The following is a 141,597-nucleotide window of genomic DNA, read 5'->3' as shown; positions in this document are numbered from 1 at the left end:
GGGGGGGTACAGGGTGACATCGGATGGACATCTTTCGAGGGCAGGGAAGCTAGCAGCAAAATAGAATTTGAGGAGCGATTGAGAGAAATGACAGAAAAGTGGTGGGCAAGGAGAGTTTTCAGTTATTTGTACATGAGGAATGTTGACACAAAATGGAGGAAGCGGACTAGAAAATTGTCAGTCAAATATTTGGACTGCAGGAGGGGTGCAAACCAGGAAACAGCGGTTAAGAAAAAGGTTAAAGAAACAGAGAGGGGTCTATGGAAAACAGGGATGCAGACGAAATCAGCACTGGAAACATACAGCACTTTCAAGCACGAAATTGCCAAAGAAAATATCTATGATAATTCTAGGGGAAGCTATTTGTTGTTTGAAGCCAGCACGGGAGTATTGCGGACTAAGATGTACCGAGTCAAATACCAAGGTATTGACCCTTTTCGCGGAGCAGTTTGCTCTAGAGGAACGAGGTGGCGCTTTCGGCGGCGCGACATACGTTGCCTCAGCGAATGCGCACGAATACAAAACCGTTACTGCTTCTGTCCTGCTACTGAGCGATCAGCTGTCGGAAATGCAAACCGGGTGTTCGCTAATGCACTGTGCCCAATTCATGCTACAAAATGTGTAACGATAAAGGGAAGACGTGTGCGGTAGTTCGCTGTAAAAATAGTGATTCACACATTAAGGAATGGAATCAACCTGTGACGCCCCTGCTTCATATATGGACTGCCTGCGTTGCCGGCCCTTCGCGATGCACGGCTTTCCTCGAGGATCAAAAAAGATAGTTCATCAGCCAGCGCTGTATAGCTAACCTCCAAAGAAAGCACTTCAATTCCGGAGCGTCGGCACTTAAGAGGGAGTACCGCTCGTTGGAAAAGGAAGTAGCGCCAATTACTGGCATAGTAAGCTTCTCGCACGTTATCTACACTCATCCACGCCTACTCGCATGCAAACGTACGCCCACCCTATCGCCAACGTATCAATAATAAGTGAATGACCGCACACTTGAACCAATGTGCCGAAGCATGAGTGACGGTGACTATACACCGACAAGACACGAATGTTCGAAGCTGAACGTTTCGTGACGTTCCACAGAGTAAGCGAGGGACTACCGTTAAAACGTCGTTGCTACAAGCTACCGTAAAGTACAGAACATTTACATTCCAAGCTTTATGTTCTTTTTTCTGGGGTTTTACTAGCCAAAACCAGTTCTGTTATGAGGCACGCCGTAGTGGAGGGCTCCGGATTAATTTTGACCACCTGGGGTTCTTTAACGTGCACTACAACGCAAGCACACGGGCGTTTTTGCAAAATGCGGCCGCCGCGGCCGGGATTCGATCCCGCGACCTCGTGCTCAGCAGCGCAACGCCTGACTGAGCCACCCCGGCGGGTCTTCCAAGCTTTATGCGCAGCAAGAACAAATCTATCGCAGCAGAGCACACCCGCGAGCGATTAAGCTGAAAATAAACAATCAGATAGTGGCAGCACCGAGGAACTTTACTGAGTCAGAAACATGACAAGCCACTGCTTCAAAATGTTTGCCAAATAAAGAACGCGAAGATCACACCGATCCCGATTTAATTCATAAGCGGAATGTTTCGACAGCTTAATTGGAATACATTTCTAGCCCCGCTTTTAGTACAAGCACCGTATACTCTGCTCGCGCCGTTTGGACAAGGCGTAATAAGCTCTGAAAGCACTTACATGTCCTCTAAAGATGTGGCCAAAGCTTCGTGTCATGCACAAAGCCACCGTCTACGATATGCGTCGAAACGTAGGTTTAATGCGCCGCACCGGCGTCGCGCGCTTGCATTGTAAACGCGGAGGCAACGGAGGCAGCTGAGGCAAGCAATGGATGCGTCACCACGTGATCAAACATGGCCGCGCCCACGGGAGCGCCGCGAAAAGGGTCAATAGACACGTTGTGCGGTGCATGTGGAGAGGAAGAGGAAACGGCTGAACACCTCATACTTTTCTGTAAAGGGCTTGCAGTGCAAAACAACGGGGCTGATTTTTTCAAAGCATTGGGGTTTAGGGACAGTGGAGACAAAATAGATTTTAAGCGGGTAGAAATAACCAAACGGAGGTTACCTGATTGGTGGCTAAAATCACGGCAGGGGTGAAATTTCACCCACCACAAAGTACAAAATATGTTATAGTCATACGGTGGCGTATGCCACCACCCAATTTAAAGGGTTCAGCCCCATCCATCCATCCATCCATCCATCCATCCATCCATCCATCCATCCATCCATCCATCCATCCATCCATCCATCCATCCATCCATCCATCCATCCATCCATCCATCCATCCATCCATCCATCCATCCATCCATCCATCCATCCGTCCATCCATCCGTCCGTCCGTCCGTCCGTCCGTCCGTCCGTCCGTCCGTCCGTCCGTCCGTCCGTCCATCCAGTCCATCCATCCATCGCTTGCGAGACGTGAAACCTCACAAATCAATCAAATTGGCGCTGCAGGTTTGATAGCTCTGTTTCCACCATTAATGGCGGCGTGAAGTGTCTTGCAGGCTGCGACCAAGCCAATACACTGGCTCTATTCTCCACGCTCTGTCTACTCTCTTCATTTGTCCATTGTTCGGCTTTTAACCCCATTTCCTCTGTCCTCCTTCCCAAGTTAGTCAAACGAAATCGCCCTCTAGTTAACCTACCTCCTTATACACCTTCTTGATCTCGCTATTTCGCATGCTGACTGCTCACACTTGAGGGTGTGACGTAGTAAGTCACTTTTTTATCTACTTTTAATGCCCTCGAGAAGCAAATCAAATGAGCATTGAAGCTTCGCTCTTGGTGGGCTGCCAGAGTTCGCGGGTCGCTCCTCTCTGAAGAAGATGGGGATGAGACATATACGGTACCCACGTAGACACACACACACACATATAAAATAAAGTTGAGGGGGTTGAATGGAATGACCGTGGGCGGTTTTTTATACGCCCTTGATGGCGCGCGGGGTCGACCTGCCGTGCAGGAAGTGTATGCGCTCGTGCGGGGGGTGGCAGGAACCAACCTCACGGCGACGTCTATACGACTTCGTTCGCGAGGGGGGGGTTGAAATTTCGCCGCCATGTTCCCGCCCCGTATACGCCGACGGAATTTCTAATGGGTGAATGCTACCCCAGAACATATACGACGACGATGCGCAGATCCTACGGAGCATGTGCACTGGAGGGAGACCGGCAGTGCTCCGAAGTAATTTATAGAGAGCGCCTATAGTGAGTATACTATATACGTCTATAGCATGTGTATCGTTCGCTTGATCTCGCGGCTCCGTCTGCTGCTGCTGAGCAGTCGAAATAGTCGCGGCGTCCAGGCGCTTCTTCGCAGGTTCGCAGTCGTCGTTCTTGTAGACAAACGCGTTTTGTCATCTTGCGGCGTGGTGATAATGAGGGAGGAGCTGGCGTACGTGCTTGTACGTGCAGCGTGCATATGCGAGTCTTCGCGACGGGCGGAGGAGGACGCGGTGTTGTATGTATGAGAACGGCGCCGCCGCGGCTTCGAAGTTCTTTTTTCTCATCATATTCTTCTGCTGCTGCTGCTCTTGTTTCTGCGTGGGGGTTGCGGACGACAGCCCCGGAAGTGTGTGTGCTGCGTGGCAGGTGGGCAAGAGAGATGCGTCAGACCCGAGGAAAATAAAAAAAATAAAAATAAAAATGGCCCGCTCTCCAAGGAGGTCGTCGCGTGGCGCGCGCTAATGATTATAAACACGAGTCAGGCCCCGTTTGTGGTGTGGCTCTGGCGAGTATATGCTGTATACCTGGCCGTCCGCCTGCCTGCATCTGTTTCGTTGCGCGGTACTTGCGCGACGCGAGATGAGAGGCCGCGCGGTGAAGGTTCCCAAATCAAAATGTGACGTCAATTCGCTATTCGCGTTCTTTCAACTCTGCTTTATTTTTTGTGGTGAGTGAGCAGCTACGAGGTACCTTTCGAGATTTCGTTACAATGTGCACGACCAGAGGAACAGCGCTTGCATGTAAGGGTGACATGGTTGTCCATATCTGTTAGAGAAGGAAGAAAACATAAACGCGGGGAAAACAAGGACAATAGAATGTTTACATTGAGAATCGTGGCCGTTCCCAGCCTCGTGGGTACGTTCGATAAGTTGAAGGAAGAAGAAAAAGGAGGATTTACCAATCCCCGATAGTGGGTATGAGAAGAAGGACTTACGAATCCTCCATATATACTGGGTATGAGCCGTGCACTCTCGGAAGCAAGCAAGCAAGCAAGCAAGCAAGCAAGCAAGCAAGCAAGCAAGCAAGCAAGCAAGCAAGCAAGCAAGCAAGCAAGCAAGCAAGCAAGCAAGCAAGCAAGCAAGCAAGCAAGCACAGCAAGCAAGCAAGCAAGCAAGCAAGCAAGCAAGCAAGCAAGCAAGCAAGCAAGCAAGCAAGCAAGCAAGCAAGCAAGCAAGCAAGCAAGCAAGCAAGCAAGCAAGGAAGCAAGCAAGCAAGCAAGCAAGCAAGCAAGCAAGCAAGCAAGCAAGCAAGCAAGCAAGCAAGCAAGCAAGCAAGCAAGCAAGCAAGCAAGCAAGCAAGCAAGCAAGCAAGCAAGCAAGCAAGCAAGCAAGCAAGCAAGCAAGCAAGCAAGCAAGCAAGCAAGCAAGCAAGCAAGCAAGCAAGCAAGCAAGCAAGCAAGCAAGCAAGCAAGCAAGCAAGCAAGCAAGCAAGCAAGCAAGCAAGCAAGCAAGCAAGCAAGCAAGCAAGCAAGCAAGCAAGCAAGCAAGCAAGCAAGCAAGCAAGCAAGCAAGCAAGCAAGCAAGCAAGCAAGCAAGCAAGCAAGCAAGCAAGCAAGCAAGCAAGCAAGCAAGCAAGCAAGCAAGCAAGCAAGCAAGCAAGCAAGCAAGCAAGCAAGCAAGCAAGCAAGCAAGCAAGCAAGCAAGCAAGCAAGCAAGCAAGCAAGCAAGCAAGCAAGCAAGCAAGCAAGCAAGCAAGCAAGCAAGCAAGCAAGCAAGCAAGCAAGCAAGCAAGCAAGCAAGCAAGCAAGCAAGCAAGCAAGCAGCAAGCAAGCAAGCAAGCAAGCAAGCAAGCAAGCAAGCAAGCAAGCAAGCAAGCAAGCAAGCAAGCAAGCAAGCAAGCAAGCAAGCAGCAAGCAAGCAAGCAAGCAAGCAAGAAGCAAGCAAGCAAGCAAGCAAGCAAGCAAGCAAGCAAAGCAAGCAAGCAAGCAAGCAAGCAAGAAGCAAGCAAGCAAGCAAGCAAGCAAGCAAGCAAGCAAGCAAGCAAGCAAGCAAGCAAGCAAGAAGCAAGCAAGCAAGCAAGCAAGCAAGCAAGCAAGCAAGCAAGCAAGCAAGCAAGCAAGCAAGCAAGCAAGCAAGCAAGCAAGCAAGCAAGCAAGCAAGCAAGCAAGCAAGAAGCAAGCAAGCAAGCCAAGCAGCAAGCAAGCAAGCAAGCAAGCAAGCAAGCAAGCAAGCAAGCAAGCAAGCAAGCAAGCAAGCAAGCAAGCAAGCAAGCAAGCAGCAAGCAAGCAAGCAAGCAAGCAAGCAAGCAAGCAAGCAAGCAAGCAAGGCAAGCAAGCAAGGCAAGCAAGCAAGCAAGCAAGCAAGCAAGCAAGCAAGCAAGCAAGCAAGCAAGCAAGCAAGCAAGCAAGCAAGCAAGCAAGCAAGCAAGCAAGCAAGCAAGCAAGCAAGCAAGCAAGCAAGCAAGCAAGCAAGCAAGCAAGCAAGCAAGCAAGCAAGCAAGCAAGCAAGCAAGCAAGCAAGCAAGCAAGCAAGCAAGCAAGCAAGCAAGCAAGCAAGCAAGCAAGCAAGCAAGCAAGCAAGCAAGCAAGCAAGCAAGCAAGCAAGCAAGCAAGCAAGCAAGCAAGCAAGCAAGCAAGCAAGCAAGCAAGCAAGCAAGCAAGCAAGCAAGCAAGCAAGCAAGCAAGCAAGCAAGCAAGCAAGCAAGCAAGCAAGCAAGCAAGCAAGCAAGCAAGCAAGCAAGCAAGCAAGCAAGCAAGCAAGCAAGCAAGCAAGCAAGCAAGCAAGCAAGCAAGCAAGCAAGCAAGCAAGCAAGCAAGCAAGCAAGCAAGCAAGCAAGCAAGCAAGCAAGCAAGCAAGCAAGCAAGCAAGCAAGCAAGCAAGCAAGCAAGCAAGCAAGCAAGCAAGCAAGCAAGCAAGCAAGCAAGCAAGCAAGCAAGCAAGCAAGCAAGCAAGCAAGCAAGCAAGCAAGCAAGCAAGCAAGCAAGCAAGCAAGCAAGCAAGCAAGCAAGCAAGCAAGCAAGCAAGCAAGCAAGCAAGCAAGCAAGCAAGCAAGCAAGCAAGCAAGCAAGCAAGCAAGCAAGCAAGCAAGCAAGCAAGCAAGCAAGCAAGCAAGCAAGCAAGCAAGCAAGCAAGCAAGCAAGCAAGCAAGCAAGCAAGCAAGCAAGCAAGCAAGCAAGCAAGCAAGCAAGCAAGCAAGCAAGCAAGCAAGCAAGCAAGCAAGCAAGCAAGCAAGCAAGCAAGCAAGCAAGCAAGCAAGCAAGCAAGCAAGCAAGCAAGCAAGCAAGCAAGCAAGCAAGCAAGCAAGCAAGCAAGCAAGCAAGCAAGCAAGCAAGCAAGCAAGCAAGCAAGCAAGCAAGCAAGCAAGCAAGCAAGCAAGCAAGCAAGCAAGCAAGCAAGCAAGCAAGCAAGCAAGCAAGCAAGCAAGCAAGCAAGCAAGCAAGCAAGCAAGCAAGCAAGCAAGCAAGCAAGCAAGCAAGCAAGCAAGCAAGCAAGCAAGCAAGCAAGCAAGCAAGCAAGCAAGCAAGCAAGCAAGCAAGCAAGCAAGCAAGCAAGCAAGCAAGCAAGCAAGCAAGCAAGCAAGCAAGCAAGCAAGCAAGCAAGCAAGCAAGCAAGCAAGCAAGCAAGCAAGCAAGCAAGCAAGCAAGCAAGCAAGCAAGCAAGCAAGCAAGCAAGCAAGCAAGCAAGCAAGCAAGCAAGCAAGCAAGCAAGCAAGCAAGCAAGCAAGCAAGCAAGCAAGCAAGCAAGCAAGCAAGCAAGCAAGCAAGCAAGCAAGCAAGCAAGCAAGCAAGCAAGCAAGCAAGCAAGCAAGCAAGCAAGCAAGCAAGCAAGCAAGCAAGCAAGCAAGCAAGCAAGCAAGCAAGCAAGCAAGCAAGCAAGCAAGCAAGCAAGCAAGCAAGCAAGCAAGCAAGCAAGCAAGCAAGCAAGCAAGCAAGCAAGCAAGCAAGCAAGCAAGCAAGCAAGCAAGCAAGCAAGCAAGCAAGCAAGCAAGCAAGCAAGCAAGCAAGCAAGCAAGCAAGCAAGCAAGCAAGCAAGCAAGCAAGCAAGCAAGCAAGCAAGCAAGCAAGCAAGCAAGCAAGCAAGCAAGCAAGCAAGCAAGCAAGCAAGCAAGCAAGCAAGCAAGCAAGCAAGCAAGCAAGCAAGCAAGCAAGCAAGCAAGCAAGCAAGCAAGCAAGCAAGCAAGCAAGCAAGCAAGCAAGCAAGCAAGCAAGCAAGCAAGCAAGCAAGCAAGCAAGCAAGCAAGCAAGCAAGCAAGCAAGCAAGCAAGCAAGCAAGCAAGCAAGCAAGCAAGCAAGCAAGCAAGCAAGCAAGCAAGCAAGCAAGCAAGCAAGCAAGCAAGCAAGCAAGCAAGCACGGCCCTCCCCTAGCAAGCAAGCAAGCAAGCAAGCAAGCAAGCAAGCAAGCAAGCAAGCAAAGGCAAGCAAGCAAGCAAGCAAGGCAAGCAAGCAAGCAAGCAACAAGCCCAAGCAAGCAAGCAAGGCAAGCAAGCAAGGCAAGCAAGCAAGCAAGCAAGCAAGGCAAGGCAAGCAAAGCCAAGCAAGCAAGGCAAGCAAGCAAGCAAAGCAAGAAGCAGGCAAGCCAAGGAAGCAAGCAAGCAAGGCAAGCAAGCAAAGCAAGCAATGCAAGCAAGCAAGCAAAGCAAGCAAAGCAAGCAATGCAAGCAAGCAAGCAAGCAAGCAAGCAAGCAAGCAAGCAAGCAAGCAAGCAAGCAAGCAAAGCAAGCAAGCAAGCAAGCAAGCAAGGCAAGCACGCAAGCAGCAAGCAAGCAAGCAAGCAAGCAAGCCAAGCAAGCAAGCAAGCAAGCAAGCAAGCAAGCAAGCAAACAAGCAAGCAAGCAAGCATAGCAAGCAAGCAAGGCAAGCAAGCAAGCAAGCAAGCAAGCAAGCAAGCAAGCAAGCAAGCAAGCAAGCAAGCAAGCAAGCAAGCAAGCAAGCAAGCAGCAAGCAAGAAGCAAGCAAGCAAGCAAGCAAGCAAGCAAGCAAGCAAGCAAGCAAGCAAGCAAGCAAGCAAGCAAGCAAGCAAGCAAGCAAGCAAGCAAGCAAGCAAGCAAGCAAGCAAGAAAGCAAGCAAGACAAGCAAGCAAGCAAGCAAGCAAGCAAGCAAGCAAGCAAGCAAGCAAGCAAGCAAGCAAGCAAGCAAGCAAGCAAGCAAGCAAGCAAGCAAGCCAGCAAGCAAGCAAGCAAGCAAGCAAGCAAGCAAGGCAAGCAAGCAAGCAAGCAAGCAAGCAAGCAACGCAAGCAAGCAAGCAAGCAAGCAAGCAAGCAAGCAAGCAAGCAAGCAAGCAAGCAAGCAAGCAAGCAAGCAAGCAAGCAAGCAAGCAAGCAAGCAAGCAAGCAAGCAAGCAAGCAAGCAAGCAAGCAAGCAAGCAAGCAAGCAAGCAAGCAAGCAAGCAAGCAAGCTTGCTTGCGGTCAATTCTTCGTTCGCGAACGGCTAGGCAGAAGATCGCCACTGACCGGGCCGCCCACGTCATGGAACTCCATGAACTCACAAACGTGTAGTGCAGTGGGGTTGTGCGGGGACCCTGGGACTTAAGTGCCCGATTCCCTTGGTCAAATAAAGTTTCTTCTTTCTCTCTTTCTCGCGAGGAAGGCGTATGCGAGCCCTGACAACTGCTGATTTTATTATGCTACTGCTGGGGGATATTCAGGCGAAACTACAATCCCAGTTTATTCGGAGAGCTATATATAGGCGCTGCTCACCAAACGGGCAACAGATGTTATTGCCTTCTGGCCTCACTTCATGGATCTGATACCTTACCGGAAGCTTACGCATTTGCGCTGTTGTTGTCTGGCTCACCGTCGTTCTCTTATTCTCCGCGGCGTTACATTTCCGTCAAGGAAGCTCTGTCCCGTAGTACAGGCTAAGCAGGAGCACAGACAGCGGGGACTTAAAGGGTCAGTTAAGTGACGTTAACTACATCACGAGAATCGCACCTTTTCGGTTGAAGCGCCCTTGAGTTTACGGGTTGTTTGGTGTAATCTCGTGTGTGTGACCTCCATGTCCGACTCTATCGTCGTTATATTTTTTTCCCGTCAGCTTTTTTTTGACAATGTCTTTTGTTCTATCTTTTCTGTTGATCCTCGCAGGACGTGCGCGTGCTTGACAATGCCATTTGAGGCGTACATACTACTCAGAAATGCTGTCTTGCTTCAGCGAGATCCGAGCTCACTAAAGAGCAAGGTGAATAGGCAGGACGCAAGCAGAACGACCACGTACAATATCACGGTGTGTACGTGTGTGCCTGACACCGAGAAAAGGAAAGATCGAATTGTCTCTGACGTCAACCTACAAAGAAAACGTGCGGTCTTTACCAGAAGGCCACCTTGATTCTGCAACCGAAGTAACACGTTTTTACTGCAGTAAAGGAAACAGACCATTATCCCAAGGTCAAGACAAGAAAGAAATTAAACATTAATTTTTTTTCTCCATGTGATAAAAGAAGCAGGCAGTGTTTGCTTTCAAGAAGCGTATGACATCATAGACGAACAAGTCTTCAAAACTCAGGGACGACGTAAGCCAACGTTCTAGTACTAAGGTGCACAAAGAAGCACACACTATTAGGCCGGAAAGAGGGTGAGGTTATCGGACTTTGACATTATGAAACCGCCAGATCGGAAGTAGTACTTCGGCACTCTGAATAAGTCCTGTACGCACCGAAAAAGAAAACAACAAGCTTTGCCACAAGGGGACAATCCACCGTTGTAGGTACGTGCCATGTTTTAACGCGAAAGCATAATATGCCCCATGAAGCGAAAAATTCCGCGTCCGGCGTTAACATCCGATGGTACCAAATCCCACGTGACCAGGTGATGACGTCACGTTTCAATGTCAATGAAAACTGACCTGGCCCACAACCAAAAAATTTACTTTGCCCAATTCGAATATTGAGTTGACCCACGTTCAAAACCGACCTGTGCCTCTCCCAAAATTGATCTTTCCCAATTCGAAAATTGAGTTGACCCGCGTTCAAAACCGACCTTGCCCACTCGCACAGTTGACTTGGCGCAGCCCCAAAATTTGGGTGGCCCACCCTCAAAATTGAGTTTGCCCAGTTCGAGTACATGACCAAGCGATCACGTCATGTGACATAGTCACGTCACCAAGTGAGAAACTTAAGTTGCGAGGTCACATGACCAAGTGATGACGTCACGTGACAATGTCACGTGACATGGACGTTGAATTGTATGGACTTCCATATAGTCGACATGCCCAGAATGCTTTCGCATTCAATGCACGTAAGGCGACTTAAGTGCTTCTGCTACTTTTATCAAAAGAGGCACGCAGTACTGGGCTTCAAGAGACAAGCTAACACCGCGACCGAAATAAAAAGCATCTCTTACAGCGAACAAGTGTTGGCGAAAGTCATCCATACTTATTTTCGTTTAAATAAAAAGGAATGATATCATGGCGATCTAATCGAGTGACTGTAATAGCATCCATCTTCTCTGCCGCACCATGACGACCCTTCCCCGAAGATCTTCAGAATAAAACTTGTATTACATCCATTTTCTCCGCCGCACCACGCCGACCCTTATCCGAAGATCTTCAATATAAAACTTGCATTACTTCACGAACGAGACAGGCTGACAGCGACATTCTTCGACGCCAACGAATTTTTCCTGCAAGGTTGTTTGTTGGCCTGCTTTGTAGCGGCTTCCTCTTTTACGCGCAGCACACGAGACCACGCACGCGGGTGTGTAACAGATTACAGCCGGGACGCCGCTAGGTTAACGTGTCACTCGAAGCATCGCGCAGAGTGACGTGTTTCTTCGAGGGCCGTTCTCGCTCTGCCACCTCCCAGGGACGTGTGCGGCGGGAAGGCAAGGCCCGGGGAGCTCAAGGCGCCTGCCTGACCGGGCGGGGGTGGAGGCTGAGCACCGACGGGGCCACTGTTGACGGCGTCCGCCCGCCGCAACCACCACCGCGTGGGCCGCACGTGCCCGGCGTCGTCGTCATCGTCGTCGAACCCCCCCCCCCCTTCCCCCCTGCTGCGGTGAGAGGAGAGCGAACAGTCTGCTACGACGGCCTGCTGCGCATTCTCGCGTGTGTACGCAGGAGAGTCGCATTTGCATCTTTACGTCCTCGACTGGATCTCTCTCTCTCTCTCTCGTGTGGGACCCTGTCCCAAGAGAAGACGGCTTCCTCGACCGCTCTTATATGCGAGCGAGGGCTCTTGCTGCTCGCGTACGTGCCGGCGGCATTCTTTTTCTTGTCTAGTGTTCGTTTCTTTTGATGGTCGTCTCATGCAGGCAGCGATGACAAGGGCGACGAGAATCGAGCCGGCGAATATTTCGAGCCCGCCCTTAAGAGAAGACAGTGTCCGCGCTGAAGGCCGCGGGTCCTATCACTAGGCGCACTGCGCATGTCTTCTTTCTGTTTCTCTCTCATCCTCATTTTTTCTGACGTTCGCTTCAACAATCGAATACGCAGCAAACTTATATTAGCGGCGTTGCGTGTTCGACTCGATCCCCCCTCCCCTCTCCTCCCGGAGCGTTTAGAGCATTCATTTGCTTACTGCAACACTTAACTGAAAGACAAGATAAAATGCACCGCAATATATGCGTAAGTGCGGAAGGCTGGAATTTACAGTCAGAGCCTTTGCTTGGCTTCTCTAGCGGCAGTGTCTAGGTTATCTCGTCCATTTGTCAAGATAAATAGGACGCGGTTGTTTGCTGCAGGTATACCAACTGTTGAAAAGGCATGACGGCATTATTTATAGTGATACGCAATCAACATATGTTGACTGCGTATCACTATAGATATTGTGGCATATATAGTATATGCCACTTATATCACTGGAGCACGTTTGGCCCCAGACGCTGTTATAGAAGCCGACTCTCGGGCGGACCGAATAGCCTCCATTCGTTCACAGACATCACGTTTATAGAGATTCTAGTGCAACTATACTTACCTGGCGTCAAAAAAAGAACTATCTGCTGTTACCTCCTCGGGTCAACTATCAGCGGTAACCTCTTTTGCCGCTACCTGACTGCATGCTCGGCATTGCTGTTACCTAAACGGCATCTCGCAACGGCACTGAATGGGGCCTGTTGTCTTCCTTTGTGTGTACGCGTTTGTGCGCGTGTGACGCGTAAGGCTTTCAAGGTAAACTTAAGCGCACAGGAGCCTCTCGCCATCGCATGCGGAACTTGGTGCGCGAGATCAGGTGTATCGTAAATAAGCGATACGCGGACGCCGACGGCTTGTCTCTTGCGCGGTCAGGAAACTGGCCGGGACCCAAGATATGCCGGAGAGATTGTCAGGCGCGTCTTTTAAGCCCGTGGCGTGACTCTGCTTTCTGGAACGTTTATCCCTCGCGGAAATCGGAAGGTCAAAAGAGCGGCACAATGGCTTCACTGTTGGATTGCGGGCGCTTGTTGACCAACTTTCTTGTTTCTGGGGAGTTTACGTGCCAAAACCAGTTCTGATTATGAGGCACGACGTAGTGGAGGGCTCCGGATTAATTTTGGCCCCCTGGGGTTCTTTAACTTGCACTACAACGCAAGCACACGGGCGGGCGTTTTTGCATTTCGCCTCCATCGAAATGCGGCCGCCGCGGCCGGGATTCGATCCCGCGATCTCGTGCTCAGCAGCGCAACGTCTTAGCTGACTGAGCCACCGCGGCGGGTTCCTTACAACTTTACTATATACGGCAGGATGTATCATCGACCAGAGAATTAATCGGCCAGGACACGAACGTATTTCGACAACGCCGCGCAGGTATAGCACAAATTCGTCAATTCCGTACCATTTCGTATATGACCAATGAATGAATGAAGGAATGAATAGACCATTTATTGATTGGATGGCTGATTAGCCTAAGTGGGGAAGAGGATGGCAGGCGTATGAAGAAAGTAAATTATGAAAAATGAAAAAAAAAAAATCAGGACTACAAGGAAAGTGGTCTGTGGTTCGCATGAAACTCAAGTGACGTTTGTTCACCGAACAAGTTCATATTCCACCAGCTGTGTCCCATTTCTATAGACCATGCGCTGCAAGCATGCATCTTGTACAACTGAAACCAAACGGGGCCGCCATAGTCACACGTGCGCTTCCTTCTGTTACTGGCCTTGTGCGGAGCCGGTATGCGTGTGCACTGTTGCATGTCACCTGCAGTTAAGGGGCGCTCGCTGAGCAATTCTGGCAATTTGAAATAAAAGCGCCATTTTTGGTCGTGGATGCACTCGTGCGCTTCTCAGTCAACCAAGGCCACGGTTTTGCTGCGTGAGTAGAGGTCACGTGTAGTGCAAACGACCAAGCTCATCCAAGTTCACGAACGCTTTTCAGTGCGTAACGACAGGCCGTGGAGTCAACATTGTAATTACACATTGCCCAGTTACACATTCCCTACACATTATCGTATTTGCATAACGTCGACACATGCATCGTTCATTTATTGGCGCTTTCGAAAGAGATTGCTCTCTTCCGACCGCACTACATGTAGCAACCGACCTTTCTCCAACAAAATGTGAAGGCCCTATAGCACCGTTTTTTAATTATTTTAATAATTGTTTGCTATTGCCCCGACGTGCGCAGGTCTGGCTGAAATGCTGGGAAAGGGGTTTGTGTTTGAGTTTTCTCGTAGCAGAATTAGGTTTTCTCGTACATTCAAATTACAATCCGACGCCGATTGGTAAACAATCCGACGGCGAATCCGACGCCGAATGGTAAAGTCGTACTTTACCATTTTTATCACGGATTTCACTGTGAGAAATTCAATTTTTGTTCACCAAAACTTAGCACCACGTGGAGGTGCTGCGCAGTCGATATGGTTGGATGATTTTCTCCGCCACCCGCGATCACACGCCGGTTGCCGACGCCGGATTTTCTGCGACACGGGGCCCTAAACGCTATCGCGTTAAAATGCCACTCATAGGAGCGCGCACGCATGATCGAATAAGGCCGCGTCCGGCCAAGCCGCAGCACTGTAAAGCGTCTATATCGTCTCACTGCTTGATGAACCGAACGCTCCTTCGCCAGTTGTTGACGTCCTTCTCCTTGCCACCGCATTCATTAACCGCTGCCTTCATGGCGTTATATGTATAGCTCACACCTCTTCTGAATAGCGTCAACATCTCCGCATATAGGGAAGCACGTATCTGTCAATGACGTACATACCGGAATATTTACTCAGGAACTGCAGTGCTGGTGGCGATCGGCCTTACGTGGCAGAGTGATCAACCGCTACGCACTAAAAACAATGTTGGGTTGCGGCTACTCTTTTCTTCGAAATAGAAAACAGACAGAAGTCACCTTCGTGAAGGTTACATGTCACTGCTAGTTCGCTTGCGCCAGCATGTAAAAAAATACTACAATTAGAAATTGCAGTGTACACGTCCTGTGTACCAGGACGCGTACCAGCCCGTCTTGTTCTATGAGACGCGGATGCGGTCCATTCTGGGTGACGAGGCCGGCGCGAAATGCAGCATGTCGCATCTCGACGCCGGCTGCAGCCGTGGCCAACGCCTCCTATTTAGGAGGCGTTGCCGGGGCACGCCGACGAACGCTGGATACGTCGGCCGCGCCTCGCGCTCTGGCGAGGGTAACTTGGGAGAGGGTGGTCACCTCGCCGAACGATGACGTCTAGTGCGTCGCCTAGCAACGCCTCGCACGAGCTGTGCGAGGCGTTGCTAGGCAACGGGCGGTGACGTGACCGCCAGGCGCAGTTTTTTGTTCGCACTACGCGGCCTAACCAAGAGCTTAAACAGCTCGGCTGTTAAAAATTATTTCTGCAACACGCTCCTTAGACGGCGTTTTATGGCTTCCAGTGTATAACCAAAATTTGCCATGGGGTCTAGTGAGGGGCCTTTTGAGAGTACGAGACTTGCACAAGCGACATCCGCATTGACTATACTGTTAACTGTTATCCTGTTCTGCTAACGGCTGTGATCGCGTGTCTGTACTCTCTCTCTCTATTTACTCACTATTTTTCTCCCTCCCACACCCCCTAGTGTGGGGTAGTGAACCAGGTTCCTTGTTTTTGTAAACCTCCCTGCCCTACTCCTGTCTTTCATCTTTCTCTGCATCTTCCGAATAAAATAACAAAAGATAGCTTAGTCTCAAAAAACAAAACAAACAAAAAACACATATACATTTTCCATATCCCATCTGTATCATAATGTGCGGCATGCGTGCGTGACTTTGCAATCTAGTCAAATATAAACTTTGCTCAAACTACTGAAATTGGTATGCCTTACCATCATCGGTTCTGCAGTGCACCACGCCTGAAACCTTTAAGAAATGCATAGTCACGCCATTAGAAGCCTCAATATATATTGTTTGCACTCGTGCATATATTGCACATGTTTTGTACCTTTGTAAAACAAAAAAAAATGTCACAGTTTCGCCCTAAGGGCGAAGCAATGAATGCGATAGCAACACAGCAATGTCATACGAAGTAAGGTGAGCGGCTTTGGTAGCAATATGAATTGTAGTAAACATGAGCTGATTAAGTAAGCAGGTGTGCTGCGGCGTAAGTAGACCGACATGAAGAGAGACTCGATGACCACGAGAAGGCGCGTGTGAAACGGTGGTGTTGATGAGAAGCGCTTCCCGTGGGCAGCGCGTGCGAAGGGACACACCTGTAGCGCTGCACTGCCGATCCGGGCAGCATTGCATGTGTAGCGTGCGTTGGAAAATGTGGCCCGACTATTACTAATTGAATGAACAAGCGTGGTGTGAGCGCGCACAAACAAACATGAATAGATCACACTGAATGACTGCAGACAACGACCGTCAAAACTCTGGCAGCAAGCGGATACGCCACAGCGGCGAAGGTACGTGCGGTCTATCGCTTCAACAGAAACTGAGCGGCTAATGCACGGCGCATAAAGGTCAGAGCCCTGTGGAGATAAGAGACGGTGCGAGCGAGCGACGAGCGCGGTTGTTGGCAGAGTGTAACCCCCCGTCGGCGACGACGACGGCGACGCCGACGGCAGAAATCCGGTTGAAGTGTCCATATAATTGCTATCGCAATAAAACACCATTAATTTACTACTCAACTTTTTCAAAATTCAAAATTTCAACTACTCAATATTAAGTGGATTAAACACATAGATATGACCGTGACGAAGGCAGGTAGAATGCTATACTTTATACGCAGAAATTGTAGGCAAGCCTCACAGACCGTGAAACAAACCCTCTATCTGATGTATGTAAGATCTATTCTGGATTATGCTTGTGTAATCTGGGACCCCCATCAACAATACTTGATCGACAGACTGGAAAAAATTCAAAACCAAGCAGCCAGATTTGTTAGCAACAACCAGGCGCGGATCCAGGGGGGATGTCCGGATGTCCTGACCCCCCCCTCAGATTTCTACATCGCCCCCCCGCTGACAGGGGAATGGCCCTGTCGCAAAAAAATGGCCACCAGCATTCTTCAAAAGCATTTTTCGCGAGTACCAGTGGTATCAGCCTGGTAGAAGTAAAGCTAGCTCGCTCACAAGCTTAGTTGTATTCCGTAGGAGTGTGGTGTCGCGAAGTTGCCGTAGTTATTTTTTCTCATGAACACCTTGGACCTCCTGGCGCCTGCCGTGCCTTACTCGTCCCGTCGGTGGCGTCGAATGAACGAGGGGACGACCCTTTTGCCAAACACGCCGAGGTCCGCTCGAGCGCCTTCGCGCCTGATTAACTTAGTTCCCTTAGATTAACTTGGATTAACTTAGGTTTTTTCTGAGGGGGGGGGGGGGGGGGGCAGCTTCTGTCGATGGTGATGATGATAGTAGCCTTTCTTATTTACCGAAATTTACCGTTTTTCCTCACGATAAACCCGCGTTTTATACGGCTAAAGCAACACCTGTAGCCCTCCGTGGTGGGTCAGTCAGCTCAGGCGTTGAGCACGAGATCGCGGGATCAAATCCTGGCCGCGGCGGCCGTATTTCGATGGAGGCGAAATGCAAAAGCGCCCGTGTTCTTGCGTTGTAGTGCAGGTTAAAGAACCCCAGGTGGTCAAAATTAATCCGGAGCCTTCCACTACGGCGTGCCTCATAATCAGAACTGGTTTTGGCACGTAAAACCCCAGAAAGAGGAAGAAGACCTGTAGCGAAGCCAGGTATCGGTTTCTCCGAGCTTATAGGAAAAGGACGTTACCCAATACAGCCATGTGCTTGGCGGCTGCGCCTGATAATACAGGGTGTTCAAAACTAAGCTTTATGGTTTTCTTAAAGTTAGGCACTGGGAGGCACGCGAAGACCATTTGTGCAAATAAGTTATGTGGCTAGGGGGGCACAAAGTGAGATGATAATTATCGCTGTGAGCAGCCCAATTAACTAAAATTGAACAATAATTTTTTGTTGACTGCAGTAAGTGGGTATGTTTGTATTGAAAACTTAGAGACAGTCGAGTTTCTACACAGTATCAGTCGGAAGAATTATTCTAGCGTGTCCGTGCTCCGAGATATCAGACTCCAAATTTCAATTGTCGTACTGCGCAGAATAATCGAGAGTAAAGACGCGACAATTCTCATGAATTCCCGTGAATGATCATGAAGCTCAGTGACCACTTCTGTGGAGGGATGGCGGTGCCATCTTCTCTCTTGAGTCGTGGTGGTGTGTTGACTAGAGGAACGTTCTTGAATACGGGCGTAACGCTCCGCTCCAACGCAGCAAGCACTATGCTGGTTGTTTACGATATGCGAATCACCGCGTATGAAGACTCACGACGCCACCTACAAGAATAACGATGTGGCGTAGTAGGCGAGAGCGCGAGCCAGCGTCTTCATGTTTTGTTTCCCACGCGACGTCGTCCTTTTACACAAGGCGCGCATCTGCTCCCGTTTCTCTAACCACGCGACGCCATCCTAGGCCCGCGCGCTGGCGTTGGCCACTGACGTCACGCTCCACCACTTCGTAGCCGCAGCTCGAGGCTTCGCCCCACTCCGCGAGCACGCCCACTCAGATAAACGGATCCAGCGGCTTTGACTCTACTATGCTTAATGTACGGCAATAAAACTGCGAAGTTACAATGAAAAACTTGTAGCGTACGAACGGCACTGTGCTCGTACTGGATATTGCCAACGTGTAACTGTGATCACAATGAGTGCTACAGTTAAAAAAAAGTTGCCTATGCGTAGTTCTTAGTTTAGCTGTTAGTTGTTATTATTTATATATGAACACCTCAGCAAGAGATCTCTTTCATTAAGCAGGTTGGTCGCGGAACCGATGACAGCCAATGAGGCAACCGTTGACACCCCAAGGGGAAACTAAGTTAATCAGGCGCGAAGGCGCTCGAGCGGACCTCGGCGTGTTTGGCAAAAGGGTCGTCCCCTCGTTCATTCGACGCCACCGACGGGACGAGTAAGGCACGGCAGGCGCCAGGAGGTCCAAGGTGTTCATGAGAAAAAATAACTACGGCAACTTCGCGACACCACACTCCTACGGAATATAACTAAGCTTGTGAGCGAGCTAGCTTTACTTCTACCAGGCTGATACCACTGGTACTCGCGAAAAATGGTTTTGAAGAATGCTGGTGGCCATTTTTTTTGCGACAGGGCCATTCCCCTGTCAGCGGGGGTGGGGGGGGGGGGCGATGTATAAATCTGAGGGGGGGGGGGGGGGGTCAGGACATCCGGACATCCCCCCTGGATCCGCGCCTGCACATAACCAGTGGCACACACTCAGCGACCCAACTTGGTCCAACGGTTGCTCTCGAACACGGATCCCTAAGCCCAGCACCCTGATTCTCTACCCATTAGACCATTGACCCATGCAGTGACCAACGTTGGCGGGAATCTTGTACTATATAGGATTATGATTCACGGCGTCGAGGTTCTCTGACTTACGCCTTTTCCTTTTGGGTCCATATGTTTATCAGCAACGTATTGTCACCGTATCTCATTGATGAAGTGGACCTGCTAAAAATACGCACAACGGCGCCGGATACAAAGGGCGCCTGTGATTTCCGCAACACAGTGATGCGAGAGCTTATCGGCTTCTTAAGTTTCATTCTTGTCGCCAAATATGGAAAGGGCTTCGCTTTGTACGCCCAACTGAAGGAGAACGCTTACGACTCTCAGCACGTAGAGGAGTTGGCCTCACCAGATAATTTTCTCTCTCTCTCTCTCTCTTTTTTTTTTTTTGTGCAGACATCCAAGCACAAGTCGAGTTGGAGGTCGCTTTCGTTCTAAGCCTTTTGTGCTCGCCTGTACGCTCTGGGGATTTCAAATTTTACTAAAGGAGCTTTCGTAAGCGTCGGAATGATGTGACGAAGGCTTCTAAGTGCCGATTCAGCCGATATGAGCTGATGAATAAAAGATGTCCACAGCTATATAGTCGACTCGCGGTAGGTGCGCCTGGCTCGTAAAAAGCGACGCGGCAGAATCGCGACAGGCATACAGCCAGAATCTTGTTTATTCAAGAGGCGCGGGGCCCTGGCAGACAACTTTACGGCAAAATGCGACTCGAAGGGCGCACTACTATATAGTACGAAACAAAAGGGGGTCGTAACTTAAACGTCCTTCATTTTAAGAAGTTATCAGACGTAATATTGGCTTTCCGGGTGGGTAGTCCCTGCGAGCCTGTGTCACACAATGGGCACTTATCGCACGTTTCATCTTCTCGCTTTTCTTCACCCATCCCTTCTTTTAGCATGCTGTTAGCGACTTCCTATGGGATTGCGGGTTGGCGGATGTGATTCGCGTACGGTTGGAAGGAATTTGAAAAAACAAAGTAGTCTCTTTTGCACTGCACGTAACAGGGTTGTCGTTTTAATGTGGTCGTCTTTTCTTTCTTTATTGAGAATGAAATTAATAAAGGACTTTTTGTCGTCGTATGCTGGACGGACGGACGGACGGATAGATAGATAGATAGATAGCTATAGATAGATTCAAAACGTTTCAAGTTCGCAAAGAATGTTTCTCATTAGAAGTATACAAATTTCGTGTACTAGTCAATACTTCAATAAAATAGAAGAAATTGTGGCGAGGGTAGGGTGGGCGCCTTCCGAGAACAAGTTGGAGTTGAAACAGTGTCCGCCGATGTTGGTGCTGACACAGGAATGATACAACAATTCCGCACGGTGCCCCTGTGCAGTCAACATTAAATCAACTATGCCGTTGCTTCCAAAGAAGCGTTGACGTGCGCTCACTGCGTCGTGGTGCACTGTTTTTGATGGCAGTGTATGGAACTCCTTGGCCGATGTGGGTTAAGGAATCGTAGGCGTCAGTTGGGGTGAATGGAAAATAACCCATTCAGGCGCTGCATGCACTACAGAGTGCGCCAACGTAGTGCATAAATAGCACTAGTGAAAATAATGATATTTAAAGCTTGTTGCACACATGTTGAAGCGCCTCTGACGGGATCTGTGCTGGACGTTCGAATATAATAAATTTAAAGCATTTAACCCGCCGTGGTTGCTTAGTGGCTATGGTGTTGGGCTGCTGAGCACGAGGTCGCGGGATCGAATCCCGGCCACGGCGGCCGCATTTCGATGGGGGCGAAATGCGAAAACACCCGTGTACTTATACACCCGAAAACACCCGTGTAGGTGCACGTTAAAGAGCCCCGGGTGGTCCAAATTTCCGGAGTCCCCCACTACGGCGTGCCTCATAATCAGAACTGGTTTTGGCACGTGAAACCCCATAATTTAATTTTTTAACATTTAAAGTATTTTAGTAAAATGATTTTGAAGGTTCGGAGTTTGCTCTGTGTGTCAGTTTCTCATCATATATGAGTTCGCTTATTTCATTGTGCTGCGCATTGTTTCACACTCGCCATATTCTTTTGAAATGGCTGGATAGCTGGTTTTCAAGTATGCTAGACATAAAGCAGTTGATGTTCTCACATATGACGTTCCTGTCGAGAGTTCTCGCACGTAGTCTACATTCTGTAAACTTGACCAAGGTTACCGAAGAACTTAAATTTTAAGATAGGTTCGGGAGTAGCGCGCTTTCCTTGATTCTCAAGTGGAAATAAATGTGGTCGAACTGAAATTTCAATGGACAGATTGAGTTGGCGCCTCAAGAGGATAAAGAGGGAAGGGAGAATATTTGGATTCGGGTATGACGTGCTTCTGCATGTATATGCTATTTTATAAAATTTGTAGCATGGTAGGCGTTTCGTTTATGAACGTTTGTGGCAGTCTGGCTGACTCTAAGCTTCTCAAGTGCGGAATTCGAACATGGTGCTCAATTCTTTACATACTTCACGAGTACGGCTGAATGTGTCTTACTACACACGTGCAAGGTATATTCGGTAACTCGCCGCGATAACACAACGGCTACGTCAGCCTACTGCGGAGCACAAGGTCGCACGTGCGATTGCCGGGCCGCGGCGGCATATTCCGATGACGGTAAACTGCAAAAAAAATACTTTTGTGCAAAACTTACCGGCACGTCAATTAAGCTCGGTTGATCAAAATTAATCCGGCGTCCCTCATAAGCGGCTCTGCAGTTTCAGGTCTTTAGGCTGGAATTTAGCCTTATCAAGTGAGAGTAGCCGTTTCTTACAAAATTATAATTGTATTTACGTGGGTTATATTTGTTATATATTTGTGCTACTCATTCTCTTAGTCCATGTTTACAGTAACTTTCAGAGTGCACATCTGTTGTTAGGACACAAGGGTCGCTTATTTCACTGCCCCAAAAGACGGACGTGTCGTACTTTTCTGGCACCGTGCTTCCGAAGCGAAAGAAAGATTTTGCAGAATTCGCCTCTCGACGACTGCCACTATCAGTGCGAGTGTATTTGAATTAGGGCTTTTCTGAAGGCTCATCGTCGTCTTGGGCCTTCATAGCATCTCTGTCGTCATTATCACCATGGGAACCATCATGCGTCACCATCATCGTCGTCATCATGATCATCATTGGCATCAGGATCATCATGACCATAATCCCCATAACAGGTATCATTATGCAGTGTCATCATGAGGCGTCACTGCTCCGTCGCGCACAGTGCGCTTGCCTGACATGGCCTTGTGACATTATCAATGAGGTCCTAACATCGCTTGGTGGAGCAGAAACTCAGAATGGACAAAGTGGGTATAAAGTTGGCAAAGGAATTCGCATAAAAATGTTTGTTCTTAGAGCCTTCCGCGATGAACGCCCGACACAAAATGTAGATGTCCTTTGAAACGCCAGCACTGTATACGTGTACCCACGAGCTGTGTACAGCTCGAAAAACCGCTCATTAGCGCTAGTCGGTATTCAATTCAACTTTATTTTTCCTTGATGACAACGAGCGAACAGCCCCATAAAAGCTACGTACTGCACTGAGCAGCTTGACGTAGACGCCCACGCCCCCTTTTCTGGCAGCAATGAACAGCTTGACATCAAAATGAACGCTTTGGACAGGTATATAATAACTAATAATGCACGCATATATGATCTGATAAAAATATACACGCAGAAACTTGCGTTATAAATTAGTGAGAAAAAATAAAGCCATTGTACATGTATTTATAAAATCGTACAGCTTATACACATTAGATATACTTAGTGAACGTACAACCGGTTTAATGTTCAGTCATAGGAAGAAAGCAGGATGTATAAGAATAAATGCGAAACTGGACAAGTTACTAGCATACGCATGTTATCATCGTAGACGAGCCACGCTGGTTGTTGCGAAACGAGCGGCACTTTTCAAAAGAGCGAAATGCCTCGGAGGCGAAGTAGAAGCGTGAGGCGAGGATTAATTTATCAGCGAAGAGTGACAAATTAATCGAGGAAGGGCGAGGAGGAAGAATGGAGATGATAATCAGTGCAGGTCGGGGCAATAAAAGGGGAGGGTCGCGGCGTAAGGGCAGCAGCCCCAAGCGTCACCTTCGACATGTGAGCCAAGGAATCGTCCCATTTATCTCGAAGCCTTTTTTTTTTCAATTTTGTTTTTCCAGTACTGAATGCACAGGTGAACGAGTCGAATGATGAGGATATAGCCATTGAGGGGTAATTTACAACATAAAACGATTAAAACACTTAAATCAGTTTATTCTCTATCCCTCCTCCTCTTTCTCTCTCCTTAAATGTACGTTCCCACGACATCAAGGCACACGGGATGGGTCATTAGCCATGGCCACCTAATTTGATCCAGCCCTGATGTTGATGACTAAAGTAGAAGATAGCAGTCACGCGTTGCACATCAGAGAGAGAGAAAAAAAATGTGGTGACGGCGGCCAAAGTCATCCGTTGCGGTCGACGATAGGAGCATGATTAATGTACGTCGGGCCTTTCGAGCATTTCGTAAACATTTCGTGCTTGCACGTACACCCTTCGGATTGCGGGGTAGGTGGCCACTTTTTGCAGCAGTAGTTGAATTGTGGCTTCTTTCCGTTGTCGATGCCTACGACGCGCCATAAACGATCGTCATCACGCAGACAATGACGTGCAGACAACACCGAAATAACGTATTATTGAAAAAAGAAACGGTGAAGAAAATTATAGGAATGGTTAGGGACCCTTCTGTAAGATGGTTGTCGTTGTCTTTGGGTCAGCTAATGCTATCTAGGGGTGGTTTTTAACGATTTCCTTGAGTGACCCTTGGTTAATACTTTTTTTTTCTCCAGATCCACTGGCATCTAGCTGTGTCAAATGGCTATGTATTCTCGTTGCATTCTCATCTCAGTTATTGATTCGTCCCACCGGGTGTGGCTTGCAAATTTGAGCCAGAGTACACGATGAACAAGAGAGCAAGACCATTACCAGTCGCTTTGTGGTAATCTTGCTCTCTCGTTTAGTCTTTCGTGTTCATTGGCACCATTAGCAAACCATGGCAAACCAGCTATATCACCAATACGTGTTGAATGGTGGGAGTACTGCTTTGTATACGCCACATACAGAGGGCCTCTCCCTTACGAAAAGTTATTTAGTCAGAACAAGAAATGTATTTAATGTCCATATAGTGTCTGCGGACAATTTCCAAGGACCAATCATCTTGTGGTCCTTACGCCATATAAATCCACATGTGCATAGGTGTCCGTATAGAGAATATGCGCAGGTATGAACATATGGCCTCGCATCATAACTGTTGTAAACAGGGCGTCTATATACAGGGTGTTTTAGCGAACGCTTTAAAAAAAATTTAAAGGTTGTCTGTGGCAGGTAGCACGTATGTAGTTTATCAGCGGACATTACTTGCACAGAAAATTGAAATGCATAATCAACGGACTAACAAAAATTCACTAATTAAGTTTGTAACTAATTACCTTATGGCCCATATTGCAATTTACAAATTCTAGCCGTGGAGTTCGCAAGGCAGTTCGCAGGATGACACCAGCTTCGAGATTTAGATTCCCGAACTTTGCGGAGTTCGGGAATCGGGATCGGAATCGGGTTCGGGATTCCCTAACTGAAACATTGGCGTTCCAGTTAAATTGTTAACAAGACATCGTTTTCAGCATTGAAGCACAAAAAGAACTGGAACGCCAATGCATTTCTCCGCAGAGTTCGGGAATTAATATCTCGAAACTGGTGTCATCCTGAGAATTAGTTCCAAGTGGATCCGCCTTGCGAACTCCACGACTAGAATTTGTAAATTGCTATATTGGCCAAAATCTGACCGAATTAGTCAGATTTTGTTAATTAGTCGATTATGCATTTCAATTTTTTAGCGCAAGTAATGTCCGCCTCTTCGAGTAGACCAGCTCATGAACTAGAATTGTGCTATCTGCCACAGACAACCTTTAAAAAATTTTGAAAGTGTTCACTGAAACACTCGGTATGTTACGTACAAAATGCACACAATGGGAACTTATATCGATCCGCAGGCTCAAAGATGTATTTTGAAGGTGTGTAGGGGGTCTATAGACCGTCTAAATATTTGATCACACTAATATCAGTATTGTTAACACTGCGCAGTCTGCGCAGTGTCTGTAAACCCTGATAATAATAAGAATTTATCAAGAAAGAATAGACCTGATAAAATATAGCGCTACCTAAATGATCCTGCCAAAATGTAGACCAGATTTCAGTTATTGTTCATGTAAGAATTGACGGAACCGATCTGGCCAAACTAGTTTAATATCTACTTTCACTCCGACTTTTCACGAGATCATACTGTCACATTCAACTCTGGTCTTCCAACTCTTTCTGCAGATTTTATAAGTTACGATCGCGTGCTTAATATAATACTTAACCTGAAAACTAAGAGTTTCGTTGGTTCAGATGAAATTCCGAATACGTTTATGCACCGCTATGTCCAAACCAATAGCACATATCCTAACCCACCTGTTCATATTATTTTTTACTGTGGGCTTCGTTCCAAATGATTGACTTCTATCTCGTGCAGTTCCCGTGTTTAAAAAAGGTGATCGACTGAGTGCTTCTAACTATGGCTACCAATTTCATTAACATCATCTGTCTCCAAGCTTATGAAACACTTGGGTTTTAATTACATTGTATCATTTCCAGATAACCCGCCGTTGTTGCTCAGTCGCTATGGTGTTGGGCTGCTGAGCACGAGGTCGCGGGATCGAATCCCTGCTACGGCGACCGCATTTCGATGGGGGCGAAATGCGAAAACACCCGTGTACTTAGATTTAGGTGCACGTTAAAGAACCCCAGGGGTCCAAATTTCCGGAGTCCCCCCCCCCCCCTACGGCGTGCCTCATAATCAGATCGGGGTTTTGGCACGTAAAACCCCATAATTCAATAATTTTTTTTTTCATTTCTAGATAAAGACAAAGCTCTTTCTCACTTCTAACACGTCTTTTCGAAACGTTTGTCTACCGTTTCCCAACAAGTTACAGCAATTGATGAATTGGAACAAGAACTTGATAAAGGCGAACAAATTGATGTCGTATTTCCAGATTTCAGTGAGGCATTTGATCGCGTTTTACACAGTAAACATGTGCTAAAGCTGCAGAATATTGGTCTTCCTCTCACTCTTGTCAAGTGGATTCATTCTTACCTCTCAAACCTATTTTAGTTTGTTCAAGTGCAAGGCTGCCCACCTGGGGTCTTCAAGTTCCGCTTAACATCTGGAATTCCCAGGGGAGTGTTCTCGGGCTTGTACTCTTCCTCAGCTATATAGATGATATTATGAAAGCAATTGAGACATCAGTTGGCATCAGGTTGTTTGCAGATGACTCCATTCTCTTTAACACTGTCCCTTCACTGGGAGACCAGGAATGCTTACAGGCTAACCTTAACGTTGTTCTAGGGTGGCGCCAGGTTTGGTCGATGAAACTAAACGACACTAAATCTGTTTTTCTTCGAGTCTCTCGAAAGAAAAAGTACTCGGCCATTTGATTAGAAACTTAACGAGCATTTACTAAACCAAGTTCATCAGTATAACTATTTAGGGGTTACTATCCTTAATACTTTCACTCCGTCTTTTCCTGGTCCAGTCACGTTATTAAAATTAATGCGCCCGTCTCGAGAAAACTGGGGTTTCTTCGACAGAAACGAAAAGCTGCTCAACCTCATATAAAAATTATCGCCTGTAATACACTCGTGAGGCCCCAACTATAATACGCGAGCATATTTTGCGATCCATACTTGAAAAAAAAATAAGAAAACATATTTACAAACTTGAAATGATTCAAAGGAAAGCAGTTCGTTTCATCTTTAACTCCTATCGTCACAAGGATTCACTGACTCAGCTCATGACTAACAACATTTTCTCTTTTGATATGAGGAGAGTGCTCGCTAGAGTAAACTTCTTGTTTTTATTGCTCTTTAATCAATTTAATATCAGCCCCAACTCACGTTTACGCCCCCGTTTATCGCAACCAAGATTCATAATCTTCAGATAGCACCGCATTTATCTCGCGCTACACTTTTCATCGTTTGTTTTTCCCTCTCACTAGCCCACAATGGGACGCGTTGCCTGAAAGTCTGCTAATGATTGATGATGTAAAAGCGTTTGAAAGTGTGCTATTGAACGATTTTCCTTCATATTGATGTGGTATTTTAACGTCTTACCAAAGTTGCGTTTCCTCTAGGGTTATAACTTTTTTTCTTCACATGGCTTTGAATTTTGTTTTGCACTGTGTTTATATATTGTACGACCACCTGCTTGATCCTTGAACTACAGTATATGTTGAATACATATACATATACAAATAATAAAAGAGAATCCGGCTTCTGACGCTGCGCCGGGACGGGATTCACTGTGTTCGCTGGAGCCCTCTCTCTCGTCTTGTGCGGTCCTCGCAACAGCACACCTGCGAAATCTTAACCCGTGGCAACCGCCGCCGTCCACGTATTTAAGTTGGGGCGCATTTCGCGTTACGTAGTCTTAGCCATGATCTTAAGAAGAGTCAGCTATATAATCGATCACCGTAACGAACTATTCTAAACTTTTCTTCCTTTCCTTGCCCGGTTGCTTCGCTCGTTGTTAACTGTCTTCTTCTCTCTCTCTCTCTTTTCGACAGTCAACCATTCAAACCCCCTCCCCTCTTCCTCTTCCATTTTTTGCTCCTCACACTTGTATTATTTCTGCGCGACTCCGCGCTACCTCTTCGTCAGTACGGAAATCATCTTGTTCACCATAATTGAGTTCACGCGCGAGAACTGTCTTGTTAAAACTAGCATCATTAAATAAAATAGCGGAAGGGGGGGGGGGGGGGCGTTCGGGGCGGCTGCGCTCGCGCTACTTAAGAAAATAAAAAGATTCCAATAATCGCACAACTTTTCCGCAGCACGATGCGCGCATCAAACGGTTAGCAAATTGAGACCATGATCGACGCAACCTTAGGGCAGTTCACACGATGTTTGCGAGGCGGAAATCGCGGCGAAACGCGGCGTTCACATACTATCCTCTCTCGGTTCGGGCACTTCGCCCGCGGGCTGCTGCAGCCTTGTTAGAGCGCGCCGCAAGAGGCCCCCCCTTTTTTTTTCCACGACGCCTCGGTCGTGCTCAATAATTCGTCTATCGGCCCCACGAGAAGCAGAGTCAGCCCACCGATCGAGTTAAGGAATAAACGCACAAAGAAAACTTGCACGGCTGCCAGTCGTCTGTGCCTGCACCTAGTTTGATCCCTCGATTCTCTCTCTTGACATGCGTGGCGTGTCCCCTCCTCTCCCCGAGAGCTATGCATGCCGCATCGAAGATCGCGGCCGCATGCCTGCCTTATTGGCCGGATCACGAACGCCAGGGTCGGGAACAGCGACGCAGCCGCCAGATATCTCCCTTAGGCGTATTCCGAAGCAGAGCGTCTGCATGCAGCCTCGCCAAAGTGACCGGGCAACGGTAACCACAGACCCGACGTGCATCTCTTGGCATCTTCGGTCCGGTTGAGACCCTTCCGAGTCATTATTCAGCCACGATCAGTGTCATTTGACTCGGGTGCACTGGCGCCTCGGTGCGTACATTGCAGGAGAGATGTTGACAGTGCGGCCGGAGAATGTCGTGTCATTAATTGGCCCTCGCCTGGCAGTGGTATAGTGTTTGCCGGACGGCGCAAGGACAGCGAGGGAGATTCCTACCGTCAGCGGTGTAATAAGAAGGGAGAATCGAGATGCACTTCGATAAGGTCAATTCGCACCATGTTTATTCAACGTCGGGAAGATGTAGGAGGCGTGGATCAGATGTAGGATGCGTGCGATGATGGTGGATTAATGGAATTCTGCGCAATCGCGGGTGCATCGCGCGGGCTTGTGATAAGTTACAGGAGCGAAGGGACTCCTGTATTTAGCATGAGGTGGTGAAGCGATGGCGCTGATTTTTGTGAGAGTATACAAATATAGAGCACGCATCCGTAACCTTAGAGACAGAGAGAGAGAGAAAAAAAAACTTTATTGAATGTCCTTGCTGAGGTCAGTGGAGGCGGGCGAGGGGGGGGGGGGGGGGCGGGAGACTAGACCCACCGGAGCCCCCTTCCTCAGGTGGCGGCCAGGTCTTGAGTCTTGGCGGCGTCGTTGGCCAGCCGGACTGCCCAGAGTTGGTCCTCCGGTTATGCGCTGCATTTAAATTCACCACGCCGAGCAGTGGGAGGCTGTGCTGCTCAACTTTAGAGATAGGGGCAAAGAAAGACCGAGTGGTTTGCTTGAACATACCCTTCACAGGAAGTCTATGAAGATATGAAAAGAACAAATAAAAGATGATTCAAAGAATAGAAATAGGTTACCCGGTGTGTCAAAATTGTAAACGGTGAAATCGGCACGGGCCCGACAGCTAGCGCATGCATGCGTCTTATCCTGCTTTTCGCATCTATCGCACTGAATAGGCTTGCACGAGCTAGAAGTATAGCGGAACACTGTTAGAAGCTGTAACAAGGATGGTGCAGCTGGGAGATTTGGTTAAGATTCATGAATGCGAGTCTTAATCCCAGCTAGAACACCAGCTACACCTGTTTGCTCTCTAAGCCATTCCATCGTTTTCCTATCTCCTAACGTTATGTCTGTCATTTTTCGTTCCATAGCCCGCTGCGTGGTCCTTTGCTTTTCCTTATTCCTATTTCATGTCCTCCACGTTTCAGCCCCAGTCGACTGTGCACTTTTGTTTTCAGGGAATCTGTCCGTCATGACATATAGGGCCACGCGCCTGGAGTATGCTCACCAACCCAATTTTACTCGCTTGGAAATTTCATTGTCGCATCCGCGTCCTCCTGTTACTATATTTGGTCTATAGATACATATATTCTTGCACAGCTTCTCAAGGCTGACTATCTATTACAAATGCTTGATCTCTTGCCAGGCTATTGAGCATTACCTTAGCCTTCCGTATACGAATTCTCGAATATACTCTCAGACTTTGCCAGGTTCAAGTCCTCAACCATTTGTTTAGGTCATCTCCAGCGTCAACAGGACAATGCCATCTGAAAACCGCAGGTTGCGGAGATGTTCCCCGTTGATAATTCTTCAAAGAATGCAGTTAATAGCATTGAAGAGATTGTCTCACCTGGCCGAACACCTTCCTTAATCGTTATTTTGCCACTTCCGAAAACAATTGGGGTAGCTGTGGGATACCTGCACATTTTTCCAAAGATACACATCCACGCATTATCTACTTCTTTTCTACGCAATGCCTCTATTAGGGCTGGTGTCCCGTTTGAATCGAATCCTTTTTTGTAATTTATGAAGGCCACTCAGACTTTCCCGCAGGCTCTTCGATTACTACATTAATCACATAAATGCGATGCATTGTTGAATATCTTTTTGTGAAACCAACCTGTTGTCTGACGAGGCTTAGTAGCGAGCTAGTTGGTATATGTCATAATTATGTAAGCCTTAATAATTTGAAGCGCGAGAGCAAGCCAGTGGCAGGATGAGAGACACGGACATGCGCTATTGGCTGACTGAAGTCGAGGTATATTGCTCGGATTTTATTCGAAATTGTCTTAGTGAATGTCTTGTGCGATGTCTAAAGCAAGCTGATGCTCCTGTAACTTCTCACTTATTTAACGTGTCTTTTCATGTGGATTGATATACTTCTGCGTTCTTCCAAATCTCTGGTACATTTAGAACTTTCCGAGTGCACTATCTGTGCCACATTTGAGATCGACGGCTACTGCATCTTCTATTGCCGCTTTTCCCTATTACTTAACTTGCAAAAGCCCTTTTAATAGTTATGCATGGGACTTTCATCTTTCCTCTGTTACTACGTGTAATCGTGGTTACACGGTTTTTCTGGGTACTGCGTAGTTCGGCATAGAATACCTCTGATGCTCTTATTGCCTATTCAGGACTGCTAATATGATCATTTTGTTTGACTTTGACTGCGTTGATCTTTACCAATGCCAATCTCAATCTTTCTTATTTCGTGCTTCCCGTGTTTTTGGCTGCTTCCTCAATCTTTATTATTCTTATAAGTTCGAACATTACTTATCTTTTATGCTAGTTAATTAGTGTGGAGAGTTCGACCAATGTGATGTGATCTCTAAAGTTCAAGATTCATGACCCGTTTGCTTTATTAGGTACTCTGTTGCTCGGGCTAGCTTGCCCTTTTTCTGGCTGGGCTCTTTACGTTTAACTTCACTTGCCGAAGCTGAAATTATTGTGGCCAAAATTTCATCAATTACCTATATCCTATTCTGATGATCCTGTTCTAAGGTCTCATATTTGTTCGCGAGCAATAGCCTGGATTCTTATGCTTTTCATCATGCGCTATTATGTTTGAGCTATTGTCCTTTGAAGAGGACCCGTCTTTCATTCGAAAAGTTCAAATTTATGTGCATTAATATGTCACAATAACTATATGCAGAAACTGTTTGTGCACATAGCCTTGTTCATATAAGCGTCTGAAAGGATTGTACCACAGAGTTGCATTAAGTATACTTGGGAATGCACAACATCGCTCCATGGGGCAGCTTTTCGCAAAGCAGAGTTTTCTACAAATATTGCAAGAAATAATTTTGGTGCTAGTGGCTGTGAGGGACCAATATGGTAACTCAAAGCACACACGTGCAGTAAATAATGTATACAGGGGGTTTTAGAAAACGTTCTTCTTCCCATCAGTCCCGTAGAGGGCGGTAACAATCGATTAAGCCACTGTATCGTCTAAAATATCCCTGTGCCTCGGCATACACGCCAGTATTTTACTGATAACGCAAGATTTCGGTGTGCGCCATTTACCTTCAGTCGCCAAGCGACAGGTGAAATCAAAATAATCGAATCAAATGAGACCAAGTCATTTTATCGTGTTAGTATACAGAAAGTTAAACCTACTACAATAAACATAGAACAGGGTCCCAAGATTAAAAATTGCGCCGGCATCCTCGTCAGCATTTAGAACTAAAAATTCATGAGCTGTCTAACAAAAGAATTTAACGAACAAATGAAAAACATCTCAAACATCTCAAAAAATAGATTATTAAACATTGTTATGCAATATAAACGAATGAAATAAACATACGTAAAACAATGGAAAAGTCAAGAACAAAACAAAACGACTAGCAACATGGGACACATTAGGACAATTAGGACCGGAAATGTACGGACTATTAGTGATGATGTGAGTAGCCTGATTCTGAATGTGCTGTATTGGAGGCACCCGACATTTGTAAGCGATAATTTCATAACTGACATGACTGTGAACAAAGGCAGGTGGGCATACGGCGCACCACACAGCGGCATGTCGCAAGGGAACCCCTTTTTTCTACTTCGTGCAGGCTCTCCTGCTCAGGTTCGCCGGAATGCATAATCCAGAACCTTGCCTCCCCATTAACACGAGTCACCGTGCTAACACGTGTGCTGCCGTATCTCAGCTAGTTCACGGTTCACCCCACTGCCTCGTTGAAGTCACTGCAGCGCCACCTTCAGTGTTTACGTCATCGGACTTGCCTACATATGATCAACCACAGAGCTACACCTTCATTGGAGTACGGTGGACCAGACAGCAGGCATGTTGTCGCGAAACTCCTATTTCTACTTCATGCAGGTCAGTCCAAGCTGCAACACTTTTTGTTGGGATTGTCGAAGCAGTGGAGGCCTTCTGGCCCTGCCGTGTCCACAAGAGTGCATTGCAATTGCGTATGATGTTTTTTTTTCTGTGTGCGTGCTCGTTCTGTGTGATGTGGAGCCTAATCCAGGCCCGACAACAAAAGGAAATGTTGAAGGAATCGCTATCAGGGCAAAACAAATTAGTTGAAGAAATGACCGCGCTCAGGGATCAGTAAAAGATTAGGGGAAAATTCAGAGCCCTTCTCCTGTCGAGAAAATGAGGGTAAACCCTCACGCTAGAATCGGCACGCTAGAATCGGACGACAAGCTTCGCTTACCCCCATTTTCTCGACAGGGGAAGGGCTGGTGATTTGGTCTCTTTGGGTCCCACGTGTGACAGGGGTAGTTCAAGGGCGCGTTACAGGTCCCCGAGGCCACAGGGGTATGTGCCATTGAGCTTGGACCCTTTCTGCACAATCACCAGGATCGGCCCACGTGACAGGGGTATGTGCCATTGAGCTTGGAGCCTTTCTGCACAATCACCAGGATCGGCCCACGTTTTAGCGTAACACCGCCACCGCCGACACTTGTGAGGCAATGCAAGCTTCGCTTGAAAACAGATGCCTGTCGTATACCTTGCGCTTCGTTGAAATAGTAAAACGTACTGCTGAAGTCGAATCTTTCGAAAAAAAAAAACAATTAGAATTCTGAAAGCCAAGGTTATCGATCTGGAAGTTCATAGCAGATGGTCTAATCTTGCTATTTTTCTAATGCAGGAAGGTCCCTAATGAGAGTGACTCGGATTTAAAGCAAAAAGTTGTGAATGACCTTTTCACTACCAGGCTACAGGTACTGCGCCTCTCTGAGGAGAAAACACAACTTAGGCAGACCAGGCAAACCTAGGCTTATTATTGTTCATCTATAATGAGAAACAATTAAACAGTGTTTAAGAACGTTCATAAACTAAAAGCCACAAAAATAACCATTCGGCACGATTGCTCTCGGGATACACTGCATGAAAGGAAACTGTTATGGGCAAGTGCTGTAAGTGAAACACAACAAGTAAAAAAAAAGTTTTACTTATCAACGATAAATTGCGAATTAACGGTGAGCTCTTCGTGTGGAACGACAATGTACGTACAAACTAGAGTAAGGATGCCTTCGCGTCAAGCTAATTCCACGAATGACTGACCTGTACGTTCCTCTAGTAATCACCTTTGACTAGTTACATAAACGCGCGTAACGCCAACCAATGTGTCCAACTTGAAGCTGCTCTATTAGATTATGATCCCCATGTTGTTGTTATAACATATACCTGGCTTCATGACGACATTGATGACGCTGATTATTTCCCGCCCTCATATCAGGTTCTTCGCCGTGAACGATTTACTAGAGGCGGCGGTGTTGCTGTTTTGATAAAACATGACATCCGAGCGTCTTTGGTCAATCAGATATAGGTAACCATGACAGCATCACTTTGAAATTGTTCTTACCGGGACACGCGTTTTTGTTGTCTGTGGTTAATCGTGCTGCGAATGCAACCCCTCGATTTTTGCAGGATCTACTTGATCACTTGGCAACGTTTTCTTCTAAAAAAAAAAGCTTTCATTGTTCATGATTTCAATTTGCCTGCTGTTGACTGGAATCGTCCATTCTCAAATACAGATAGAAGTGCAGATGTCGGCATTTTGCTTGATATTATGTTCAACCACGATGTGCAGCAAGTTGTAACTGAGCCTAAGCGGGTTGGTGATGCATCCTCTTCAATCATAGATGTTGTTTCCGTAATTAGGACAAATTAAAAATTTAATGTATCTGTAAATCGCGGTATTTCTTATCATGCTATCGTGTCGTTCGCATGTATTCTTGAAACGCCTTGCATCGCACCTCCTGAAAGCATTTCTGCAAAAAGATTTCTCTTGTGCGGGGAATAATTGTGTTTTTGTTTACCTTCATCTTCAGCTGAGCAGCTTCCAATGTTCAGCTGTAAATAATCATTGGGATCAATTTAAACCATTATGCACTTACTGTCTTGATAGTTTTATACCGAATAAAACCAAGAGAACAAGAAAATCGAATCCCTGGATAACCAGAGAAATTTTACACCTCAAAAGAAAACTGAAGTGACCGAAAAGCAGGAAGTGCGTCCACTCGCAATTTTAAATCTGCTCAAGCGATGTTTAATGAAGCATTGGTGCATTCAAGAGCTCATTATTTTCAACATTGCCGAATGTTTTGCGAGACTCCCCCCAAAAGTTCTGGGCCTTCTTAAATCAGAAGACAAAAGACCATTGACGAAGTACAACTCAATGGTACGCAAATTGTCCGCAAATATGCCATCGCGGAACATTTTAATGTATATTTTCACAGTGCTTTTTCTGTCCATTCTGAAACAGCTTCTCACGCACCCACCATTTTGTTTGCATGATGTTGACATTATATCACTCCCAGGCCTTGTTTCGATGCTCGATCCTTTACTTGAAAACTAAAGCATCAACGGGCCGCCTTCTAAACGCGTTCCTTCATTGCTATGCTGAAATGCTTGCTCCGTTTCCTGCCGTCATTTTTCACGCATCCACATCATCGGCAGATATGCCGGCTGCCTGGCGGGCGGCACGTCTTGTGGCTATACACACACCCAAAAAAGAAGGGAGACAGTGTTGCTAGCAAATTATCGCTCGATGTTTCTTGCTTCTTCGTGATGTAAGCTACTTGAACGTATTATTGGTAAGTAAATAACAAAGTTTTTGACAGATAACGATATTCTTTCCCCTTTTAAGCATGATTTCATGAAGTGGCTTTTCCGCCGTCATACAGCTAACCACAGTAATTCAGTTTTGCAAGCGTTCTCGGTAAATCTGGACAAACTGACGTAATTTTCTTGGAATTTCAAAAAAGCGTTTGATCTTGTTTCACACTATAAATTAATACTTCAACTAAAGTACATTGACCTTATCTCTTTCGTAATAAACTGTATTGCTGACTATCTAGAAAACCGCGTCCAATCACTTTGCATTAATGGCCACTGCTCGCGTCATTTTACGGTTATTTCCAGGGTACCACAAGGTAGTGGGCTGGAACCGCGTCTGTTCATGCTTTACATTAATGATATCCGTTAATGCTATTGAAGGGTCAGTACAAATTTGTTTATTTGCAGATGACTGTATTTTGTATAACGAGATTGTTTGTAGAGATCATCAGGAACTTACTTTTGAACGTTAAACTTAACAACAATTGCTGAAGGCGTGAAATATGGGACATGAGTCTTAATAATGAAAAAAAAAGTTTCATGCAGATTACCAAGAAGATAAATAAGAGGATGCTGCTTTATAGTCTTCCTACTCATCATCGTGTTGAAGTTAATGAACATAAATATTTGGGTTTTACAATAACCAACTAACTTAAGTTGGAATTCTCATGTTTCCAACATACACGGTGTCCCACCTAACTTGTGCCAAAATTTCAAAATATGGGAGTCGAACAGAACTGAAAAGTGCCTCACGACTAGTCGCGCGGCCCCTTCTCGTGTTTTGCGGGCTTTCTTTAACGCTTGGAAAAAGCTTTGATGTAGTACGCGTTGAGCACCAGAAATATGGACTGGGAATTTTTCATAATGGCCTACAATTTTCTGATTAGCAATTTTGCTCTGAATATCACGTTTGAGAATTTAATTAATGAGTAGTAACTAATAACGCAATTAGGCGAAATACAAAAAAAAATAGTCTGACTTGCTCCAAGCCAGGGAACACAACATAAGCTTGGTCTGTGTTCAACTACGTGGCACTCGCACATTTTAAAATCTCTGCACAAGTTACCTGGGACACCCCGTATTTGCTGCCTCATTCCGAAAGCTTTGTATCGTTCGACATAAACTAAAACAAGTGCCTCCCGAAACTAAACTTCATGCATACTCATTTCTAATTAGGCATCGTCTGGGATCCTCACAATAAACACAAACAATAAACAATAAAAAATTTGAATGATGCAACGAACACCAATTAGTTTTATTCTTTTGCAAGATACCTTAAAAGCGAATCACCCACAACTCTCATGCAAACTTCGGCAGAAAGTCCTGACGCTTAAGTTTTTTTTTCTCCTCAAAAATAACAATATTCTCCATACGCCCTAACCCCATATATGCGTCCATTACCATCATAACTAACGAGACATCGTCACTCGGAATACTTAACTCCTTATCAGGCGAGAACTAACGTTTTCAAATTTTGATTTTCACCCCGCACTATAGGTGAATGTAACACTCTATCATTGTCATTGCTAAGCAGTACTGATCCACTAGAACAGATTAATTACTGATGTCACACTTTTAGAACATGATTGTGATTTGTTTGTTTTTTTAATATGTGTATAATCTTTTTCTCTTGTTTTGTACTCTTACCGCTCTTGTTCAGGCCCAGCTGGGTCTGCAGTATCATGTAAATAAATAAATAAATAAATAAATAAATAAATAAATAAATAAATAAATAAATAAATAAATAAATAAATAAATAAATAAATAAATAAATAAATAAATAAATAAATAAATAAATAAATAAAAACGATAAGAGCCTGTAACGAAAAAAGAATGACCGTGTTCCAATTAGGGCTCATACCGAACCCTGTATTTTAACGCAATTGCGTTTAGGGCCCCGTGTCGCAGAAAATCCGGCGTCGGCGACCGGCGTGTGATTGTTGGTGGCGGAGAAAATCATCCAACCACATCGACCGCGCAGGCCCTCCACGTGGTGCAAGGTTTTGGTGAACAAAAATTTTATTTCTCACAGTGAAATCCGCCAGAAAAATGGTAAAGTACGACTTTACCATTCGGCGTCGGATTCGCCGTCGGATTGTTTACCAATCGGCGTCGGATTGTAATTTGAATGTATAAGAAAACCTAGGGTGCGATCTTGTACGCGTTCCAAAATGGAACGGAGGCGGTCCGTTCCATCGAGCCGCACACGATTGGTCAATTTGATCGTCACGGTTCAAATTTACCAATCGTGTGCGGCTCACGGTTCAAATTGACCAATCGTGTGTGGCTCGATGGAACGGACATTTTGGAACGCATACAAGATCGCGCCCCTAATTCTGCTACGAAGAAACTCAAACATTTCTACCAGACCTGCGCGCGTTGGGGCAATAGCAAACAATAATTAAAATAATAAAAAAGGTGCTAGGGGCTTCACATTTTCATATAAGACCACTTATATAAGACCCCTGGAAAAACGTCTTTTCAGCAATGCATTTGAGTTTAAAAGTGAAGCCGACTTTAAGGGGATTGGTGTAAGCTTGGTCTTTGTAAGCTGGCTTTCCCACGTTCAGTGTTGCAGTGAATGAAGCCTACTTGCCGTATGCGAACGATGCGATGCGAACGGGTCCCGATAACGCTATCGCATTCTACTCTTCAAGGCAAAGCTTAAGCGTCCTCCAAGTTTTTTGCGTCAAGTGAACAATGTGCTTGCGGATTAGGAGATTCACCCCCTAAATCAATACCTGGAAAGGTTACAGAATCACAAGGAGTAATGTAACGCGAATTGAACGTTAATAAAGAAGAACACTTTAGATGATATTGCGGCGACGTAAACACCATAATCTTTGTGTTAGAGAAGTTTATGACAAGTCTATTATGGCGACACCTTTCGGACACTAAAAGACCGACACACAAGCGATGTGAAAAAAAAAAAAACTGCTCCATTGGTCGAGGCGAAAATCGAAACAACGACCTAAGCCAATCATACTCATCATATCACTGCGTGCAGCTGGGAATGAGTCCGCTTAGTTTCACCAACCTAATCGACAAGGTATAACATTAAGAAACTGGAAACAAAAGAATGCTACGTAATTCAAAGCTTAGACCTGAAGAATAGACAATTGAATTTAAAAGAGAAGCTTCATACTACGATTCAGACTACAAATAATTCGGAACTACTATGTCCGTGGTTATTTAACGACTGCAGTTCCAGACTGCCTTTCACTACCGTCCTTTTATTACGAAAATACGATTCACACAGTGGTATGGATGCATCCTCTTCAATGAAAATGCGCCCACGCTCAAGTATGCTTCGGGATGTACAACATCGCGTCCTATCTGGGGTAGCTGTTCGCAATGCAAAGTTTTCTACAAATTTATTGCGAGGAGGAAACATGGAGCTAGTGTCTGCTTGTCTGCTCATGGCTACGTGGGTCTTGGCGGTGGCATATGCCACATTCAAAGGACCCTCGACGTTTGTGTAAGTCAGCCGCGTGTTTTTATTTCAATTCCTCCAATCACTTTAATAATCGCCTATTCCTCACTGCGGGATGTGCCGTGTTTAAATATTATCGTCCTCGTCGAGGTCATCATCACCATCGTCATCATCATAATAATAATCAGCATCATCATTCTTCTTCTTCTGAGTGAATGCTGCTCGTTCGAGGATGGTGAGGACAACACAACAAGTACGCCAGATACCAAGGAGGAGAGAAACCCATTTCACCAGTAGGTGAAATGGGTCGATGCAGCCAACCCGGGTCAGACATGGGTCGGACGCTCCCAGAAAGCGCCGATTCCCCATGGGTGAAGCTGACCCAATTATTCGGGCGCAGCCACGACACCATGCAACCTTCCCAATCTCCTGACGCAGCAGCACCATAAGTGCCGCCACTTGCAGCCGGAACAAATACGGCCTTACACGGGGCGACATCAAACAAGGAACGCTGCAGCCTGCACCGTGAAGCAGACCTAGAAGTGCGAAGAGCCGGAACCTCGAACATGAAGAAAGGTGGAGCCTGAGTCAAGAAAGCCGAGCAACACCACCGCAAGGACGACAACTATGTATTGTACGACGGACGAGAGCTATACGAACGGGGCTATTACAACAAGGACCTTGGAGACGTCGACTAACTATACGTATGCGTCAGGGCATTTCATGCTTCATTCTGTTCCTGCTACTGGATAGCCTTTAATTTTTACCTGCAGATAGCTTACGCTTCAAAGGTCCTCGTGGCTTCTTAAAGCAACATTTGTCGACGTAATCCACCGGGCTCGAACAAAGGACGTTTCAGACAGGGGCCAACGTTTCAACAAGGGGACGTGTTTTCGTCAGGGCCCTGGATGAAAACAAGCCCTGCCACGCCCTGCCACAGGGCCCGGCGAATGATTTTCTTACTCGCAGATTGGCATCAGAAGCAGAACATCAGAAGTGTGTAAATTAAAAAAAAAGTATTGTGGCCAAGCGAATAAAAATTCACGCATTGTCCGCGATACCTGTGATTATTGAATAACTGCAGTTACGAGCTCTGATTCACTAACTTGTTTTTTTGTTTTCTTTACGAAACTACGGTTCACGCAGTAAGCCGGGCGCGTTATGCTCAATGAAACCATCATTATGTTCAAGTATAAAGGAATGAATGTTGACAACTCCACGCGAAGCGAGTGTTGCTTTGCCCCTGAAAGAAGTATCGCACCTTGCCTAACAGAGATAAGATTTCCTTCTCGTCTTTCTGTTTGCTCCTTTTTTATGAATGCGATTAGCATTTCTTGCCTACTTCAGCAGTTCTGAATCTATCTATCTATCTATCTATCTATCTATCTATCTATCTATCTATCTATCTATCTATCTATCTATCTATCTATCTATCTATCTATCTATCTATCTATCTATCTATCTATCTATCTATCTATCTATCTATCTATCTATCTATCTATCTATCTATCTATCTATCTATCTATCTATCTATCTATCCTATCTATCTATCTATCTATCTATCTATCTAATTTGTTTACGCCGACCCACTGAACCAAGTTGTCTACCAGCTTGGGCCACTGGGCTCGCAGGCGTGATGTCATCGTGGTCGTTCCATCAGCGTCACTTCAGCTTCATCATCCGACTGTCGTCGCACCGTCGTCGTCTTCACGCCATCGTCTTCATACACTCGTCGTCATCCCATTGTACTCATGTCGTCGTCGTCACGCTGTCGTCGGTGTACCATCGTCATCGGTAAGAAATCTTCACCTCATTGTCTCCATGTCGTCTTCATAACGCCTTTGTCGTTCCACTGATGTCACTCCTTCGTCATTCCGTCGTCGTCACTGCGTTGGCGTCGTACAGTCGTCGTCGTGCCGCCATGAATGAGTCATAGGAGACTTTGGCAAACGAGTGTCATAGCAAAGTGGGATAATACCGAAATATGTCGCATGTAGCCGAAGCAACGGAAGTCTCAGAACAACCACTACAGATGTTAAATATACCCGGCTTCAGAAATGCGGCGTGTCACTAATTCGCTCGATTGCTAATCGCACTACCGTCTTCTTCTTCCTAGGGTTTTACGTGCCAAAACCAGTTCTGATTGTGAGGCACGCCGTAGTGGAGGGCTCCGGATTAATTTTGACCACCTGGGGTTCTTTAACGTGCACTACAACGCAAGCACACGGGCTTGCACTACCGTCGACATCGTCGTGAAATGATTTCGGCCGTATCAGTTTTTTTTTTCTTGTTGTCAAAGCCTCTCATTGGCAAGCAAACGTTCGTATTGTATTTTTTATCGTTTCTACGTCGTATCGTGTGCTGTTTACGGCTAGAATAAAGGTTCCCCAACTGCCCCGGCTTTCCATCTTCCTGCTTCACACAGCGGCCCGGCGCGCAGGTTGCGCGTTCCAGAAAGAGAGGTGCAACTACCGTGCACGGCAGGGAAGTCCTGCGGAGAAGCCAGTCGTCCGCTGTTTTCTTCGTGCAAGCGGCGAGCCGGTAGCGCCGTCCGCCCCATCCCAAGGGCTCCGGTGCGTCGGGGGCGAGAGGGTGTCGACTACGGACCAATGGGACGTCCCGCACACTAGCGGCGTCGTTCACGACTGGTCCACGAACTGAGGAAAGGGAACTACGTGTATGGAAGGCGAAACAAGCTAAGAAGCGAAAGGAGGTGGCGGTGGAGGAGGAGGGGGGAAGCACACATTCAATCGAGGCAAGGGATAAAACGCGAGCACACACACACACACAGCACTATCGTATTCTATTTTCTTTCTTTCTTTTTTTCCCCTTCTTTCTACGTTCCTACCTCTTTGCTGCTTGTGCGAGGCCACCGGTGAGGGGATTATACCAGCCGGCCACCTGAGCGAGTCGCGCACAGCGTGGCGACAGCGCAATGCGTTCGCGCGCGCTGCTCGTCGCCAGTGCCAAACGGATGAGGATGTGCAGTGCTTAAAAACCGCGTGGGACGCAGACTCCGCTTTGCCGTTCTGCAACACGTGTGTTGTTTGTGCGGATTGTGCATCGTGTGCCGCTCGGAAGTGCTCGTGCGATGGAGCATCGTCTCAAAATTTTTCTGTTTGTTTCTTCTTTTTGAAAGCCGGAGTGCGCAAGAAGTGAATGCGTCGTCGTGGTGAGCTCGGCGTGGCAACCTCCTTGAGCTGATTCGTGTCCTTGTTTAACGTAAGAAAACGCCACATAGCTCAATGTCCGGTGCTGCTGCAGCCGCTGCTAACTAACCTCGTACTCACACTAAACGAGAGGACTCATCGAATGCAAAACAAGTTATTAGTTTCGTGCGAGAAGTGGTCCGACGGATATGTTGAAGCAACACTTCTCGCCAAAGCGTTTCGTTTGCTCGTGACTCGGCTCACAAAACTGTCGCGATAACCGCAGGGAGGTCGCTTGCTTCTTGTTCTCGCATCTCGAGTGTAACCAGTGGGTTCGAAAAGCGCCCGTTGTCCCGGAAAAGGGAAACCGGAAGTAGAGCTCCGTTACAGGCCTTGCGAAGCGTCTACAGTGTAGTCGCCTCCACCCACGAAGTAAGGAAAAAAGAAAAAAAAGAAAAGGAAGAGCGCCCGGAAGACGACTGCACTGCCCACGTCTCGGTGACTCAGCGAGTGCTGCAGTGTGGCGTCGTCGTAGCACTGCGATGAGACGCGGGCATTCGGCTCTTCCTCGTGCGCTGAAGTGACATGCCTGTCTCGGGTGTCGATGGACGGCTCTAGGTTCAGGCTGTTCGAGCCTGGGCCATGCCGCCGCCAACAACGTAGGTCAGGGACATGGTCCGAAGAATCGCTGGAGCCCACGGCACTCAGTGGACTCGTCACGCCAAGATCACGTTCATCCTCTTGGCGCTTCTCGATAACGCACGGTGAGAAACATCCGTTCTTTTCTTTTTCCGCAGCTCTCTTATGGCTACATATGCGATCACTTCCCTTACAGTGCCGTTGTATTATTAGTATGTCTTACCTCACGAAACTCGTGAAACGTCGCGGAAGCTAGGATCAGGAATCAGGTAACGGGAGTGCGAATCAGTTTTGTACTTGAAACAGCCCTACTTCATGGACATGTTTGTTGGACGTCTTGAAGCTAGTTGGTTCGACTTATCAATTAGCACCTCGGGAAATACGAGTACAACGTAGCATCGGCCGTATGAAGACATTTAGTCTTGCACTGCAAGGATTGTGGATGCCTGAAAACGTTCGAAATGACAACGAGGGTGCAGCAGGACAACACGCAAAAATTTAGAAGCTGGAGATTCGGATAATGAACTGCAATCCTCCGTTGGTATAAGTGACTTATCTGTGTGTTCTAACAGGCGAGAACAGCCAGAGATGCCGATAAATGATTTTATTGGGTGTGCTGCTACTTCAACTGAGCAATGAGCAGTTACTACGTAAAGCCAACAAAACCATCGATACAACATCCGAAAGGCCAACCGATTGCGAAGCGTTCTCTCGTTCGACGGCATTCGCGAAACTTTCTGCTACTTAGTTGCACTGGTACTGCGCATAAGTGTCTTGATGTGTTGACTGCAGTCAGCCAGTCAGGCTCGAACCTCCGGAATGCAGTGTGATCGTAGTCTGACGCACCATGTTGCTCTGTTTCGTGAGAGATCGGGCCAGAAGTTGCTGGTCGTTCAGGCAAATGTGCATGCAGACGTTGAATACTAATTCTGTAAGTTGCAAGAGGTGAGATACCGAGTCGTTGAAGAACGAAGGAAACCTCAAGTTGGCAATAAAAATTTTGATACGTATCTCCCTGCAAGCCCCGAAGAAGACATTCTAAAGCGATGAACACAAGGTCATCACTTATTCCATACCGTACATATATATATATATATATATATATATATATATATATATATATATATATATATATTGCAGGTGTCACTTCGAACGTATTCCTTACGATACACATCTTAAAATACCTTATAGTCTGGGCTCATTTTCTTTTCTGGAAAGGCAAAGAAAGAAAGCCAGCAAGAGAAAAGAACGTGTGAAAAGCCGGTTGCAACAAATGCGAAAGGCATCTATGACAAAAAAAAAATAGTACATGTTCAAACCTGTCTCACTTTTTTTGTTCATCCCTTATAATATCCAAGCCGAAAACGTGTGAAAGGAAAAGGCAGAGTCGATAGACACGCTTTCAGCGCGAGCCTCCAGCAACCCGGTCAGGCCATCGGGCTTTAGCGGGCTGTTATTTATGGTTATTGCCCTCGACCATGTCTTTAGGTCACGTCATCACCCGATACACAAATCCAATAAACGTCACGGACGTACACGCTCGCGTGGCCACGCGGAACAACCTGTTCTCTGCGATATCAAACAAACGGCGTTTCATTCTTTTTTTTTTTTTACCGCAGCCGCCTCTTATTACTGCCGACAGCCATTGTGCGCTCTTGACAGCAGCGATACGGGTGACCTCAACAAAACTTTGTGGTCTATATGTGGTCCACTGAAAGGAAAGAGGGCTTTTGTACATCTTCGTTACAACATTCCTATGACACTGAATAATGAAGGAAACGAATAGAGGGGAAAAAGTGAGAAAAACATGCCTATTGTGACGTCACCCGTGAAATGTACTTAAACGAAAGGCTATATCCAGCACTGGAACTTGTTACAGCAAAAGCGGCCCCGACGACTAGCATCAAACGTAGTCTTTTGTCAAACATTCATAAGCCTCTGTGCTTTGTTCGGATCGTGTACTGCGGCCACTGTGGAAGTTTCGTTGCCTACAAAGCTGCAGAGATTCTCAGGGACAAAGATTCTTGCTCTCTTGAACTTCGTAACGTTATGAGTATACGGTGGAGCATTGCAGGAGGGGCAGGTGACGCACAGGGGTGTAGTTGCAACAGGTGGGTTTAACCTGCATGGTGTGCTTGGCAGGCAACTCCTACACCTCAGCATCTCTTAGGCTGATAGTATGGATGTTTCACCAAATGGATGTTTCAGCAAACGGTCATCAACTGAGTGTCTCGGGGAAGGCAATCAAGAGGCTCAGAACTCTTCGTGGTCGCTCCGAGCTCTTTAGGGAACATTATCGATTGAAAGCTCACGTGGGGACAGCCCCTGTTCTGTAAGCTCTGAAGCAATGTCTTTCCTTCCACCTCGAACTGCAGCAACTACCAGACGAAGCGTTTCCACTTCACCCTCTCACCATATACGGCACAAGGCGGAGAAGCTGATCGCCCCGTCCTAATCAAGCAAGCCTTGTGACTCCAGTGATGATTTCAGTACTTTTGAAAAAAAAATATATTGCACTTACTAGAGGGACACCCACATTGCACTCCCTGCATAGCTGCAGCTCACTCACGTGACATGTTCTTGACAAAATCTGTTTGTGAGGTAAATTATTACTGGAGAACATATTCACGCTCCTTGACATATCAAGTGACCCAATATTTCATGACCATATCCATGGTCCCTCATATATAAAATTATTTAACAGTTCGTCACTGCCATACCCGTGTTATTTCCCGAAATGACTTACTTAGCGCAAGTAAAACGTACTGCAATGGTAAATGTAATGCTGTAATCTAAAACAACGGGAACGAAACAACGCAGGAAAGCTGCTGTTCTGCGTAGAAATTGCTGAATGCTGAACGCAGAAATTGCTGTTCTGCGTAGTAAAACAACCCATGCAACGCAGGAAAGTTGCATGGGTTGTTTTACTACGCAGAACAGCAATTTCTTACAGGGAAACCGAGCTTGAACGTAATCCCGTTCATGTACAGGTGTTGTGTAGCGCTTAATGAATGAGCATCACACTATAGAGTCAGCCAAATGTCGTCGTCGTGTTGTTCCCACCGACGTTTCATCATCGTCATCATGACATCGTAGTCATTGCCAGGCCATGGTCATGATGCCGCCATCTTCCTTCGTTCTCATCGTGCAGTCATGGTGCAGTCATTATGGCATTACTGTCGCGCCGCGCTTTTCGTCGTTGCTGTCTCCCAACTTTGTTGTGGTATAAGTGCACACTGCGCCAGTGCAGTGCGCGGACAAATTCCTTCGCTCGCGTTCGAATACAACGAACAGCAAGAATTGCGCATGTTTAACTACTACATGATGATGGAAACATGTTTACTGACAAGGAAGGCAAAAAGAGTAAGGGGCCCTATCTCCTTGCCCCCGGGCTCCTATATGACGTCTTCGGAATGACTTACAGAAACGCGTCTAAGCCTGTGCCTTCCATTCTTTAATTTTGTACTCTATATGCAAGGCTTAACTGCCTCTTAAAAGCTCCACTTCCGCACGTTAGGTCTATTCACTTTCCTAGTCACCCTAGTAATGATTAACGATAGCCCACCGCCATGAAGGCAGGACACGCAGTGCCTACTATATGGACGATCTTATCTGCCCTGTCCTGCGTAGCAAGTGCCGAACCGATGGTTTATCGCGATTAACGACTAAGAAGCGACTCGTCGTCCCGACATTATAACTGTCCCATTACATGACCATTGAATTTCGTAATAGCTTCTCCGAGGTCGTGGTCTAATTTAATCCCGTTTTCTTCGCGGGCGACTAATCGCCCTCTGCTTGATTATTTCCAGGATTTCAGCGATCGTCGTTTAGTCCCCGACAGAGAAGGACGCGCGTGCAGCGGTATTCATTACCGCGATCAAGCCTCGGCTATCGTGCTGTTTAACGTGCCTTCACGTTCATTTCTCACCTATGGGTGGTCACGTTTGTGCGAGCGACCTTCTTCCCACAGCTTCGATGGCGCCCCGTCGGTGGTACTCGTACTCAAGGATTTATGGTTGCTCCTTTTTCCTGTTGTTTTATCGAATGTACTTGTGTGAAGTGGCAGTGCAGGAGTCCGAGCTCATATATGCTGCAGCTACAATTTATACGAACCGGTTAGTGCCGTTTACGCTTCACTTGAAACTAGCCTTCCAGGCATGTCTTGTATATAGCTGCGATAGCTTAGGCGGCCGGCGGCGGCGAATGGTATTTTAGGTGATGAGTCAAGTACAAGTCAGGCGAGCAGCCATTTTTGTTCTCTTTATTAGGCTTAGCAATCGTATGGAGCCGATTGCTTATACTGCATGCCGCGAACTGTGCGCCGGCCTTGCATGCCTGATTTTGTCTTCAGTCGTTTAATGCTTTCTGAAAAAAAAAAAAAGATTTGGAGAATGCGATGACGCTGATGCATGTTTTGCTCTTAAATATCCACCTTAATATAATTTGCGTATTTTTTTCTTCTATCTTGAAGGAAAAATGTAGTAAAAGCTAGCACCCTTTTTTCATTAATCAGAGTTCAGGCCGGTCTCTTTGCGCCTAAAGGCAGTTGCTATTTTGAGCAACGTCTCGACAATCGCTACCGGAAGTTGATACTTTGAAATGGGGATTCTCGATGGAAATGTTCAAATCAAACATTTCCACTTGATTTTGATTTCTAGCCGTGCTCTTCAACAGTCATGCAGCCACTTCATTTCAGTTAGAGTGAACATTAATGATAAGAAAGGGACTTTGCCGAACACTTAGTTATAGTTAGTTGCAGTCAAACTGTACTGAAGAAATGATAGATAAATAAGGAAGTAAACAACGTGAGTTGCTGATCATGCATACCGCAAGTCGTAGCTCGGAACTCATGCACGAGAAACAGTTCATGCAAGGGGTAACGAATGATTTATGAACTTTCTCATTCAGTCGCGTTGCCGCCGGCTGTGCAAGGCGTCGCATCCATACATAGCATCCTTAACATACCGATCAGTTAGTTAGAAAAGCGCACCGATTGATTGTTATCATAATTAATTATCGTTATCATAATTACGATCACATGGCGTGTCCTCTTGCGTAGAAATGAGTTTTGTTGGTGCAGCAAAGATTGCAGTTAGGTAATTACAGAAATAGAACTAATTATTTATGTCAGTAACATTCTGTAGCACGAAATCTGGCATCCTTGTTGAAACTGACTGTTCTGTTGGTTTATACAGGGGTTGATGTGGAGATACTGATGTAAAGCGCACCTCGGCTACTCTATTTCTCTTTGTTATGCAGCAAAAAAAAAAAAAAAATAGTGTGACGAGTCATGATGCTAAAATAAATTACTTAATAAAGAGTAAAATGAAACAAATAAATATAATAACATCACAACGGAGAGTTCACCTACATCTGTCCTATGTCGCTACCCGAATAGTGCTTGTAGTGCTTTGTAGTGCTTACACATAGCTGCGATAGTCCTTAATGCACTGAATGAATGGTAGATGGAAACACTCACCTCCGTACTAGTTCCGTCCACAGCACAGAACACAAGCGGGTTACTTCAGATATAACTGAACAGCACTGTTCTTATAATAAACCATTTTCTTCTAACTCAGTCAACTAAACAAGCCTTTAAAAAAAATTCACTGACGATTACTATACTCGTAAATGCAAAATTTGAGGGCAGCTCTACGCGCGTTTTCATTTCGCGATATATTGGCTGGCGCGGGCAATCTGTCTCGTGCAACACGTTCAAAACGGAGCGAAGCGTAGCGCGCCTGCCTCGCTAATCGGGAGCTCGCGAGAGGCAGCGCACGTGGGTGAGGCGTGGGTGCGATTTGCAGCACCCGCCGCAGACAGACCTCCACTCATGCAGCGCTTTGTTTCCATACAGAGGACGCGCGCTACTCTGGCGCCACCATCGTAGCCATGGTCGCCGCACAGCCCGTCTTGCGCGGCACTACGCTTTTCGTATCACTCTTTCGTTCCACCAAAGACGAGAGCGGACCTTCGTCGCAGGCAAGTCGCTCCATCAGTGTCAGCGGCGACAACACCTAAGGGCGCGTCACATTGAGCCTTACTTGTAGCCGCTACAAGGTCGATCCACATAGGTCGCGAAGCTTCGGGCGAAAAGCGGTTCAGAACCAATTACCACCGACATCAGCAAGGGTAGTTATGGGAGCAGCGATTGAAGCGCGACTATGTTTGGAAGGAATAAACACTGGGAAAGAAAAAGGCGTTTTTTAATTAAAGCGAGACACAGTTAGATTCATTCAACTAAAATAAAATTCCTAATCAATTTTATATACGCATGGCGAGAAAAGAAGATACAACTCTACTTTACTTGATCATTATCAATAAATACCTCTTTTGAGCTCCCACCGTAAGAGCGCCCACCGATAGCGGCGGGCGTTGACGCCGCTATCACTTCCAATGCAATGCAGCTCTTGGAGTGCGTGGCAAGGCGCGCTCGATCGTAAAGTTCACCTGTTACGATGAACAGGTTGTTCATTGTAAACCTCACATGTTGTGCTGTTTTGCATGTCGACGTTTATCTGAATTAGGTGATGCGGGTAGCTTTATTGTTTCTTAACCTGTGCAGTCACACGTTTACTTTAGTTGTTTTCGTGCGACAGCGCTGGCCGATGGGCTTGGCGTCCGACGAAAGCATGAGCACTCTACGCAATCTACGCCCAAAGCGTTCGTCGGCCTCCAAAGAAACTGTGCTCTGTGCAGCGATGCGATTTCGACACCCGTACGGCTGACCTTTTCCTGCATCGCTTTCCGCGCTGAAAGCTCGGAACGCCCATCAAGTCGAATGGCGGGGCATTTGAATATACAACTCTAATAATGGCAGGCCTCCGAAAGCAAATTTCGTGCCTATGAGAACAAAATGACGTCACTTCTGTTTTAAACGGATATGACGTCAAATTATTTTTTCTTCCGTCGGAAGTGTTCCCTCCTCACACAGATGGCGCTAAGCCCCATGAACCGCTAGGGTGCCTCAATGCCCAGCGCCGCTCGGCTGGGCATCGAGGCACCCTATGAACCGTCGATAAGCCGCCATGTTTTTAACGTATGGGCTTCTACGAAAGCTTCGCTACCAGGTGTATTTACCTTCGCCGCTCGCCAACGCCCCTTGCAGAAGCGGTGATCCCCGTCACACACGCTGGTACCGTGGACGATCGTAGCCCTCCCCACCTCACGGCACCCTGGCCATTCGGAAGCGCATATGAGATCGCCCACGCGGCTGCGTATGCCGTGGCCGCCGGCAACTCAGCGCATGCGCAGGCCGTCTCCCCTCCGCTCCTCCTCCGCTTTCCGCCTCGTGGTTATCGCGGTTCGGCTGCATCCTCCTCTCTTCGTTATCGGCTTCCTTTCATCTCCCGCTGCGCTCCGCGTTCGCTTTCATTCTTCGCGGCGCTCGTTCGCTCGGTTACACCGACGTCGCCGACGTTCCCCGTAGGAACGGGCTATTAAGAGCTGCGCTCTGGTATGTTTGCCTTTCGCTGCAGATGACTTGATGACCACGGTCTAAGTAATTCTTGCATTCTAAAGGGGCGCTCGTCCGAACTTAGTTTTTTTGTTTCGTCACCTTGCTTCTTCCCTCATGCAGTGTATTTTGAACATTGTAAACGTTCTCAATTTCACGACCACGCCAGCACTCGGGAGAAGTAGAGCGGCGTATTTCGTACAGATCGTTTAGATCGTAAGCGGCGTATCCGCATACGCCGCTTACAATCTAAACCTATGAATTGATGTATCAATGTTTCGGGGAAGATTTGCTGCTATGCTGAATTCTCTTTTTGGGTCACTTTCATATAACATTTATTATGTCGCTTTAAGACCACTTCTCGGGGAGCGGCACTTGCCAACAGGTGAATTATGACCTGTCGCGAATGCTAATGATATTTGAAAGAACAAGTAACATATTTTTGATCGGCCAATCAGAACAACCGCACTTTTTCGTGGCCAATTACTTCTGTGACATTGTGCGTTCATGGTCTTATTCATTTACTGACCAGACTCATTCAGGTATGCTGCAATAGATCTGATTGCTAATCTGCGTAGAAAAGGTTACAATCGGTTCATGACATGGCTGTATTCAAGTGATCGAGGGCTTCAGCTTAGACGTCTCTGTTGACTAAACGGCGTGAAAATGATGAATGCCCCTCGTTGGTAAAGATAAGCACAGGAAAAATAAATAATTACGTACAATGCGTAAATAAAGACTAACCCGACCTGCTCTACCGAGTTGCGACACTTCCTAAAGAAAACCAGCATTCAGACCGATAGGGGATGACTTCAACACAAACTGACGCATGTTATCGGTAGGCATTGCTTATAGCTGCCTACATGGCCTCAGAAGAGTGGCCTAGCTATAGACCCGAGTTAAAGGTATATAACACCGCGAAATATATTCCAGATTGCTGCTGTCGTATACGGCGCAGTAGAAGATATATGAAGTACCCGCAAGCGGTGTATACTTTTTTGATGTATCACAGCTTCGGGTAGGCAGCCGTGATGCCCACCACTCTGCATTAAAGAGAAGCTTTCTTCATATTTCTACGTATAATATGAGAAATGACCCACTTCTGCACTTATCCCATAATTAGCGAACGTCTTTCACAACCGCACAGCGCAGTTTGCATGTCAAGAGGATCGCCGATACAGAGACATTAAAACCGCCCATAACTCGAAGTGACGCCCTTTTGGCGGCTTCTGTTCGCACTAACGAAAACGCGCATCGCTTAATCGCAGGCGTATACTGTACACTGTGACGCAATTTTGTTTCTTGTGTGTGTGTGAACGTGTATACCGCATGTTCTCACTCTGACACAGCAGCGGCCAGACGTCTGTTCCATTTCGCGAGGACTTTCCCACGGATGCGCTTATACACAGGGGCTGTGATTAGCGCTGATGACGTACCTATACGAAACGCTGTCCTGCGAGGGGGAGGGGGAGGAGAGGGAGGGGGGGGGGGGGGCGTCGCCAATTAGCTCCGGGATGATGCCACTCGCGGGAAATGTGGAAGTAAGCAGAATAGATGGCTCTGAAAAATAAAAAGAACAACACGGCAAGCTAAAAGAAAAATTGTACGGCGAATCACTTTTCCGCAGGTTTGGAAGCGGCGGCCATGGGACGCAGACCGCGGAGGAGAGCGTTCGCCTCGCGGCAGTAATTGTTAGCCGCTCCGTGCGGGGCAATCAATGAAGCTCCCTTTAATAGCCTGTCATTAGGCCTGCCTTCCAGCGGCACGCACCGCTGCGTGCGGAGGTCTCCTCGAACCACGAGAGGATTACGCGTCCAGGCGGTATAGTCGAGGCATAGCCGCGAGCCTCTAAGAGACGAAGGAATGGAGGGAACGACTTCATTTCGGAACGCGCGCAAACATTCGGATGGAAGGAAAATCGCCCACGTTTATACACGCGAAGTGCCACCACCATATTCTTCCCACTTTTCGTTCGTATAATAAAACGCAAGAGTGGAGTTTCGCAAATGTTGCGAAGTTGAAAAGGTTAACTATACGTGCCTAATTTGTGGCCACCTGTCTGATCTCTTAGGGAGCATTAGCGCAGCGTAATAACGCAGTGACGATGTCAAATTGAGCCACCGTAACGTGCCGGCAGGTGCCGGCATGGCCGTCCACTTGCGTCGCATTTGCCGTTTACAGTAAATCGTTGGATCGTGCACCACTTAGGAAAAACGCCACCCAAAACGTCAGCGCTATTTGTAGAATGTCTTAGAGTAGCTAATTACGTAATAACGCCGCAGCATGCGCCATTTCGTAAACGACATGTCGTAAAGCTGTGCTTAACCGTAGATCGTCGACATTGTTAGAGCGACGCGCGGTGCTTTGGTGAAAAGTAGGCAAAGTCTATCCTTAAAGTGACATCGGATAGAAGCACTAAATCCGTTTAGACTGACATTCAAAGCTTTCTTTTTGGTAATTTCGAAAGAAAAGGTTGATAACTATAAAATAAAAAAAAAAATATGCCAGAATTTCATTCCTTGCCTTTCGCGCCGATTCTATAGAGTCGGTACGTCAGTGTGACGTCACGAATTTCAAAGTATCTTCTCGTATACTTGTGTCGTGGCAGAGGAAATATTCTCGAAACTTGCCAAATTCACTCATTACCTCCTTTAGCATGCAAGGTAGTCCAGCTTTGCTTATAAAACTATTACCGGACACGAAGATACATCGTCGAAATCTAGGAGTGTGCGAATAGCAATGGCTGGAGACCGAATAGAATAGGAATCGATTGGGGCCGAGTCGAATCGAGTCGAATCGAATATCAAATACTTTTCAAATAGTTTTCGAATAATGAGCAGCCATTTTCGCAAATGAAGTAAAACGGTATTCACATCCTTCTATTACTCATAAGCTTATCAACTTTCTGTGATTACATTGCGCATTACCAAACGTTGTTTATCAAAATGCACGAATGGAGCATTAGGAACAATTAAGCAGTTCACATATACGGGACTTCTCGGAGAGTGCGAATGAAGGGAGTAACGTAGCCTGTTGCACTACGTAAGTTCTCAAGTTTCATGCATATGTTATGCCCGCGGAGATGACAATTATTTTACTTTTGCTCCAAATTTCAGGTTTGATTGCGCACAGTTGACGTTTTCAAATATTCGACAACTATGCAAAAGAAATATTCGTATTTACGAATAGTGACTGTTGGATTCGAAGACCAAATCGATTAGCGCACTGTTCGATTCGTTATTCGAAAGTCTAGAATATTCGCGCACTCCTATCGAAATCCATGGCGTCATGGCGAGCCGTTGCGGCAACTTCGAGGCGGCGTCGCCATCCGCTTTTTCGTTTTTACCTCTTTTCTGGCCTATGAGAAGTCCTCTTACCGTAGGAGTGTCCTTTTATTATAGTAGAAGGACAATTTACAAAAACAGCTTAATTTATCTTATTCTCTTTAGTGTATGTTGGTAAGTAGACGACAGAACCTTCAATCCAAGTGGTGTGTATAGACCACGGCGGTGCATGCACCTAAAATGCAATTTCAATATGTTGTTGTCAGACGAAACTCCATCATATATTACTGCCACATGCACTAGGCTGTAGCGGTTATGTTTCAGTGGGATGTGTACACAACCAAACTAATAAGTATGTGTACTAGGCCACACTATAACTGTAACTGCACTGCTTTTTCTTTTTTTCTTTTTTTATTTGTTAGGAAAGTGAGGATTTGACAGATGTTGCAACTAGAACATAAATTCCTGGGAAAGACAGTAAGCACGAAGCGCATACTCGAGGTGTTACCACTTACGTTATTTTGTACGTGGGATCATAACCTGGGCGACCTAACAATTTGACCTTGCACTAACCACTGTCTATGATTTGGTTCATTATGTCTTGCATATTCGTTTGACATGGTAAAGTGGTGAGACCGGTCCGCTGGCCTTTGAGTCTATCTGCGCTGTTTACTCCTGCTGAATTATGACACAAAGAAGCCCGCGAATACACGCAAAGTGCCTCGAGCGGCCAGTCGCGCGGCAATCTTGCGGGTATTCGCGGGCTCCTTTCACGCACGGAAAAACACGTTTATGTAGCACGTATTCAGCAACAGAAAGCTGTATCGGGAGATTTTTTATTATTGCTCTACAATTTTCTCCATTGACACTTTTCATCTAAATCCAATTTGAGTAGTCTATAATTAGTTAATTGTAATTATGTATTTAGGCGGAATGCAAGAAATGATCGGAGTATGCCCAAACGACGGCAAACAATATTACCTTAATTGGTTCTGTCCAGCTACGCGGCATTTGCATATGTTTAAATCTTGCTGCATGATAGTTGGGACACCCTATATATATTTGGAATATTGTACGTCTTCTTCCTTCTTTCTGGGGTTTTACGTGCCAAAACCAGTTCTGATTATGAGGCACGCCGTATTGGAGGGCTCCGGATTAATTTTGACCGCCTGGGGTTCTTTAACGTGCTCGACAACGCAAGCACACGGGCGTTTTGGCATTTCCCTTGGAATATCGTAGCGACGATGACTCTGCCGAGGCAGCAGTAGGGCGACGTGACACGGCTCGAAACTTTCAATGCAAGCCCGCGCCTTTACAATTTGAGCTGTCTTTGCAAACGACACTTTACGAACATATTCAAACTGACGTCCACCTCTCCATTGCAGGAGTGCACACTCAGGACGATCGTCACGGCATTTCTTCCGGCGACCATCTGTGTCAGATTTGTGCAACAGTTTCGCGTGAAGCAATAACCATCAGGGTGGCATTTGACGGAACCGGCGAATCGAAAAATGTAGTAACAATTGCCTCGGGCGATCGAGATGCGATACTCGCGTAGTGGGATAGCCGCCGCCAGCGTGCGACACCTTCGAGAACGCTCGCGGTGGTGGTCGTGGTGGTGCCGCCGATTTTCGTAATTGTTTTCGTTTTAGTAATTGTTAGAGAAACGTGCTCCCTCGCCAGCTTGCACAACACCGCTGCCAGAGCATATAGAAGCACGGCGGCAGAATGGATGCTGTGTGCGTGTGTGTGTGTGTGTGTGTGTCTCATGTGTGTTTGTAAGCCTGCCGGTCTTGAGGAGCCGAGAAAAAAATGGTTATTAAGGGTCTTGCCTTGTTATTAACTCGCCGCTAATTTTACGAGATCTGCTCGGCAGCAGACTGAAGTGGCCGGTCACGACGTTCGCGCCCACACATGCGCCCAAACACAGACACGCACGCTTTATGCGGCCGCTGTCAGCTCCCCCTGTATACCGCGCAAACACCTCACGACTCGCATTTGTCTATCGTCCCCGGCATTAAACATTCCGAGAGTCTCCGCGTGGCTCGTCAAATAGGCACTTCACTGCAACTGTCTTTCTCGCCTGTCGATGTGGAAACTTTGACCCGAGATAATTATTGCTCGAGGAATCGTTGGCGGACATTGGGCCGCGCAGGCCCGCGCTTAGGAACGTGAGCCACTGCGTTAGTCGCATGGAATGTTTCTTCTGCTGTCTCTGCTATAGACCTCATTATTGTGTGGCGAATGGAATGGTTCTTCCGAAGGAGCCGCGATGAAATCGTATGCATAAAATTTGATAAATGGGCCTCTGGCTGCGCCGCCTGCGTGTAGAGAGCACTAATTACGCTTTGCAAAGTTGCTGTGTAACTGTTGCTCTCAGCTATAAGGTGTCCCTCTGCACTACTCCTCCTTGCATTATTATCATAGCACGGGCTCTTTCAAAGCACGAAGCCGTCGAACCTAGTGCATACACGGAAGCGAAGACCTCCGGAGAGCAGGTCGTGTGAAATAATTAAAGCAGATTATACAACTCACTCTGGAATTTCGACAGTGGTGTCGTTTGGAAGAAGGCTAAGCTCACTTCTGGCCCCTGCTGGAACGCGAGATAGCGTGCTCTTATCATCAGCTCACGACGCGCATAAGTATATATATGGCCACCGTCAGGCTGAGATCGTTTTCGCGCAGTGCGGAGGACATCCGCTTTGCGGTGTTGCTTCGTAATTTCTTGAACGGTGCGCGTAGCGTTGAATTTAAAGAGCATGCGCAACTAGGCATACATCCGGGTACTTTGAAAACTGGCACGCTGAGGAAGTCCGCGTACATGTATGCAGCGCTGCTTCGTTATCGGTGTGCCTGCAGGGCATCCGCCGACTGTGCATCAGGCAGGGCTACCTTGCGCTTGTGTACAATCTTTGTCACACTCAACTCGAACATGGAGGAAATGCGTGGAGGTGTCTTGTGAAAGAGGTGCACGTTATAAGAAGCTTGAAGAAACATATTCCTTTCTTTCTTCCTTTCATCCTTTCATCATTTCTTTATCTTTCTTTCTTTCCTTCCTTCTGTTTTTGAAACAAAGCTGGAGGTAGGCTAGCACCGTTTCTTTAATTCGGCGGATTTGCTGCAAAGAATATATAGCAAAAAAAAAAATGAATTGCACTGCTACTGTCACTGAAAAACACTTGCTTCGACAGCAGGATCTCGGGGAACCTGGAGCTGGCCCGTATGGTTCATGGTAACGGTGGTAGTGGTGACTTGCTGATGACGACACTTGGCTTAGATGACCAACGTCGTGTGTTACAATTGCGCCGACCTGGACACGTTTCCGGTGGCCACGTGTGCACAGCATTAATAACGGCCATGCACGATCCCAATGCCGCGCGAAAGCTGTCTCGTGATAAGGTGCATTTTACTGGAGGTAGGTTTCTCAACTGTGTATCATCAAAGGAAGAAAAAAAAAGAAAGAAACGCGGCGGAGGCTTAGTTGTATCGGTGCTGTGGAAGTGGCGCAGAATTATTTTAACGCGACAGCGTTAAGGGTCTTGTGTCGCAGAAAATACGGTGTCGGTGTCGGCGATCTACGGCACCCGATAACGCTATCGCATTGCACTATTTAAAGGCGAAGCTTAAGCTTCCTCCAAGCTTTTCTTTTTTCAAATGAATACTATTCCTCAGGCATAACGCAATTAGGTTAAGAAACAACGCACGTGGATAGGAAGCACTTCGTGGTCTTGGATCGTGTGCGTGCATGGACTAGAAGGATATATATATATATATATATATATATATATATATATATATATATATATATATATATGTTCTGGGCAGTGTTGTGGGCAGGAAGCCATGCATGTTTGGGTTGGAAGCCCAAGAATGCGCAACTTCAGCAATATCGTGCGGTTGAGCGGGATTCATGTGTGTCCCCAAAGAACGGAAGACCTATCGCTGTTTCTCTGAGTGGTCGAAGGACAGACTGTCATGCCTCTTTTTCTTTCGTTAAAAGGGCACCATTTGCTTCCAGAAAAAAAAAACAGCTAAAATTATGCAGATCGGCCAAAGCTCGTGACGGACCTACTGAACATTTATCCGATGTGATTATAACTCAAAATGCATATTTGATCGACCAATCCCGCTTCAAGATGATTCGTAACACATGGATATAACATGGTTGCACAGCAGATTTTTTGTTAATATGCGCGTACTTTCACAACAAAGATGGAGTGCGAAGACAGCGAAATGAACTCCTTGCTTAAAATCGCATAAACTTTGTCGGCCAAAAAATTCTGATGGAGTAATTGGCTAGACTGGGCACAAGATTAGCGCTAACTTGTCGGAAGAAGAAAAAGAACTACAAACTATTTGCCGCACGTAACGATGAACTAAAACAACTCTGGCTGGCACCTATTTGTAAAAAGGGTTGTCGCATCTCATAGACTCAAAGGACCTCACTCTTTAAGCCTATGAGACGCGAGCTGCTGCTCAATCGCTTCGCCAGTGCTGTTACATATATAAGGCAAGCTCTCGATTAGCCTTGTTGAGCTGCGTCACGCATCATGTTCTCGAAGACCAAAAACAAAGTAAAATAAAGTTGTTGCAATCGGGGGGTGCTATGGTGACGAGAACCGAAAATTGGCTATTCTTGTGCGAGGCCTTCTCGTTCAAATGAACGCTTAAACGTGGAGTGGTTGTATCGATTTCTATGGTTGCCGGGAAAGGGTAGGAAACGGAGGGGTGATCTGGTGCCGGAATACTGTCCCAAGTTTTACTAACTCTGGAGCACAACCTTAAGCGGCTGACGAGCAAGCCGAATACGTCTTCAAAAAAAAAAAAAAAAAGTAGGCTGAAAATTCCCCCAGGAATGAGCTCCTGGCAACAGCATCGGTAACGATATTTTGTATACGGACAGTGCTTTGGTTAATGTGCATTGACAGTGCTTTGGTTATCGGCAGGCTGCAAGAGAGGTTCGCAATTTCGCTCATACAATCGCGCTGAGTTACGGCATACTCCGCAGAACTCTAGCCGTAGATTATACAGCCTCGACCCATCGCTGGAACTGAAGTTACCAAAAAACCTTTCACGTGACGTGACGCAACTCTGCTGTGTCGACAGTGGGTAGGAGTAGCCTTCACTAAGTCATACAACTATCGTATTGGAATGGCGGACTCACCCATTTGCGCCAAGTGCAAGTGTGAAGAGACCATCGATCATCTTCTGTGCCACTGTCCTCGCTTATATAATCAATGCCAGACTCTCCAGTGTGCCTTGAACATACTGGACGATAGGCCATTTACGGAAGCAAAGGTCTTGGGAGCCTGCCCTCGCAGCTCATCAGCCCAGAAAGTCATTCGAGCCCTTCTTCAGTACCTGAAGGCGACAGACTTGTGGTGCCAGACTGTAGACATGCTGCACCTATAGCTTAATTAGTGCATGTGAAAGTTTGATCAAGACTCGTGTCTTCTCTCTAACTTTCACTCTCCCATCCCCCTCCCCACGTGTAGGGTAGCAAACTGGACTAAGTCTGGTGAACTTCCCTGCATTTTATTTCTCCCTTCTCTCTCTCTACCCGGCAGGCTATAAAATTCCTCCCCAATTGAGGCGTTTTATGCACGCCTTAATCGATTTAAAAGCTACGTCTTGTTGCAAGTTCTCGTGCACATTAAAAACAGCACGGTGAATTCACGTTGCGCCTGCGTTGATGCAACACCTGACCATGCCAGGAGTCGCAAAAGGTACAACTGCATGTGGCTGCTCAAATGTTACAGATCAGCATCATGTCTTGCGCTGTTACTGTTAGTGTATTGGATTATTGTGCTGTACCTTAGCAGCTTTGCTAATTCAGTATCTCTGGCGCCAGCAGCAACGTCATTTTAATGGACCTTTATGTGAACTAATGGCAATTTTCAAAGAACACTTTTCCTTTAATGTCGTGACTGAAGTTAGGTGTCTGTAATTTGTTATTTTAGTTTCAATTTTATGCTACTACTTGTGCTCCTCCATAACACAGAAGAGGCGAATAATGTCGCCATGTTACGTGAACCACGGAGGTGTAGTTTTTTTTTTTTGCCAGCACCGCCAGCGTGAAAAAGGTCTGTCGAGCAGTTGTCACACATTTGGTTGACAATTTTTGCACGCACGCACGCACGCACGCACGCACGCACGCACGCACGCACGCACTCACGCACGCACGCACGCACGCACGCACGCACGCACGCACGCACGCACGCACAACAGCAGTAATCACATGCCCTATTTTTCGCTTCGTAGTTTGATACCCGGAGACATTCGTCAACATGTTGTCTCTTTCGCCCCTGCACACAGGTCGTTCATACGTTTGCCGCATTTTTCCAAGACTGATGCTGGGACTCATCGGAATGATGCGACGTTCTGTAAATAACCATGATTGAATTGCTTGACGTCTGGAATACAAAAATACAAAATACAAGCTTGGTGGTGTGTTTTATAATATAGCACAGCATAGCAAGGAGCGCTAGTAGATATTAGACGTACTGCAAGGCGGCGCGAAGATCTTAAATCTTCTTAACTACGAGAAGCTGTCACGCGCACTGCGCAGCCTACTCATCTTGTGATAAGCGAGGACTGATGGCCCGGGCATGGTTATTTAACGATTTGCACAACACGTTATAACGCGGTAATAGTTATCAGGAAACTGCCAGCCGTATACAGATGGCTCGACCCTGCCACATCTTTTTCATCCCCTTCTCGGCCTTCACACAGGCAGACAGAGAGACAGACAGACGCAGCGTTGATGGAGAGAGCGACCTGTTACGCTCAGGCAGAAAGCTCAGCGTAAAGGCTGCTTGCGCGCGCCAAAGAGCAGCAGCGAGCTGTGCCCATAAACGCTCTCACCGGGGCAATTACAGATGCGAAAGCTGTAATATGTGCGCAGCGACTCGCCAGGGCATACACTTCGGTGGTTCTATAGTCCCAGTCCTCCCAGTATATAAGTGCGCTAGAGTGATGACCCGGGTATGGTCAGATCGCAGGCGGCCTCTGGACTGAACAGAAGCAAGCAGTTATACTATATATATGAAGGAGAAAAAGAAACAGATCAGGGCCATAGAACGTTCATCTTCTTAGACGAAAACTGTGACCGCCACCTCTATTCACTTCGTCCTCCCTCGCCCAAACTCTCTTGTGCGGCTTCTTTGTTCTTCGACGGTCTTTGGCCGTGAGAAAACGCTGATTGAGATGGAAGGAACAGCCCGTCTGCTAAGCGTGGCAGAAGATGGCCCGTCCAGCACTGGGATTAAAAGCGCACGGCGGCTGCTTATAAGTTGGTTTAGGGTGCGTACCCGTCACAATAGAATGCAGTCCTGATTGCGCCGGTGGCTCATGAAGATAAATGGCTACCTAAATGGGCGGAGCGAAGGAGAGGGGTGCACAACAGATAAACAAAAACAAAGGAGAGAAGAACAAATATAAACGTAAATGGCGAACACTTTCATGCTTTCCGGCTCCGCCGACCTCCACGACTGTTGAAGTGAACGTCTTCAGCCGAGAAGCTCGTTCAGAAACGGGCCCCGTTCACTCGAAAAAGAAAAATTGCAAAGATGCTATAGGCTAACCAAAAAAAAAAAAAAAATGCTCTTTCTCGCTGCGTCCCCTTTCGCCTATGCTGCTACTAAGGAATCGACCGCTGTGCGCGCATATTAATTAAATCGAACCACGTTTCTTAGACCGATGCGTTGCCGATAAGCGAGAACAGGTTCGCTAGACGTGGCCGGCAGTAGCGTGTTCTTGCTTTGCCGATTGCGTTATCTTTGCCGAATGGACTACACCTAGTTCAAGACGTACTAACGCTAAGCGTAAGTTTTTCTCACTGATTCAAGTAGTTTCCCGGACAGCGAGAGAGGAAGGATGGTTTCTTTAATGAGAACTGGGCAAGTTCGCCTGACTGGCAGACGTGGAATGCCCCTTCACAAGTATAGGGTTAAGGCGAAACTGCGCACTCACGTACGCCAAGTGAACGCTGACACGTGTGTACGGAAGATTTAATCTACAAGTTTTCTTTGGTATCCGATGCCTAGAAGAAGACTAACCCCCGTATTCAGAAATGAATCTTAAATTGAAGCTCATGCTTGACCTTGATTTAGAGATAGATAGATTTTATTGATAGGAAAGATAGAGAGGTCGACCTGAGCTCGTGTGCTCTAGTCTGCTACTCTGTACAGGGGAAGAGGAGAGGGGAGTGAAAGTACAGTGTTGGATGATGATGATAAGAGGAGGGGTGAGTGCTTATGTACATTAGACGGTGGCCCTACTAAACTTTATTTAAATGACTCCTGCGGTGAACGCGCCGAAGGAAACGCATTGAGCGTCCTGCGAACGTTTCACACCAGGCGTCCCTTAGATCAAGTCAAGTGTGGGCTTCAACTTAAGATGCATTCCTGAATGCGGGGACTAATTAGTGCATTTTTGCTCCGAACGCCACGTTAGCGGCTCTTTTGCATTTGACGTTCACTTGCTCTACCAGACGCATTTCTGGTTAGCCTCCCTGCCTTGTCCCCTTTCTTTCCTCCTTTCCCCCCTCCTTGCCCTGCAAAAATGGCTAGAGGGCGCTAGTGTATAGGGCAGCTGCAAGCATGGCGGTTCAGTCAGTGTGCGGAATGGTGGGCAGGATCTGCCTAAATCTTGTCCATCTGGCTTCGAACGGCTTTGCCGTATAAACGCAACTATTCGCAGTAATTACTCGTGCGCGCACAGACTAGTTACCTTGCTATGTTTAGAAAACTATAGATGCTGGGAAATTTAGACAGGAAAATCATAATAAATAACGGCGCGAGAACGTTTGAAGCCGCAAGCACGAAGTTGCGACAAAGCTATGTACTAACCCCTTATTTTCATGGTGACTGAACGGTCGATCCCTTTAGTAAATTTTGTACGAAACTCTACGGAGTCTCCGGTTCGTTCCCGCGGCAACCCAAGCTGGGGAATTGAAGTGGTAGCAATAGCGTGGGTCCATAGATGCGAGAGAATTAAAGACTTTGACTACGTGTGGTTTCGCGTTCCATTGTGTTGAATAGGCAAGGCGGCTCCGGGGAACATGTTCGTTATAACGTGTGAAAAGCGAGAAAGGCGATCGAAGAACAGTGCAAAAATCAACAGGAACGTGTGTAAGAACCGTAGATTAGACACAAAACAGAGTACAATAAATGGCGCCTTCCTTTGGGTGGATGATGCTGACATCACCATAATTTTTTTTCTGTTAATTGTTTTGTATAGAAGCCCACACACCTCTGTAATGCCAATTGGACTTGAGGGTAAATAAATCAATAAATAATTTAAATCACTAATTTGGTAGCACGGTACTTCCTCGTACAAGATAAGTCGTTGTGCTGTACTTCAACGAGTTTACCGTTTGCCACCGCGTTGGATGCGGTGGTATAGTACAGTGCGTCTGCAGGTGTACATTTCTATTTGGAAATCGACGCTGGAGATTTCGTAGGAGTTGGCGGTTATAGTCACCTCACATCCGCATAAGGAGCATTACACGGCGATGTCTCTACTGTTCGGATGAAATGATCTGCAACAGATCTTGCCAGTCTTTGAAAGCTCTCATTAATGTAACATGTGTATCTCGTCGTTATGAGCGGATCGCAGTCTATAAGGATGTTTTATCTGCAGGCAGGTATATTTCACGCCCTATCTTCTTGTTGCAGTGTCTGTCCGGGGCATGCCAGATAAAGCTAGAAGTTGAATCTGCGGATAAGAAGGCATATCGCATGTTGCTTACAGACTCACGCAGTTTCATGTTCTGTATGTATGCTAATCTATGCTGTGTCATGCTTGATTTATACATATGTAAGCCGCTTCTGTACCCACCCCTGCAATATCTCGCAATGAGATGGCAGTATATGTAAATAAATTAAAGAACAAAACAAGAAAAAACCCATTATAGTCAACGCACGCAGTTATCACGAACGTCGAGATAACCCGTTTAGTTTTTACAACCGACTGGTAATTTCGCTTGCACTGTTTTAATTGCTCTTCGTGGACGAAAATGCAAATAAACATGAAGAAAAGCGAAATTCCAGAAGAGAACTGGAATTTCACTGTCGGCGGCACTTAACTATACGGGGCTATAGATACCATCGCCATATATCTTATTCGAGCAGCAGCTGATCTTGTCTGCATCCGACTATCATTACCATATATCTGTTTATATTCTAGCTCCTAGAAAGCGAAACCAAGGAAGGCAGAGGCTGGCATCGACGTTCAGTGCTTCTGCTCTCTAAGCCAGTACAAAACCGTGCTGTATACGATTAGATATTTAGCTGCTGTTCATGAACGTCGAGTTTCACGAGGACGTAAGCAACTCAGAGAAAGATTGAGATAGAGAGAGGGGAGAGACAGGGATTGTGGAGAGGAAGAGGCGCTATTTCTTGCAGCCCTTTAAGAAGCACAGCTGAGCGCCAGGACAAAGTTGGTAACAGATGCGGGCGTGACTGTAGAGAGAAGGAGAGAGAGAGAGGGGTGGGGGGGTTGTATTAGTTAGGGAGTGGAGAAGTTGCTGGATGGAATTCCAATAGGGTGGAAAGTAAGGCTTGGTGGTAATTCATAACTCATGGTACAGCGCGAGGACGACAAGGCGAACAGGACAGCGCCTTTGTGGCGTCTACTGCTGTCCGTCTTGTCGTACTCGCTCAGCAGCTATAGCCAGGTTGCTGAAGCCGGCTAATGCAATACATTTAAGCTACCAGAACAAAGTCACTATGATGTGGTAGAAGAAATATAGTTTGTGATCGCATTGTTAAAAATCAAATCCGATGGTTGAAGATGGTTGAACGCGAAGCTTTCGCCCATGCAATCTGAATCAAAGTCCAAAGCCAACGACCACGCAACGAACCCAAGAAGTGCTGAGCGGACCCGATGCGATGCATATGTGATTTGATTGCTTGTTTAGGATTGTATTTTTTGAACGTTGAAGTAGAATGAAGACACATTTCGTTAAGTTGCATAGCCTTTATTTTAGATCATGTAGCCGTCAATTACACGCACACACTCACACTTTCACGGTATGCATGCCGTTGCCTTTACACGGGATACTGCATGCCGTTGCCTGTTGCCTATATTACGGGCACGATGGTGCTCGCGCTTACGTTCCCGTACGGCAGCCACTTCTTCCGTGCGCTGCACCTGCGGCCTACCCATGGTGACGGCCGGGAATGCATTGCGTGACACGCGTAATGCAATGCAGATATATACAGTCCGTCCGCGGGTAGTATGGCGTTGCAGTTCCAATGGTTCTTCTTGGTACAACTGCGATTGTAAACTGTAGTGTTTTACGATTGTGTGCGCAGATTGTTCTATTGCGTGCGCAGATGCGCAGATATTTTCATTGTGCAAGTTGGATATCCTGCAGTGCGTTTTCGGCGCTCACGTACCAATCAGTGGCACATAGAAAGCTTGGCTTTAAAATTTACCGACGATTTCGATACTTCATAATGCGAAATTTGAGCGCTGCTCTTACGTGTTTTCATTTCGCCATATATTGGCTGGCGCGAATAACCTGTCTCGTGCGGCACGGTGCAAACGGAGCGACGTGTGGCGCGACTGTCTCGCTAATCGGGATATCGCGAGAGGCACCATGTGCGTGACGCGTGGGCGCGATTCAAAGCAGCCGCCGCAGACAGAGCTCCACTCGTACAGCGCTTTGTTTCCATACATGATATCGTTGGCGTCATCGGTGAACAGACAACGCGTCATCGCGTAGCCATCGTTGCCTCAGAGCCCGCCTTGCGCGGCACTACGCTCTTCTTTTCCCGCTTTCGCCATACCCTCCTCCCTCGCTTTCCGCCTCATGGCTCCGCTGCACCCTCCTCCGCCGCTTTCGTCATCGCGCTCTCTTCGCTATCGCAGTCTTTCATCCCCCTCTGCGCTCCGCGTTCGCTCGGTTACGAGGGACGCCGAGGGAAGCCGACGCTTGCCGCCGGGACGCGCGCCTGAGAGTTGCGCTCTAAAAGAACCCATTTGCCCCATAACTCATATATCCAATAATCCCATATGACATTCGGGAACATACGGGTTTCTTGTGGGATCCCATGTGCTTTGTATGGGGTGATTGGTAATGGATGTTATGGGGTACATATAGGGAAGATAGGGCGAGGTAAGTATATCACCACAACAAACAATGACAGCTACGCAGTCTATCTACGCTCATGTACAATCACGGCGTGCAATATGAGCTGCGACACGGTGCCCGTTGTCCAAGAGCCCCTAAGACTGAATGGAGGCAACCGCATGCGAAAAAAATGGAGAAGTAAACACCGAGTCAATTACTAGCATTTATCGAAGGGCATTTTTTGTGTGTCTGCGCTGCCATGCACTCATGTGGCCACTTTGACCAGGGGGGGGGGGGGGGGGGGTCTTGTTGCAGCTCATATTGTACGCAACTGTACAGTCGACCCGATTAAAATGATGTCGGATCGTGTATTTCGGACACCGAAAGCGAGTTTGCCACAGGTCCCTTAAATTTAAGTACCTAAATGTGTTGGTCATACGCTAAAGCACAGCCAGTGCAGCTTTTCATTTCGTACGCGGATGTACTGCTTATGATGAAATTGTTGTTTTTCTTGTTTCCCCGCGTCGCCTGTTTTGAACACTTTCGCGGCTCGACGTTATACCATGCTTGCGGAACGAAGCGCGTCAATTTATAGCCAAGAAAATGAATACGTGCATACTTTCGTTTTCCACGTCTCCAGGTAGTGTCACATCGGCGTAGTTATCGCTTTTGTGCTTATCAGAGTCCATGCCACTTTTAGAGACCAAGGGACGTATTCACGAAGCTCCTTGTTTGTAAGTGCTCTTTCACTTCGGGCTGCCGCTTCTTCTATGACATGTCCAGCAATAAGATTGGCTGAAATTTGCTCTCACTAACGTACGAGCTTTTTTTGAAGACTGGCTCAGATGAGAAGCGGCATGCGATCGCACTTTCAGCAAGTGTGCGTATTGAACGTTCTATTTAAAGTTGGCCTTTTACGTGTCGTTCTGTGGGTACTCTCACAATATCAGCAATTTTATACACACCCCGCTTTGGTAATGCGCAATAACCAGTATCCCTCTGTGCAAAACTGTGCTATGGACAGGCCGACGCGGTTCCAGAAACAGAATTTCGTATCTCTTTCTGTCTGGTAACGGGGGGGGGGTCGGCACGTGGCTTTTGGAGAGCATTCCTCGTGGGTTGGTTTTTGGACGACGCGTGCCGGGCGCCGGCAGCCCGTTTATATGGCCCGTAAAACAGGTCCTACACTCTCTTAATGGCAGCTGGTGGACTAGCGAGCCGTGCGCTATACCGACGCGCGAATGCGGGTTGCAAGCCTGCGTCGAGCACCCGGGCAGCTAGCGCAGCGACTGAGTCGGGGCAATATCTTTTACGACCCTCTCAAGCCCATCTTTAATCCTCATCGGAACATCTGTCGTTCGGATGTCCGGATTCACTGTCATGTGAGGGCGGTCTTTTCTGAGGCTGTTTTAAGCGCCCGTGTTGGAGATTAACCTAATGATAAAATGATAAAGAAAGAATGTCCAGTTAAGCGGACTGCTATACGCGCATATCGGCTGTTTACATTCTGAGGCGTTTGAGCGAAGCTTCGAATTCTTCAGATCGGTGCAGCAGATATCTAGGGGGATATTTTTTTTCTTCTTCTTTGCCAACTCCTTATTCCAGATGGTGGTGAGTTGGACATCATAAACTCGGCGGCAACGACTGGTTAACTTGTTGATTACATAATCTTCAGTACCCAAAATCGCAGTTGACCTTGCATACTACCCGGTATTGAATGAAACAGTGCAGTTAAAATTAATTTCGCGCGGTTTAGGAGTCACTGACTCACTGCATTAGATAGAAGCGAACGTTCCTTCTAAAGCAAAGCTTCTATGCTTTCACCACCTTTGCCATTAGATAAGAGTGCCAATTGTTTAGAAATAATGTAAGTAATAAACATATTTAAATAACAATTTATTCACCTGTCATTAAATTGCTTTTATCCAACGGCAAAAGTAGTAGTAAGTTGCCATTAAAAAAAAAGGAAAATGAAATGCTTAGTGGAGATTCAGCGGTTAATGCGAGAGAAATGGGCTAGCATTGCGTCGCACCCCTTCGAGGCCCCGGACCCACCACTTAAGCCGCGTTCACTATACATGGAAAAGTGCTATTCAGGAGCTTACTCGCCACACGCCCTGTCTCTTCGAGGAGCGAAGTGCAATTGACGGTAATCTGGAGCAGACTCACCGTCAGCACCTCCATAACTCTACCATGCGACCAGGCTTCTCACACTTTACGCACGTACACTTTTTTTTCCCACATATACACTCTTAATGCAAACGCATTAAAGAAAGAAAGGTAGTCAGCAGACTTAAGGGTTTCACCAGGCTCTGAAGTCATTATTGAGACAGCAGCGGTTTATCACCGCTGACGCCTCCGTGTTTCTCATGGAACAACTTATTGTTTGGGATGCGCAGAACGCCGTCATCGTCCGATACAGTAACGGCCACTGTAGCCGTTCAAATACAGACATACGCAAACGCTACCGCTCTCTGCTTGGCGCACAAAACGTTGCACAAGGGGCCAAGCACGTAATGCTGCACAATAGCTCGGTCGTTAGCGTGTGCGCATACGCGCGGCAAAAACTGTAGGATTGGAAAGGATTGGACACTCGACCGGGAAGCTTTACGTTGCATTAAAAAAAAAAGTGGGAGCCATAAAAATTGGTTGTCGGTCGCCTTAACTATTGACGCAGTATAATAAGTCTACTTCTATAGTGCCTTCTATGAGATTTAACGTGTTCGTTGAAACACCCGGTAAGCACACCTGGTTGCAACCTACTCGTTGGAGATGATATATGGGTGCTCATTGGCGGACGGAGATGTCAGCGCCTATAGGTGGCTCGTGCGTTCGATGACAGTCTGTAGTACGTAAATCGAAGCGAATTGAGATTTCAGTTCGTAATGTGATAACCTAGCAACAGTTGCGTCTGTACGCTCCGAGACGGGGATTGAGCAGCCTCCAGCCCTCTTACACCATATTTAATCTTAGGCACTTCACGCTCGCATCTCCGAAGCAATGGAAACAGAGAACGTCGCAACAAGCACGTAGGCATACGCCGGGCGACACACAGCAGACGGCAATGCCCATAGAAGCTTTGGATAAGCACGACCATGGATGCAAATGCAACCGCACTTTAGCGCATGACAGTCAAAACGACGGCCACTATAGCTTTGAACGCTGGTCAAACAAAATAAGAAGCGCAACAGGAACCCACAAACAGATATAACTAAAACCGGGAAGTGTCGTGGGAGCTAAGGCTGGGGCCGTCTAATCCTGGGCACACTTAACACGCCTGCTTGCATTTCGCTCTTTCCATATACTCTGCAACAACGCTGGAGATTACTTATGTGCACCAAGTGACTGTATAAGGGTAGTTTTGAGAATTCATACGCAGAAGGTTAGGTAACGTTAAATATCTTGGCAGTTTACGCTTGGCAGTCAGCCTCATGAAGTCGTATGCTTAAAGACTCTTGAAGCCATGTCACCTGGAACGTGAGAAGCAAATATCCCGAAGAATAGTACTAGCGTAAGAGGCAGATCACAGGCGCTCTCATGTCATTCTTACGTCGTGAACGCCAGCCTGTCGACATTCAACTGAACCGAAGAGTATACAACCATAGCATTCTGCCAGTACTCATCGATAGCCGCTGGGACTTCAAGCTTGAGAACAAGCTGATGACCACGCAAAAAAACGATGGAACGGAAAATGATATGGATGTAACGTTAATAGATGGGAGAACGGTAGTATACGGAATAAAGGCCAAACGCAGTGAACTGATATTCTAGTTTAGACTATAGGAAGAAGTGGAGTCAATGTAATGCGTAGAACAGATAACCGGTTATTATTAGAGTTTCAGGATAGGGTGCCAAGTAAAGGAAAACGCGGTCGAGGATGATAAAGGATTCAGTGGTGTGATGAAATTAGGAAATGTACAGACATAGTTGGCATTCGTAAGGCAGGGCAAGTGCAGATGGCAGGGTGCAGTATCTGCCCTGCAGTGTACGATAAGTAGGCTGCTGCCGCTGCTGATGGAACTCGGAGAAAAATGCTACGCAGCATCTGGCACAACAAAATGGTTGGTGATCGGCCAAATTCTGATCGTTTCAATAGGTGCAAGGTCCCAGACTGTTGTTTCTGACTAGAGATGCTGGCTCAAAATGCCGCGTGGTTATTGCGTTAAAAAAAAAATCATAGGCACGTGAAGGACATCAGCGTTTGGCAACGGCGTTTCAAAACCTGCGCAAAGGAGGCCAGTCCTATACACACGTCCGTGCGGAGGCAATCGCATCCCCCGTCGGCAATGCATCATTCAAGTCACCCCGAAAACTGCTTCGTCTAATCAACTAACTTCGAGGCCAAATCAAGCGCCGTCAACGCTGACGCTTCGATTTGCGTTGGAAAAGCCCTATATAACTCGCCGCAGTTTGCTTCCACTTCACGGCGCGCAGCAAACGGGGAAGGCATGATTTACTACGCTCCCGCGGCGGCAACCGTATTTATAGGCGTCGGCGCAAAAACCCTCGTCGCGTCTGCGTTCTGTGGGTAGGCGGGACGTCGTCGGTCCGGGTCGGCGAGGTGCTTATCGCCCTGGACGCATCTCCGCGGCAGAGGCCGCGTGAGTTATGCCGGCGCTGAGCGAGGCCGTACAGCGTGCGACACGCGAGCTCATCGCTCATGAAGCAAGTCAGCGCCCAATTCAGATGCGATACGGGGGCCCTGCCGCGTGCGCCGGGCCATGCAGAAAAGAAGAGACACGTACGACGAATCGAGGTTGGACTTGAGCGGCTGCGCGGGCGAAGCGCGAGCCAAGCTGCGGGCGGTCGGTCGGTCGCGCCACGCTGGCCTGGAAGGGACGACGTCATCTTCGCGGCGAATCTCCGTGCATCTCGTCCCGCCCACGACGGCGTGGCGGCGTTTGAAAGATCACGCGTCGTCGACGCCGTCGCCGCGGCCGCCGCTCTGCGGTGGCACCGACGGCGTAGCCTGTCCTTCATCCGCGAGAGGCAATATTTAATAAACGTGCAGCGGCATAAGGTGCCTATGGGCTTTCTGCATTCGGACGGACTCCTTTGCATACCTTAGCTGTAACTTTCGGTGACTCCTCGTATTCTAAACCCCTGCTTGGCGAGTGGAAATCGTGCAGTCACCAGCAGCGGTTCTATGAGATGATCTTATGTCGACTTAGAATAGGGCACACACATCTGACACGCAATTTCTTACTTCGAAAAGAAGATCCGCCAACCTGCGATAAGTGTCATGAACCTCTTACAGTAACACACATTGTTATGACATGTCCACATACAGAAACACACAGACGGAAACTTTTGCACAATCTGTGTAACTTACACGTACCTTTACACCCCGCCTCATTATTGGGAGATGACCCGCTAGTACCATTCACTGACTTGTTCAAGTTTTTAGATGAAGCCGGTTTTTTACATAGAATATAAGGTAACGCAGCTTTCGCTGCATTAACGTTTCATTTCTTAATACCTTGTGGCTGGCGCAGCATGGCCTTTGTCACTTTTGCGCCATTAAACCTGAATTAACTAACTCGTATTATAAAGAGGGTCTTGACTGAAAACTCTTCCTCGATTCCATGTAGGAAGGAAAGAGTGAGCGCGTGATTGCGTCACGGTAGGTTTTAGTTCCTTCCCCTGTACTCGGCGCAGGCTCTTCCGAAAAGACAACTAGTACGACAACAACGTGCAACTGCAACGCGTGAGTGTAGCAGCAACGTACATGTTGCAATAGACGGCCGAGGTCAGGAGACAAACGTGCGTAGACTGCTCGGCAAAAGCACCCGAACAGGTGTGTGAATTGATGAAAGCTTGAAGCACACTGGGCAGAGTGAGCACAGGGTCACGTGTGGGGCAGGCTTTTGGAGGCACGGAACAGAGATAGAGCGATAGGGTCAGCTTCATGAAAAGTTGGCTTGCGAAGGCTGACTGTGTGACGTCATGTTTCATGCTAGTTTAGTTTTCTTCCTCCATACTCGACTCCGCAGAGTGAGGAGCCTTTATGCAAGCTTGCATGAAGGCTCCTTATCATCGAGTAGAGTCACTGCCACAGAGCAGGGTGCCTCTACGCGCGTGGGAACTCGCGCATCGAGGCACCCTACCTGATGGACGGATGAATGGATGGATGCTATGAGCGTCCCCTTTGAAACGGTGTGGTGGGTTGTGCCACCAAGCTCTTGTTCTTATTGTGCCTAATGTCGTATACCTATATTTTTGAGAAAACACACAAACACAATGAATTCCCAGCATCAAACTTTTTGAACCGTTTCTGGGTACTGTGTTTTTGTATGCGTCCGTTGTTTGTGGTCTCCATACTTTTCTGCCACCAAACCTCCAATCGCCTCTTATTAATCTTCATTGCGAATAAAGCACGACGCCTCTCGATTGAAATATACACATAGCTTAAATGACGCTCGTATATCGTTCCTACGAAGAAAAGCCGCGATTAATACGTGGAAACACATTCATTCAGTACAATCCAGTAGACGCTGAAAGCCCCTGGTTAAAACATTTTTTTTTCATCAGGAATGTCTGTGGGATGTCACTAAAGGGCAATGACCATTTAAGTCAATAGGGTGGTGGGAAAGTTAAATGTGAGGCGCTACCCAGTTTCTTTGGAAGCGATAGAGTGTCGACTTCAGGAGCGTGTTAGAATACGGGGGTGAGCATGTGACTGTGAACAACTCTCCTACTTGTATATGTCCTGCTACTCGTTGTTAGCCCTTTCTATTATATTGAGATGCACCGATGCTACCTAACTACTAGTAAGCTTATCATACCTTTCGGTTTTTATTCATTTCAATAGAAAAATGTAAACATCTCCAACTTAACACACGAGATTTTATTCCTGACAACATTGTTTTGAACGCTGCTGGGTAAGCATCACATGTACGAATGATTATTCTGCAGTCCTTGCAATCTATCTCTCATACCGTCTCGTTGGCGGTCGGACATTGGGGTAAGCTTTGCTACCTTCTGTGGCCATTTATTATGCCACTTCTTCATCTGTACATTATCATCACCGCACGTGTGTGTTTTTTCTTCATCACCTGTGTCCCGATGAACCGGAACTGGAACTTGTCACACATCTAAAGGCATGAAGCGGACAGAACCACAGCGGGGTATAGCCAATGAGGTATATGTAATCTTCCTAACATGAATTTAGGGGCAGACAATAAAGAAAACAAACAAACAAACAAACAACCAAACAAACAAGAAAACAGAATTTTAACGTATGCCCTACATATAAAGGCCTTTGATTTTCAGCTTGATAGGAGTGAGTGATATCGAAAATACAACAATTGTCTTTCAACGAACTCTCCCAAACTGATGCACCAAATGACAGAATAGCACCGAAGAGATGCAGCTTCTTGTGATTGGCAGGACAGTTTTGTTCTGGCTCACAATGCTATTAATACAGTTATTTTTTGTTTTCTTACAGAATGTATTTCAGCATCCAAACTGAAATTACACTTGTTATTGGTTTTTATTTCTCAAGATTTATATGTTTATTCATGTTTTCCTTTTGTTTGCAGAACTTAGTCAAAAGTTCATAAAGTGCTTTCGCTTTTTTATTTTTTTGTATCAGCCCCACATGCCGTATACGTGACCAATGATCTCAGCAAAACGAAAGCCGTTGCGGTGTGTCCCATTTTTGCCAGGTCAGCCCCACCTCAGGCGTGGCGGTCAAAAGTAGGGCAAATCATATGTCCAAGTCAGCTTGCCGGTTTTAGTGACATGACACATTCGTTGATTTTTTCGGTTGTTCAAAAGCGGAAGGCCGCAGGGCAACAAGGCAAGAACGCAGTGGAGCCATAATGCAGCAATAATGAAACATAACGCACTTTGGGGCTACAATAAATATGAGGTGGTGTGTGGAATCTGTAAAGAAGTAATGGCGCCAGCGCTAACGTTCGCAAATGTCATTTCATTCTGTGCTTAAAATCGTAAGTCTTGGCGGGATTGGAAGTTAACCCAAGATCGGTAGGCCCGTTGACTTTAGGAGCCCATGGTAAAGCCACAAACGAGGCAGTGCAGGGTGACATGGATTGGGCCTCTTTTTATGCCTATTCCACATAACACGCCTTCGAGCCACCCTCTCAAAAATACATTTTATGCTCATTATGTCAGAGAAGCGCAGAGAAAAATTAGTTTTGAAGAAAGACTCGAACATGGATGAAAAGAAATGGGCGGCTAAATGGCACAAGTATCTGTACATGAAAAGCGTGGGCACAGAATGGAAGAAGAGGTCAAGAAAGTTGGCAATCAAGTACAGGGTAATTGAAAGTGTAAATAGACAAACATGAGTCATCAAAAAGAAAGTGAGAGAAGCAGAGACTGTGAATTGGGTACAAGAAATGTAAACAAAAAAGGACCATGAATACTTACATGAATGAGAAGAATGAAATTAGAAGGGAAAATTCGTACGCAAGTACAAAGAGCAGTGCCTTGCTATTTGATGCTCGAGCTGGTTGCCTAAGGAGAAAAACTACCGGAGCAAGTGCTCGCAACAAATTGAGGCATGTGTATACTGTAGCGAAAATCCGGAGACCATTCAGCATATCCTAATGGAATGCGAAGGGATTCACTCAGTGAGAGCCGTAGGTAACGTACGCCGGCCAGAAGCGCTTGGATTTAAAGTGGACTGAAGAATCAACCGGTCAACAGTCGAGATAAGCACGAGATGTTTATAGTATTGGTGGGGCAAAAGCAGGGAAGAGATTGATACTACCGGATCCGTCACAGGCATAGGTATACCTGTACAAGGTAGATAGAGAAGTTTTGAGGAAGAGAAAAAATATTAAGGACATGTATACAAAAATGCTGGAATGAGAAGCATGTACAGCATACAGTAACTATTTCTCACCGTCCCGTTTCAAAGGGGATGCCAATAAATATTCATGATCAGCAGAAGCATGGACGATAAGATTTTACTCCAGAACACTGGTCCTTTACACGGGATGTCATTTCGGCTTTTTCAAAACTCATCGATGTGGCCGATTTTGGGAACGGATGGTGTCGTTTTTCATGACTGCTTGAGAAAACTGGAGAGATGACTGAGTGGGCAGAATAGGTGTGCACTTGACGCAGTGCGCATAACTGATCTCAGAGATGCTCTGAGTGAAGCACGGAGTGCAAATCTGAAACCTCTGACCTGAGGAAGAGGTATGAGAAGCGAAGGAACTCAGGACGAGACCTGCTTGGCCAGCACAAGGTCGCCGCGATCCAAGCAGCGGCGGCTGCATTCCGATGGGGTTGGAATGCAAAAACTCTCGTGTACTTTGAATTTGGTGCGCGTTAGAAAACCCCGGGCGGTGAAAATAATCTGGAGCTCCTCACTACGGCGTGCCTCATAACGAGATCCTGATTTTGGCACGTGATACATCAGAATTCAATTAATACAAAGTGATTGACCGGTTGTGCCGTAGACTCGGAAAGCTGTGTCCGTGCAAGAGCGTCCACGCTTCTGATACTATGTGTCTTTGATCATGGCGATCAGTATACTAAGCCGCTGATGACTTTCTTCTTTTTTTTTTTGCATATGCAGTCTGCGCCAATACGCAAGGGCACGCTTCATCTATGTTCAAACAGTGATTCTTGGAAATGTGTTGGTCAGAAGTTCAACTCATTGCTATGTGTTACGTTGTTCGCCAGTTGATGAATTCCATAAATGGAACTCTCGAGCACTACAAGCACACAGAAAGAAAATTACCTTCTTTGGACACAAATACGGTGTTCCCTTTCGGAGAGTGTACACTTACAGCCTTGCTCAAAAGTTTCACGGCCGCTGCACGCGTGGACAGCTGGAGCTGAGGCTGGAAAGTTTTGGTACTCTCGGGGAGGATTTCCTGGGGTGAAAACTGTGTCCGGTGAGCATGATGGTTCATTTGAAACTCTAGAGCTTCGAGGTGTCGCTGGTCGAAAGATCGCTGGTTTGAGTCCCAACAGAGACGGCCGCAGTGCTATAGACGCGTCGTGCATCGCCAGTTTCCTTTTTTTCCCCTTTTTCGTTTTGACACACGTTAACGAAAGCCAGGACGTCAAAAATAATGCATAGCCACTCAATAAAACATTGACCGATCAAGTAATCATTCATGTGAACAACAGATTAATGAACTTACTGATCATTCTTAGCGTGCTCGCTATTTACAATGGAAAGCCCACTCCACTGCCAGAAATTGATTGCGAATGCGCGATCGATGGCCCGGGAACATTTAAAGAGGAGCGTGTTATTCATTTCCTAACGCCAGAGCGATATCAGGGTGAACGTCGCCTCTAGCTGTACTTAAATAGATAGTTTACGTTCCCATGTTCAAGCCAGCGATCATCATGCCCACACCTTAGGGTTCATCGCACAGTGGATTCGTCAGAATCGAGGCAGCCTTCCACATCTCAAGGAATAAGTACCATATTCTTTTCCTATTGTTAATGGGTTGGGAAATGTTTTGTATGCGGTCAGACGCGCACCTGCACGTTTGCCGACGCCGATGCGAACGTTTTCGTCAAACGCTCGTGCTTGGAAACGAGCGCTGGAAAAAAGCAGAAGGGAAACGGGACGAAACAACGCTCGCCAGACACGCGCACGCCTCCAGCAACAGAAGTGAGACGAACCAAGAAAGTAGGGGTCAGTGGCGAGGACATTGCGAGTCGATTATTAAATAAGGAAAGCACGCAATTAACGCCGTGCCGCTTGCATTCCTCTCCGCGAAGAACAACGTAAATAACAGATAAGCGAACTGGGAAAGAGGGAGATCAGATAAGTGGAGGAGAACCGGCTTTCATGCGCAGTCCGATTCGGAGCCTCGTGCGAGAGGAGGAAAGGGGGCGGCAACTGGGCGGCGAATCGAATGGGCAAGGCATGTCTGCGACGAGAAAGAAAGGGAAATGTGTACTTGGTACAAACATGTGGTACAGGTGAACGTTACGCACGCACGCACGACACACACACACACACACGCAGCTCCGCCTCACAAGCCCACAAACATACAAACTCACAAGCCCTCTCTCACACAGAGACACACAAACACAAACAGGCAAACAAGCAAGCGAACGCGCGAGCAAACACACACGCACGAAAACACACTGCGAGGCAGTCTTTGCGAAAGCAGCGCCCGTGGGGAAATGATTAATGAGGACACGGTCTCGCTTACGGAGGTTGCACGTAGCCTCCAGAGTATATATATCCTTTATCTCTCTCTCTCTCTCTCTCTTAGTTTCTTTTTCTTAGTACACGCGAGGTAGCGGCGACCATGTTCTCCTCCTCCTCTTCCCTCTCCACATCTCATTCTCTTGTTCACCCTGTGTTCACATAGCGAGATAAGGGCGCTGGCTCCCCGGCGGCCTGGTTATATGTGTATACATACACCGTCTTCAGCGAGATCGAACGCAGGAGGTTTCCCTTGCGGGGCCGATTCGTGCCTCGAATAAGGCGCTCGCACGCGCGCGCGCGTTTCGCAAATCCGCGAACGAGGATGTAGCACGTCGTCCATCTCCGCAACTTCTTCCGTCTTCCGCAGGGGCCCATTCGGCGAGCAGCCGCCGGCGGGCGAAGCCACGGGAGTGACCGTGCCCGGTCCAAAGGTGGTGGGACGAGGGTAGTGTCCTCGCTTCAGCCCCGTGGGACGAAGACATCAGAAGCGTGTTCGACACGGAGGCAGGGTCGATAGTGCGAACGTGTGACCCTCCGTTGGGGGATAAAAATGCGGCGCCCGTTCGTGAAAGTGAACTGGAATCTATACACGCTGAACTCGGTGGGCAGGATGTAATACAAAATGTTGCTTCCGCACCGTTGCCTACGTCGAGTGGCCGGTGGTGCAGCTTGTCACCTTGATGTGAATCGACGCTTCATCTTTTCAGGCGGCCTATCGGCCCGCAGTTTTTGCATTTGAATGTATATGCTGGTGTAAGCGATGATCGAGGGAGCACTATCTCAACGTGTGTATCTTGTTTGTGCAAACCGAATGCATGGAGAAGGCGTCGTAGGGGGGTCGGGGTGTGAAGTCATCGTTACGATTAAACTTTGGTGGTCCGTAGCCTCATGGCGACATTAGCACAGAGATGGTATTATGCACGGAGAGGAATGAAAGCGACGTAAACTGTTGTAAATGAATATACATACAGCTTCTCTGCGTCGATGACTAGAAACATCAGGATGGTTTGAGAAGATATCCAAACAACGCTATTTGTGCTGCGCCCTTGACTAATCGGCGCGCACACAATTGCTCCCATTCGAGCGCTGTAATGGCGCACACTTGAACCCTGCCACAAGTTTCTTATTTATTTATTTATTTATTTATTTATTTATTTATTTATTTATTTATTTATTTATTTATTTATTTATTTATTTATTTATTTATTTGAGCATATGACAGGAGATATCCAATTGCCTGTTTGCTGCAAGTCGAGCCAGAGCTGACGATGTTCTTCCAACACCGTGAGCGGCTTGCCCCACAAGTGCATGGGCACGAACAAGTTGTGCTCAAAAGAATGCATAAAAGCTTCTGGAGTTTATCTTCCTCAGTCACCATGATGGATATGCTGGCTACTTTAACTGCAATTCATTATAGCTTCAGGGACGCTAGTTAGCGAGCTGAAGGAAAACAAGGCGAGTTCGTGACCTTACTGCTCCGCTGATGATGTACTGCTGGACACGCTCCTTGAACTATATGGTTAGGCCTACTCCTCCAAGGATCTTGACGAAGATGAAGACGATGACGGGCGCTTCTGGTAGCCTAATGGTATCTCTTTTGTCTCGCGTGGCGACCAGATGCCGCTCGCCAAGCAAGCGGCTGAGAGCCGAAACCCGTGACAGGCCGGCCACCGAGGACGCAGACTCGGCCCGACGTAAGCACCGCCCGCTGCGATGAACACATGCCACGGCAGGGGGCGCTGTAGCGGCGGTAACTTCCGGTTGATTTATGGCGCATCCCCGGGGCCTCGACAAGGAATAAATAAAGCGAAAATCGCTCCGATAGTAGGCGCCGCAGACCACCCCGCCCAATTGGACAAGGGTATAGAAAGGCTGTGCGCATCAAACCCAATATTGCGCTGTAATGTACACACTACGAGTGCGCTTTGCGATACCGATTGTAGGTTTTGTTGTAAGAGTCACGCGGTTCCCGGCAGTCTCTCTCTCTCTCTCTCTCTCTGTTAACAGTAGGCGAGTCGCAGGCTCCGCCCATTCGCTTCGAAACCTATCATCAGGGTCCCGAGCAACGCGGCAATTCATCACGGAAGAAGAGGAAGCAGAACGTGTTTCAAGGGCTGCCGTCTTCTGCGTAGGCGGGAGGCAGGATCCCGATACGTATAAGGCAGACCAGCGTGAAGCGCCGCGCAGAACTCGGGAACAACCCCCTGGACAAAGGACGGCAAAGAAGGCTGCCAAGGAACGGCTCGCGCATCTACGTGCCTTACATGCTGCGCGCTTCGCACCGGATCTCGGTTTCCGTAAACCCCAATTAGCGGCTGCGCGCGTCCGACGAAGCGGACCGAGCCTAATTTGCTTAGACACACACACGCCGCACACGCCCCGACGCGGATGCCCGCCCACGCCTGCCATGAACAAGGGGCGAAAAGGCGAAGGCAGCGTCCTGCAGAGAATTCCTCACCCGAAGAAAACACTGGAAACCCTGGGAGCGGTGACCGAACTTCGTCGCAAACCTGTCTCAAGGCGTTGCTCGTAAGATCGATGCTTGTCGTCGCTCGCGGTAATGCTCATTTTTGAATGATATCGCACATTCGGAGCCAGAAGTCTGGAAATAACTGAAGCTTGACCTATATGATTCGCCGCACCGACTTTTGGGGTATTGCGCATCATCGACCCTTTTTAGTACCAATCTCCAATTCCGTTTCGTTAGGAGCACAAAAGCCTGCTCACCACCGGAGCCGCAGCGAAACTGCACCACGGCTCCGTCTCACAGCGTTTTTTTTTTTTTTTTCAAACGGACAATACTTGTCTCTTGTGGGGAAGACAATTCAGGTTGGACCTCATTTCCAAGCATTGGTACACGTGCGCAACGCCGTGAGACAGACAGGGCTGCGACGCAGATCGGTCACAGTTTTTTGTGGTGTTCATACTCTCGGTGGTGTACACTCACACCCAGAAACGAACAGGATGTATCGCGTCATGGAGAAAAATAAGTCACTTCCATGAAGGTCGTGAGAAATGCTTGACCGCTGCAGGGGGCGAGGTGGGCACGGAACTGGGAAGAGGGGAGAGGGGGAGGCGAGCAGCATTACTTGCATATGCTTAGCCGTCTGGCAGTGTATTTGCAGTAACCGTTGTTTTTGAAGTGTGAGAAAATACCACAACGTTCCCCTCCCCCTCCCTCCCCCGAAGGTCCCATGGCTGAAAAGGATTTGACATCAGCTCTGCGGGCGCCGTGGCCGCTTAAACCCATGGTAAAACAAGGAAGTCACTGAGAGAAGATTCTGCAAGGTCATATAGGCTGCTGTACCTTTCTCAGCAGAAGCGAGAACTGCTAAAGATCCAAACAAGCATGCAAACAAACTGATAAACTGTGCGGCCTTGAGATCTGAGCACTTCTGGCGAGCTTTTACCTGTTTTGAGATCGCTGCGTACCATTTCGCCTCATCTATTTTTCCCCTGAATTCCTGAGCGCACCGGTCAGCGGTACATTTTCTCCAGACAACCTTTATCTTTATTTCCCTCTATAGCATATTATGCTAGCTTCTGATCCTTTACCCCTTCCCATATATCCTTTACCCCCTCCACTCTCCCCTTATCCCAAACAACTTCCATTAGTTTAGTACAAATCCTAACAAGAAACTGTAAAAGTTTTTCTTTACCCCTTTCAATATATATATATTCCCGTCCTGTAATGACCCATTGCTGGGTGGACATCATCACGAAATAAGTAAAGAAATTAATACAAAATCGAGGAGAGAACGAGGAAGAAATAACCTAATCTAAAGGTTTTGCAGTAACCCCTTTGGGAGATCGCGTTTGGCTTACAGACCACGGAGAAAGACCTGGATGTTTACGACTCCGAAATCGCGCGTCGATTGCTATCGAAGTGCGCACGCGAGTGGGATGCGTCTCAGAGCTGATTGTCGGGCATTTAGTACAATCCAGAGCCACCTACACGGGTCGCGGCAACCCACGGGTCACGCTGCCCATGTCAGGACAGTCTGGGTGCTCCCAATGCGACGGTACAAGAAAAAAAAATATAAACAATAGCTGAACCAACCATTCGCTACCTCTAGCGCATCAACACGGCACGCACGCAAGCGCGCACGTACGCGCAAGTAGGTGCACAGACGCGCATTTTCTTGCTTTGCCTTTCACAGTCTGGCACTAATGTTCCAAACGCGGACCGGGCGGGCGATAACTGGCAAAAGCTCGGAATAGGCGCGCCGGCTGCTAAGCGCCTGTCATCAAGAATGCGGAGCCCGTCGCCTTAGCGAGTTGCCAGGTCCCCGATAAACGTCGAGCGAGCCTGGCAGCTCACTTTAGTGGGCGATATTGGAGGAGCAGGGGGTGGGGTCTCTACCTTCTCGGTCGCAGACGGATATACATATGCCAGCGTACGCTACCGAGCCAGCGACGAGGCGGTTTTGCCACGTCTTTTAGAATCGATACAAGGGTGGACGTGCAGGGCTTCGCCGATGACGACGGACGAACGGGCGGTGATGGTGTGGGGGTCTTTCTTGCCCTAAAGATCAGGAGTGCTTTAGGGGCTCGCAGTGTCGACAGGGCTCGTGCACGCCCTAATGCAGACGGTTAGCGAACGCGCGCGCGTGCATCGTTTCGCGGCCATATTACGAAGAAAGGGGAGAGACGACGGTCGACCGGCTTCTCCGCGTGGCAACTCGACCTCCGAGTTGCCAGAGATCGGAGTGTAAAGTGGTATAATTTGCTTGCGTGCGGCGTACGCAATGGGCGCTTTCTTTCGCTTTTGGTTTATAGACGTAATACGTGCATATCAATGCGATCGGTACCAGCTCAGGGTGGACTCAAAAGGCGGCGATAAGACGGACGGGTATCTAGCTGTGCACTACTTTGCGCGAAGCAGCCTTGCTTCTTTACGTTTGTAGGGCGTTCTTCTTTTCTCTTATTATTATTTTTTCTTTTTGCTCACTTTACTTTGCGGACATTTCGAGACGTGGTCTGCTTTAGTTGGAGTTCCAGTTTGTAGACAGCTGCTCAGTAGTATACTTAGTATTGGAGCCGTGCTGGTTGCAGGCGTATCTTATCCATCGCTAGCGTTATAGGACTCGGTTCGGTAGCAGTCGCTGGCCTTCAGAGGGGCGCGTGTTTTAGAGCGACCGCTGGGTGCAGGTGTTGAGACAGGGACATTACGACTTTGTGCTTGTGTATAAAGTGTCACACTTTGCTTCTATTTGCGTGTATAAGACGCACTAACGAAATTAAAGTTTTGAAAGTGGGCGAAGCTTTGGACTCGGCATCAAATGGTTTACATTCTTATTTTCAGCTGAATGGCAAATAGCTTTTTGTCAAATTTACATGCCAGCTCTGCTACTTTCTGGTGATATCTATGGGCTAAAACAAAGATGTCCCTGTCGCTGACTATAAGAGCGAGAGGGAGAAAGGGGGAAAGATAAGCAGAGAGGTCGACCAGAAGGACATCCGGTTTGCGACCCTATGGTCAAATAATGAAAAGGAAGGAAGGAAAGGACAGAGAGTTGTGAGGGCTTTTACATTCGGAGGTGGCCATTTTGATTAAAATCGGCCACTGAGGTCTGTTGACCATAGGAACTGCAGCAGTCCACGTGTCGCTTTCTGAGCGTGCGGAACACGTTGCCACGTCGGAGGCCACTGTCCTTCGAACGATAAGCCGATTGGCCGCCCCGTCGTTCCAGGAAGTTACTGCTGCGAAGTTTTGCGTTTTTGAATGCGACATTGTATAGCGGAATTCCTGCGCTGAGCCCTCCGCTTTGGAGCTTAGACTGTGGCAAGAGAGGTGTTTATTAATCTGTAGAACCTCTGGAATTGTCGCCACCATTGTTCGACTACTCCCTCACCTCAGGTGACGCCGCCTATCACGCTGAAAGTGCCCTACATTCTTGTATGCTTTTGAGAATGTACTGTTGTGCTTCTCCGTTCAGGTTCTTCAAGATCTTGATTTCCTAATTATCTTTTTTTTCACATAACCTTATGTTTTATGATGCCCTATTCTCAGCCGCCGTTCTTTGTTTTACGACATTTGTCAATATTTCCTTTCCATATTTTGTCAGGCCGACTCACACCGTTTTTCCAACAAGGATCAGTTCTAATGGCTTATTTTTTCAAATGTTTTTCTCGTGTGTCTCTCGTTAATGCGTGGTACAATATCCAACTTCATGCCTGAAATTAGACTTTATTGACCCCAGCATTGACCTTTTAAAGCGAATAACTTTTTTTCAGCTCTTTTGTCCGTTTTCGTGTTCGGTGGCCGGAGGTTGGTGGTGGGAGGATGAATTTTCATCACGGAAACAAAGGTGACGATGCAGAGGGTGCGTGTTGTAACCGAGCTGAAACAAACTTTATTTCCCCGTCGGCAACGAACAAGAGTTGTATCTATACAGGTTCATGCAATGAATACAACGTATCGTGCGTGCAGTGCAAATCAGTGTACATAAATGCACTTTGGGCGCACAACAAACAAACAAACAAACAAACAAACAAACAAACAAACAAACAAACAAACAAACAAACAAACAAACAAACAAACAAACAAACAAACAAACAAACAAACAAACAAACAAACGAGCAAACGAATGAACAAATAAACAAACAAACAAACAAACAAACAAACGAGCAAAAGAATGAACAAATAAACAAACACAAATAAGCAAGCAAACAAGCAAGCAAATTGGCAGTTTCGCCCTTAGCACCGACTGCGATAACACGATATAGCGCTTTGCTTGAACTTCCTAGACGGTGTTCGAAGTATACGCGGGTGCGGCAATACGGGGATGGCGGCGTACGCTGGTACGCCAACGTTTCTGGCAACCTACGCCGTGTGGGAAATGTAATGGCATCGCACAGCTAGGTGCCACTACGCCGCCCGTAAAGAGCCGCACCAGCTAAATTACATCACTTTCAGGATTGTGAACATAACATTGTTTCACCCTTCTTAATAGACTGGGAAGGTTTAAGAGAAAAGGCATGGTGTGAATGAACTGTTAAATGACTTTTGTTTGCGCTGCAATTCCCCAACAAAATTCAGGAATAATTCAGTCAAGAAGATAAAACCTGGTTTGGGCAACTATGGCGGTTGAATAATATGGAATCTACCTTGCATATACGGTACACTTAATATATAGCATACGTATACATAAAAATATATGGAACGTAACGGCGACCGCAGAAATTCGCGTGGAGGTTCCATATAATTGCTGTCAGAGTGAAAACAACAAAAGCGAATTTTTATAAATAAAGTAGATTCAACTAACAGAAGGGTAAGTAGTTTTGTTTGGCGAGCAAACACTGGCAACTGCTACTTGAAGTTAAAGGGAAGTTTATTCGACCAATTCGCTATGTGTGAGCCTGATCGCTACAAGCGTTTATGCGTGCTTAGAAAAAAAATGATTATATCACAGATGATTAAGATATAGTAACTACTTTTGGCGTGACGTGTTCGTTGCTCTAGAGCCAACCAATAAAGCTCATTGAGACGCACTTGTGTCTTCCTATACTACCGCCACAGATATACTGGTTAGTAGTGCTGTTCTAAACAGAATTACGCAATGGAACAACAAACGCTACTTGGATATACTCACTACAACAAATGTTCGCCCGCATATCCATCATTACTTTGATAAAGCGAATAGCTTTTTACAATTCGGCTATTTCATTACACTGACAATCATCGTCGATGGTCTCTGCACAAATAAAGAAGACAGTTGGGCTGGTTGGTGCGTATTACAGACTTGTAATAACAGTCTGTAAACTGTAAAGTCTGTAATAAGCATCAACTAGTCCTACTGCCTTACTTAATTGTGCTACTTTCGAGTACACTGGGCCCTGTTCTTCCACCTACAGCGTTCGGTCCTGTGTGCTTCTGCTCGCTGTCGTCCGATGTTTTTTTTTTTCTTTTTTTTTTCGCGCTAGTCAGTGATGTCTCAGGTCTCTGCACAATATTTTTTCCTGTGTACTGGTTCTTAATTCTAAAATAATTCTGGAGTTCTACATGCCTAAACTACGACCTGAATATGAGACATGCCGTATAGTGGGCGTATAGCGGCAGTGGCGTTGCGCTGCTAATCCCGAGTGCGCATGCAGGAACAAATCCCTGCCGCGGCGCCCGCATTTTGATGGGGGGGGGGGGGGGGGGGGGGGGCGGAATGCAAGAACGTCCGTGTACAGTGCGTTGGGTGCACGTTAAAGAGCCCTACGGTCAAAATTAATCCGGAGCCTAGATATAAACGTGAGAAAGTTGTTCTAGTTTTCCTTGAGAGAGAGAGAGAGAGAGAGAGAGAAAGTAAACTTTATACAAAAGAGCACACGAGCGTAGGTAGCTCTTCCGCTGTGCAGTGGGTGGTCCCCTCAGTCCAGGAGTCCAGCGGCCTTAGCTGCCCTTCTCGCTCGGTTGATATCAGGTAGATGTGTAACTGTGCTCGGGCATTGCGGAGTTAAGGCATGCCATCCTGGTTACGTGCCATATTTACCAAACAACTACAACAGAAATTTAAGCTGTAAGATACTTTCGTGCACGGAAGCGTTTTCTTTCGACAGCACCCTTTAACGCACTTCTTTTCAATCCTCTGCGCAGGCTTAGCGCAGCATTGGCCCCAGCGCTCATCTGCCAGCGGATTCGCGGTCTAACGGCGGCGCAGCGCCGTTTCTGCGCCACGCGCCCTGACGTCATGGTAGCCGTCGGAGAGGGCGCCCTGCTCGGACTGGCCGAGTGCCGTCGCCAGTTCCGTCACCGGCGCTGGAACTGCTCCGACACAGGCGCCTACGAGTCCGGCTTCGGACAGCTCTTCACTGTCGGTCTGTATCGACGGATCATGCGCATGCTCGTTGTGCTCAGCGAATTAGTTACGTTAGAGAGTTATATCGGACCGACGCCGGGTCTGCCGTAACTCGTGTAATAATAGCAGAGCGGGAGGCATTCCGTTCCCCGGAAAGCGGGATCACCATCTTTGTGCTATTGCAGTGTACGGTTCGAACAATGGTTTCAGTCTGACGCCTAGGATCCTTCAACATGTATGACCCAGTGACTGTCACCTATACTCTTTCTTGGGAGCAGGAGGGTTGCACATAGGCGTTACCCTCTAGGAAGGAGAGATACGACTGGCAGCACAGCAAGCAAGGATTTAATATGTACAAGGACGGTAAAAGCACGAGGCACGCAAAACTAAAGCCCTAATTTAACAAAGATGCTCGCTCAATGTAAAATACATAACTCGGACTAACTACAAACTACTAACAAACAAGACCCCGTCTCGGTTTCGGAGTCTAGCTCCGTCTTAAAGTCTCTAAGTCAGTCCTAGCCCTGACTCATCAGTCTGGCCACCCTAGCCCCGGGCTAAATGCGTCGCAAAGCAGAAATGTGGGCTCTTACGGACCGTCGGTTTGAAGTTCTTGTCGTTGAGTCTACGTCGTGCTCGTTCGGAGTGTTGCGGGTGCCGTAAGTGCCGACGATTCGCGGTTAATTCCGTCGACCTGACCGAATACGTGGCTGGTGCCCCGGTAGCCGCCGCTGACGTGTCGATTGCCTACTTAGGCCTAACGACGCGTTCTTCGCCCTCCGACGATCTGTGTGGCGACCCGGTGTCTTGGTGATTATCGGTTGATTGGGCTCGTCCGAGGAAGAGGGATTCTTGCGAAGAGGACCGGAACCACAGTGAGCAGCAGCAGCCGGTCCCAGGAGCTTCGCCCGGACATCTCCGAGGTCTACAGCTACGCCTTGGCCTTGCCAGCGTCACGAGCTTTGTGGCCGGGTTCTCCGCTCTCCCGTCGTCAGAGCATGGCTGACGAAGCGACCTTCCAGTCCAAGAGCCACGTCGATAAGGCTGCTTCGCCTCCCTTCTGCTTCGACCACAGCTCGGTTCGCGTGCCTCGAGCGCTCGCGCCGTTCGGAACGCTCCGCGATCTTCGTCGTCTTCTTTTCTCGCCACGGGCGGCCTCTTACATGTGACAGTGACATGCTCTTTACAAAAACTTTCCTTGTTGCAGGCTATGATGGAACCTTCTGGGAACACAAAGTGTAGCAGGCCCGCACAGGGAACTCTTTTCTTGAGTAGATTATTATTAGTTTTTTTTTATTGTAGCGCTCTTATTGTAGTGTATAGCTTGCCTTTCCAGAGGCTAAATATTACACACATTATTTGAGGACAGTGATACGAGATGAAGACTAAGGATTCGAGTGTGTAATGCGGCCTTCATGACTTATATATAGGCGTACTTACTCCCTGTGTATGAGATGCTAAGTGTCGAAAGGCCTGCGGACTTTTACTTGTGAAGCCCCGGATAATGTGGATCTGAAAAAGAATATCTTGCATGCGGATGGAAATGGAGGGCTACAGCATTTCTGTAATGATATAATAACAGGACCATGGCAAAAAAGAAGAAAAGAACAAAGATGAAAAAACGCTGTGCAGGGTACAGGACAAAGCGCGCTGTTTCCTGTCTTCATCGCTTTGTCCGTTTCCTCGCGGTGTTTATTATATGTGTGTGTGTGTGTGTGTGTGTGTGTGTGTGTGTGTGTGTGTGTGTGTGTGTGTGCGTGCGTGCGTGCGTGCGCGCGTGCGTGCGTGCGTGCGTGCGTGAATGCGTGCGTGCGACACGACGCCGCATCAACAAGCTCTACTTCAGACTCCATATAGCACCTGTACGGCAGCCAGTCGCGAAGTCATAGTTTGATCGACGGCGCCGTCTGCTGCTTGCTCTTCGTATCCAGCAATTTTCTCAGTGACGCGGTCACTTTTGAGGCTCCAAAACAGTGGGCGGACAAACCGTCGGGCGTGACGCTGCTAGTGCTAAAACAAGGGACGTCGTGCCCCAGACAAACCCACCGCCTACCGCGATGTAGAAGCTGTACGCATGGCCAACCGCAGGGCGCACCGTGTGTCTCGAATAACAACCACACGCGCCACCCACGCATGCAGGAACTGCACGGAGGAACCGGCTACCCTTTTGGTATATTTTAACTCTTTTTTATATTTCAATGAAACCAAAATCTGTGCGAGCGCAACGACTGCTTGCCGTGCATTTCGGGCGTTCACGCGTCTAGGCTACAGTCACTGCTTGTTCACGTTCTCTCTCTAAATAAAACCGGGCGCCGTTTTAGTAGTTTAAGCTGACGTCATCTAATAAGAGAGTGAAGCACAAAACCACTCATAGCAATGTGCGTGCGAATGAATTACCAACTATCGCTCTTTCGGCCACCCTTCTAACTTTCTGGGAACCATCTATTTATAAGAACGGAGATGGCAAAGGTCTTATGGGACCCGGAATACATGCTGATTAATTAAAGACCGAAGAAACTCCAACGGAAGTTTATATTATAGCGCAGTTTTTCCCAGCAAGGCAGATCTCTGCCGAATGTTTACGTTTGATTCTTATGAATGTTTTTCTAGATGCGAAGCATCTTATAGTCGGGGCTATGTCACTCCCTCCCTCCCTCCTCCCTCCCTCCGTCCATCCATCCATCCATCCGCCGTGCGGCGTCCACACCCCTACTGCGCATGCGCATCCAACTCCCCCTCCTCTCCTCTCCTTGTCTCATCTCCTCTCCTCTCGGCATTCCTCCTCTCCTCTCCGGATTGCGCAACGAATGGCAACACCTGCGGCTCCGCGCGCGATAATGCGAAGCAGCTTAGGTTAGAGGCGTGACGGTAGGCGCCCCAGAGGCACCGCGCAGTCACCAACGCCGCGCGCGTTCGGTGCGAACGCCGACGGTGTCGACAACAGTTCTGCGCGTTGCTGGTGCTGCTGCATGTCCAAGTTTATACAGTTGATAAGCTACCTTGAGTCGACCCCATGGCTGCTTCGCATACTACTCAGGGTCCCCCTACGGGAAGATCGTGTAATTTTTTTAAATTCGAATAAAACTATCTCTTTTTTGTGCGTGCTTGCAAGCTCACAGCACAAAATAAATAACATGCAAGACCACAAAACAGTGAGCCATAAGATCTGTGATGTATTACACGTGTAATATGAACTTCTAGGAGAAGTCGTAAACGTTTTTTTTTTTTCAAGTTTACCGGCAAAACCGCGCCGCGTTGGCTATCAAGACTTGCCAAGGTTTCTTAGATTACACAAAACTATTGCGTTATTTCTGAACTGGTTTTGGCACGTAAAACCCCAGACAGAAGAACAGTGACGCCACGAAACTGACCGAGCAATTCTATGCAATCAATTTAAGTTCTAGAGTTTTACGTGCCAAAACCACGATCTGATTATCAGGCACGCCGCATAGTGGGAGTCTCCGGATTAATTTTGACCACCTGTGGTTCTTTAACGTGCCCCCAAAGCCGGTGGTACACGGGCGTTTCTGCATTCCGCCCCCATCGAAATGCGAACGCCATGGCCCGGATTTGATCCCGCGACCTCGTGCTTAGTATACGTAACGCCATAACCACTAAGCAAGCCATGGCGGGCGATATGAAATCAATTAGAATGATTAATCGTGGGGTTTAACGTACCTAAAGCGCACAGTGTATTATGAGGCACGCCGTATAGTGGACGACTCCGAATTTATTTAGCCCCCAGGGGTTCTTAACCAATGCGCGGTGTATTCCGCCCCCATCGGAATGGGGTTGCTGTGGCCGGGTCGAACCCGCACCCTCGTGCTAAGTAGAGGAACGTTCTATGCAATTGAATGGGAACAACCGTATAGCTAGGAATGACGCCTTATTGAGACTCGAGTTCTCGGCGCGTGCTGGTTAACAAAAGGGCATTAATCTGGGGTTAGGTTAGGTTATGTTATGTCATGTCAGCATACGGGCCACCGCCAGTCACGAAACGTTCCTGCGTGCGAACAAGTGCCGCGTTTTCTATCAGTCGCTTCCAGTGTTACCACTTCCAATGCGCGAAGTGGACGATTAGCTGTGCCGTCGGATGTTGAGGTGGCGAAAGGAAAAATGCCCGCAAGCGCATCTCTAGAACGTTCATGATTTTGGTGGTGTGCTCGATGGGCTGTACGGTCACAGGTCCTTGTTTCCAGCCTTTTACGTTTTCTGCGATCTTTCATCACTGCCTCCAGCTGTTCTGTGCACGGTAAAAAATTACGTGACACTTACGGGTGCTGATTTTGTCTCCTGAATAACACCGTCGCTCTCAAGGGGTGAGATCAAAATATTGGCGGGGACAAATGAAGCTTTATTGTATGCGAATTTTCGTACCAAGTAAACGCGATGATAGCCTGTGACAGACGACACAAAAACCGCATGAAATAAACTGTCACAGTTACTGCTGTCAAGCTGTGGTGGCAGATATTTTTGGGGTGCGGGCTGCTGGCCAGAATTAATAGACAGTTCCCAACTACCGCTTCTGTCGTCGGTCGCAGGTGTAGTTTGAGCTCGCTGTCATGTATAATTTACAGTTTAAATGTAAGGGCGTTAGTCAGTCACGTGAAAATACACCCACCTTAAGAGTGCAACGAATTTATGTACAGCGGGTATACTATACGTCATACGACCGTTAAAGTAATGCAGAAAGACATGGGTCGAGAATAGGATGCGGCAGCGCCTCTGATTTCGTGCCCCGTAACGCTGCAAGCGCTGCATGCACCGCTTAGGCGGGACCTTCGCGACGCGCGCGGCGCCGGCGCGGCGTTCAGCGTTGGCGTCGCGACGGCGAGCGTGGTCCAGCCCTCTTCATTGTCGTCGTGCGCATGTACCTGTCTCTCTCTTGGGGCACACTTTGCTGTCTCACTATACGGCAGCTCTAACGCACAGAACGCCCGAGGAAGCATGAGCGCGCTGTACGAGAGCGCCACGCGGCCATGCGTGAACACCAATTGCGTCGCGGCACAGATGAAAAGACGAACGCCGCGCACCTTCTTCGAGTGGGAGGCGCCCGCGGCGTATACATACAGCGTGCGAGGAGCGACTCCTGCGTTGCCTCCCATTTCTTTTTTTCTTTGCGCGACTCGGCGCATAAATACCTCGTTTGGGCGAATGTAAACACGCGCTTGCGCGTCCCCTTCCCGTCTTACGCGCAGGGCCGACAGGTCGTATTTCCACCGGGTCCCGTCGCGGGCGATGAAATAGGCCGGTGCGCGCCCTTTTCCTCTTCTTTCGCCCACTAATAACGCTGCCGACGTCCTACCATTGATGGGCGTCGAGCGGCGGAGAAGAGTTTTCCTACGAGCAACAGTGCAGTTAGCGAGATTTGCGCTCACCGAGCATGTGCAGAGCGGGAGCCTTAGAAGAAGAGTTCAAGCGGGTTCCACCAACAGGGTCATGACCGGTTCGGTGAACGTCGCAGATGGAGGCTACGTCCGTGCTCTCTCGCCGAACGAGAATAAGACGTCGTTCAGAATGTCTGCGTGGCAGCTGTTCAAACGCTGCGCTTGTTAACGTGTAAGGCTCGTTCTTGTTGTGGAGCGCGCCGGAGATTTCAGTGATTTCGGCGACATGGTCATCTGCTTCGGCGCCCTTAGGCATGCCAGTGAATCATCGACGGTCCATGTCAGCTGAAGCGCGAATGAGTCGTAGTGTTAGGAATCGAAACAGGTGTGTGCTGAAAGAGCTGCTTCAATTTAGATGGTTCGCTGTCACAGCAAACTTTAGGATACAGGAAAATTATGCCACTTGGAGACTTGTGAAACCTGGGAACATTTGCTGCATTTGTCTTCACTGGGGTGTGTGGTTTGTGACTAATATTTTGATCAGGCATTCTCCTTGCCTTTTCTCATTCACTCATATCAAGCTGGGCTTTCGCTATCACCGGGATCAGCCACCTGGAGGGACGGATGATAAGAAAAGATAAAATCACGTGAAAAGAATCTGTGGGATGCCGTGTCGATGAAAGGACGCATCCCAACATGAAACATAACGACTGTTTATTAGCGTAGTAGCAGCCGCGGGGCGAGCATACCGCCGCTGCGCTCGAACGGTTAGCGAAGGAAGAATCTTTCGAGCTTGGCAGCTTGGGTTTATATCCACCGTCGGTGACGTAAGCCTCCGAGGCTCCGGTGACGCTGCGGCAGCGCTGTCCCTTATCGGAGGCGTGGTGCAGCATGCAGCCGTGTCACGCCGGGCTATCAAGTGGCGAGGCGGAGGCTGCGCCGGTTTGTGCGCAGTGTGTCGCCACAAATCCTTACAAAATTCACACAAATCTCAGTGGTTGTGCTTATATAGGGGCTTTAGTTGTGCTGAGACAGACACGATTATTAAAGCGTTGCGAATGTAAACTGTGCACGCGCCAACACTTTAATTTGCAGAAACACCAGCACCAGTTGTGCGATGGAAACGTTTGGGCAGGAGTTGAAGTTGATTGCTGAAACATGGCGCTCCGAGACATGGCGATGAAATAGCGGTACAGGTGGGGGAAAGCGGTATAGGACGGGGGACAAGCGCTTGCGTGAATGTTTATGAGCAAGCCGTCATCTAATATGCGTATATTGTCCCTCGAATTTCCGACGCCGCGACACTGGTGGAGGGGCTGGGTATACCTGATGCTTGGATGCCTACCCGTGCCTACCCGTGTCCTGCCCGTGCCTGCCCGTGTCCTGCCTGTGACAGTACATTACGTGTGTTTTGTTGTATGCAGGAAGCAGGGAAGCGGCATTCGTGTACGCCATAAGCTCGGCCGCAGTAACGTACGCGGTGACCAGGGCATGCACCCGGGGCCAGCTGTCGCGCTGCGGCTGCGACCGCACACCGCACCAAGAGCCCCAGCTGCGCACCCACTACGCGCACCGGCTCATCAGCCCCGCCGTGGAGGCACCGCCTGCAGAGCCGGTCACCTTGTGAGTGAGCGCGCCTTAGACCGCATGAATTGTTTATTGTGTTCTGGTTCACAGTGCTTCGCAAACCAAGGGAGGTCAGGCAAAATGCATGTACCAGCAGCTGACAAAGACCTGCTTATTGGAAACAAGAAAAGTAAGAGACATAACTAAAGGCATTTTAGAGCAATAGCGAATGAACATGTAAGTGTAGCAGGGCTGTTCAGTGCTATTGACTGCTACGTGCAGTCAACAGCACCGAATGCCGAACAGGGAGCTTAAAACCAGAACAGCAACGTCGAAAGTTTGTGCTTGATGTCCAATAAACAATATTGCAGTTGAAGTTGCTAGAGAATACCAAATGTCTCTTCGCTTATGACCAATCGGTGAAACTCTTTTTGTACGTTTTGGATCTCAACCGCTACGTTCGCGTTTCATGTGCTGCTGACTCCATACAGTCCTCCACCAATGGGACGATGTACTGTGCGAAGGTTTGACCTTCTGACGCCTCCTGTTGCGCTGTCAAGTGTGCGCGCTTCTCGGGTCTGCGGAAGTGAGCACCCAAGTAGCGCACAAACGACTTCTTATGGTGACCCCAGAGTCGACTGACAGAAACAATAAACTGTCGTGAGAAAGGAGGATATCACAGCACGAAATAACGGGGCAGAGAATGTAACGAAAATTCCGCACTTGCATTGCCGTGTTTCATCCACTGGCAATGATGCGTTCCCTGCGAGCAACTGTCGAGTCACTGGGTGCAATATTAGAGATGGTCCAGGTCCTGCGAGCTTGCTGCAGGTGAGAACAGTCACCATCACCATCTACAGTTTGAAAGACCCAGAAACTCGCGAGAATGAACAATAGCAGCTGTGGTCACATGACCAATGAATCTAGAAATATATAAAATAACGTGTACTGGACATTCTTGATCAAGGTAGGCTCTATCTCGCGTTTAACGGACCGAGATTATTACTCTGAACTGCAAGCTCAGGTCAGAACATGATAGTGTTTTCTCTTATTTTGCTTAGGCAAATAGCGTTTACTAACCTTTACTTCTCAAATTTGAGAGGTTACGTGAATTTTCCTGCAAAACGGACGATTCACTGACTTTCTTGCGCAAAATGATGTCCAGTAAGCTGATCAACAAGGAAACAATTTCGGAGAACTATTACATCGCTTGACAGCTGCGCATGACGCCGCGTATAATATCGAATGTCTGGTACACTTGGCAGCAACCTAGCGGTGCATTCATCACTTTGGTACCCCCAATGTGCAAGTCGGCTTATCCTTTTTGAATATAGCGCTGGAAGAGTGTTTTGAAAACAGTTCTGACAGTAGCCTCGACGTATGTGTAAAATGCGCAGTATCTTGAGGACAAACCTTAGATGTATTCTCCATAGCGAAGAAAAAGAAAGAAAAAACTTTGACAAATCTGGCTAAGTACTGATTAAGCACTGACAAGGGTTCCTTTTGAGCCATGTAACGAGAGGTTAACATGATACCCTCCATTTGATGTTCTAGCGTGCGTGTACCGCAGGCTCAACATGCATAGCAGAGCGTACTACGCTATGTTGAGCATGTTGAGCGTACTACGCATGTTGAGTGTACTACGTTCAACATGCGTAGCAGCAGGGACATTTGTCAGCAGACTCAGTATTCAATCTCATTTTTCTCTCTATTACATTTGCCGTGGCCTATATACATGAGTATGCAATGCATTTACGCCACAAGGATTTTCCTGATCTCCAGCAATCGATAAACGACTAAGCATGACTTGCAACAATTTGTTTTTGTTAGGGCCTTGTCGTTTTGGCGAAGGCAAGTACCCTTGCTGTAACGTTGGTTCCAGGCTAAAGTTGCAGTTGTTCGGCCAGAGTGAATCACTTTACCTGCCCACCTTTCTATGAACTCGTTGCCTTATCTTGACATCAGCGCAACTCATAACGGGTAAACGAAGAAAGGAAAAACAAGAAACCGGTGACATGGGGGCGCTAAACTTTCAACCACTCATTACGTAACACCTGCGGATAGCTTTCATACAAAGCCGAACCCGGTTTTATACTTATGAAACTGGGTTCTACCTTACAATTGTGATCAGTGATTAGGTGCACGCAGGGTAGAAGTAGAATCAACTGCAGTTAATGCTGTTAGGCTGGCTACTTGGTTGCTAGATTTGTGAAACACGTTACAAACAAATGCAGCTCAACATCGATCAAAACGCAGAGTACATGTGGGTACTGCGTCTGTGCTCTTTGCTCCGCGTTTTTGGTTACGTGCTCCAAGCTTTGAGACCACAAAATGCTTGTGCTCCATTGCGAAACATGGCAACCTCTAGCATGTGTTTTTCTGAAGCAACACATTTCACATGTTAACATGTTTGTGCAACACGGTCAACTTGGACAACATGATGCAACATGGACCTTTTTGAAAGATGACGTGTTCGTGAAACATGGTAACCTCGAACATGTGTTTTTGCGAAACATGGTAACATGTTTTACAAGTGATCGTGTCATCATGTTTCACGTGAAACAACATGTTGTGAGACAGGGTAACCTCTAACCATTGTGAAATTTGGTAACACGTTTGCTAAACATGATAACCTCTCTCAACATGTATCCTTGTGAAACATGGTAGCACGTTTCTCATGCTACCATGTTCCACATGTGAAACGTGTTAACCTCTAACCTTTGTGAAATGTGGTAACATGTTTGTGAAACACGGTAACCTCTGACATGCTGCCTCGGCGGTGTAGTGCTCGCGGAGCCCAGTTCGTGCGAGACTCGTGGTCGACGCCTCAGTCCGGAGCCGACGGTACCGGACGTGCCAGCCTGACCGCCGACGAGCTGCTGTCGCTGTCCACGCTATCGGCCGGAGACCCGAGTTGGAAGTGGGGTGGGTGCAGCGCGCACGTCAAGCGCGGCATGCGCCTGGCGCGCAGGTTCCTCGACTCGCGAGAGGTGGAGACCGACGAACGGGCCCTGATGAACCTGCACAATAACCGTGCCGGAAGAAAGGTGAGCGTAATCATCTCTCTGCCAGTTCACCTTTACGTGAATCGAGCCAAGCGTTTGTATGAACACCGGGGCTGGTTTGTATACAGCAGTTGGATTACGTGTGAGACGAACGCGGCCTTTCGTATACGAGTCTGTACCCTGGCGCGGTGTATGTGTCACTGGCCTGCACTGTTAACTGACGCTGTTTAACCCAGACGTTTGACACAGACGCACTTCCCACTTCCGAAGGTGCCTATAATATGGATGCGAGTGCCACTTATATTCAGAATGCTGACGTCGGTCCAGGGGAAAAAAAGTTGTGATTAAACAGTAGAGCAACTAGTAAGGTCGCTCTTTCGCTTTCCGCTTTGTTCTTTGCTCCTTCTTTGCACAAACGCCCTTGCTTAAAGTGAGCTCTTTTATTTGAAACCCCCCGGTACACAATTGGCACGAGTTCCATGGTCATTTAACCAAAGTTCAGATAATGCCACCGTCTGGAATACTAGCAAACGAATGATAAAATAAAAAAATTGCATGCGGCCTCATCGCAGACCCGAGTGATCAGAGTCCAGAAAATCTGTCTGCCTTTCCCATGGAGTCTATTCAGCGGCACCTTTCTCGCGCGCTACCGTTACGCGGAAGTTCGATGCCTCTCCGAAAGATACCGGATCATAAGCTGCCCTCATCTTCCTGGAGCATGTGCAGGGTGCACTGTGCGCAGCAGCAGCAGCTGCTGCTGCTGCACCAGGCGTTTGGCTGGTCCCCGCCATTCGAGGATGCTGCACAGATGTTGACCTCCAGCTCCTCGCCGTGGCGGCGGCGGCGGCGGCGAAAACAAGGGGGCATTTCAGCGTCTCTGCGTCGCCCGTCGGCTCCTCACCCTTTTATTATTATCCCGGGCACATCTTCTCTCTCCCTTGGGCGTCGACTGCTGGCGCCCGTGGGCCTCATTGTGAGGTCGGCCAGGGTCGCATGCCGCGGCGATGCGAAAAGCCGCGCCAAACTGCCGCGGAAGGCAGTGTTGTGCCTTTGTGTGCACCCTTGTTCTTTATTATTGCTTCTTTCACCGAGGTTTTCCCCCCTCTTACACACCGCTTTGAAGTCCGACTACTCTGCTCGTCGCTCGCTCCTTGAATTTTCTGTTCTTTTCGTTTTTGTTTACATAGGATTATTTTTTCTTATTCTTTCTCAAGAGCCTTCTTCTTAACCTTTGTGCCCGGCGCAGGCGCACAGAATCCTTTGGCCACACGAAGCCGTACGTCGGACCGGACCTTTTGGCCGACTCTCGCTTCCCACACACACACACACACAGACAGACGTAGCACACTGGCCAACTACCGCATTCTGCGTGGGGGACAAAAAACGTCGGGCCTTAACCGCATACGGGTTGGTCGTAAAGCCAGGGCCATATATATGAGGCTTTCGCTTCTTTCTTCTCCCTCGTACGCGCGTGAGAATCGGCCGTAATACGTATTCTGCTTAGGAATGATCCAGTGCGCTGTGTGTGCTGGCTGGAGTCCCTCGCGTACACGCGACGCCGTTGCCTCCGCCGCGATGTCGACGTCAGGTGATCCGTGCCTTTCGCTCGCGTCGTCCTTTTCTCTGCTCCCGCTGTCGGGTTCCTAAAGACGACGCTAAACTGGAGCCTTCCATCACCCGCCAGTGAATGGCCACGGCATAAATGCCTCCGCGCATGCGCCTGCTTCCTTTTCCTATATCTCCATACGATGACGGAGGCAGTAAAGTGATTGTTTATCTCGTCGATCCTCGCGCGGGGTATTTTGGCGACAGCAGGAACAGCCGAAAAAAGACCCCGTTGGATCCGTGCTCTCTCAGCAGACAAATGGCCACCGAGTTGATTACAATCTCTGGACGTCGATCTTTTGAGACGCGGATCTCTCAAGCGCCAGCCCGCATCCGCATGAAGTACAGCGGTGAATATGGATTACTGCGGGGCGTGTATTTTCTTTGTTTATAGCAAGTGAAGGGTACAGATTGCCTTTTTTTTAGGAATATTCCGGAAAACATGGTAATGCTTCTTACTTTTATGCGCCGCACGTAGAGAACTGATATGCAACCGAAAATAAGACTCCTCTGTGACCCCGCGGCTTGGAGCTGAGAGTTGTGAACTGTTCAGCTTCATAAACTAAGGAGAGGCGATTTTCTTTTTTTTTTTGCCTCTATTTGAGTGCGTTCAAATAAAATAGGATACGGTGTGAGCTGTCCAGTGTCATTCATCAGCTAGTCCACACTGGCACTCTGCGTCGCTGTTGGCAACCCAACGCATTTCGTGGGTTGCCAACATTTCGTGTTGAAAGCAAACACATACAGAAATAGAGGGCGAGGGAACGAAGTTAATGAAAGCCTGAGAGGTCGGCAAGAGGTGACCGGGGTTGTCTACCCTCCAGGAAAGGAACGAGTTGAAGGGATACCACGACGTGAACAGAAAGGAAAATGAGAAACAGACCCGGTGCCTCTATAAGAACGTCTACTGTTTGCTGATATACCTGCAAGTGGTATGACAAGCTTCTTCCCAGTACGCCGTCGGATAAGTATTCTTTCCTTCATGCCCCCTTTCACCGAGCACCACACTCAAGTATATTGCCGAAACCGGCTGTTGTTTTAACATATGGCATCCGGGTAAATTTCTGAAAGAGTAAGGCTATAGGGGTTAAGGCGGACAGTAAACGCCACTCATTCAAAAGGCGAGGGGGGGGGGGGGGAGGCTGGATGTTGAGGGCTCGGGGAAGGTGTAAGGAAAGGGCTGGGAGGATGCGGAGTGCCTTGCCGTGCATAAGGCACTCCGCATACGCCTGCGCTATGAGAAAGCTTTGGCGCGTTCGTGTACATAGTATGGATGGGCAGGAATGCATACCACGAACTCGAGATTGACAAAGAAAGACAATGCGAACGCCGTTTCGGTTGTCGTTCTTGTTCAGCCGTCCGCTTTTTGTACGCCTGGCTTTCCGAACCTCAAAAGCCTACCGACTTTCCCAGCTTTCTGTCGCTCTAAGTTTGTCAGTGTAAATATCAGAGGCATACACACCTGTAAATATTACGCGAGCACATACGGGAACGTATTTCATATCACTATATCCTATACAATGTTGTGATATCACTTCAATTAGAGCAGTGAGAAAAAAAAAAAAGCTATTATTTCGATGGTGAACCAGGTGTCACTAGTGTCCTGTCGGAAAGACGTCGGGAGTAACACGATCACCAATATGCATGGTGGCAGTTTTCTATTTATTTAACGTGAACAGCATGAAACACAAGAATCACTTCTAGTTTCGTGTGGTAGAATAATGTTCTTGCCTCAGGATGTGGCTGTCGGAGCGGCTCCTGTCGTTCAAGTCTCTGGTATTTACGGTATTCCGTAGACTGCAACATGTAAGCGGCCTTGCAAAAACTGTATGTTTCACTCTCTGGTGGCAAAAAAAAAAAAAAAAGCATTGATAAGCACCCGCCATGCAAGTCGGAAGCTGGTTAGCTTTGTCGTTATGGTTGCCGTCTTGCCATTGCCGTAGTCCCGGGATCACCTGTGGTGCACGGTTTTGTATGGAGGTCTTGCGTGGCGCTTTGGGCTTTCCTTTTAGTTTTACTCAACTATTTGCTTATTGTTTCCTCCAATCCTCCCCTTGTACGTTGTCACGCAATGCACTCATTTATTTATTTACGCACGATATCTAACATACCCGACCAAGTCGCCTTTACGACATAGGCGCGCGAAGGCAGTGGTGAATTCATCGGGTTTAATGTACCAAAGCGGCAAAACACGTGGGGTTGTGCGGCATGCCGACGCTATACGAGATGTGGATTCATTTTGACTATTTGATGTCTTTTCGCTATATTTATCTCGTTATAATTTTTTACTGAAAGGATATGAGAAGACGTGATCTTGTCACATTGTAATTATTCTGAAGGCTCACTCTCACACAAGTTAGGGAGGGTTCTTAAATATGCTCCCAGATCTTAGCACACGAGGATTTTCGCACTTCATCCCCATCGGAATGCAGCCGTCGCTGCTGCAAATCAAACCCGTGGCGTCGTGAACACTTGGACACCGTTGTCGGTTATAGGCATCGCTGATGTTTGAATCTGAGAACCGTAGAAGTTGTAAGTTGCACGCAACGTAACACTTCTGTCACATAGATTCTGCAGGTCGGTTTTGTCCTGGCTAGATTGGGTGAAATGGTGTAGCACCTTCGGTGTTTCTAGCGCTGGGTGAACACAACTACATAAGAAAAGAGAACCACAACACAAATTGCCTGGTGTAGTATTTCGTCTTTCTCCTTTAGTTGTGTTCACCCTGTGCTGCAGTCCCCGAGTATCACGTCCCAAGATTGGAAAATTTCTTCTATTTCGTTGTTTCACGTTTGGTGAGCTAGACCCGGCAAGATTTAAAAGACGGCATGCCCCCGGGGGCATGCCGTCTTTTAAATCTTCTTTGTTCATTATCTTCATTTCTTTTATTTTAATTTTTACTTTTTATTCGAAATGACATACATCAGCCGGGGTACATAGTACAATGATCTCTCTGCAGCAAGCAATTGATCAAGAAACATACCGTCGCGATCCATTCACATGCGTGTGCAGTTCTGCAGACAAATAGGAGTACGATGTTATGCTGGGGCCATTGTCACGCGAAATCAAAGTGCAATGAATGGCTTATTGAACATCTTGATTGCGAAACACCACCCGAAGTCTCGATTCACCGCACATAAGTCTGATCTCCAACTTCGATGACCACCCCTCCACGGCATTGTCTCTATCGTCGTGTCTCGTAATCTTGAAAAACAAAATACTACTAACGTTAGCTTTACAACCCGCACAAACTACAAACAAATAGTCAATTTCAAGGAAAAGCAATAACAGGTTACTCCTCATGTGCCAGAGAGACACCACAGATGTATCAAAATACATCGTACAGTTGAACAAGCCGACTTCCGAGGCCGGAGCTGAAGGTCGAGAACGGAAAAAAAAAAAGAGAATCCATTTCATTTATTTGATGTCAGTAAGTCGGAATCGCCCACCATTTAGCGACAGGATAATCAGAGAAAATCTCTTCGAACGACCAGAAATAGATGTCTCGAACAAACTGCTCCGCGCGAAGCATCGAAATGAAGCGCCCTCTTTTATCTGCGTCCGCGAACCCTGCTCCATGCCCCATCACCGTGCGACTTACCAGACAGAACGTTACACCAAACGGTCCCCCAAGACAAGCCCCGCGTACATTCTATGGCATTACACGCGTAGGATATATATATATATATATATATATATATATATATATATATATATATATTCTACATCCGCAGTTTCTCGTGCACGCCCCAAAGGACTGCGCGCCGGCACGCGGTAGCCCGATAAGCGGCCCCAGCGCGGACATAAATTCTGTCCGGTGGTCTCGCTCTTCTGTACACACGCTCGCCGCCAGAACGGGCCCGATCGGGCGTCCCACGCGGCGAGGCGCTCGCGGAACCAATGCGGTGGCCGTCGGGACACACCCTACCTGGGATCCGTCAGATGGGCGGCCGAACCAATTAAGCGCGAGCAGAAACGATACTCCGTCGTCATGCTTCCCTGCCGAAGAAGAAGCGATGGCGCCGCGATGGGGGTGGGGACTCGAATGCCCACACCGCAACCGAGCGCGGCCAGCTCTCTTCTCTTCCATGTCATCGATCACTGCTGCTATACCTCTCGGCTGGAGGTATGTCGGAGCGGGGGCTAACTTGATGACCTGCCGCCCGACAAGGCTGTTTTGCGCTCTCTCTCTGGTTGATCCGGCATATATATATATATATATATATATATATATATATATATATATATATATATATATAGGTGTACACACACGTGCGGGCACCCCCTCCATCGCACGCGACGTGCATGGCTAAGTCGGCAAGTCGGTGTCCCTTGGCGTCTTGTTTGCACAAGCGATAATCGAGAGCGCGTGGTTCGTGTGCGGGCCTCCTTGGCGCCGATGCTTCTGTTCCGAAAGATCGGCGGGCTACCGGTGGGAGTCGAGCGTGCGGAACAGGGGGCGAACGGATGCCGGACGTCGATGGCGCCATGCTATTCGGGTGACCGGCACGCCTCCGTACTCAAGCGCGATGCTCATCGCTCTTTGTTGTTCGACGTCCTTGTATTCATCTGGACCCGCGTGCGATTGTGTCTGTTTGAGAATCGACCGGGTGGGAATGGAGCGCGTTTTCGGTTTTACTTTTAATCGTGACACGGAGGCATTTAGTCATACGTCCTGCTGAGACATGCTCTAACTATCTTTCTTTCTTATATTAACATCTGACCTTGGAAATTTGGAAATCACATGATCGACACTCAGTTTCGCTGTGTTGTGGCATTGGAGTGGTAACGAAAGCTGGCGTCAGTCAGCCAGGAGCGCGATCACGTGAATACGCGTGTGCTTGCGCCGTATCACCGTCTCTCTTATTTAAAGCGCCGCCTGTACTCGATTTTCCTGACGTTGAAGCCTAGATTCTAGAGCCAGTTCCCCGCCATTGTAAAGGATCGATATGCCCCATAACCTGCGTATCCAACAACCTCAATGGTCATCGGCATCCGTTTGATGGACCATTTCCCTCACTGCGCAGAATACTTTACTCTCGCGCATCCTCTCTGGCTCTCGTCGCACGTACAAGAAACCTCAACACTACAATCATCATACCGAGCTCAATCCTTTCAGGAAGGGCTCACTCTACCACACAAGAGCACCAGAAGAATCATATGGGCTTTCATGCGCCACGTCCAGGAACTCTTGGGTCCAAACCTGGTACAACCACTCATGACCCCCGCAGATTGTCGGATTAATTGCTGTGTTGGATATAGCTTACGATCTTCTCGCTTCGCCACAGGAAATTGCACAGGGCCGCTGAAATAATTGCCACAAGTGCCACATAAACCAGTGATAGCTGGCCCGTTGAGAACGACGACCACATGGGAACGACGATAGCACGACGATGGTGCGACCGTTTACACGTCGCTTACCCGGGATCGAATTCGTGCGTCGGGACAAATAGAGTGTTCTTTTCTGGCGACTTCTTCAAAGAAGCATAAGGGTAAACGTGATAATGACAGCTGTAACATTTGGACACAAAAGCTGGACAACATGACAGACAAGAAAGCGCGTGATAACACGGCGAGCCCGCATCCAGCGCGGACAACTCTTGTACTTGACTCCTTGTTTCTTCTCCGAGTCCATAAGAATTGCTTTCGATACGGCACACGTGCCCTTATCGCTCCAGTTGTCATCCCCCTCCCCCACAACCTCACAAGAATAGAGGCACTTCCACTCAGGAGTATAGGCGCTGGGATTGTCATCACTCCTGTGGTCGCTTGCAAGTGGGAAGGTGCTCCATCGAGGTTAACGCCATCTACTCCATTTTTACGAAACTGGCGGAAGACGCTTCTATGGAGTTGCCCAAGCCCAATAGATATCAGAGAGCCCTTGTTCAGTGGATCTGGCCTCTGCTGTGACCGGACCCCTGGCTTCGTCCCGTGGGTTTAAGAGAATTCTCACTGCAATATTATGCCGAACTTTCTACATGATGGGGGGCTCTACCCATTCTTTTATCGTTTCTTTGTACTATGCCTCAAGGCAGCCCCATTGGAATCAAAATAAGTGCGAAGGAAACTGGCCAGAAATGGTCGCCCTGCGTAGAAATGGAGCAGAGTTCACTGAAAAAGAATATCAGGTTTTCGAAACACGGCTCAGAACAGGTGCACGAATCTGGGGCTTTCGTCATCGAATCCCACGGCCATGGTCGTCGACATCCGAAACGGGTGCGCGCGACATAAAATTCCCCAATATGTGAGACAATATTGTCGATCGCCTGAACGTAGAAACTCTCGTTATCGTGTGTTTGCGCAAGGCGACAGTAGATAACGATGATGGATTTTCAGACCCGCTATCAGTGCCGTAAACTGCGGAATGCTCGTGAACTAATAAGGCGCTAATAAAGTGCGCCAAACGAGGATGTCCGCGCAAGAGGTGAAACGGCATTCGACGCATTCCTTAGATGATATCTTTCCACTGCAAGTATCGAAGCGAGAACATATTGCAGTGGCCAATGCCTGCGAAGTCTACGCGAGAGAAACCCTCAACGCGAAAGGAAAGACCATCAAAAGCAGGTACAAAAAATAATAAAAAGAAAAACGAGAAAGTTGCAGCCCTGAGTGGATGATCATAATTTAAGCTGTTTGAGAAGGTATACAACCGCGCATGCATGGGTCAACTGTAGAAAGCGCAAACTCGTGATTATCTTCTCATTATCGCCGCTTATCTTCCCACGGAGCCCCTTGCACTGCTCTCAAGACCCGTGGGCTTCTTCGGCGTCGCATAAATCGCCGGCCGAACCAAACTGCCCGCGAGATTTATATGCAGCACACCGCGTCGTTAATACCGCACGCGCGAGCAGCGTCTCCGCCCGGCAGATTAAACGAGAGAGCGCAATTTTGACGCTGGGTGAATAAAATGGCTGTCCCCGAGGACCACAGGAGGAGGGAAGGGTGGATGCGCACTTTCCGGCCTGTCTGTGTACAAGACCTCTTCATTCTCCTTCATAACCGCCGTGTAAAGCTGTTCGCCTATACGAGGACGTGAAACGAAGTGGTATGCTTGTTTCACGCTATCCTGCCGTGCACTTATCGGATCTTCTAATGACCCCGGTGTAGAGTATGTCATTTTAGCGTAGCCTAAAGGCGTGCGGTTCAGTGCTTCACCGTGGTCTGAAATTTGGGCCTTCATTTGTCGATGAAAGGACGTGACGTGGTATTTACGTCAGTGTAAAATGTATACATTCCGTTCGAATCGTAGGGGGAACACGCGAGTGGATTTTTCTCCGCGGTTGGTCATGGTAGAGGGCATCCGTTTCTGGTGCAGCTGACGCTATTTACTTTCAGCAAGCCTCCGGAACGCATCGACAAAGCTTCCACCCGCAAGCGCGGCTGGAGGGTCTGCATATAGTGCAATCCATGTGCTTGCGTGTTTTCGTTAGGATTGGACCACACTGTACATCGACGATGTTCAATGCTCTCTCGAGCTAAACTATTAAACTGGAGCGAGAGAAATAGCAAAGGGTTGAAAGAAAGGTAGTGAAGGTAAAACGTGCAGTCCCGCCCTGTCGCGACTACCGCGTAACATGGAAAGAGGCGTAGGGCATGGTAGCATGCTATAGGAAGGAACAAAGTGATCACCAATGTGCACAGACTGGCACAGGAGCGTTCCCTGCCGTATTCAAAGGATGCCGCAAGACTTGGCTGTCTTCAAGAAGCGCAATCGCAGCCGCCTCTTTGCGCCTACTTTAATTTCTTAGCCAGGGTGCTAGACTTCATCTGCCATAACGTGAGTGCCTCATGTGGTGTTATTGGGTGATGTGACGCATTTCCTTAACGACCACTTTCTTTTTGGACAAGATCGTTTTAACTTCTTAGGCACCAAACAATGTCCGTAAGACCCACACCCCCCATGATGTGACTAGTCGTGCCAACAAAAGATAAACAAAAAATAATAATAAGAAGAAGACGTAGTTTATTGTTTGGAAAATGTAGAGAGGTCGGCCGGAAAATGGAGCATCTGGCCTGCTACTCTACGTAAGGGAAGGGGAAGAGGGGGAAGAAAGAGGGTCACAATGGGGGATGATAATGGGAGGAACTAGGTGAAAGGACACATTGCATAAATGTTATCAGAAGCGTGAGTCCAGGCCCGTGTAGCCTAAGAAACGTGAAAAAGCATGCATTGCCTCTATCGTCTGCCAACTCTGTGGCCTTGCGTCTATCAAGAGGTCCTCCGACAGTGGTCTATTATATAAATGTCTCAAGGTAGCTGCCAGTGTCAGTCTTTCGCGCGCGTACTCAGGGCACACCACGAGCACATGGTCTATTGTCTCTACAACACCACACATGAACAGTCCGGTGAGTCTGTCCGTCCAATGATGAGCAAGTATTTGCGCGTGAAAGCGACGCCTAATCGCAGTCTGTGTATCAGGCATGTATGAGGGCGTGGAATTCCACGCAGAACAGGAAATTGCATATCGGGATCCAGCCTTTTAAGGCGGACGTGACGAGCGTCTGGCTGGGCCCACTATGTTCTTGTCGCACTCCTCATTAATTTCGACAGGAGGCATGTGATGTCCGGTCTAGAGAACGGCACTATACAGTTCGCAGGTCATTGCTGAGGGCGCGCCTTGCTTCAGCATCGGCCATCTCATTACCATTGAGCCCACAGTGTCCCGGGATCAATTGGTACACTATGCGGTGGTGTTTTTCTTGAGCGCATGAAAGTAGCTCGGTGATATGCAGTGCCAGAACCTGATATGCGGTGTGGCGCAGGAAGCAAGCCAAAATTTGCAGCGCGGGTTTTGAGTCCGTGAAAATGCACCACTTTTGAGATCTTTCCCCGCAGATGTGGCGAATCGCTTCCCGAATAGCCACCAGCTCTCTGCAGCGGGCCTTCATTTGTCGATGAAAGGACGTGACGTGGTATTACGTCAGTGTAAAATGTATACATTTCGTTCAAATCGTAGGGGGAACACGCGAGCAGGCTGCCATTATACATTAACAGCACGTTTCAACAGGTTCCAAGCGTTCGAACAACCAACTGTCCAGCGCGTCTTCCGGTGGTTCGGACGGTTTTGAGGCCAATGGGCATACATATTACATATCCTGTTGGCCTCATGGCATAGTAACTCTGCAATGGACATAGTTCATATCCTGTGGCCCAAGTTGTTTTCTACTCGGCAGCTATACTAGGAGGTCCCCCTACAGACCAGAGCTTTGGTACCTCTTCCTGTATATTTTGTTGTCACGTATATTTCCACTGAGTGAATGAATAAATGTTTCTTCTTCTTAAAGAAAAAGAAAAAAAAAAACATTGCAGCCAGTAGGAAGTTATTTGTTGTGGCACTAACCCGGTGGCTCAACGTTATCTACTACGGCAACTACAAAACCCGCGAAGTTCGGAGAAGAGACAAGCTAAGCTTCACTTTCATACTTTTCGGTCCGTGCAAGGGTGGCCATACTTTCACTGTCGTCGGCGATCGAAACAGATAGAGCGATGCAGTTGCCTTCAGCCTCTACAATATTCTGCCATGAAAGATTTTACTTAAAGCAAGTGTTTCTTTGCCCCTTCCACTCATTTTGCGGGAGATGACTATTGTCGACCAACAACTTGTTTCACCAGTAGACACGTGTCGCTCGGTATATGCCCGAATAGACAACTTGGTCGCTTTTGTGCTTTCTGAGAACGCCTGGTTTGTGCGAGCACCTTTGACTCTGTAGTACTGTCCGTGCATGTCTCTATACGCCCTCTTCACCTCCCTTATTTCTCTTAAACTTCTCCCTTGCCCAGCGTAGGGTAGCCAACCGGACTCTTGACTGGTTAACATAGCTGGCTTCTTTATACCCTTCTCTCTGTCTCTCTCTCTTTGGGCCCACTGGGAACGTGCACGTATATAGACAACTCGGGACACTAGTTTTGTGCAGCTTGACCCGAAGCCACTGGATACGCGCACAGAATGGATATGTGCCATGGTGTAGATGCCCGAATAGACAAGCAAGAACAAGAGGCAAGAAGGGAAGTCGGCGACAGAAAAATTGAACAAGTCTGCTACAGAGAACCGAAGCAGTCGACAACAGAAGCAGCCGAGGGTGAAAATGAAGTTATGGGGGATAAAATGAGGACAGAACATGCATGGAGCGAAGAGCGTTGAGCGAAACAGAAGCGAAGGAGGGAGGAGATTTCAGTAAATATCAAGGAAAGCTTCGTTAATTCACACATATTCGTGGGATGTGCGCCAATTTTTGCGGTTTTGTGCAATACAGGCTACTTTTCGCACATGATAAGTGGCGTTCAGGAGAAGCAATTGCCGAAAGTTTTTGCAAGGCTAGGTACGCCTGCATATAGGTCGCCTTTTTCTTCCCTAATTCCTCCATGTGGTCAGAAAATCGCAATATTTCTGCAGAAACAGGCTTGCTTTGATGCTGCAACCAGTGGTGTCTGCAAGGTTCGCGCGATAAAATGTGCAAAACGTTGCGTTCCTCTAATGATTAAGTAATCATTTTCTTTCCGGGGCGTTAATGAGAAGTACTCAGTTGGATAAAAAAATTGATTACAATTTGTTTTTGTTCTTCCTAAATTGTTGTCGATACGATCTCCAGGAACGCTGCTTTACGCATCATACACGCTTCCTTCTTACCTTTTAAAACTTTGTTCTTAGGTGCACGAGGCATTTTGCGTACCTTTCTTTCACCCGCCTTATACCAGCCACCCCATTTCATTACAGTTCAGGAGCGTCAAGTCTTCATCCAATCTTATCACCCTCCGGCGATCTTCAGCGAACCCTGTTCATAACCAGAGCTCCCGGTGGCTGTCAGGGAGGAGTACCTTGACAGACGCCTATATATTACGGATTCTGCAGCCTTTGAGCACAATTTCCGCGAGACCCAGAGACTCTTTGTAAGGTTGCCTCGCTTTTGCTCATATAATATATTCGAAGCGCCGACTACGGATGCGCACGTTTCTGAAGCAATTGCCCGCGCTTCGATGCACCTTCCACCATTCTCCTTTCTATTCTTTTTAATAGGCAGCAATTACAGAGACTGCGACGACGACGAGAGGCTTTGTTGCTCAGGCTCACGAAGACCAGCCGCGGTTCACCCGCAGGCAAGCGCCGTCCGCATTTGCCCGTTCTCCTTAAGCGACGGCGGCGTCGATTTATGGATGCGAACTGACCGCAATAAGTACGCGACCACCGGTGCGAAGCAGCAGCCGTAAATCTTTCCAGCGACCCCGTCTATAAAGTCTAGCGGGGTGATAAAGTTATCTCTGGACCGCGACGGCACACGAAAGGAGACTTGCGGCCTTTGCGCAGGACGCAACAGGTGGCGCCACTCGCATGAAATATGGAGGACACCACGTGTATTTGGAAGCGGGTGAAAGGGCCGGTGGCCCTCCGCGTATAACCCTCGATTGTATTGTCGTCGCGGGAATGGGGTGGAACGCTGATCGCCCTTTCACGGCATTCTTGACCGAGGGTTAGGGTTTTGCGGACCGAAAAGAGATGAATGTTGACGGGTCACGCGCTCGTTTTCGCCAGCGTTCACTTCCCGGAGCAATCACGGCAGCGATGAAATGTGCGGGAATACATTAGTCGAGCCTAATTATAAGCTGTCAAGGCGGTTTTCGAGAGAGCACAGACGGCGCAAGCCGCTGCGCAATGTCAGTTCGGTTTATACAGTGGAGAGCAGCACTCCTTGGAATCCAGCGACGATGTTAAGTCTGTTGGTCGTTGTTTAGTGGCGATTGTGGAGTCTATGCCTTTCTTTTCCTTATTTTATTTTTCTATGGGATAAAAGAAGACGCTGACACATTAATATGACGGCTGATTACACCTTTCTCTTAAGGGAAAAAAACGATACTTTGCTGTCAATAAGCTTAACAGACAATTTCAAAGTTGGTTGAAATAATTCAGTCGCAACGAATGCACACCGTGGAGGTCAAACTAGTATCTGGAAAGTAAGCACCTTTTCACTGATCTTATGCTTCAACCACTAGCTAACTCAAACGCTTTTTGTCAAATGCAAATGACCCTTCACGCTTTTCTGATTTTACGCGACAGTGCCATTATCTTTCTTTCCAAAACAGTGGCAGCTCTTGTATTCGTTGTTCTAGTGACTGTCTATTTTTCCTTTTCTTTAAAGTCCTGCCACACCTTTCCCCACTTAAGCGAATCAGCCATCCTGGAAAAATATATGGTTCATTCATTCATTCATTCATTCATTCACTTTTCACCTGTTCCTTTCTGAAGCTTGAAATTGGCCTTTTTTAAAAGTAATATCCAAAGTTTGCTTCATGTTAAAGAACGACCTCAATTTCTGGCCATCGTTTCGCCATATAAACATGCGGTGAAACATATGGTGAAAAATATTAAGCTTGTTCTTGAAAACATATTTTCTTCTTTTTGAAACCCTCCTCTAGAATATAGCAATACTCTTCCACCGCCCTACGCCCAGTAGCATGTCAGTAGCAAATCATACGCTGCAAAAACTGGGCAAAAATCTCCGCCTTTCAATAAAACCTTCTCTTTCTCCCTCTGGCTAGTCCACAGACCCGTCGTCGTGATTAGCTCTCAATCCGTGTGTTCAGTGTTGTTGACTTTTCCAACACCTTTGTTATGTACCAATGATAATGCAATGATAAATTCTGGCACATAAGTTGTGGACGAGGCGGAGGAAGCTTCATGAAAGGAAAGGTTATCATGAAAGCCTACTTACCTCTCAGGATGGTGACAACTTTTCCTTTTTATGTAACTTCCGCCACCTTGCGGACTTCTGCAGAATTCATCTGCCCGAAGCGAGTGTCCTGCTTCAAGTTGTCGATTATGTCAGCCTCGCAATGCGATCAACTGCTATAGCCTCCTGGATAGCTCAGCACGCTCCGGAAAGGCGTTGGTCCCCAGATCGATCCCCGACCAGGACGAATTTTTTTTTCAACTGCGAAGCTATAGTTCTGAGGAAATCCTTATTGTGTTTCCTTTGTTGTTTAGTTCTCCTCTCAAGGGCGATTACAACTTCATCATCATCATCAGCCTATATTTTATGCCCACTGCAGGACGAAGGCCTCTCCCAGTGATCTCCACTTACCCCTGTATTGCGCTAGCTGATTCCAACTTGCGCCTGCAAATTTCCTAACTTCCTCACCCCACCTAGTTTACTGCCGTCCTCGACTGCGCTTCCATTCTCTTGGTATCCATTCTGTAACTCTAATGATCCACCGGTTATCCATCCTACGCATTACATGGCCTGCCCAGCTCCATTTTTCCCGCTTAATGTCAACTAGAAAATCGGCTATCCCCGTTCCGTTTGGTCTCTAATCCACACCGCTCTCTTCCTGTCTCTTAACGTTAGGCCTAACATTTTTCGTTCCATCGCTCTTTGTGCGGTCCTTAACTTGTTCTCGATATTCTTTGTGAACCTCCAAGTTTCTGCACCATGTCTTAGCACCGGTAGAATGCAATGATTGAACACTTTACTTTTCAACCACAGGTGGTAAGCTCCCAGTCAGGATCTGGTAGGGCCTGCCGTATGCACTTCAACCCAATTTTATTCTTCTGAAAATTTCCTTCTCATGATCAGGGTTCCCTGCGAGTAATTGATATAGATAATTGTACTCCTTTACATACTCTACAGGTTGACTGGTGATCCTGAATTCTTGTTCCCTTGCCAGGCTATTTAATATTATATTTGTCTTCTGCACGCCCATCTTCAACCCCACTCTTACACTTTTTCGGTTAAGGACTTCAATCATTTGTTGTAATTCGTTTCCATTGTTGCTGAATAGAACAATGTCATCTGCAAACCGAAGGTTGCTGAGATATTCGCCGTTGATCCTCACTCCTAAGCCTTCCCAGTCTAAGAGCTTGAATACTTCTTCTAAGCATGCAGTGAATAGCATTGGAGAGATTGTGTCTCCTTGCCTGACTCCTTTCTTGATAGGTAACTTTCTACTTTTCTTGTGGAGAACGAAGGTATCTGTGGAATCCTTGTAGATATTTGCCAAGATATTCACATATGCCTCCTGTACTCCTTGATTACGCAATGCCTCTTATGACTGCTGTTATCTCTACTGAATCAAATGCCTTTTCATAATCTATGAAAGCCATTAGAGAGGTTGATCGTACTCCGCATATTTCTCGATTACCTGATTGAGGACATGGGTATGATCCATCGTAGAATATCCCTTCCTGAAGCCAGCCTATTCTCTTGGTTGGCTGAAGTTAAGTGTTGCCCTGATTCTATTGGAAATTTTCTTGGTGAATATTTTATACAATACTGAAAGCAAGCTAATGGGTCTTTAATTCTTCAATTCTTTAATGTCTCCCTTCTTATGTATTAGTATAATGTTGGCGTTCTCCCAGCTAAGTTTGGTACACTTGAAGTCGTGAGGCATTTCGTATAAAGGGCCGCAAGCCTACAACTTACCCCTTCACAATTCTAAAATACTGATTTACATGCAATTTACTCTGTATCTGTAGCACATCGCTGGGCTCCCGTCGGCAAAGTCGGGCTTTCCTTGCTAATTATCGTTTCAGTCACTCGCCATGGTTCCTTAGGGGCTCTATGGTGTTAAGCACCTATAAGCACAAAGTCGCGGGATCAAATCCCGGCCACGGCAGCCACATTTCGATGGTGGCGAAATGCGAAAGCACCCGCTTACTTAGATTTAGGTGCACGTTAACGAACACTAGGTGGTCCAAATTATTCCGGTGTCCCCAACTATACGGCGTGCCTCATAATCAGATCGTGGTTGGGGCACATAAAACCCGAGAATTTTTTTTTTATAGTTTCAGTCGCATCTCGCATTTTGATTGAAGATACCGCAGACAACTCTCCCCCTCTTCCGCCTATCGGCCGCAGTGTCGAGCCATGCGCCGGTCCCGTCTGACTCGCTCAGACGGGACTGGCCAGTTCGTCGCGCGGCGGACTGCGACAGCAGTCGACGGCCCTCGCCAAAAAATTCAGCGCCTCCCTCCTTATTTGCCGGCGGCCTAGCACGCATTCTTGCACGTCGAGGCCTGAATTCTATGCCTCCCCTTCACCAGCCTCCCCCCTTGTTATTTCACTTGACTTCCAGCAACCATCTCGACGGCCGTCCCGACTCGTCGGATCGCTCATCTTGCTCGGCGGGGAGATTTTTTTCGTCTGCGGAGGACGTGGCGGACTTGCACCTTACGGAGTCTTGCCCACGCACCGCCATCAACTCGTGCTCGCTGGGCCGCGCCGACGAACGCGTGTGTGGTGTGTGCGCTCGTGGATGAGTAACGCCGCCGCCCGCCGCCGCCCGAGACACGGGCGGCCTCTGTGCACCTCTTCTTTACTGCCGCCTCTCGACTTCGTGACCCTTTCTTTCTTTCTTTCTTTCTTTCTTTCTTTCTTTCTTTCTTTCTTTCTTTCTTTCTTTCTTTCTTTCTTTCTTTCTTTTCTTTTACTTTTCTCTCCTCTTTCTCCATTGTTCAACGAGTAATGTATTTCACGAATGCATTTTGACTCTGGCAGACTGACATCTGCGACGTCTTTCGGCGTTTTTCGGTAGCTGGAGCATAACAAATGACGAGTCAGCCGCTGGGAAACGTAGATAGAGGCATCACGATTGACGATGGAGTTTCCGGGGCTGGTTAACGTATTCTAGCTAACTTAAACGTCTCCGTTTTGCGGGCTGTGCGGGGAGGACAAGATAACTAACGCGTTCGGGGCTAACTTATTATTTCTATAGGAGTCCCTCACGCTTCCATTTAGGAGCTGTCGTACCCGAAAACACTGTGGTCACGTGTCTTCGTAAATGAATTCTTTTCTTCCACGTATTCCTGAGTACCGTATTCGCCGCTTTACGCTGGTCCCTTCGCGCCAGTTGAGTTGATCCTGCTGACAGAGTGCAAGCGTCTTTCATGTCCTTGTTTCGAATTCCTGTTACCAGCATTATGTTGCCAGTATCGACCATACCCTTGAATTTAAGCGAATAATCTAGAGCTTTGCAACTAGTTTTACCAGCCTGTCCTAAAAGCACGCTTTAGTCGCACAGACTTTAGGCTTCCACAAGGGCTGGCACGCAGATTCGAACTTTCGAGCATCGCGCACTAGTATATAGGCGCCCTGTAATGAAGGACTGTGCACCAGCTCTTTTTCTTGCAGATCATTAATGCCATACCTAAATCATGCAGTTATGTCTATGTTCATATGTACAACTTTCTAAGAGGATAATCATCTCACGGGAGCGATGACCGACACGACGGTCAGCACCGTGTCGCAGAGCGCAGTTAATAAAGTATCAAACACACAGAGCATACTATCGTACGAGCATCGGGAGATAGGCTCTTCTGTCAAGCTTCACAAAGTAAGCTGCTTATCTATTCCGACACAATAAGAAATGCGCACACCTGATCCTGCGCTCACAATGGTTACAATACTTAAGCAGTTGCAAACGATAGATTTGATGATAAACAGCAGGGGTCATGAAGGATTCATTGAAATAGTCTAGCAGACGGCGCTCGAACGCCAGGACGCTCTGCGCTCATTCGCTATACGATCGCTATATTTTCCCAACTGCGCTTCGTGACACGTCGCCGACTGACGTGTCGGTCTATGCTTCTGAGAGATTATTGATAAATATTGGAGAGCTGTATACATCGCAGTTCAGTCAACTTCATGCAAGCAAAGTCCGAGTAAGTGTCTTCTGGTGCCGATTAGGACGTTTCGCACGTTAAACGACGATGGTCATTTGTTTTGTTTGTATAAACGTACATTTTGTTCCTCGTCTTTCCGACGACCATGCTCACCACTTGACTCCTGGCTCCTTTCAGGCCGTCAAGTTCACCTTGCTGACGGAGTGCAAGTGTCACGGCGTCTCCGGCTCCTGCTCGCTGAAGACCTGCTGGAAGCGGCTACCCCCGTTCAGCCACGTCGGTGACTACTTGGTCGAGCGATACCGGCGCGCCAAGCGGGCGCTTCCTTACTACGGCCGCTCCAGGGCTGCACTGGACCCGAACCGGCGCAGACCGGTGCACCTGAAGCTGCACGAGAAGCACTTGCGACCGCCAGCGGCGACGGCGACACCGCCGGGTAGCAAGAAGAAGAAGAAGATGAAGAAAGCGTCCTCTTCCAAGAGACGGGCTTCTTCGTCATCGTCGACGAGCGTCTTCTTCGCGGACGAGCCGCCGGACTCGTACGAACTGCCCTGGGCCGACGTCGTGGTCCGGCCCAAACCGCGCGACCTGGTGTTCCTGGAGGACTCGCCCAACTATTGCGTGCGCGACTTGGAGCGGGGCTCGGCCGGCACCGTGGGCCGCGTGTGCAACCGAACCTCGACGGGCCCCGACAGCTGCCGCTTCCTGTGCTGCGGTCGCGGCTACGAGACGCACTATCGAACCAGGACTCAGCAGTGCCACTGCAAGTTCCACTGGTGCTGCTTCGTGCGGTGTCAGACGTGCGCGGAGAACGTGCGCGAGAACGTCTGCAAGTGACGAATGTCGGTGCCGTTGTTTCGTGAACGATTGAAACTAAGCTCGTGGCGCCGGTGCCGGCTGTACATCGAGCTGATGGAGGAGGAGCTTCTTTTACCTGCACTGCCTGATGCAAGCACGTAGTAGCACATGCAGGCCAGTCCGCATAGTGTGCTGCCAGCGTAGTGTACGACTTTGCTAACTTGTCGGCAGGACACGTGACTACAGCGAGAAATGCGACATGCCATCGACTGAAACTAGAGGGTTGTGTACAGTGAAGGCCTGATTTCGGGGACGTGAAGTCGCACTTGCGTTGGGCCCGGGTTTTGCCTGTGCTTTCGTGGAATTGTGGACGCTGAGCTTGATGTACGCGCCTTATGTATGATCAGAATTGTTTTTTGCCTAAGGTATCACTCGCTTAACTTGGCTGTACGTAGCTGCGTTCAGATGGAGGATCTCTACTTGAAAACATTCCGATGTCACCTCGTCCCGGTTTCTGGCGTACAACACTCGATCTGCGTGAATGTTGGCGATGCGGCTACTGGGTTTTCAGTTCCGTCCAGGGACAATGATAAGCCATCTGTGCGCGAGATTATCGTAGATATTTTAGGAACTTAGTAGTCTACATTTCCCATTGTATAGAGCTGTTTGGAGTGGCGACTCTGCACGGTGTCACGTATACAGGGGCAACACATATAGGTAGTTGTCACATATATTATTGACAGCTCCAATATGTTAGGCATTTACTTTGTTTTCTTGCTACACGTTGCAGTAAAGACGCATCACCCGAGAACCTGTTCTGTCGCTGCTGCTGACGCTTTCACCGCTAGAACGGCGCTGCGAACTCACTCCAGCTATGTCTGTACGAGTATGATTGCTGCTCTGGTATAGACCATTGCAGTCTGTGGACGCTTTCTGCTCAGACAGTGACGTGGTTTACTTACTGGGACATCGCCGACGTCCGTAGCCGTCATTCTATAACAGAAAAACCAATTTAGATGTGATATTTGTTGTGTTCACTTTGTCTGCCGCAAGTGGCAATGGCTGAGAGACGAGGAGGCAATTTTCGAAGCGCTTTTGCACCACTCAACGACGGCCTCCCCAATTGAACTAAGGGACTAAGTAAACGTTTCCTAATTGACTCCTCTTTGCGCTGTTTGCATTTTAGTCGTGCGTGACTGGCGCGGTGTCAGCGGCGGGCGCAGCGTCGGGTTCTGCAAGGACATTTTGGCATTTTACGCGCTAGAAATTAGGGTCACGAAATGCGCTGTGGCCATGTGACGACCATGATCATCTGGAGCGCCGTTCTTATGCTTCGAAAGTTGGAAAATGCCTTTCGTAACAGCATAACGCAGACGTTATGTCTTCACGCCTACGCGTGCGATAACAAAAGTAAGCGCTACGGCTTTACTGTTCCTTCTAAAAATCATTTTCTTTTTTGCAGAATGATCCATAAAACTAAAAGTTTACAACTCTACAGAGTACAATAAGAATTATACATTTAATATATTCAAGATACTTATTCTTATTGTTCATTAGAATCTAACTTAGCCAAGTGTACAAAGATACTGCTGTTTGAAGCTATGTATGGTCATCATGTGACCACCACGGTTAAATAAACATGTTTTCCGGCCTCTTGTTGGTGAGATTTGACAATCGGCAGATAGTAATTGAAAGAATTATCGTCAGCCCCAGGTCCTGAAGCAGGAGGGGGCATAAAATATGCTTTATATTTTGTTCTAAACGCAGGCCGGTGGAGATTGTCGTCAACGTCGCTTTATTCTCCAACGTATATCGGCACCAGTGCAGGTAACAAAACAACTATAGGAGTAAATGAAATCTAGTGATAGCAAAGCCGAATCGTCACCCATCTTTGCCGGGTTTCTATAGGTTGTATCATCCGCATGGAGCATTCGCCTAATGTAGTGAGCGATGTTTTTTTTTTTTTTTTTTTTGGGGGGGGGGGGGATTTCATCGTGTGAATTTTGCCTGACATGTGTGTGGCACGTTGTCAAACGTTAACTGAACATCGGCAAAAATTTTGATTGATGATCAAGAAAGCAGTCAGTGCAGAGTTGACCATCTTAATGGGGCAGCGCAAACGAAGACACGAGGAAGGAAAAATACAGCCTTCTACAGTCACTGTATAGACAAAGTCATGTACTACCTACAGCAAATGCTTGTATATTCCTTAATATAACTAATATTAGTAGGAATGAACGCATGTTGGGTCTCCACGGTCTCTCCCTGGTGGGGCTTTTTCTTATCGCATGCAAGGACAATAACTGCCGCTGCAGAATGTTTCACATCGACAGCTATCAGGGGCTCTTGCTCTCAGTTAATGTAACGTACGGTGCATAGAGGTTTTTACAAAAACAAAAAACAAAAAAACTAGTGGATAGAATTTGGGGGCAAATAAGTTTACGGGACCTGCAAGAACACGGTGCCTCTGTCAATACACGGAAATGGCGGATAGCGCGTGAATTTACTTGAACTTTGTTCTTCTGGCTTCATACGACTTTGTGACTTTGCACAACGATCACATTTTTTGACAGAATATTCCGTTATAGATTGAAGAACTTACGATGAATACGTATCTGCGCCAAAACCTGCGGCTCGCATCCCTTTGCAAAAGTGTGCCTTGTTGGAAATGTAGAAAGACACAGCGTAATAAATAAACGTATAAGAAAGTCAGAAGCTACAAACGCGAAGATTAGACAACTCCGTGTACTACACCACAAGTGCCATGGTTGCTGGACGATCGCAGTGTGAGACTACCCTGAAATAAATTTTATAGAAAGCAGTTCGTTACGACGTGCCTGAACAGCAGCGTCGTGCAAGTGTCCCCTAGCACGCTAGGTGAGAAACAATTAAGCAATGACGTCTTTGCAGTGTAGCACACATGGTGTGCGTTTTGGTTGTAAAAAAAATTGCAATTTTTTTTAAGCCTCCTTGATGTCGACAATGCTACCACCACCTCGTCGTACGAGACCTGAAAGGCACTTCTCTTGCTCATCATGCGAGGTGTGTCGCCTGAGAACGATGTATATAAAAAATATTTTTTTTTAAAATCTCGCGGATAACTTTCTGTGGCAAGTTGTGGGAAAGCTACAAGGGGCGGAGCTTTGGCACATGTGTTATTGCGCCGCGTATTTCAGTAGCGTTTGACAGCGCTTTCGGTTTGCTGAAAAAGATACCGAATCAGCGTGTAGCTTTCACGTGCAACGGTTTAAGATTAAAATGTGGAAGAAAAATGCGGAAAGTTCAGACGTAACACGCAGCGGTGTTGTTAGTACTGTTTTGCTGATACAAATAATGTTTTGATATTGTTCTTTCTTTCGACTTCTTGTACGATGTTTTTTGAGCTTGAACTAACGCGCATGAGACCGGTGGGGCTTCTTGTGCGACCTTTGCATTCTTATAACTTTCGCTTCATTGGGAAAGCGAGTATCTATACCCGCGACTGCCTTAGGCTCCTGGCCTCTCTCGATGACCAAGAAAACCTCACCGCACAGAAGGTAAGAAAGCGTGATTTAGTGCAAGCGAGAATGTACACGTTCTGGCCACCAAGAGTTGACAAACTATGCTTTAAAATATCAGCAGCTATCGCTGTACATGGGCTGTGATACGTACCAACGACTGCTGGTACGTTGCTTGAGGTCTAATCAAGACGGAAGTGTTTTGGCCTGCGAACATTTGCGACGCGCAACACATGCCTCAAATGTATAGTTTAGACAAAGTAGGCGTGGAAAAAAATACCTACGTGTCTTTAGAATGAAATTCTCGTGTTTAACGTGTGAAAACCAGTATCTGATTATGATTATGATTCCCTCACTACGACGTACGTCGTAGTAAGGGAATCTGCATTGATTTCGGCCAGCTGAAGTTCTTGCACGTGAAGTTAAATATAACTGCACGACGTACGTGGTCTTGCTGAAAGAGGAAGAAAGATATATATATATAGTGAAAGAAAAGATTATTCTTAACTGGAGACGTTAGCTATAGAAGTTACCTATATAGGCTACTAGATATGTAATTAGTGATGAAGGACGAAAAAGAGTAAATCAAAGCACCACGCAAACATACACTCACACGAACACTCGCTCGAAATGCACCAGCAAACAAGTTATTTACAGAATTTATTTACAGATGCACACATTTCGCAAGAATGCTATGAAGGACCTTAGTGGCGAGCCAAGAATGGCCATGACGCCGCCACCGTCGAAAGAACTTGCCGCACTTCAAGATGCGTGTTATGTCAAATGCTTATAAAGTGTTCTTTAAGACAATCACTGAGATCGTAAAATGTCTGCAGATAACGACTGCATGGTCTAAGTCTTCGTCAACGTCATAAGTAGAACACACGTGGAATGCTCCTTGGTTACGCCCCTTGCTAATGCATTCTTGCCAAGTATTCGTAAAACAAAATGTGTTCAACGAAATCAGTTTCTTAGCTGAAACGGCTCGAAATCTCTGTTCTTCCGAATGTCCCGGCATGCATTGAAACGAAGTCTGAATGCTAACACATACGCAACGCTCTGCGGACCCGTTCTCTGAAAGATGCATTTTTATTTTAGCCATTCGTAACCATTGTCCGTGTACTCGTACCGAGATGAGACGCAATGTCTTCCTCCTAACACTGCGCCATTACTGAAAGAGGGGACGTGTTCCGGTTATATGAGTGTGTAAACAACAAATAAATCCGCAAGGTATGCTGTTTGAATGCTGCATAGCCATTATCCACAAATCGCAAAGACATTCAGATGGTACGGTGAGTAACAGTCATTGCGGAAAGGAGGCGTAGAGCCGAGACAGGCCGTTCATATAAGTACTCAGAGCAGTGATTTTCACGGCGGCATCGATTAGGCAATTTACCGTGGGCGGCCCTTCTATGACTATAAGCAAGTAGCTTGCGTCGTTTATAGCTGGTTGTCACGAAAGCCCGCTATGCAGCATCCTGCCCCGAGCTTGAATCTCACGGAAAGAACGGCAATCATGCGCTTAATTTGATGAGCGTTCCTAATGTGCGATGCAGTTGGTGTTGTTTTGTACTTCTGTGGGTTAAGTAAGGACATCTGTGAGTGCTTTTATGCTGGCTGCACGGATGGTTTCTGCAGCGTTTAGCATAACGCAAGTTAAGCCCTGACAACGGGGTTAGTTAACGCTTATAACAATGTACACAGGTTTGAGGGTGTGCTTGACCTTACCGGTCGACGTTGCCTTTACTGAACTCAATGTGTTCTTGAGTGGCGTTTCTTGCAGAGAACTTGATAATATCCTTCGCTACCTGATGTTCATTTTATTCGATTTACTTACTTTAGTTACAGTCAGTGTCAAATAGAGTGTTATTGGGACTGCGTATATATGGGGAAAACATATAGCAAATGCTATAGAAAATAAACATATATCGCAAGTGATTTGCGCCTTAGATGTCTAAGCGACTCGCTTATAAAGCAGCGAACTTACTGCTGTAATCGAACAGCGGAAAGGCCGGGACTTCACTGACAGACAGCTGTGGAAATGAAAGTTCGGCATAGGTAATAAATTTCGAAGCATAAGACAAATAATTAGCAAAACGCTTCCGATGTTTACCAAGTTGTCTTGTGGTACAACCGACCGCAGACGTTTTCAGAGCACGGAACTTGCGCAAAAGGTAAATTTTGTTGCGACTTCGACACTCTGCTGACCGTTTCGTTGGGCTAGGTGAGGTTACATGTGTTGTCGCACGTTCAAGTTTGACCATGGCCTATATGCTTGCGATAACCTTATCTGCTGACATTAATCGGCATGAAATCCTTCACTTTTTTGTTTCTTTTTGTAGCGAGTAGACTTGTTCTTCAAAGGTCTTTGTTTACGAGGGCACTCCACGACAATGGTTGGCTATGTTGTGCGAGTTCAGTATTTAAAGCTGTAGGGTGAATAAACGTAGCACTCGTGCTAAAATAGCCTTTGCAGTTTATTCTTCCTTTCTTTTCTCCGGGAGACGTAGTCACCTTGCAGACGAAACGTAAATGCTCAACCCTTAATTGAAGCCCTTAATGAGGTGGTGATTCCTGTCATCCACAATAAATAGGACATTAAAGACACCGTGTGCGATGACAAGAATAGTTTTAATACTTCACATGCGTGACATTCTAATGTTATCTCTCTTTATGCAGATGTGCACACATGAAAACTGCGAAGTTGACAGAATCAAAGTGCACAACAGGGCATACTCCTTCTCGCGTCCCTAGCCACGGTCGGTCGGGACATCGGAGTTGGGTTTTTCTAACATCGGTGGTCGCTCACAAAATCAGATTGCAAAATAACACGCAGTAACCAAAACTGCAACAACAGTGACTCGCATTTTGCAGGTCACATTTTGCAGGTCACAATTTACTGCACCGAACAACTATGCAATGCCTCTCTCGCTCTCTCTTTCCCTCACGACAACTTACAAAGAAAAATGCAGCTAAAAGGGGAGCGAGTGAGACGAGAGATAGGCGTTAGTGAAGCAATATCCTACAACATGCCGTTTCCCTTCTCCAATATGTCCAAAAAGCGAGCGAAAAATGATCTCGTTACCGCAACGAGCAAACCCTTTAGAGAAAGAAGCAAGGTCATTAGAACGCCAAGGTCATCGAACCAGGGGCATAACCAGGGCCGTTGGAAGTGCCTCGGGGTCCGGAAGTAGTAGGGAGCGGTCACTGCCCTCTACTAAACAACCTCGCCCAGTGCTTGTGGTGGCAGTCATACTGAAGTCTAGGATAACATCATCACCCCTTCTTTCTGAGGCCCCTGAACCCCATCTTTCCCAGCACATCTAGTCGTGCGCGTTCCTGGTTTCAGCGGGCAGGGACACATTCTTCCACTTTGGTAAAACTACTATATACACAAATACTCGGACAGCGCATTGGCGGACATTTTTTTTCTTTACTTAAATTAAACCAGAAAGAACTCTCCTGCACGCTGCGGACATGCTGTGCCACCAAGAAAGAGTTCCGCAGTGCGAAAACAGTAAAATAAAGAAGTCAAATTTCACCCCGCGGCCCTCCGCATGGACCACCCGTTTTTTTCTCCCGCGTCCACAGTGCCCACCGGTCGTTGGCGCGGCAGGCTTCCTGTAGTGGCAGCAAGTGTCGAGCGGTGCTCCCCGGTGCGAACAAGAAACGCACTCCCTCATTACAAGCCGCGGCGCACGTTTCTCAATATGTCACCCCTGCTGGGCGGAGAGTTTAAAAAAGCGCCTCCACACCCGTTAATTTTAGCCGGCTTCACCGCCGGCTAAATGCCGTGAAAGAGCTGTAGGCAGTAGAAAGACCACTGCTGACGGCTACAAAAAAAAAAAAAAAAAAAAAAGGCAGCACTGATCTCACGATTACTGTCGACGGTATAAAGCGCCTAGCATTGAAGCAATATAGAGATACAACGTATTGCCACCGTCGAAGCGCCTTATTTATGGGCATGTCCTGCAGCTTGACTGTTCTCTCACGCTTTCCTACGAACACTCGGCCCCATTTTCTGTTTAGTATATTAGATTGTGACTCGAAGTGCATTTCGTGAAAAGGGGACAGAAGAAAGAAGACAACGAAGCGCCAAGTATTGACAGCATCGCCGCTTCACCGTTGTTGTTGTTTTGAGGCAACAACAACAACTGTCTTCTTTCTTTTGCCCCCCTTTTCACGAAATGCATTTCGCGCCGCAATCAAGTATACCCGGGAAATCTTAAGCCCCAACTTGCCCAAGAAGAAGTTCTTTTGGAATGTTGCCCCATATAGCGGCACCACCGCGATGCCTGTGCGTGGCCTCCTAAATGCATGGCGCGCCGGTGCATGCACTGAGAAACGCATCATGCGGCAGCCGGACTGCTCCATCGCGCTTATTTCTGGACACTCAGCGCCATCTAGCAGCGCTGCCTAGAAGTCCGCGCATGGCCTCCAAGATGCGTCGTTGCGTGCGAACACTGTGTGTTGTTCTCTCTCTCTGGCCACACACCCAATGGTACAGACTCAGTCTCCTATGCGAGTTGGCAAGAGGTTCATGGAAGAGCGACTCATACCCAGTGTATTCCTGGTGGTGCTTGTTAACGCGTCGTGCTGATGTTCTTGAGGAACCCGTGTGAAGTCGGTTCGATTCTGGCCAGCGCGGTGTAAATTTCAACGGTTTTCTAGTGGTGCACTCCGCTGGTCGAAATCTTCCACCGTAAAATAGGCTGCTCAAAAGGCAGCCGAGCTCTTCTCCCCCAGCACTACTGCTCTACTGCGCACTCATTCCCAAAGCCCACGTAGCGCCATCCATCGGCTCCAACGTATAGTCCGCGCTCGGTGCGGGTTTGATTCAACCGAGCATGGGAGAAATTAAAAGCATTTTTTTTTTCGTTATAGAGAGGCACATTGCCAGTGGCAATGTAGTTACTGAAGTTGGCGTCAAAGACGTTTGTAGAACAGCTGGACACACCTAGTGGGACGTACCCTGCGACCCAAGTTGGTGTCGAAGAGGGTCATTGAAGATCAGCACAGACCGAGTGGCACATAGACAGTGCTCCAAGTCGACGTCATCGAGTTTAATTGAAACGCGGTACCTAACCAGTCCCGCAAAATCAGTGATCAATGTCGGCGACAAAGCGGTTCGTTGAAGAGCGGCACATGTGCTCATAATGCCACATGCCCAGAGACCCAGGTTTGCGGGGAATTGCTAGAGACATACATAGATACATACAAAGATAAGTAGATAGACAGATAGGCATTTAGCCCGCAGGAAAGGGCATGAAGGTAGCCAGCCAGAACTATCTGGTAAACAAACTGAATTGAATGGAAAGTGCCCTAAATATTCTAATCACAAGAAAAAAGAAGACGTAGTGCTGAAAGACCGTACGGTGTACGAAGGAGCGCAGACAGGATTTCGCATGACTAACTATTGTATGTAAGTTGCCGCAGCGCCGAAAAAGGACGAATGGCCGGGACAGACGCAAGCGGTTTTGTCTGTCCCTGTTATTCGCCCTTGGACTTTTTGTGCGCTGTAGTCGCTTTAATTGTGGATTACCTACTAGCCTGTTTCTTATATCTTGATTGTGGGTATTCAGTATTAAACTGGCCAGTATATCCAGTGAGGTGTAAAACAAACAGATAGACACAGAACACACATGCACACACACACATACATACATACATACATACATACATACATACATACATACATACATACATACATACATACATACATACATACATACATACATACATACATACATACATACATACATACATACATACATACATACATACATACATACATACAGACGAAGCACAGTTTGAGACATAGCACCACGTTCTCTTTCCTTTTTTTTTTGCCGGGCAGGGACGTTTGCAGTTGCGTACAGCTACCTAGCACACCTTATTTGTGAAACTAATTCATAGTTATACACCTAGCAGATCCCATTTATTTTAGTCTCCAGGTAAGCAGAGAGAACAGCAAGCAGCTGACAATTTCTTACGACACCCTCGGAGCACCTTCGGAGTTAGAAGTTTCCCAAACGTGTCCTTAAAGAAGTACAATTTATTCACACAAAGTTTTGTGTATATATACAGCTTACAGTTCTGGATTGACATGCTGTCAATTTACTCCTCAAAATTTCAAAAAGCTTTTTGGGTGGTTAGTATCTACTTGGCTATGCTATATGTTAGGGATGAAAATGACACATCAAATAATCACAGTTATTTTTAGCACCATACGTTAGAATGAAGATGCACTAGCAAGTTGGTGCGCAGGCGCAGTGGAGCCTGATAAGCGCATGATTATGCCATCCTGCGGTCTTGTGTCAATTTTTATCAAACGTTGCTCTGTTTGGTTGACGCTCACTGCTGGTGGCACAACCATAAGGAGGGTAGGTTGAACTGTAATACACAGAAGAAAATTTGGACAATTATATTTCACTTCCACGGCCCGGTGGCCTTCACCAGACATTTTCCAGGAGAGCCTAATTTACTGTGCCGAATTACTTTGTTTCATGCAGCCTGTAGCCTCAGAGCATTAACAGTGTGCATATATGTTAGAACTCGAACTTCTTTTTTTTCTTTCCACCGCGGGCTTAAGTTTCACGCTGCGTCCTCCCCTATTTGTTTCTTTTTCACTTTTTTCATGCCAATCAGAATTTTCTTTTCGCGTACTTTCCACCACTAAGCGCTCAAATATACGGGAAAAGAAGCAGCAGAAATCACACACTTCCAACATATATCCAGCTGATCCAACGCGTAAATGTAGTCTAATCTACTTAGCTGCTTGCGTAAAGGCACGCGGCAGCAACAATCGATGACGTATAGTGACTGTATTGCCTTTCTTTGGCCGCGAACATAATACGAGACAAAAACGTACTTTGTAGTCGAATAAAGCGTCACGAGATGTCACTAACAGCGCTGCCGCCATCTGATGTGCCAGCATTTCGTAAGCGCCACAAGTGTACGGGAAGGCTCTCTAATACAACTGCGACTCAGCCACAACATCGCCTCCTGTAATTTCGAAAGTGCTTCTCAGCGATGGTGTGATATCTTGGCGTACGCGGTATTTGTCAGCCTCTTTGAGCGGCACCGAAAAGAAAGGACGCAGCCTATGGCCCGCATCGAAAAGTGTATCCGCTGCAGTAAGGTAAGGGTGCAACTTGCTCTATACCTGATGGCATATTTGGCTGGTAGTCGAGAATCGCTCTGACTACAGCCTGATGAATTAGTAAAACAACAATAAAGCTCTAATACCCGGACAAACAACGTTAATGACGCTATTGCGTATGGGTTGGAGTACGCTTAGCTGCGGTAAAGCTGTATTGCATTGTAAGACTGTACTTTTGAAGCTCCCCAGAAATTCTCGGAAGCGAACAGTTGAATAAGGTGAAAAGGAATTTACGGGAACTTGTCAACTACCAGTAGCGACGGCGGCTTTTTTTTTTTTTTATCTGAGTACGTAAAACAAAACTGAGACATATGAAGCAACGTGCACGTCGAGGTAATAAGTCTCCCGCGAAAAATAAAATATAGACACGGCCTACGAATAGAAGGAAGATAGTGGGCACCACGTGCAGGTAGCAGAAGGCCTAGCTACCTGCACGTGATGAGTCGCGATGAGTAGCATGCAAGGACAAAAAGCTATAACATTTCAGCTGATCTGTTATCTAGAAAGTGCACGTGGCGTGAACTGAAATCTTCAGTTTCTAAAAGCCGCTATGCCATGACGCTAAGCTTAGTTCGTTATCTTCACAGAAATGTATGGATTCACACACTCTGGCGTGACGTCATGCTTCTTAACGCCCAAATTTGACGAGGTGTCGGAAACTTGTCGAGGTAGCGGAAGTGTTCTGACAGGGAATGGTAATATCACCCGTCAAATTATTAGTGTTTGTGTAGACTCACCTCAACAAAACTCCTGTGCAGAACGCACACGTTTCTGAGCGCTTTAGTGCGCATTCATTAATTTTTTTCTTTCTTCTTATTCAAAATTGACGTAAATATGACAGTGTTCGTAGTCTCCTTCCTTTTGCCACATATTGAAAGGAATACACGATCATTTTCGCTTCGGAAACAAACCACGGACGAAAAGCTACGAAAGTGTAGCTTCAGGATGTGTGTGAGTTCGAGTACGCAAATTTGACACAAATTTGCATACTAAAATACCATACCAAGTTCTATTGTGACAGATAGAAAGAGAGGATACAGTGAAAGGCAGGGAGGTTAGCCAGCGCTAGTTCCGCTTGTCTATCCTGCACAGGGGGAAGGACTAGAGGGATAAAAAAGAGAAAAGGAACGCAAGTGGGAGATAGAAAGAGAGATAAGAACAAAAAAAAAACGCGTACACTATAGAGCGGTAGGCAGCGGCCGTCCTTAAGGTATATCCTGAAGCCCCGTAGACCACAGGAATCTTAGTAGCACGAATAAAGTCTTCTGCGCGGATGTTCTTTGGGAGCACTGGTCTAGAGGTTTCTTTTCTGATAGTGGAAGGTTGTCCAATTGATCCATCACTCTGCACATCACTTGCCTCTCGGAATTATAGCGCGGGCAGACACAGATAATGTGTGCGAGCGTCTCATCACAGCTGCTGCGTGTGTCGCACGGGGGGCTGTTGGCCATTCCAATAAGGAAGGCATAAGAGTTTGCAACTGCTACGCCTAGCCACAAACTGTACATCAAGGTCTGTTCACGTCATGGTAACCGAGGCGGTAGATGCATCTGTACAACCGGAGACAACGAAAGCAAACGACACATGGTGAAAACGTTCGAGTCCCACAGGGGCAAAGCTTACCCGCCATGGTTGCTTAGTAGCTACGGTGTTCGGCTGCTAAGCACGAGGTCGCGGGATCGAATCCCGGCCACGGCAGCCGCATTTCGATGGGGGCGAAATGCGAAAGCACTCGTGTACTTAGATTTAGGTGCACGTTAAAGAACCCCAGGTGGTCCAAATTATTCCGGTGTCCCCGACTACGGCATGCCTCACAATCATATCGTGGTTTCGGCGCGTAAAATCCCATAATCGAATTCTTAAGGGGAAAGCGAATTCACGAGACATCAATCGCAGGCCAGCCGCAGCAGCGTCTGTTCGCAAAAGCGGAATCAAGACAAAATGACCATTTTCATGTGCAGATCGGGCGGCTTCGTGGGCGTGGTCATTCCCGCTGATGTTGCAATGTCCTGGAAGCTATTTAAAAATTATGTTGTGAAACGCTCTTGTAACGGATAGCAGGGTGATAAAACTTTGATAGTGCGCGAACAGATGAAACGGCGTAAGCACACCCAGCATCTGGCACTCCGTGATGCTTGGGTGACGATCGGATCTTAAATTGGCCCCCTTCGATCATGTTCTTAAAATCTTGCGTTTGCGAGTTTAATACGCTGGATCTTTCAACTGCTCTTCGCCGATCCCTTTGGTGGGTCGGTTCAGCGCTGAGCATTCCAGACAATATGCAGGTATACAACATCTTTATGACTTTTCTTGTGAAATTTCTTATTTGTATTACTTCAAGTTTTCTTCTCTGACCAGGTGCGTGTTCGTTTTCAGGTGTTTGCTTCGAGTTTTTTTTTCAGTTGACAAGATTTCAATTAGCAATTCGTGCGTAGCTTACAGCACAGAATACACACACACACACACACACACACACACACACACACACACACACACACACACACACACACACACACACACACACACACACACACACACGCACACACACACGCACGCACGCACGCACGCACGCACGCACGCACGCACACGCGCACACGCACGCGCACACGCACGCGCACACGCACACGCACACGCACACGCACACGCACACGCACACGCACACGCACACGCACACGCACACACACACACACACACACACACACACACACACACACACACACACGCTGAAATGAAAACATTCCTTCCGTATCGTACATTGTATCATACGCACGTTTCAGCTAGCCTTTTTTAATTTTCTTTTTATTTCTTTTTTATTTTTATGTATTTTACGCCGTAACCTATATTATGGATTCAGGGAACTATCCCTGTAAACAGCTCGCAGTTGTTTTTTTTTTTTTTTTTTTTTGAACTCGTAAGAGACATACATACTTACACGAACACAAAACGTGCACATGATGATAGCTTCAATCCACTAGACTGCGCATTTCGCCTACTTTATGCAGTATATCATGGCGCAAATACAGTGACGACGCTTTGGCGGTTACCAGGACAACGGCCTTATCCTATGGATATCTGCCCTACTCACCAACATCCCCTCAAGCTTCCCTGTCGAGGATACCTCGCTGATTTCGCCCTGCATCCCTCTCGAGCTGGCTCGTTCTCTGTTCAAGCATCTCCGCAATCTTCCAGGAAACCCTGGTACCCCATATCATGACCATATTAGATAAGGCGGGAGAGTAGGTGTTAGATAAAGTATATATTTTCCTTTGTCCACTGATACTTACGCTTAACGAATACTGTAAATCCTCTTATAAGGAAGCCATCGGGACAGGAAAGGTAATTCGTTATGAACGGTATTTTGTTAAAAGCGGAGAGGCTGATTAAAAGCGGGAAAGCGGACGATTGCTTTATTGCAGTGTGACGTCGGTTTTGCGCTGTTTTTGTGGTAGGAGAGCGGGTGTAGTTGACGCCGAGCACATCATTTTAGTCTGTATACGAGAAGTACAGTGGGTAATGAGGCTTATGATGTCGCGCTATGTGTGCAAATCTCCGGCGTGACAACGGACCAACGCCAGATTCTGATGAAAATAACCGATGTATTCCGGGACGCATTGGTAGTGGAGGTGAAGTGCTCATGCAATGCCGGACTGTCGGAAAAGTGCAAACATGTTTCTGCTGTGTAGATTCACAGTTAAGGCAAGGTCGATCCAAAGAGGTCACGAAGCTTCGGGCGGAAATCGCTTCAGAACGAATTGTCACCGACATCAGCAAGGGTGGTTACGGGAGCAGCGATTGAAGCGCGACTATATTTGGAGGGAGCTAGCACTGGTAAAGAAAAAAATGTTTCTTTTTTAAATTAAAGCGAGACACAGTTGCATTCATTCAACGAAAATAAAATTCCTAATCAATTTTATATACGCAAGGCGAGAAAAGAAGTGACAACTTTATTTTACTTGATCATTATCAATAAATACCTTTTTTCAGCGTCCACCGTAAGAGCGCCCATCGATAGCTGTGGGCGTTAACGCCGTTGTCGATGCAATGCAATGAAGTGTGCAGAAAGGCGGGCTCGTGAAGTTCACCTAGGGAGCCTGCATGCAACGCCGGCGTTGCATGTAGGCTCCCTAAGTTCACCTGTTACAATACTCCCTCCCCCCCTCATATGTTGTGTTGTTTTGCTCATCGACATTTGTCTGAATTTGGTGACGCGGGTAATTTCATTGTTTCTTAACCTGTTCAGTCAAAAGTAGTGAGTTGCGACCGCCAGGTACTTGTTTACTTTAGTTATTTTCGTGCGACAGTGCTGGCCGAAGCGCTTGGCGTCCGACGAAAGGACGAGCACTCTACGCCCAAAGCGTTTGTCGGCCTCCAAAGAATGTATGTCCTGTGTAGGGATGCGATTTCGACACCCGTACGGCTGACCTTTTCCTGCATCGCTTTCCGCGCTGAAAGCTCGGTACGCCCATTAAGTCTAATGGTGGGGCATTTGAATGTACAGATCTAAAGGCAGGCCTCCGAAAACAAATTTCGCGCCTTTGAGAGCATAACGACGTCACTTCTGCTTTGAACGGATATGACGTCACATTATTTTTTTATTCCGCCGAAAGTGTTCCCTCCTCACACAGATGGCACTAAGCTGAAGCCCCATGAACCGCCGATGAGTCGCCATGTTTTGAACGCAGGGGTTTCTGTGGAAGCTTCGCTACCAGGTTCATTTACCTTGGTGAAGGGGCTGATATAGTCCGGCATTTCGAGCGTGCGACTCAGCGGTTGGTGAAGTCGAATACGCCAGGATTGCGGAGAATTCGATCCTTGTACAGCTCGGCCCGTTGAACGTAGCCCGCAGTAGCACGGCGATGAGTTCGATCAGCTGCTGCTGCAAGTGCATGCGCATAAATGCGCGGCGAGCGAGCGCTTTTTCGTTTGGCGACGCCGCAAATTATGCACACTCTCTTCAATTCTACAAAAGCGAGCGAATCTAAAAAGTTAGCTTTGCACTTCGTCCCACGACCTAATTCGGGATGCGCGACGAGGCGAATCTTTCCCGCTACGTTTGCGTTCCGGAAACTTCTGTTACCTAGTTTACATTCAAGATGTGTGCAAAGTGATTGCTACTTCGCTTAGCCGTGTTTATTGCAGTATAGGTTGCTCACTGTTTCTCTAGTAGAAAGAAATCGATGGATCTGCTTACAATAAAAACTACATTTGCACACAAGGTGCGCGTTTGGCTTGTGGTGCATGGCCTGATCGTAACTGATTACTCACCACCCTCTTTGTACCAACGCTTCTGGCTGCTGTGTAAATTAATGAAAGGGGGAAATCTATTTCTGTGTAAACTATTGTTACTTCACTTTCTGTGTGAATTTGAACTAATTTTGTATGTCCCTCTACAGTTGCACTAATTATTCGGACATCATGTTCAGGCCGAAAGGAATGCGTAAACGGCTATGCCACTCGAAGGTATTTTTCATTCGGGCTCGTACGTATCGGTGCTTCAACAGAACGATTTGCCGACGTTGCTCGGGAGTAGCAGAAACTCCGATGTTCCGATTTTCGCTGATGTAGCAAACGCAGTGGTGCGGGTCCAACGTTGTGCGCCGCATGTATCCGATATAACAACCTCGTTCAGAGAAAGATGAAGTGCCGCGGAGACATTTGCATCACAAAATGCATTAGCGCGCCGGTTGTCACATGAAACTACGCGTTGCAACAACACATATGGTGCACTTTATCACGATGGCTAACAACCTCAACGCAAACTTTCTGAAGTTCGCCTCAGCGCTTTACGGCGAATGTCGTACAACTAAAATATTCGCATTCTTTTCAGAGTTTAAGAACAAACCGATGCTCGACTGAAAACAAAAATACTAGGGGTCCCTTACGCTACAACTAAGAGGACTTGAAGGCAAAGCCCGAGGGCTGCTAACTCAATGGTACGATGATAACATTTTTTTTGTGCTGAGTCATCATCACTCGGAAACCGTTATTTACAGTTATTTTTGCAAGTCATCATGTATTATTGCATGCCACCCTTCTTATGATCCACCGAAGTCGAACCGTGTCTCAGCACTTTTTTTTTTTTGCTGAGTCACTCTCCCTTGGACCCTCAAATCTCACATATATTTTTTGGAAGTCACTCCCCACCCCATAACCCCTTGATTGACTCTTAATTCACACTTGATTCAGTCTTGATTCACCCTATCACTGCTTGGTTCACCTTCATTCACTCTATCGGTTTTGAAACGGCCTTGAAACGGAGACCGCACCATGAGACATATAAGGCTTTCGCCATAAAAAACGTTGTGTGTTAACTTCATATCGCATTTTTTTTTTCGATGCTCGCGTCAGCTAACGGCTAGCATCAATACTAGCGTGACGTATTTCCTGTTCCCAGTTTTCGCCGAGTGTCCGCTCTTGGGCAATTTCTTTCTTTATAGTAGTATACTTGGAGGTAATGTGTGTAGCCACAGAATACGGTATTTGTGTAGGCGAATAAACAATTTAGTTGGTGACACAGGAGAAAAACTCCCGCCGTCTTCACGTCAATGGAGCCAAATGTTGTCAGGCGCGGTTAACTAATGCTATATTAAAAAATCCTCCATATTTGCTCTGGTTAGTTGGCATGCATCGTTTGCAGGTCTAATAACACTAGGGGAAACTTCATGACAACTGTTTATTTTTAAAACTTTTTTAAAGATGACTTGTTCTCTTTTAACTAATATATTCGAATATAAAAGACAGAAACAACCCTCATCCTAGATTTCGGTGTCTGCTGTGACACTCTCACCTCGGCGTTGGTGTACTCTGGTGTATTGTTTGGGTTAACTTTGTGTTATCCTTGTGTTAACTTTGTGTTACTAAAATGAAGTACGACACAGACACAGAGAATGCTGGTGAATTCTTGATGTAAACGATGCAAACTACGCTACACTACGCTAGGCCCGGCGTCCTCGTCGTCTACTTCCATGGCGAACGGAACGGGCGGGAAACCGAACTCAGAGGAAGGAGCGAACGCAACTGGCTTGAAACCGCCACGCACATGGAGCCAATTGCAAACCACCAGGCCCATGGGTGTACGGCAATTAGTGATTTCTAGTTATTTTCTAATCATTCCTGTCACTTAACTAACTCAATGTGTAGCTAAACGTATGCTCTGATGTATCTATCATAAACATTAAGTATAACCATCGATTTCGTACAGATTTTATTTTTTATTAATTATTTTGAATTTAGAAAAATTTTTTGAAGTGTCACTCAAAAAAAAATTTGTTTGCAGTGCTCGTGCCACTAAAAATATTGTCTCAAGCAAGATGCCGTCAAATCCGTCGTCACAGTTTTGCGATGCGGAGGTTCGCAATCCATTTGGTTCTTCGGTTCCGATATCCTTTGGTGCAGGGTGAAATGTGTGAGGAAAGAGACGTGTTTTTTTTTCACCTCGCTGATGAACGGATGCTAATCGCAGTAAAATTGCTTGGCCGTGTGCAGGAGTGTCGAACCGAAAGCGTTCTCGTTCCCGTTTTCGTTCCTTTTCAGCGAAGACAGTTCAGTTCCGCTTGAACTCCGCAGTGGAAAAATAACGGTTCAAAGCGGTTCGAACAGGTTCAAGTTCATGTGCGTAACGGAAGAATAATTACAGGACAACAGCATACATTTGTTTTGTAAAAAATCGCAACGCTGCTGCTAAGCTGCACTGAAATATTACTCGTGTTGTTCATCAAGCCGCCCGTAGTTAATAGTTGAAAAAAAAATTACTAGACCCTACACCAATGACGCAATCTATGTAAAGCGAAGGCTTAGTGAGAGATAGAGAGAAGAGAATTATTTATCGAAGAAATTTATTGAGAATATTCTCTTCTCTCTCCAGGTTGATACGAATTAAAAAGCGCAAAGGGTTGTCGTGTATTACTGCACCGAGCGACCAGCATGCAGATTTACAGCTGCCCACTTTATTCATATTAAGCGAAGTCCGTTGCCTCTTTAATTCAAGTAATCCGGTTTAAAATGCATGCACTGCGTTGAAAACTCCCAAGTGTTGCGAATAGACCAATATTTCGTGCAAAATGATTCCGTTGCGACGAGGTGTAATGACTGTAATTGAATTTGGTGGATTTAAAATGTGCCGAAGTCGTTCCTCATAAAACGAAGCTCGCAAAGCAGCTTCGAGTTTACTTGTGAAGTGTTCTTTCCTAACGAAAAGTAACATTCCTAAATGTCTCCTTACTCGCGCTATATACACTTGGCTATATACTTCGATATCGATTAGTGTTGTTTTCCTGATATACTCTACTATTGCCTGCGGTGGACGCATTCTACTTTGCAATCATTCGTCAGATAGCCAAGCGCCTACTAGTATGGACACAATTTTTGCAACGCCTTTCAGCTTTACTACAATAACGTTCAGCGCTAGAAAGAAAATAGAAAGTCAGGCTGGTCACACGATGAATAAAAATCAATTGTAGTAATGCGTGGTCAGCTGTTCTTCAATACAGCCGAATGTTGTTTGAACGGTCTAAATAGGAAATGAGCGGCTCAGTGTCGCTGAAGTTTACGCAGAAAGAAACAACGTGTACTTTCTTAGAAAGGCCATGACGGCGAAACTTCCCAGATCGATTCAAATATTGCGCCATGAGCCACCGTCTCTTCAAGGTGGCAGCCAGACGGCGCCGCTATGCAGAAACTTGTTTTCCATCGACAAATAAACGTAATTCGTGCCGGCATGAAAGCGCCAAATAATTGCACGGCCTCAGAGATGTGAAATATTGTCAAGCTCTTAGAAAACGGCCTCCAAGATTAAATGCCAACGCAGGTTTCCCCACGCTGAACGTCTCGAGGGCCTTTTAACGTGTGGGGCCGGACTGTGGTGCGTACGCGCGCGCTCCCCAGAGCGCGCGCGCGTACTTTAGTGGGGCCATGCAAAGCGCAACGAGCTTTCTTAGACAGTCGCCAGCTGGCGGCACAAGATTAGCCTCAGTAGAGAACCTACCCACGCGGCCGGCCTCTGTCAGGGACTCAGGTTAACCACCATAGCCAGGGTCACCGTGGTCAAGGTAAAACACTTCAGAGAAGGGTGAGTGGAAGGGAGGAGGGGGACATAAAAATCATGGAGGAAAGATTCTTCCATGATCGAAACAACCGCCGCTCGCAGCTTTTTCCTTGGATTAGCTGCAGCGCTCTTTTTTTAATTCTTAACTATAGGAGTGTCAAAGTGGAAAAAGTGTAGGTGCTTGAAGTGTGGCAAGCCGGTCACGTGGTAGAGGTAGAGGGGGGGGGATGGGAGCGCCTGTAAGACAGACAGACAGACCGTTTATTTTGCGTGTCCGTTCTTACAAAGCCTAGTGTGCGTGTGCGTGCGTGCGTGCGTGCGTGCGTGCGTGCGTGCGTGCGTGCGTGCGTGCGTGCTGCGTGCGTGCGTGCGTGCGTGCGTGTGTGTGTGTGTGTGTGTGTGTGTGTGTGTGTGTTGTGTGTGTGTGTGTGTGTGTGTGTGGTGTGTGGTGTGTGGTGTGTGTGTGTGTGTGTGTGTGTGTGTGTGTGTGTGTGTGTGTGTGTGTGTGTGTGTGTGGTGTGTGTGTGTGTGTGTGTGTGTGTGTGTGTGTGTGGGTGTGTGTGTGTGTGTGTGTGTGGTGTGTGTGTGTGTGTGTGTGTGTGTGTGTGTGTGTGTGTGTGTGTGTGTGGTGTGTGTGGTGTGTGTGTGTGTGTGTGTGTGTGTGTGTGTGTGTGTGTGTGTGTGTGTGTGTGTGTGTGTGTGTGTGTGTGTGTGTGTGTGTGTGTGTGTGTGTGTGTGTGTGTGTGTGTGGTGTGTGTGTGTGTGTGTGTGTGTGTGTGTGTGTGGTGTGTGTGTGTGGTGTGTGTGTGTGTGTGTGTGTGTGGTGTGTGTGTGTGTGTGTGTGTGTGTGTGTGTGTGTGTGTGTGTGTGTTTCCGGACCACCGCCAGTTGCGTTTTGCTCCTTGAAGCTTCATGACGTGTGTCGAGTGAGCTCCTGAACGTGGTTTAAAATCATGGATCCGGGGACCTCAAACATGTACGACGTAATCCTAACGCATTACTCTCGCAATTCCCGCTACATTTATCAGGGTGTTGCTGTTGCAAGGCTCAATTTCCCTGTTTAGTGTGCAATACTCACAGAATCTCGCGGGCCTGTTCTTTATTTCAGTCCTGTTTCAAGCACCGCAGTAAGCGCCGAGTGGCGCTTATTACCAATGTTAATTGGTTTCGCAAGCATTGCTTGTTCTGCAAATGTTCTCGCGCCTTTATTATTATTATTATTATTATTATTATTATTATTATTATTATTATTATTATTATTATTATTATTATTATTATTATTATTATAATTACAGCTACTGCTGCACTTAGCAGTTTGTGTGACACTCTCCGTACTTTCACCACGATCGATGCTCCACTGTCGTACAAAAAAGACTAACTTCTTATGCAGGGTAAGTTCTTGGAACAGTTGGTGTTTACTGTAAGGCATCATGTTCCTAGCGCGAAAATACAGAAAAGAAAGAACAAGTGAAAGGAAAGAGCAGACAGAAAGGCGCGTGCTACACTCACAACTGTTTATTCCAATGTAAAACATCCTGCATTTTTACAGTGCGAACGCGCGATAACACGGGCCGACGGGGCACAGGAGACGCCATCAACGACAAGAACTTATCAATCGCATTTCGGCATCATATAAATGCATTGAGGTTTGGCTGACGCATTCTTAACCATTGATTCGAAAGTGAAAAGCTTCTAACTGCTCCCGCGCAGTCTTAGCTTTTGCCCGGGATCCTCACGCCAGAAAACCACCGTTCACAGAGGCAAGTTCGGCAATGCGCTGAAACATGGGCACTCAAATCCTTGTCGAAATTGTTTGCATGCTCCCCTCATTCGGCCGATGACGCAGCGGCCAGTTCGTCCGACGCAGGTTCTACCAAGCTTAGCGGAATTTGATACACCTCTCGTGTGAAACACTCAACGTAGCGGTTGACGTGCTACGCTGCGCACCTTGTACAGTGCATCCCGTGTCATGGGGGCAGAGGCGGGCAAGCTTGTTTTGGGACGGAAATAAGTACAGCTACCACGTACCTGTTCGCCACCTTCTTAAGGATGTGGCTAACCTTTCGTGGCACAAATTGTGCTCGTTTTCGGGCATTGCGCTCGACTTCTTGGAGAATAATGTTCCGTATGCGAAAGGAATTTTAAACTTTAAGACACTGCCAATACAGTGCGTGTCCAAATTCCACGAGGCACGGCCACGTCAGAAGACTATTTATAATTTACACTGGTGCTGTGGCATCCCAGCATGTATTGACTCGACCCCACTGATACGTACTACGTACGCACGTACTTGTCTTTCACTGGAGAACGGTGGCCGAGCGCCCTGCAGGTGAGGTCGGGCTGCAGACCATTACGAAAGACGAAGCGATAATTAAGACTGCTAGCAGTCATAAACATGTCTCATCAAATGCGGATCCATGGATAGGCGGGCTGGCGCATGTCTTAGGTACTGGTGTCGTTCAGACAGATATTCATCCTCCTCGAGGTAGACCTGCGCTGACCTTTTCGGGCGTAGTTGAAGCACCACGAGGCACGACGGGAACAATCAACGGACGAAACGTGCTTGGCGATGACCGTGCATTTACTTGGTTGAATATGCATTAACTCATTTCAAATGGCAATGCGATGGAAACATTGTGGGCGACGAATTTGGAGCCTCGCTTCATAGCTTTGAGAGGGAAGCTGGTGTAGAACAGGAGGAGGAGGAGGAGAAGGAGGAGGAGTAAACATTATCTAATCGGAAAAAAAAAAAAGAACGCCAGCCGTAGTCGTCTTCTCTCTCCTTTTTGCATATACGATGGCCTTGATAGCATTAGGCAAAAACGGTGAGGTAACTAAGAAAAAATATCCCACCAATTTCCGGTGTTTCACTCCACAAGGACCTGGGTGCAAGCATCCGTCGCGAAACTGAGCTAGAAAAAAAAAAAAGAAAAAGGGCACGATGATACTGATGCAGGCGCGGTCTTTATTCGCGTCCCACGCAACGAATTTGGAGTCTCCGCCTCCTATCAGCGATATTGTACGACCTCCTGCTTCAATCGGGTCTATATTGTCGCGTATACTCTGCACTGCGCAGCAGCGGATTTCAGGCTCCCTATAGAGTTTGAAGTTTATTTCTTACCATTATAGAAACGGGAGCAAGAGCAGAAGGCTACTAGGGCTGACAAAACCTCCCGCTCCTGTTGGCGTTAAGCAGTATAGTGCGTGACTGTTATTCGATGTAGCATCTTATTGATCACGTCACATCAAATCAATGCGACAGCGCAACGTGCTATATAAAAAAATGAAGCATGCATTATCGACAATTCTGGAGAAACAATTACCACGATCAAATGAAGAGAGTGACAACGGTAATTAAAAGAAGTTGTTGATCCAACGGACGTGATGGAGTCCATGGCTAGGCAATGCTTACCCGAAGTGTTTATGAAATCCTATGCAATGAACGATGCGTCAGTTGTAGTTTTGTCAATGTATTCACGTGCTTATTCTCCTGGTTACGCAGCCAGTATGTAAACGTGTTTATACATATGAGCAGTTAGTACGATGTTCCACTTATTGCAAATTATGTGGAACGATAAGGATAGTGACATAGAGCAACAGTGGCAGGTACCGTATTTACTCGTGTAAGGCCCGCCATCGTGTAAACCTCACTTCCATTTTGGAGTGGGGCAATTCTGACAAAAAAAAAAAAGTTTCACTGGGCGTCACGAACATACTCGTGTGTTGGTTAATTCCAGTGAGCCACTAAACATGGCACTAGTACTTGTTCGAAAACGTGGTCGGCGACTGTAAATTTGTTCATAGTCTGCCGCCAGTGGTTGCATTTATTTGCATACCGGTCTGAGTGCACTTCGAGGCTTCAATGGGTAGCCACCTACCTGCCTCCTGTAAGGCCCGCACCCGGTAAAAATTGCCCCCCCCCCCCCTCAAATAAAAAAAAAGTACCTGCCTTACACGAGTAAATACGTTATATCGAACCGTAGAAAGAGCCCATTCAAATGGACATTTTTTGCACGTAGGTTCCTTTAGTAAGTGGAGCATTTTTGCAAATATAGCTGCATTAGATCCATCTTGAAATAGCGCGCAAATGGACGGCACAACAGAAAGGAAGATGGACACAGACGCCTGTGTTAGTCCCCCTTTCTGTTGTGCCATCCACTTGCGCGCTATTTAAAGATGGTTCTATGTCAAAATACCAACTAGCTCAACATTCAAATCTTTTATGATCCGTCCTCCAACACATCTGTTGACCCGCAATCCCATACTCAACCTAATCCAAGTTCTTGGTAATGCTGCGCCTATTCAAGCTTTTATTGACACTGGTGGTCAAGTTTCAGTAACTCGCTCGCATCTCCGTAGCCGTATCCGTAAACTTCCGACACCTGCCGAGTCACCTGCCCTCCGAGTAGCCAATGAAAGCATAAGATCCGTTAATGGAATGTGCAATGGCCATGTTACTAGGGGCAGTTGATCAAACATCTCTTAGATATCCTCGCCCAGTGCCCTCATGAAGCGATCTATGGAACTGACTTCTTAACATTCCATACTGTACTTATCCACTGATATACAGGTGCTCTCCACGTTGAACTACCCCAGTGTCCTGCCGACGCTACCGCAAATCAGTCCCGCCTTCGTAACATTGAATTTGTTCGGCTGCAACCTGCTACTACGACCTACCTCCTGTATCATCTATCCCGCCCCTTCCTGACGGCCAATGACGAAAGATAGCTTGGAACCTAGCGGTTCCAAGCTATCTTTAAAGCTACCGACAATGGTGTGTTTCTCTAAGTAGAACCTATAGGTGGAACATGATTAAGAGTGCATGTAGTGCGGGCAATGAGCAGTGATTCGCAGCTTTTTTTTTTTTCTGCCACTTCTTATTTTCTCCCTCACCCCATTCCTGGTCCACCGCGCGTGAGGTTTCCAACACTGAGTGAAGACCGCTACGGCGATTTCCATCTTCCTGTAAACACTTTCCTCACCCTTCATCTCGGAGGACGATCCCGTCCCGCAACAGGCTCTCGGCAACGGCGATGGCGGATTTGGCGGACATTTGCAAGGAGGAGGAGTCTGAGGATAAGCCTTTTTTACATAAAGAAATGGATAATGCCAAGTGGGTGGGTCCCATAGCCCAGGGCTACGCTGGCTTGCGCAATGCCACGGTCCCCTTGTATCAGCTGTCGCTTGCAAGGAAGCACGACGCAGAGTATGTCTTGTCTAGATGGCAGAACTCCAGGCTGGAGACGTGGAGTGGAACGCAAGATATCTTTTTATGCCAGCTGAGAGAACGCTGGATTAGGTAGGGGAAAGCGGAATAAGAAAAATGCGTAAAAGGATGTATACGTGTGATGATTCCAGCTTCACGGCCAGCCAATACGTAGACGTGTTTATACATATTGCTACACGCGTGTGGTATTTGATTGTTTGACCGAGGCGCGCGGGCGCCATCACTCGAGAAAAGAAGAGGAAGAACGAGCTGGGCTCGCGCTGTGAACCTAACCGGTCAGCGCTGCAACCGCTGTTGTAAATACAACCTGTAAATAGTTGCCCGTCTTACTGACTCGTTCTTCGCGTAACATCGTGGTGGAGGTGTTACGCGAAGAACGAGTCAGTAAGATGGGCAACTATTTACAGGTTGTATTTACAACAGCGGTTGCAGCGCTGACCGGTTAGGTTCACAGCGCGAGCCCAGCTCGTTCTTCCTCTTCTTTTCTCGAGTGAGGGCGCCCGCGCGCCTCGGTCAAACAATCAAATACCACACGCGTGTAGCAATATGATCAGTTAGTACGATGTTCCATTATAGTGAAGTCCCATGGTGACTGCAGGACCGGAGTAGTGGTGGCTTGCGCGACGGTGGAATCCAGTTTTCCCTACGATGAGAGATTAGCATGGTGGAGTGCCCGAGCAGCCTCCAGACGGTGACATTCCCGCACGAGATGCGTCATTGTATGACAGTTTCCCTTGTTTCACGTCCCGCATCTCATGCTGACAGTACCCAAGTTCTGTTGCGTACCGTGGCGACTTGCTTGTGCTCGCCATCTGGCGAATGAGTCCTCTGCAATAGCGGCACCACCTCTCACCTTATCGATGAGCACTTGCCCTCCACCTGATAGTCCTTTGGGAAGTGGGCGAGGTTAGCTCAAACGGTTTACAGAACCCCCCCTCAATTGCCTCACCGCAATACAGTTGTGCGATGTGGTGAAGATTATGCGTGACGTATTGCGGTGAAGGGAAGAGACAAATTGCGCAAGTACTACGTGTGCTAAGTCGAAAATTATTCAGTATACTTTGGTGGCGACTCGGGACACAAAATGGCAACGGCGACAACAAAGCTGGAACCCAGACTCATCCGTAGGTTGGGAACTCACCGAGGCCCAAACCCACGAACCACCCTAGCTGGTTCTAGCTGGGACCCTCGGTTGCCCTGGAGATCCTGCACCGCCCACTTTATTACAATTTCAAGGGTTGTCCAAATGCCTTCGTTTGCCGGTATTATCTTTTATTTTCGGAGGATAAATAAGCTCATCACAATATTTATGCGTATTGCGGAGAAGCTTACCTTGTAACTTGAGCGAAATGCGCGTCTCCTGCGAGTCCTCTGGGGAGATCAAGTGATCACCTGAGCGAACATTACGCAATTCTCGTCGAGGCGGGAATACGGGCACCTGTAGTTGATCTGTATCCACTGCACTCGTCTCGTCGTGCCCCACTGGCGTTAACGTAGGCTACTTTATCTTGCTGACCCCTTTCTCAATTTTTAAGTGCTGTCGTGAAAGTGAAGAAACAAACGATAAAAGCTTTGAAATAAATTCTTCCAAACAGACATGCGATCAACTGTGATAACATGTCTGCATACTATTGCGACACTTATGAGGCGTATACATATACACATGAACTTTATTTACAAAATACAATATGGTGCTACGCGTTGCATAAGAAATGTACATAAAATTGGAAAAACAAGCATTATGAGATGGGAACGATTGCAGGAAGTGTGAAAGAAGAGTACACAGAATTGCCTTCCCGGGCACTCAGAAACTAGCTCTGCATTTATGGTCAATTGCTTGTAAAAGTGTCGCACATGCGTCATGAAGCTGAACACTTCGTGCGCTCGTAACATAACCACAAGCATCTTGCATCCGAAATTGGTACAGCATTCATCAAAAGTACATCGGATACCCCATCTGTGACCAGAGCTATACGTATTGTAGCTCGGTTGTGTTCTGCGGCTGTTGTCAAAGTCCTCATCAGGGTTTCAAGGTTTGACTGAGGCCTCTTGGTACAATTATCTTAGTGCATATTATGCTCGCACACGCTTCTGCCACCATAGAAATCAGTATCAGGTATCGTAGTCGTGCTTTAACGTTGAAAATACCATCAAAACTTCCCTGAAAAAAGCAACAGATTTTGCGCTTGGGCGAAGGAATTCTTCTATCTTTTCGAACTCTCTTGCTTTCCAGGTAACTGTGAGAGCTCCTGAAAGGGTGCGCTGCCGGGTTCACCTTGTTTGTCAAACCTAAACAATGTTGTTTGAACTATTGTGAAGGAGCTATTTGTGGTTTTATTCGTAGCCAACTGATTATTTATGCTCTTGATATGCGATTGCTTCTTTCTTTCACTGGATACTGTTTAGTTAAATATTGGCTATTATCACTAATTATGACAATTTACTGTGTTCCTTGGTGCATTGAGCGGGGTAAGACGGTGTGTAAGGATTACGGTCCATCAAATTATCGATCGTTTTGGTGCTGTATAAATTTTTGCTACGGACATCAAAAGTAACTTAATAACCCTCGATCGGACACGGAGATAA

The 141,597-nt window shown here is 47.3% G+C and overlaps 1 protein-coding gene across 1 annotated transcript; it reads left to right on the top strand.

Annotated features, from left to right (window-relative positions):
* Positions 1-41,493: 41,493 nt before the first annotated feature.
* LOC119461271 (protein Wnt-7b) lies at positions 41,494-115,959 on the top strand. The gene is made up of 5 exons (XM_037722503.2): positions 41,494-42,533; positions 84,970-85,190; positions 91,923-92,121; positions 94,850-95,111; positions 113,462-115,959. The coding sequence occupies exons 1-5, from the start codon at positions 42,442-42,444 to the stop codon at positions 114,119-114,121; spliced, it is 1,434 nt and encodes a 477-aa protein (XP_037578431.1). The 5' UTR covers positions 41,494-42,441; the 3' UTR covers positions 114,122-115,959.
* Positions 115,960-141,597: the final 25,638 nt, after the last annotated feature.

This window comes from Dermacentor silvarum, chromosome 8 (assembly GCF_013339745.2).
Source record: "Dermacentor silvarum isolate Dsil-2018 chromosome 8, BIME_Dsil_1.4, whole genome shotgun sequence".
Classification (NCBI taxonomy): Eukaryota; Metazoa; Arthropoda; class Arachnida; order Ixodida; family Ixodidae; genus Dermacentor; species Dermacentor silvarum.
This window is presented reverse-complemented; position numbering and strand designations above follow the sequence as displayed.

Coding starts and splice junctions, on each gene's coding strand:
- LOC119461271 (XM_037722503.2), top strand. CDS start 42,442: ATGGTCCGAAGAATCGCTGGAGCCCACGGCACTCAGTGGACTCGTCAC. Junction 42,534..84,969: donor GCGCTTCTCGATAACGCACG/GTGAGAAACATC, acceptor TCCTCTGCGCAG/GCTTAGCGCAGCATTGGCCC. Junction 95,112..113,461: donor ATAACCGTGCCGGAAGAAAG/GTGAGCGTAATC, acceptor GGCTCCTTTCAG/GCCGTCAAGTTCACCTTGCT.